The sequence below is a fragment of the Saimiri boliviensis genome, chromosome 7, assembly GCF_048565385.1.
Source record: "Saimiri boliviensis isolate mSaiBol1 chromosome 7, mSaiBol1.pri, whole genome shotgun sequence".
Lineage (NCBI taxonomy): Eukaryota > Metazoa > Chordata > Mammalia > Primates > Cebidae > Saimiri > Saimiri boliviensis.
In genome coordinates, this window is record NC_133455.1 from 27,620,250 (window position 1) to 27,764,428 (window position 144,179).

The following is a 144,179-nucleotide window of genomic DNA, read 5'->3' on the forward strand; positions in this document are numbered from 1 at the left end:
TGTCTCCTTTGGGCTCTGTAGTCTCACAGACCTGGACAAGTTACTTAAACCCCATAAGCCTACTTGCTTCATCTATATCTCATGAGACAATGCGTGAAAGTACTTATAATAGTGCCTCGCACAGAGTAGGCACTTAGTAAATGGCACTGTTGAACAGCATCAGCATCAGTATCATCTAGATCAGGGTGGGCAAGCTGCAGCCTGCAGCCATATCTGTCCTGTCACCTGTTTTTAGAAATCATGTTATCAGAACACCGCCATGCTTGCTGATTTCCGTATTGTCTCTGGCTGCTTTCACACTACAATGCAGAGTTGAGAAGCTGCAACAGAGAGCCCACGGGGCCCACAGCCTAACATACTTGCTACCTGGCCTCTCACAGAAAAAGTTTGCCAACCTTTGATCTATATCACTTATTCAACAAGAAAAAATAACTATTAAGCACCTATTGTGTGCTGCGCCCTGGAGATAAAAAGTTTCTTCCCCTGAAAGACATCAGCATCTAATAAATATTTAATTAATCCATGTGATATCCCCAACACATCCTTGCCTGCATGCACACACCTTTAAGAGGAAGATCATTACAACACCTACTTCAGAGTGCTACCACGTGGGCTTATTGAGTTAATGAATGTTAAATGCTTAGGATGATACCCAGAACATATTTAATGTTTAATAAATATTAGCCATTATTAGCATTATCCGTATAGGTGTTTTCATGCAAATTTTACACCCACAAGGGAGGTTTATTACTGCTCTTTTATAGATGTAGAAATTGTTAGCAGTCAGAATCTTGTTCTTATTGATCTGAAGCTGCCCTATGTAGTCAGACCACAGATACCTCCCCATCATCTTCTCCTCAGTCCTCTCTGACAGTCTGGCTCAGGACAATCCTCAAGTTCAATACAGCAATAATAATAGAAATATCACCAGTAGCAAATGCTTTCTGAGAGGCAGGTACAGGGACATGTGGAATGCATGATCACAATAAATCGCAGGCCATGAGGTTAGTACAGCTGCTGATTTTTGCACACACAGATTTGAAAACGAAGGCTTCTATAGACCTTGTAACACAGCTGATGAGTGACAGAGCCAGGATTTGAACCTAGTGGTATGTGAAGAATGGTCTGACCTTAAGACTCACAACACAACCCCTGTACTCTGCTGCAAACATCACAAAGTGAGTGGGCTGGCAATAAACACCTGAGGTATTCTTGCAAATGGCAGGTACTATTCCAATGCTGAGCAACAAACATCACACCCACAAGAACTGGCAAAAACCTTCCCAGGCCTTTGGTTTGTTGGTAGCAGATAAGGTAATCACACAGTTGTACTGGCATCTGCTGCCAGGAGTACAAACCAGAAATCAAAGGCAAAGGATGGTCAAAGCTATTCAACAGATGGAGTGACCTGAGGTAAGAAGCACAGGCTTTGGGTTTTAATCCTGGTTGATGAAGATACCTTTACCTAAAGCCTTAGTACTGTACCTGGCCCTCACCCTTGTGAATACACAGTGAGATAGCTGTGTACATTTTATATAAGGTTATATGATAGAGAGCTTTGAAATCAGAGACCAGGGTTCAAACCCCAGCTCTAGTCATTACTAGCTGTGGTTCCTTGAAGCAAATTCTTACAAAAGGGGACTCAATTCCTTTTTTGTACAATGCGGCCCATGACAGTGCCAACTTTGTAGAATCATCGTGAAGATAGGTTGACATAAGGAATATCACATGTGTAGCAGGTACAGTACCACCAACTAAGCCAACAAAGAGTATCATTTGTTTTTATTTTTATGACCCCACCCCAGTCCCAGGTCTGGTAAGTCTCCACTAAATGTTACTTCCTTTGCCTTCTGTTTTTCTTGATATAAACCTGACTGCAGACATATGCAACAAGTCCTTCCCATTTTAAATCAGCCCTTCACATCTTTTTGATGAATTGCTTCCTCAAGCTCAATTTTATGGCAAGAGAAAGTAGATCTCTTCTAAGAGTAAATGGATTTAAAATATGTCATTGCATGTAACATAAATGCTTGAATCACCTTTTCTCCGTTGACTTGCACTTTCAGTTAGACATGGTCTACTTTCATTGCTGATTGATCTGTATTCAGCCAGCAAATCTTCATTGAGCTCCTACTGTGTGCCTGATACTGTTGTCAGTGCCAAGATACAGAATCAAATGAGGCAGAAAGCAGGCCACTCCCGTGAAGGTGATGTTCTAATGGGAAGAGACAGACAAAAAGCACGTGAACAAGGAGATCATGTAACTTCTCATTGTGCGCGGAAGCGAATAAAGCAGGATTGTGTGAAAGCACCATAGGTAAGAGGAAAATCAGCTTTAGACCGTGTGGTCATGGAGACTCTGAATGATGGGAGAGATAAGGCAGGCAAAGGTGGGAAAGAATATTCCAGGTAAGCAGGATGGCCAGTGCAAAGAGTGCAGAGTGGAGAAGAACCTGGTCTTTCCAGAAACATACAGACATCCAGGTGGCCAGAGCAAAGGAGGAGATTCAGCTAGACAGGGCTAAAAAGTGAAGGGCAGGGGCCTGGTCAAAGAAGTCCACATGAGCTATGGGAAGGAGCATGAATCTTTTTCCAGGAGTAATGAGAAGCCATTTGAAGGTTTACAGTAGGGAAGGAATGTGATCTGATTTTGCTTTTAGAACCATCACGTTGGTTGTATGTGGAGAATCAGCTGGAAGAGGCTGAATGGAAGCAGAGAAACCAGATAAAAAGCCACTAACTGGTCTCACTGCAGGTGAGAAGAGATGGTGACATGAACAATGGCAACAGACAGAAGCAGACAGATTCTGGATATCTGTACCAAGTCAAGCTGACTTGCCTAGTTGAATGAGATCAAAGAGAGATAGGTAATCTTTCATTGGCAGCAGGCCTTAATGTTTGTAGCAATCTGCCGTTTGATCAAGACTTTGATCTGGTCCATGACAGCATCTATTAACTCTGATCTTGACCTGAGTTAAGGGCTGTAGTAAAACCAGTTTTAAGTGCTCAGTGGTCACTTTAGAAGGAATGGCCTAAAGGGTGAATATTTATATCTGGAGATATTTATAGACACCAGTGTACCTAAATGCCACTCAAGACAGGTGCCAGTCAAATCTCCTTGTTGCTTCTTCATCCTGGGAAGCCCATCCTACCGCAGGCAGCTCTCTCTGCCATTGACGCAACAGAAAGAGCAAAGGTTTGGACCCCAGAGGGGCCTGAGTTTTCTTACCTGAGATCTCCTCACCTGGCAGCTGCGGGATGGTAGTCCAGGTGCTAATTTCACTGAGCCTCAGGTTCTGATATATAAAGCAGGAGCCTCCAGAGGTAATGAACACATGCCACCCAGCATATCATCGGTGCTGTGTAAACTCTAACAACATCTTGTATCTTTGCTCTTAGTAACCAGTGGTTTGATTAGCTTTCCTGCATTTTCTCAAAGCTGCCGCTCCCTGAGTCAGGTTTTGCTCAGTAAGATAAGTGTCCTGGGCCATCACACACACCCCTCCCACTTGCTGTGTTAGTCTGAGTCCTCCAAGAAGCAGCCATTAAGAAAGGATTAAATGTATAAGGCTTTTATTAGGGAAAATGTCTGTGAGGGAAAATGGGAGGGAACCTGGTAAGGCTGGGAACTGTCAGACCACATTGCAGGTCTGGCCTTGAGTGAATGGGAAAGAGAAGAGGGTGAGTAGAAACATTCTAGAATTCCAAGCTATCCAAGAAGACTTTGGCAAAGTCATCAGAGTCCTCAAGGCAAAGTCAACCTTCAGAGGAGTCTCGTGTCTTATGACTACTCTGCATTATTTCTACCAGAACTTCCTCTCTTCATTTCCTTCATAGACCCTGTATTAATCCATTCTCACACTGCTATAAGGTTATACCAGAGACTGGGAATCTTATAAACAAAAGAGGTTTAATTGACTCACAGTTCCACGTGGCTGGGGAGGCCTTAGGAAACTTACAATCATGGCAGAAGGGGAAGCAAACAGGTCCTTCTTCACATGGCAGCAGGGAGAAGAAGAATGAGTACACAGTGGAGGGGGAAGCCCCTTATTAAAACATCAGCTGTCATGAGAACCAACTAATGTCACGAGAACAGGACAGGGGAAACCACCCCCATGATTTAATTATCTCTGCATGTTCCCTCCCACAATACGTGGGGATTATGGGAACTACAATCCAAGATGAGACTTGGGTGGGGACATAGCCAAACCATATCAGACCCCATGGTCCATCACTGGATTCAGGCACTGGCTGGGAGCTGTTTTTGGGAGGTACAACTTTGGCACAAACACTATGTTGGCTTTCAGAGTCCAGCAGCAGAGCCCCAGTCAATGACACTCTATACAACCAGGGATTTGTGAGCAGCATTCTCACTGATGCCATGCTTGCTGAATCCAAAACCAAGGATTTTACTGGTTTAAAAAAGTTGAAGAAATCAAACAATAGATAAACAGTGTTCAGGAGTTGCAAAATGCCAGACTTCGCACCATGTTCCCATCCTCCAGTACCCTTTCCTTGAAGGCGCAACTCCCTCTCTACGGTAACCTGTGGCTTCTCTCCTACACTTTGAGAGTTTATGAGGAGCTTTTGTTCTTCTCTCACACCTTGATCCATAAAGTGGGTACTCTCTGTAACACTGTGGGTCACTCAGAGAGCCATTATCTTCACTACCTTTCTTGTGCCTCCTCAGGGCAGGATTGGTGACCTAATGTCATGGTGATCTGGACAGATCCTTTTATCCACTGAGCTGCATTAACCAAGAGGGGGTCTCCGCATGAAGAGACATTAACCAGGAGGCCACCACTCCCTTGCAATGGATGAGGCTTGGGACAGGGCAGTTTCCTCCAGGTTGCTGCTTGATGGGATAAGTTAAATCTGGCTCTGAAGATTTAACTCACCTCCTCAGGGATGAGTCTAGGCACTAGACTTGGAGGAGCAGAAATAGAAAGTCTAACTTGAGCTTCTGCTGTAAGTCATATTCTCCAATCCAACTCCGGGTAATCAAAAGGGAATCTGAACCCTTATTTATCACTCATTTCTATCTCTCAGAATAAATAGAATCAATTGGAAGAAAGAAGTATTATTAATTGGCACCTCAAATCTCAGTGATGTCAAACCTGAGATACTTGGATTATTGGCCAAGGATAGTTTCTGTTGATACTACTGTTTGTGTGGTGGGATGCATCAACACTTCTTGAGCTTCTTCTCTAATCTCAATTCCAAGTGGCTTTGCAAATGTGCCTTTTTCAGTGGTGGTCATGATGACTGTCTCTCTCTCAGCCCTTTGTACCACTTATAGTCACTTGCCTCCCCTTCCCCTGTAAGCTTAGAGCCCTAGAAATGCTAGGAAGAAGGTTCCAACAGAAATTTCTTCTCAGCTGCATACAGGCTTCTCCCCCCTGTACAGTTGGGCATTCACACACAAGAACTATAGTTGTTAGTTTGTAAAGTTTCCACCCTATCAGGGAGATCATCCTACAGCCCTCTGGTTCATGGAAGATCTGGCACATGGTGCTGACTCCTTCCTCCCCTAAGCGCCGCCACCATCCTAGGTGACTATTACATGCACAAGGATGATCAGATAATCCCCTACATCCTTTGACCTTGGTCTCTACCTCCCTCCATGCACTAGTGTCTCAATCATGCATTGATTGGCTTTTCAGTAAAATTTTGCTCAATGCCCAAAGGATTCCAGTCATTATATAAAGTAATTGAGCAGTTTTGCTTTGTTTTTAAACTCATGATCATTCGCCCTTGAGGAGTTCATGGCTGAGTTGGGGAGAACCACAAAGTCAAACATTTCTTGACTTCAGGAAGCACATCTCTACCTCTGAAGTCTTCAAATCAGACATCTTATTTTCTCCCCAAAGCCTGACATTTCAGAAGGTATTTGTGGGTGGGGCACAGACCCCTTAAATTATAACTTTCTGGGATGTTTGTTAAATATGCCTATCATAGACTCCACCTCAGACTTACTGAGTTAGATTCACCAAAGATGTACTTAGAAATCTGCCTTTTTAACAAGCCCCTAGATGATGCTTATTCATGGTTGAGTTTGAGAACTACCATCTGTCAGTTCAGCCTGATGTTACCCTCGCCACACCTGTCCCTCAAATGCACAGAACCCTCATGTTCTTGACTCCTCTGTTTTCTCTTTACCAGAATCTCCTATCTTCACTTCCTTTCTGTCCAACATAGACACCATGGTCCATCATGTTATCCCTCTTGTCAATTTCAATTTCCTTGCCTAACTGGGCTAGCCTTGTCCAGCAAATCCCAGCCTTGGACAATCCAACTACCTTTCCCATCAGGGCTCATTGACTCATTTATCCTTTCAGTACAATTTTGCTCAATGCCAAAAGTATTCCAGTCATTATATAAAGTAATGGAGTAGTTTTTTGTTGTTGTTGTTTTTTAACTCATGATCATTTACCCTCAAAGAGTTCATGGCTGAGTTGGAGAGAGCCACAAAATCATTTTGATATATTGTGCTAAGTTCAGGAATAGAAGTAAGCCCAGGGCGCTGGGTTGGAGAGGTATAGCAAGATCAGGAAAGCCCGCTTGGAGATGTCTCAGAAGAGTCTTAAAGAAATGATGAAAAGGAGGTAGACAGACAAAGAGGAGGGGGTGCATTCCAATGAGAGGTCAGTGTGAGCAAAGGCAGGATGTGAGAACAGCATAACAGGTGTGGGACATGAAAAGCAAGTCAGTGCTGCTGAAGCGTGAAGTTCATGGCATAGAGGGGTGAGAATATTTTCCAAACAAAAACTCAGGATATATGACCCTAATGAGGTGGAATGTTCCAAATCAGGAATGTCTCAGAAAATACCAGAGATGATGTCACCAATATACCGGGTAGTTAAGGCTCAATCTGCCACCTCCTCTACATACTACTCCTGTCCCTACAAGCCCTCAACTCCTTACTAGAATACACCAGACAATAAAACTCACTGTGCAAGATTCCAGGAGACCCTTTTCATGTCAACCCTAGTGTTACTGTAACAGTGAAAGATAAAAATATCAACAGGGGATTGGTTAAATTTACTGGGGTATGTTTAATTACATCATATGCCATTATATTAGACTTCATTTGCTAACAATAACATGAGAAAATCCTCATTTAAAATTATTTTAACTAAGTCAAGTATATTCATATGTTAAGTGTGACCTCTACTTAAAAAATAAATCTATGTATATCAGGCAATATAATAAAATCATCATAGAACAAATAAATGAAAATAATTGTTAGGTTCCCATTTTTTCCCGTCCCATTCTATTCTCCATGCCACAGTCAGATTGATATTTCTAAAATGCAAACTTAACCTACCAAAAACCCTTCAAAATCCAATCTCCTTTATCATGGAGGCTGAAGCTCAATATCCTCTGGCCCCTTTCCCACCCCTACCCCTGTTTGCCATCTCTCTTACCTCCAGGCCTTCACACACACTGTTCCTTCTTCTGAAATATCCTCCCTCATTCACCTCACCCACTTGTCTGCTTGACCAGCTCTGCTCACCCTTCAAGATGCAAGATGCAACTTAGATGTAACTGATTATAGGAAGCCTCCTCTGACCATCACCACTTTTAAGTTATACCCAGTGCCCCTTCTACATACTTCCATGGTATCCTTTGCTTTCCCATAGCACTTTCCACGTTGTACTGGTGTTGTCAGTTGACTTTTTTCTATGCTTCACTAGAATTTAACTTCTGTGTTGCAGAAGCCATATTCATCTTGTATACACACACACACACACACACACACACACACACACACACACAATCTATATTAGTTATCTATTGCTGCATAACAAATTACCCCAAAAATTAGTGGCTTAAACCAGCAAACATGTATTATCTCACACAGTTTCTGAGAATCAGGAAACCAGGAACATCTTCACAGTGTGATTCTTGTTCAGGGTCTCTCTGGAGGTTTCAGGCAAAATGTTGACCAAAGCGGTAGTCATCTGAAGGCTTGACTGGGGCTGGAGGATCCACTTCCAAGATGGCTCACTCACGTGGCTATTGGCTGGGAGTCTCAGTTTTTCACCACATGCATGTGATCCAGACATGGCAGCTAGCTTCTTCAAAGGGAGAGCAAACTAAGAAAAAAAAGCGAGCACATAACAGAGTTTCAATATCTATTTTAGTCCCATTTCATACATAAGGAAACACAGAGAAGAGAGGAATACAAGTAATGTGCTTCCTCTTTAAGAGGATCACACAGCTAGTTAGCATCAGAGGCAAGGTTTGAACCAGGTAGCCTGTCTCTAGAGCTATTGCTCTTAACCATCATGCTATACTGCCTCTCTAAGCAAATCAGTATATATTTGCTAGATAAAAGAAACTGCTATTTGTTAGGAGCCATGTGTTAATATATGCTTCCCTAAATGAGCTCATTTTTAGTTCATTCATACTATATGCCAAGCACTATGCTACACGCTTGAGATATCATTTCAGTTATACACACATCTATAATCCACATTGCCCCCAAGAAACTTACAGTGGTCAAGGGTATCCATGGCTTAGAAAGAGAATGGCAGCCAGTGGCAACCCTTGACCTTGGAAAGCTGGCCTCAAGATTTAGTTTCTTGGGAAGGGCCAGGTCTCTCTGGGGAGGCCACCTGAGCTAAGCTCCCTCAGGCCAGCAGGTCCAGCATCACTGTGGCTAAGGCAAACAACTTGCCCCAACCACTTCCCCCTGGGAGATTAGGATGGACCCTTGATGTGCAGGGTGAGGCTGACAGCTGTGATTTGGGCCGGATGATTTCAGTGGAGAACCATTCTGCAGCTGCCTTGCCCAGGCTATGAGAACCCTTAGAGGGAGACAGCCCAGCAGTGAAATCACCACTGAGGTACCAGGCACAATGGCACCCTTGAAAGATGTAGCTTGTGATCTCATGGGCCCAAAACACTGGGGCATGATCCATACCCCTGCCCAGCCCCACCCAGACACAGCACGGTATAGCTTGCAATGTTGATGAGCTGAGATTAATCCTCTTCAAACCTAGACTTGGAATCCACAAGAAGAAACCAGCAACATTTGCCATGGACAAATTTTTCAACTATCTTCTCATGTTTAAAATCATAACAGGAGAACTTAAAAGTCCTTCCACTGAATTACCATTTGTTCCAGTTTAAATATAGGTTTTGTTCACATTGCAAAGCACCACACATACTAAAGGACCATACTCCATACTTTTATCAAACATTTTCCTCACCTTATTCAAAAATGATTTAAAATTTAGATACACAAAAAGCAGGAAGATCACATGAATTATGCTGGAGAGGAAAAAGAGAAATCAATACTGGAACATTAAATGGAGTGATATGGTTTGGCTGTGTCACTACCCAAATCTCATCTTGAATTGTAGCTTCCATAATTCCCTTGTGTCGTGGGAGGGACCTGGTAAGAGATAATTGCATCACAGGTGTAGATTTTCCCATGCTCATCTCATGATTGTGTAAGTCTTGTGAGCTCTGATGGTTCTAAAAAGAAATGTTTCCCCATCATTCTCAGCAAACTGACACAAGAACAGAAAACCAAACGCCGCATGTTCTCGCTCATAAGTGGGTGTTGAACAATGAGACCACATGGGCACAGGGAGGAGAACATCACACATGGGCCTATTGCAGGGTAGGGGGACTACAGGAGGGATATCAGGGGGTGGGAGGATTGGGGAGGGATAACCTTAGGAGAAATACCTAATGTAGGTGACGGGGGGATGGATGCAGCAAACCACCATGGCATGTGTATACCTATGTAACAATCCTGCAAGACCTGCACATGTACCCCAGAACTTAAAGTATAATTTTTTAAAATGAAAAAAAAAAAGTGTTTCCCTGTACAAGCTCTCTTCTCATGTCTGCCACCATGTAAGACATGGCTTTCACCTTCCACCATGATTATAAGGCCTCCTCAGCCACATGGAGCTGCAAGTCCATTAAGCCTTTCTTTCGTAAATTGCCCAGTCTTGGGTATGTCTTTATCAGCAGTCTGAAAATGGACTACTGCATGGAGCCAAGAACAAGGCAAATACCGGAAAGCATACCACAGAGTCCTTCACACTTGGCATGGATGGCTCTACTGGTGGCCCTGTGCTTCCAAGCAGACAAAGTGAAGACAGAAATGCAATCAAATTCAAAAATCAGTGTTCAACATGGGATTTTTTTTGCCTGTATATACTGAAGCATATTTTTCTTCAATAATTTCATTTTACAAAAATTATAATGTTCTTGAGATTAAAACTAGCCAGCACTCAAGAAAAACACAGCTACCAGCAGAAAAAAAATAATAATTCCAAGATTTATCATAAGGAGAAGGTAAAGTGAGGTAAATAACATCCTTATAAAAATCTTTTGGTGCAGGCTAAGAGATTGGGTTGGATTATGTCATATGGCAAAGGTGATGAACCTCTCTGCCTTGATTATGCTACTTTGTGTGTGACTCTGTCTTAGCAGACTGAAGAGAGAGACTCTCCTGCTAGCCTTGAAAAATCAAGCTGTTATATGTGAACTCCCAATAGAGAGACCCACGTGGCAGGGAACTGTGGGTAGCCTCTAGGAACTAAAGACCTCAATCCTACAATCTCAAAAAGCTTAATTCTGCCAACAACCATGTGAACTTGGATATGACTTCTTCCCAGCACAAGCCTCCAGATGAGAATGCAGCCCAGCCACCCACTTGATAGCAACCTTGTGAGACTCTAACCAGGGTACCCAGCTAAGTCATGCCTAGTCCCTGGTCAACTGAAACCAATAAATGGTTGTTGTTTCAAGCTGCTGGCCTTTTACAGAAAAAGTTTGCTAACTTCTGCACAAAAGCATAATTCATAAAGAAAATGATTCCATGAGGTATATATGGGCTTTTGAAAGCATACACAAAGAGAAGTAATAAGAATGTTTGGAAGCCCTGCTCTGGGTCAGTACCAAAAGAGCCACTAACGTTGACATAAGAGAGTATATGACATGTCTGAGCAGGGCTCATGAAGGCAGCTGAACCAGTTAGATTTCTTTGGTGGCAAACAACAGAAGTTGACTCTGGCTAGTTTACCTAGGAAAGAAATACATCTAAAACTTATCAGATAATTTGTGAAATCAAAGAAAAGACCGGTGATTTATTCTCCAGAAAGGACAGAGACCAGGACAGTTCTGGGGGTCTAAATAGCAGAAGTGACTCACAGCAGCAGCAGGACTCTGTCACTGGCATTGCTGTACCTTAATTGCTGGGTTGTATTTTTTGCATCACTGAGTTCAGTGATGCAAAATTCAAAGTCTCAAGAAAGAGAGGATCTGACTGGCTCAGGCTAAGGAGAAGAAAGCACTTTTATTTAACCTATCACGACTGCACAGAAGAGGGAAGAGATTCTTTCCCTAAAGAAAATCAGGATATTAGAGCTGAAAAATAAGGGGAAGGTGCTGAGCAGCCATCAGTGGTCCCACTGCAGCCTGGCCTCCATTCCTGCATCCTCACATCCTCACATCCCTGCATCCCCACATTCTCACATCCCTGCATTCCCACATCCCTGCATCCCCACATCCTCTGCATCCCCACTTCCTCACATCCCTGCATCCTCACATCCCTGCATCCTCACATCCCTGCATCCCCACATCCTCACATCCCTGCATCCTCACATCCCTGCATCCCCACATCCCTGCATCCCCACATCCTCACATCCCTGCATCCCCACATCCCTGCATCCCCACATCCCTGTATCCCCGCATCCTCACATCCCTGCATCCCCACACCTTCACATCCCTGCATCCTCACATCTTCACATCCCTGCATCCTCACATCCCCACATCCCTGCATCCCCACATCCCTGCATCCCCACATCCCTGTATCCCCGCATCCTCACATCCCTGCATCCTCACATCCCTGCATCCCCACATCTTCACATCCCTGCATCCCCACATCCTCACATCCCTGCATCCACACATACTCCTGCCCCCTGGCACTCATCCAGTCCAGAAACCTTCTCTCTGCAAGTTTTTGCCATGTCTGCTTTTACACAGTGATGTTCACCTCTCTGAAACATCAGCTTCAAGGGGACAAAAATGATGCTCATATTCTTCACAGACTTAACACCTGCCCAGTAGATAGTAAGTGCTCAAGAAAGCTATGTTATATCAAACAAAAAGGCTTCTCCACAGCAAAGAAAACAACAAAATGAATGAGTGACCTATGGATTGGGGAAAAAAAATATTTGCAAACTACAAATCTGACAAGAGGTTAATATCCCAAGTATATAGAGAGCTCACACAACTTAAGAGGAAAAAAAACATAACTCAATCGAAAAATGAGCAAAGGACTTGAGTAGCCATTTTTACAAAGAAGACACACAAATGACCAACAGGTATATGGAAAAAAAAACCCTCAACATCACTAATCAGGAAAATGCAAATCAAAACCACAAGGAGCTATCACTTCACATCGATTAGGATGGCCATTATCAAAAAGACAAAAGAGAACAAGTGTTGGAAAGGTGTGGAAAAAAGGGAACCCTTGAATACTGTTGATAGGAATGTAAATTGGTACAACCATTATGGAAAACAGTAAGGAGATACCTCAAAAATTAAACCTAGAGCTACTGTATGATCCAGCAATCTAATCCCACTTCTGGGTATATAGCCAAAGAAAATGAAACCAGTATCTTGAACTGCTATCTGCACTTATGTTCATTGTAGTATTATTCACAATAGCCAATGTAAGGAAACAACCTAGGTGTTTTCCCACAGATGAATGGATAAAGAAATTGTGAGAAATATACATATATATATATATATATACATATATACGTGATGGAATATTATTCAGCTTTCAAAAAGAAGAAAATTCTGCCATTTGTGACAACACAGATGAACCCCAAGGACATTATGCTAATTGACATGAGCCAAACACATAAAGAAAATACTGCAGCATCTTACTTATATGTGGAATCAAAACAATCAAACTCGTGGAAGCAGAGAGTAGAATGATAGGGAATACAGAATGAGATGTTGGTCAAAAGGTACAAAGTCACAGCTATGTAAGATGAATAAGTCTAGAGCTCCAATGCACAGCATGAGGACTTTAAGTAACAATATTGTATTAGTTCATTTCGCACTGCTACAAAGAAATATTCAAGATTGGGTAATTTATAAAGGAAAGAGGTTTAATTGGCTCACAGTTACACATGGCTGAGGAGGCGTCTGGAAACCTACAATCATGGCAGAAGGGGAAGCAGCCACGTATTACATGTCAACAGAAGAGAGAAAGTGTGCATAGGAAGAATTGTCAAACACTTATAAAACCATCAGATCTTGTGAGAACTCACTATCACAAGAACAGCATGGGAGAAACTTCCCCCATGATCCAGTCACCACCCACCAGGTCCCTCCTCGACACATGGGGATTATGAGGATTACAATTCAAGATAATATTTGGGTGGGGACACAGACCCAAACCATATCGAATACTAAACTGTATGCTAGAAATGTGCTAAGAGTAGACTTCAGGTGCTCTCACCACAATAAAACGAAATAAAATGTAACTATGTGAAGACAAGGATATGTTAATTCACTTGACTATAATAATTATTTCACTCGACCATAATAATTATTTCACTCAGTATACATATATCAAAACATCATGTTGTATACCTTAAATGTACACAATTTTTATTTTAAAAAATCATTAAAAATAAACTGTGTTAAGTGGATGAATGGAGAAAGGAGTGTTCAAGGCAGACTAAATTCTGAACCATTCCACCAAATCCCATCTGGACAAACCTATAGCATTTTCCCTTCTGCAAAAACAAAGGAGTGCCTTGCATCTCTGTCTTCTTTATGTTCCTCTTGGCTTTCCCACCCTTTCCACCAGCTGTAGAGGAGGCTAGCAGACAGGTTATTTTCATGACCAACACCTGATAAGTGGCATTAGGAAAATAAATATCCATCATAACCAATTCTGCTGTGTTGCTCTCCTCCCGTAAAATGATTTATGAGACGCCATAAACATTATAACAATGGTCCTTGCTGCCTCAAACAAGTGATGGTTTAAAGCTGGGGATGGAAGGGTGGAAGAAGAGGGGAGGAGCTGTTTCAAAGGAGTTCTTTGGGGCACTGGGTGATTCTTGAGTCTCCAGAAAGTCAGAGCCTTGCACAGCCATTAGTGAGTGCAGACAGCCTTGCTCAGTGAGAAACCGAGGTTTATTATAGCTCACATGTTTGCAGGTTGGCTGGGCAGCCCTGCTGCTCTTAGCTGTGTCTGTGGTCACTGTGATTAGAAAAAACAGCTCGGCTATTCAAAGCTGGACTCTCTTGTCGTCTGTTTGGGAATCAGCTAGACGTCGACTGATCCACACTGGCTTCAATTTGGACAAATGAGCTCTTCTCCACAGAGTCTCACGTTCTCTGGCTGACTACACCAAGCCTATTCACCCAACAGAGGCAAGGTTCTAGGAGACAGAAGATACGCACCCAATCTCCTGAGGCCTAGGTTCACAACTGGTACCGTCCCACTTCCTCACCTTCCGCTGGCCAAATCAAGTCACGGTTGAGCCCGGATTCAAGGCAAGCAGGCTCCACTTCTCGATGGAAGGAGCTGCAACGCCTTTTTGTAAACAGCATATTAATTACAACTGTGGAAGCAATCAATCAATCACAACCACCTTGGAGCCCATGGGAGAGCCTCCTATAGGGCCTCGCTCTGGGCAGGTACTCAGCTCCGGCAGAGCATCAGCTCATCATGGCAGAGACCTTACCTGGCTAGTTTACTTCTGGCTTTCTATCATCTTGCAATAGAGGCTCAATAATTAGACATATTCATCAATTAAAGCAAACAGCTATGGGAAAGAAAGCATGTTCTTATCTCCTCCTGTGCGTAATTCCACAAAAACACAACCTGCCGAGTCATTCTCCTCAGATCAAGTCTCCATTGAGTACTACGTGCAGAAAGGGGTTGTTAGCAGATGCTTCCGCCTGATGACGGTTTGAAAAATTCCTCAGACTTAATACCATCAAGGACTCCAGGATTTAAAAGAATATCTCCGCCCTCCAAGAGAAGAAAGAATCTCTAGCCACAGTGCCCCCACCCCCGTTTTGTTGCCAGAGTGGTAACGTTTGGAGAGAGCAGAGCAGATGGAGCACTTCACCTTTCTTTCCATGACATAGAGCGTCTAAGAATGTGCGGTTGCTTCAGCCGGGGGTGACGGCGCGTGAGCATGCAGCTGGGATGTCAGCCCCCAGCACATGCTGCTCCCCCCAGGTCCAGAACAGGCTTGGTGGTGAGGCAGCATCGAGGGCTCCAGTGCACAAAGGGAAGAGGCTGTTTCACTGGACTGGAGGCCCCAGCTTGGCCTTGCCCCAACCAGGCTTCGTTGGCCTTGCCCCAGGCTTTTCTACCCAGCAGAGGATGTGGGTCAGCTAGGATGCCTTGAGATGGCCCGGGGTCTTGCCATGGTCTCTGAATACACATGCACACACATACATACATGCACACACACTGACACGCATGTATACATGTGTGCACGCACATGTGCATATGTGCACACATACACATACACATATGCACACATGCACACTCACACCCATGCATACACACACAGGCACAACCTGAGACCAGCAAGTCTTTAGTGCTACCCAGACCACCCACTTTTGTGTACTCTTCCTAATTCCATCCCATACTCCTTATGGTAGTTCTGACACTTTCAAGACTATTGACATAGTCCACAGAACCTACAGGACTCCGTGTGGGATGCTGAGTTCCTGCCTCTTGGTTTCTGGTTTTGCTCTTCCTTCCATCCCCAGCCCACATCCAGCTGCAGTTCACCCTCTGGGGTTGATGCTTCTCCCAGTTTCCCTCCAGACCCAGGTCTCAATCCCCTGACACTTCATCCAGAACCTGGTCCCCAGGGCTGAGTTGGATTCTGCACCAGCCACTCCATCTTCAACTCACACTGTCCCAATGCCTCCCATCTAGAGAAAACAGACTAGTGTGGCCTTCTTAGGGGGCATTTGCACTGTAAGGGATCCTCTCTCAGGACTGGGTGGGCACTGGCTCTGCTAAAGCCCCACGGCACGTTTGAGAGAGATGGAAATGCTCTGTATCTCACTTTCGGTAGTGGTTACACAACTGTATACACTTCTTGTAATTCATTGCATTGTAGGTCCAAAAAAGATTAATTTTATGGTGTATAAAACATTCCTCAACAAATCTGACTTAAAAATTTTTTAGGAAAAGAAGTTTTCATTTGCTAGTTCTGTGACACTTCTGCCCACTCCAACCAATCCTCAACTTTGGTGGCGAGGAAGAGGTTAGGAAAGCCATGGATCAAAGTGGTCCTTTAGGGGCACCAATCTCTTCCCCAAAGCTCCTCCAGTCTTTATCTTGTGGTTGCTCTTCTCAAAAGTAGATGAGACTCTCTGGCAAAGATACTTACCAACATGAAGGGTAGGGGAGAGGCAGGATGGCAATGGAAATACTACTCCTAGCCTGAGATGCACAAGATAAAGACAGGACCCCAGGAGAAGGTGGAAGGAACAAGGAGGGAGGAAAACCAAAGGAGAAAGGACTCCAGACGTCCAGGAAAGAGATTCGGTATTGCCTGAAAAACCTTCTGAGAAGGAAACGCAGTTTCCTCTGGACTCTGAATGTGTTCAGAGCAGCTAAGATCAATGTACTCTGGAGGTGCCTTTACAGCTGGGGTTAAATGAGATTGCAAGGCTGCTACTGGAAAGGATCCTGACTAGCTAAAGAGTAGAGAAGTCATCATGTAGTTTGTCACTGTCACACCAAAAAGGGAGATATGCTTGAGCAGAGACCTCTTTCTACCACTACCCAAATGCTATGTCAGCCCAGTCTTAGCTCTGAGCCCCCAGTCACAGATAACAAATAGCCCCATGCAAATGGGTTAACAACTTGCTGATCTTATTGATTTGAATGCAGTAGAGGCCTGTGGGGAACTTTTAGTTCCAGGAGGCAAATGATTGCTATGTTTGTAAATTCATCTCCGGAACTTACTCCTCTAGAAGTAAGAAATGACCAAAAGGTGCAAAGCCAAGAAGGAGAAAGAAACGGAGTGGACCGGTAGAACAGGCCTAATTGGGTCCTAGCCTGGAAGACTCTCCAGGACCACAAAAGAGACCTTGCACCTCCAGGTAGCTCTGTCCCTATAAATTCTTTCCATGTATTATGACAGCCAATTTGATTCTATCTATCCTTGAGAATCTTCATGGCCCATAAACACTTTGCGAAAAAAAGACTAAGGTGAAGTCCAGAACTCTGGGGAAGTCCTCATCAGAAATGGAGTGTTTTGAGATGAATAAATGGAGGTTCCCCCATATTACAGGAATTTTTGCAATTTTTTCTAATTTGGTAGCTATGTATTTGACAAGACATATGATGCAACTTTGCAGCAATTGCACACCTGGTTACAAACCCAGAAGAAACCAGTGGATATAATATGCAAAATAATGTTCATAACAACAATATATGTTATAACTCAAAACTGGAAATAACCCAGCTTTCTATAAGTAGTACAAAGATAATCAATTGTGGTATATTCAAGCAATAGACTGCCATATAACAATGAAAAAAAACTAATAAGACTTGCATAAAATGGACAGATTTCACACATAATATTGAGCAAAAAGAAGCTAGACATGAGAGTGTGTATCGACAATTTCATTTATAGAAAGCTCAAGAACAAGCAAAATTAATCTCAGATGGGAAAATCCAAAGAATTTTTGCCTTTGGGGAATGACTAGAATAAGAGAGACTTCTGGGTGTTCATGTCTCTTTCTTGATTTGGGTGTTGGTGACATGGGAGTTTTCATTTCTAAAAAAGTTATACAGCTAAATATTTTGTGAGTGATAGTGTCTGGCTCTGTGTCCCCACCCAAATCTCATCTCAAATTGTAACCCCCATTGTATCTTGGAAGTAACTAACTTGCTTTTGGTTTTGCAAGCTCATAGGCAGAAGGGACTTAACATGTCTCAGATGAGACTTTGGATTTGGACTTTTAAGTTAGTGCTGAAATGAGTTAAGACTTTGGGGAATTGTTGAGAAGGCATGAGTGGTTTTAAGTTGAATAAAGGATATGATATTTTGAACAGGCCAGAGGTGAAATAATATGGTTAGTCTCTGTGTCCCCACCCAAGTCTCATCTTGAATTGTAATCCACAAGCATCAAGGGAGAAACCTATAATCCCCATGTGTTGAAGGAGGAAAGTGATTGGATTCTAAGAGTGGTTCCCCCTGTGCTGTTCTCATTTAGTGAGTGAATTCTCACAAGAGCTGATGGTTTTATAAATGGCAGTTGTTCCTACAGTCTCACACACACTCTCTCACCTGCTGCCACGTAAGATGTGCCTGATTCCCTTCTGCCATAATTGTAAGTTTCCTGAGGCCTCCCCAGCCATGCAGAACTGTTAGCCAATTAAACCTTTTTCCTTTATAAATTATCCAGCTTCAGGTAGCATCTTTACAGCAGTGTGAGAACAAACTAATATAGTGTGCTTTACATATATTATTTTAATAAGATATATATATACAGTACATCCATTTTTCCATGTATGTGTATCTATATATGTGTGTGTGCATGCCTTTACAATTGTGTGAGCCAACTCCCATAAATAAGAAACATAGAGAGAAGCTATATGTGTATAGCAGTAGGAATTTACTACTTTAAAAATGCACAATTCATGCCCTTGTGGAACTTATGATCTAGTGAAGGGAATAACAGTAAGTAAATAGTCACCCAAAAGAATAAAGAATAACAAACCATGGTACGTGCCATAAAAAGACAGTGGGAAAGTTAGTAACATGAGGTTAATTTTGACCTAACATCAGAAAAGGCTTTTTCTGATAAATGACATTTCCTCAGAGTGGGCAGGTGTTAGTTGATGTGATGGTTAATTTTAGGTGTCAGGTTGACTGGTTTAAGGGCTTCCCAGATAGCTGATATAGTAGTATATCTGGGTGTGTCTGTGAGGGTGTCTGGAAGACCTGGGCAGTTGAATCAGTGAACTGAATAAGTAATATGTACCCTCACTAGTGTAGGTGGGCATCATTCAATCTGTTGAGAACCTGGAGAACAAAAAGGCAAGGAAAGGCAAATTGTGTCTCTCCTCTGGATCTGAGACATCCACCTTCTCCTGCTGTTGGACATCAGAACTTCAGGTCTCAGGCAGGACTGAGAACTGGACTTACACCAGCAGTATCCCCAATTCTCTGACCTTTGCCCTTAAATGGAAAGTTAGAGCACCAGCTTCTCTAGTGCCGTAGCCTGCACATGGCAGATTATGTGACTTCTCCGTGTGAGCCCATTTCCAAAACAAATCCCCTCATGTATCCATACATCTCTTGGTTCTCTTTCTGGAGAACCCTGACTCATATAGCCACAGAACCTTGAGACAGAGGGAGGAGAAGAGCAAAGGTGCTGAGAAGAATGAGTTTGGCCTCAGGAAGGACTGACAGACAGAGTGAGGGACAATGATACACAATGAGGCCAGAAAGCAAGCACGACAGGGCAGAGTCAGACCATGTTATGGATTTGGAGTCTTATTCTAAAAACAGTGGGGAACTATTGGACACTGTTCAGCAGAGAGCAACATAATCCAGTCTGTATCTGTTAAAGATATCTGTCATTTGTTTGCAGCTGAAATTGCAAAAAAGCAAAGCAATACATGGGGAGACCAGCTATGAGTCAACTACAATAGCCCAGGTATGGACCACAGGGCTGGTGATGGAAAAGCCTTTACAGAGCTCAGTTATTCAAAATGTAATTTAACACCAACTCTGGTGAGAAAAAAAATACCCGCCCCATTAAATGTAAATAAAAAACAGTAGCAACAAATAAAACCAGTGGCTGACAATAGCACCCATGTATTCATACGCTTAAATACACCTTGCTTAATCAATATCGTGTTTAACTTAATCCCTACAGCCTCTTTAAATTCAGAATCTAAAATTATTTTAATCACTTTTGGCCATGGACAGTGATATAGTTTGGATGCTGTCCCCATCCAAATCTCATGTTGAAATGTAATTCCCAATATTGGCAGTGGAGCCTGGTGGGAGGTGACTGGATCATAGGAGCAGGTTTCTCTTGAATGGTTTAGTACCATCCCATTGGTGCTATCCTCACAATAGTGAGTGAGTTTTCGTGAGATCTGGTCATTTAAGAGTGTGTGGCACCTCTCTCTCTCTCTCTCTCTCTCTCTCTCTCTCTCTCTCTCTCTCTCTTTTTCTCTCTTTTTCTCTCTCTCACTCCTACTCTGGTTATGTGATGTGCCTGCTCTCCCTTTGCCTTCTGCCATGATTATAAATTTCCTGAGGCCTCCCAAGAAGTTGAACAGATGCCAGCACCATGCTTCCCATACAGCCTGCAGAACCAGGAGCCAATTAAACTTTTCTATATAAATTATCCAGTCTCAGAGATTTATTTAGAGCAATATGAGAACAAAATAATATAAACCATCAGACAAAACATTAGGCATCATATCAAAAGTGCTGTGCTGCTTGTCCTGATATCTAACCTTTATTGAGGACTTATCCTTTGCAAAGTATTTCTTAGTGTTTACCTGTATTGACTCATTTAATCTTCATGAAACCTCTATTAGGTAGATGCTATCATTATTCCCATGTACATGTGAAGACATTGAGAATAGAGACGGGAGCCTGATTCCCAAGCTATTGAGCATCAGAACAAAGGTTTAAACCCATGCAGCATGGTGCTAAATCTGCATTCAAACAGTTAGGCTATAGTTCTTCTCAGGACCAAATCATTGATTTTGACCTTTATGGAACCTTATGACTACTAGCATTATTTCCAGGCATATCAAACATGGGAGTTTGAATTTCCAACTTGGTTAAATTCATTGTTCTGTTTTTCCCTTTATTGAATTATACATTCCTAGAAGTTAAATAGCTTCTCTTGAAAGTCAGCCAGGAGCTTTTGATATTTAGACGTTGGGTGCTAGATGTCCTTCATGATGCAGGAATTGGTCATACCAGCTACTGTTGGCTTCAAAAAGTCTATGCTGTATTTCAAAATAAGTTGACAATTTCAACTGCATTAATGGCATTTCCTTTATGATGGAAAACTTATGAATTCAAGTTCTTATTTCAGCGCTAAATTCTAGTGTAACTTTGTAAAAGAAGCATTATGTAGGAGGCAGGATTAAGTTATAATCAGCCTGTAAGGTGCTATCAAATAAAATCAAATAAATCAATTAAAATGGCCATCAGATGCAGAGAGGAAAGTTGCACATGTGCTGGCCATGACAACTTTGTTGCAGTTGACTCTTTTTTTTTTTCTAAAGATGGGGTTTCACCATAATGGCCAGGCTGGTCTTGAACTCCTCACCTCAGGTGATCCACCTACCTCAGCCTCCCAAAGTGCTAGGATTACAGGCGTGAGCCACCGCGCCTGGCTGCAGTTGATTCTTAAAGAAATTTCTCCATTTCAGTGCTAGGCAACTGATGAGTTTCTCTTGACCTCTATTGCAAGATGCAGCCCTTTTTTAAAAACACAAAAGTAAGAAATATTGACTTTTAGACTTAGAATGTGAGATATTTACAAACTATAAATAACATCTCTCTTCTTTGCAGGCAAAAGGTCAATCTCCCGCATGGCAGGAATCTACCCCTTCACTCTGCTAGTCTGACTGTCCTGCATCCCATACTAAATCCCAAAGAGTTTCCCCTGCCCACCTCATCTTAACCCCTCCCTACACTACACACAAGAATCAATTCCAGGTGTATTTTATATCTAAACATAAAACAATGCAACTTTTAGAAGATAGCACTGGAAAACATTCTAATAATCATAAATGGAACCATAAAAGGAAAAAGTGACTAATTGTACCATGATAATATGAAGAATGCCCTTTTCAAAGAATGAAAAGACAAGCCACGGGGTGGAAGAAGATATCTATAATGAATATAATCAATGAAGGAACTAAAATCCAGAATACGTAAAAAAACGAAAAATATCTAAATTGATAAGAAAACAATATAGACATTCCAGTTAAAAAAAAAAAGTCAAATGACTTCAATAAACACTTTGTTAAAAGAAATATCCAAATGCCCAATAAACATTTGGAAGGGTAACCCTCTTCAGGGGAAATACAAATGAAAGTCACAGTGAGACACCACACACTGAGATCTTGATTTCTAAATACTATTCTCCAATGAAAGAAATTAGGGCTTCTTTTGCTTTTGTTGTTGTTTTGTATTTTTGTTTATTTGTTTGTTTGTTTTTGATGGAGTCTTACTCTGTCACCAGGCTGGAATGCAGTGACGCAATCTCAGCTCACTGCAACCTCCGACTCCCGGGTTCAAGTGAGTCTCCTGCCTCAGCCTCCCAAGTAACTGGGATTACAGGTGTCCTCCACCATGCCCAGCTAAACTTTGCATTTTTAGTAGAGACGGGGTTTCACCATGTTGGCCAGGATGATCCTGATCTGTTGATCTCATGATCCACCCACCTGGGCCTCCCAAAGTGCTGGAATTACAGGCGTGAGCCACCACACCCGGCCAAAATCAGGGCTTCTTTACAAAATGGGTGACTCTGAGGCTAGGGCAGGGAAAATATAATATAAACCTGGAATATCTTGTAATGCAAGAACGTAAAAAAGTACTTGAAAAACAAAAGGATTGTGGGGATAGCACATTAAAGGAACATAGGAGCCACCTGAAAGAGCTCCCAATTGCCAAAGACGAAAAAATGTGGGCAACAAATAAATAATGTAGTATTAGATTATCACCCAAAGATTATAATTAACTCATGTTAATTAATTAATATTAATTAACGTGAGTTTCTGCTGATACGAATGAATGAGATTAAACAAATCTTCTTTGCAGAAAAATTCCAAATAATATACATAGATATTCCACCTTCCAAAAGGTAGAACTTAAGTCTCCCTCTCCTCCCAACTTGAGGGTGGGCTAGGCATAGTGATCCACTTCCAAACAGTAAGATTGAGAAAAGGAGAAATAGTGACTTTACAGTGGAGAAATCTGGGGAGAACATTACCTTCACCAAGTGATGGAGGTTAACATCATCAGTGATGCCATGTGGCTGTCATCTACTCTTTAATTTTGGTGCAATGAGAAGAACACTTTACCTCTGTGACATTATTTCCGAAAACCCTTACCTCCATTCTGGCCATAAGAAAAACATCAAACAGACCCAAAATGAGGGACTTGCTACTGGAGGCCTTGCCAGCATCTCTCAAGACTATCAGGGTCATAAAAAACAAAGGGAAGACCAGGAAACTATCGCAGACCAGAAGACACAAGGGAGACATGACAACCAAATGTGGTATCCTGGAGGAAGGGCTCCTAGAATAGAAAGAGGATAATAATGGAAAAACCAATGAAATCTAAATAAAGTCTGGAGTTTTCTTAATAGCAACCTATTAATACCAGTTTCTTCACTTTGACAAATACACTACAGTAATGGAAGATGTTCAGAAATAGGGAAAATTCAGTGAGGGCTATACGGGAACTCTTTGCACTATTTTTGCAACTTTCCTGTAAATCTAAAATTACCCCATAATAAAAGATGTATTAAAGCAAACAAAAATATTAGATATCACTTTACCCCCATAAGAACAGCTAACATTAGAAACAATAACATAGACAGTAGCAAGTGTTGGCAAGAATGTGGAAGCCATCAGAACTTTCATACTCCACAAGTAGAAGCAGAAATGGACACAACTACTTTGAAAAACTCTTTGTCAGTATCTATTAAGCCTGAATACATGTACAATTTAGGTCAATTTTTCTCTTAGATACATACTCAAAAGAAATGCCTGCATGTGTGCATCAAAAGATCTGTAGAAAAATGTCTATAGTAGCACTACGCATAACAGCTAGTCACTAGGAACAACACATATATCCTTCCGGGTAGAATGGATAGATAAATTGCGGGTATTCAACACTTCCAGAGCATAGTTTGAACTCAGATGATGGACAGCTGTCCAGGTGTTGTCTTATTTTCTAAAGGTTACTTGTGTCTCTGTTTGACTATCATTTATTCAGTGCTCACTCTGAACCAACACATAGCTGAAAGAATACAACAATGAGATTGAGCAAATTACTGCAACACTAAACAACATGGATGGCTTTTACAGACGTAATGCCAAGCAAAACAAGTTAAGCCTCAAGCAAAAAACAGAAACATTCTGCTTTATAATTTAATAGGAGAAAGTAATTAATGCTGATAAAAGTCAGAGTCGTGGCTACATTTGATGTGGGGGTGTGTAATGATTGGAATAAGGCATGATGAAAGATTTGGGGGTGCTGGCAAAGTTCTATTTCTTGATCTGATTGCTGGTTATGCTGGGTGTTCGCTTTACAAAAGCACATTCCACCGTGATCTTAGATTTGGGCGCTTTTCTCGATGTATGTTATACTTCAATAAAAACTTTACTTAAAGCTAAAAAATGATACGTATGTACTTCAAACCTGTTTAATTTTAACTTAAAACATATAAATGCACATTCATTCACCACTCTTTTGATGTGGAGCCAAGGCTTTTCTTTGAGAAAGGGTCTGCTGACCACAGCTCCTTGTCATCTTTCTTACACACACCACACCCATAATGCATCATCTACAATTTCCAGCATCAGTTTCTTTGAAGTTGAGAGAGACCTCTAAGACCCTTGCAAAGCAATCTGAGTACAGAATCTTGCTAGAATTTTATGATTTTCTCAATCCTTTCATTGTCTCGTCCGCACCCAATTCCATAGTAATTTTTAGCAGTTCTCAGTACGCCTTTACAAAGCTTTCAACTCAGCATGGATAGAAACAGTTCCCTTTTTTGGCATAATTTATTTTATTTTGGGGTTAATACTGGATTAAGTAATTAATAACTAAGAATGACATAAATTTTTAGGCTTGGAACCAAACACAAATGCTCCTTGATGGACATGCAATTCTGCTGATAGGAGCAGACATATGTAGGTTTGCTGGAGACTAATCCACGTTTGCAGGCACTCCCCATAATGCAGGGATGCATTCATCAGTGAGTTTTGCAGAGGAAATAAGCTTCACTTCATCCCTTGTGTGTGTCAAGTGGATGTCTTCTGTATGTCTCTAAACTCCCAGCTGATGTCACTGGTCATTCTTGGGTCATCTTTCACCTGGGCCACCATGGAGACCCCTTAATGGCTTTCCACATAGGAACTATTTTTCTAAAGTAAAAGCTATGCACCTGTTTCTTGTTTAAAATTCTTTAAATGTAGAATGCCTAGCATAATGTGAGTGCTCAATAAATATACACTGAATGAGGGAGTGACTAAATGAATGGAAGCAGGAGTGTTCAGTTCCTCCAGGACAAAGTTCCAGCTCTTAGGTCTGACCCATGAGGCTCTTCGTGCTCAGGGCTGCTAACCTTTCCAGTCCTCTCGTCTCCTGTTTCCTCAGTGAATCCCGCACTGAGCCCCACTGAGCTCACTGGACCTACCCACCCACAGGCCATCGCACATGCTGCTCCTCGGCTTGAAGTATCCTTTTTCCATCCTTCCCTAAGTAAGACCCAACTATTCTCTCCTCTTTGATTGCTGGTCCTGCCACATTCCAGCGGGGCTTATCCATAGTTCTGATCTCCTGCTTTACAAACCCTGTTATTAAAATTCCTTGTCATATGCCTGTCGCTCCCTCAGGCAGTGCAACAGAGAGATTTGAGGGCTGGGATTCAGCCCCTTTATTTGGCTTCACAATCTCAATGTCTAGCTTGGCTTTGGCATACAGTTGGTGCTCAACATAGGCATGAAGGCAGAAGCCTGCTGGTAGAAGTTCACATACCGACTCTGCCATTTGACAGCTGTGGAGCCTTTGGCAGATTCTTTCTCCAACACTCAGTTTCCTGTAAAACAGGAGCAATGCTGCACACTTCACAGTGCTACTATGAAGTCTAAGTGAGATCCTTGATGTAAAGAGCCTGACACACCAAAAGCATTCAATCGACAGAAGCTAAAAGCATGGGGGAGTATTCACTCTCAGGTTCTAGACAACTGTACACCTGTGTCCACCCAGTTCAGATGGAAGTCTGGATGTGGCGAAAACCCCAGTATCTGTACACAGCAGACACTCAATATGTATTTGCTGAATGAATGGGTGATGTTCTCTGTCCTCCTCCCTGTCCTTTGTCTCACTCTGCTCTCTGCCCTTAGCACCATGTTCTCCATATCCAGCCCCATCTCTGTGGGTAATTTGAAATTAAAATCCCAAAGTTATTTTTCATAAGCGAGAACAATCACTCTTGAGTCTGCTGGCACAGCATCCTGACAGGGGGCTGGCAACGGCCAGTTCACAGTGAGCCCTGCCAGGGGACTGTGCACATGCTTCTAAGAATAACTCAGTGTCCAAGAATTCCGCCTGTTCTATCGCAAGCTGGGGCCGGCCAGCAGCTGGTTTGCATTAGCGTGGAGGGCAATGGTATTCCACTTTACTACAGTGAAGCTGCTGCTCCTCCCTCCCTCCCTCCCTCCTCTGTTCCCACTTGGGGCTGTCATTGAGCAGGCAGAATCTTCATTTCACAGCCTTGAAAGCACCAGGAAGGGGTCTAGTTAGAGGTAAACGGCAGAGTAGATGATGTTTGTCTTTACATCTGGGTCATCACACTTCCATTTGGCCATTGTCCTGAGTCCCCAGTGATCTAAGTAATCCAAGGCCATAGGAATATCCTATCTAAACCTGCCTTTACAAAAGGAGTCTGTGCTTGCAATTAGTCCTGACCATTCATTCATTCATTCATTTCTACACAGAATTACTGACTACTAAACCTAAAGGGGGCCTAGGAAATCACTTAAGGAGGCGACTTGATCTATAGTGATATTACTCTTCTAGGGAAATTTGGAAACATCTGTAAGTATTTACTTTGGGGGTGTCAAAAAGAGAAAGAAGACTTCTGGCATTTAGTGGGCAAAGACTAAGGATACAAAATATACTGTCATGCACAGAATATTCCCACATGATAAAAAAAAAATTTGTCCAGACAAAATATGTCAAAGTATCTTCCTTGAGAAGCACAGCTGGAGTGGAGCTGTCATCCTGCGCCCACCCATTCTTTTCTTACTCCATACCATATTGGGTATGAGCACAGGCTTCCTCATTCCTGGCTCCTACATATCTTATCATCAAATAGTTGAAATAGATTTGTTTTGTGGTGAAGTGAGAGAAAAAGACCACGGCCATGGAGTCAAAAAGACCAGGGCAAATATTCTGTTCCTGCAAATCTAGCTATGGAAACTTGATGGAGTTAATGCTTCTCGGAACCTCAGACTCCACACCTATGCAATAGTGCTCATGATATCTGTGTTACATGATGGTTATGAACATGGGTGCCACATTGCACAACTTCTGGAATTGAGTAACATGGATCAGCAGTGAGAATTAAATAAGAACTTGTATGGCATGCTGGATGCATAGTGGGCATTAAGTACACCGTAGATGTTACAAGCGAAGTGCCTTGTACTCTGCCTGGCATGCAATAGAGGCTCTATATATTTTAATCCCATCCCCTTCTCCATCCTATCTCCTCCCTCCTCCCAAGATGTCATGTAACTCACTGAAGGTCCTCTATAATTCATTGATTAAGGGCTACATGGCTGGCTCGGTGCTGGATGATTGTGAGTGGGCAGAAAGGGTACTTACGGAAAAGCCATGGTCCCTACTGTCATAGAACTTAAAAACTGGAGGTTCTAATAAGACCGATATGTATACATGGGTTTGTACAGATGAGTGTGAGATGGGTACAAAAATATATTAAGCTATAAAGATTTGCAGTCTACCTCCTCTGTACTCTAGTTCCCATCATTACAAAAGGAAGTATCTCTTGATCATTTGGTTCCTTACCAGGTCTTTAGTGTGCTGACAGAGAAGACAGATAAAAGGATGGGAGAAGTCAACTTGCTCTAAATAAGACAGGATAAAACACGAGCAGAAAGGACGGGGGAGGAGACACCATAGAAAGTGAGGAAGAATGAAGGGGAGAAAACGAGTCGTTTTCTGGAGGACTGGGACCTCGGGAGAAACGAACCTGTACACCTGGCTGGGGACTGTCATCAGGGAAGCCCCACTGTGAGTTCCTGAGATATGGTTACGATCAACTAGAACTCCGCAGAGATTCTTCCCAAATATTTCTCCAAAGTATGGGTACGGTCCACTATGTCCAGCTTCTTGCTTTTCTTTACCCATGCTTCAGATTCATACTCTGTCGACCCAGCTATAAAACCCAGCTCATTCTTTGCCTACAACAAAACCTGCCAGCTCAAAGCTCTTGTGAGAGTGTCGGACTTTCCCCGAGGTATGGAGGAAGCAGAGAAAAGGAATGACGTCAACAAAGCTCCAACAACTTCACAGTGAGCAGCAGATACTCCCTCTTTTAAAGGCCCTTCGCCATGGGGGCTCTTCAGCTCTCAGAAGCCCCACCTCAGCTGATCTCACTGGTCTTCCTTCTCCTCCCCACAACTCTTTTCTCTTCCTCCCACCACTCCCCCACCAGAAGCAGAAAAGCAATGATTCTTTTTCTCCCTCAGGCTGAGCAACTGAGCCACCTCCCTTTGTTCCTCTGAGCCCACCAAAACCCATGCCTTTTGAGTTTTCCTGTACCCTCAATGGACACATCGAGGTGTTTTTAGTCAGAGCGGTTCCCTCTTTTAAAATAATGAAGTTAGATAGCGGACTTTTCACCTCATTTTTCCGACTGCAACTTAAATAAGTCCAAGTTGTTGAGAGAAATGAAGCCTGATGGAAATCCAGTGGGCTAGTCAGGGAGGATGTCTTAGACAAGGTTGACTTCAGGCCCTTGAAGGATAGATGGGATTTGGACAGAATTGGAGAGGGAATCAGTGGCAACACAACATAAATAAAAGTGTGGAGGCTGAATTGGCACAGAGAGCACAAGGGAGAGCGAAGGACTGGTTCTAGCTGAAGACAACGACACATTGGCTAACAGTAGAGGATAAAAATATGAGAGTTAAGGTAGGACTGTGCATCGGAGACTCTGAGTATGTCAGGCTAGGTACCTGACCAAAACCTGATCTCACCATCGGAATAAGCCAATCCATTTTTTAGGTTTTCTTTCTTTCTTCTTTTCTCTTCCTTCCTTCCTTCCTTCCTCTTTCTCTCTCTTTCTTCTTCCTCCCTTCCTTCCTTTCTTTGAGAAAATCATATCAATGATTTTTTTTTTTTTTTAGCTATGTGTAAAGGTTAACTTTATGCATCAACCTGACTGGGCCATGAGGTGCACCTATAAACATTATTTAAACATTATCGTTTAACACTAAATTTTAACGTTATTGGCTAAGTGTTATTTCTGGGCATGCCTGTGAGGGTGTTTCTGGAAGAGGTTCATATTTGAATTGGCAGACTGGGTAAAGCAGAGCTCCCCTCCCCAGTGTGGCCAGGCATCATCCAACGTGTAGAAGGCCTGAACAGGACAAAAGGCAGGGGGATGAGCCAATTCTCTCTCTCCTTCAACAGGGACATCTATCTTCTCCTGCTTTCTCACATCAGAACGCTTTGGCTTTCAGAGCCCAGGACTTATATCCACACACCCTCCTACCCTCCAAGTTCTCAGGCCTTCAAACTCAGATTGAATTACCCAATAGTTTTCCCGGTTCTCCAGCTTGTGATTATCAGAGGGTAGAACTTCTCAGTCTTCATAATCATATGAACCAATTCCCATTATTAATAAAATCAATCAATAAGTAAATCTATTGGTTCTGTTTCTCTGGAGAACACTGACTAGTACAATATGCAAAAGTAAAGCAAGAACATCTGGAGAAAGTCAGGAACCTGATAGATTAAATATGTCTAATTTAGATCAACAAGTTCAGTACCTGTTTGGTTATGCTCAGAGCCTCCTAAGCTATGTCTCAGTGAATACTATTGCCTTTGGGGGTAAAAAAAGTTTCTTTTCTGTGAGGATTTTGTCTACCACAGGAGCTAGACATTTTTCTGTTCTTTCAGAGTTGGGTATATTCCCCTTCAAAGGACAGTTTGCAGGAGGATCAGAAATCAAATACACAGGTGCTTGAAAGCAATGGTTAAAGGCCCCTACCTGTCCTCCTCACAGAGGGCGAGACAGGGAAAATAAGCAGGACTGTGTCTGGTGCAGCTCAGCACAGACCTGTTGCTGTTATACCACTGTGCTGTTGTTCAAGATGGAAAACAGGCATTTTGGGAAATGGATCTCTATAGGGACTTATGCATTATGTATGAGTGACCTTGTGACTTATGTATTAGTGACCTCGGTCTGCTGAAGGCTAAAGGGAAAAGTTGTGTGTAGCGACACGAAGTAGGTCTCCCCAGAAGGGAATGAATATTCATATGTTTATGCTGAGAAGAAGCAGTTGCTGAGATGGGAAATTAGAGCCTCAGGCAGGGATGAGTGGGGCATGACTTACTCCTTCATATGTCAGCCCTGCGCTGTCTGGAGCCCGGACCTAGAGATGCAGGCACACTAGAGGATGCTTCTGATGGCAGCAGATGAGACGGACAAGAGTAAGAGAGAGCCTTCAGAGAGCCCCAGGAAAGGAACCTCTGAGTCCAATTCTGTCTGGTAGTTAAGTGTAGGTTTCTCTCATCCTTGTAGTTCTCTCCCAAAACATCCAGTAGAACCCTGTCGAAAGACACAGCCCAATCTTTGCCATTACTATAGGAAACAGGGAAGGTCCTGGATCCATGCTTTTATACAGGAAGGAATGACAGCATCTTCAAAAAGAGCTTTCCTGCATCAGCTGAAAGCCAACCAGTGGCAAGAAGCAGCTCATGGGAAGAAGACGGCGGCAGTCCTAAAGGTAGACAGCAACTAGGGTGGGTGTGTGGAATGGGCCAGGATTCCCACAAGGATGCCCGCACTCACCTGGGGAGGGAAAGCCTCAGGAGCTGGAGTCATCATCACAGGTATTTCAAAGGAAGGATGACCTCAGACATGGGTGCATTCGGACATTTGGGTTCCCCAGAGAAAAAGAGATGGCTGTGATTCATCACCTCAATTGCAATTTTGAGGTTCATCAAAAACAGCTTGATTGTTCCCACAGCCTGGCTTCACAGTGCTTAATGTAATATAGCATCGAGACTGAAAAACACATTCTTCCAAACAAAACAAAACAAAACAAAACAAAAAAACAGCTTGTATTCATTTATTTTAATATTTGAGGCCAGGCACACTGGCTCACGCCTTCACTCCTGTAATCCCAACACTTTGGGAGGCCGAGGCAGGCGGATCATGAGGTCAGGAGTTTGAGACCAGCCTGGCCAATATGGTGAAACCCCGTCTCTACCAAAAATACAAAAAATTAGCCAGGCGTGGTTGTGTGTGCCTGTAGTCCCAGCTGCTCAGGAGGCTGAGGCAGGAGAATCACTTGAACTTGGGAGGCGGAGGTTGCAGTGAGCAGAGATTGTGCCACTACTCTTCAGCCTGGGTGATGGAGTGAGACTTTATCTCAAAAAAAAAAAAAAAAAGTAAAAGTAAAAAGTAAAATAAAAAAAAATACTTGAAGGCTCCTCATAAAAAGTGTGTGGCTGCTGGAACATGGATAGCAATCAATGCATTTTGCTTGAATGGTTTAACAAACAATGAACTGATGAAATGGGACGTAAATGGGTCCAATAAGAGCTAATCCTAGAAGTGTTGCTGGTGTGATCAAGAAAGAATCATTCATTTGTGAAAACATAAACCTAGAGTTGCCAGTGACCACTGCAAGGGTAAACCCCCAACCATCCTAAAAGTGAATTCAGTGCCAAGGAAGGCAGAGGTAGAGAAAGAATCAACTTCCTGATAAAATCATGTGAGCACTTGGATCCAGCCATGACTGAAGTCAGCAACCCTGAACTTTTAACCATTAGGTGTGTATCATTAGGACTCTTAATTGTCTGAACACAGGTGTGCTTGCTGACCTAGGAGAAATGGTGGCTGTGTTGTATTCTTCTCAGAATAAACATTAACACAACAATGATTTTCTGAAAGTCTGAGGGAGCAACTCAAACTTCGTGGAAGAAGTGCAGATTCAACAGATGCCATGTCTCTGTGCCCACGATAGGTCTCACTTCCATCCACTGTGTTTTTTTCAAAGGGTGTACAGCACTTCAGGATTTCTCTCTCATGGCCCAGCATGGCATAGAAAGAAGCAGCAATGAACTCACTGCTGAAGGATCTGAGTCCTAGGTCTACTCTGTCATGGCTGAGGACCATGGAACCTTTCATGTGTAGGGCCAGCATCTACCACACACAGTCCATGTGCCAGGTTCTGCAATGACTGGGTTCTTTTTTTGTTTTTCTTTTGTTCTTTATTTATTTATTGAGATGGAGTCTCCCTCTGTCACCAGGCTGGAGTGCAGTGGCACAATCTCGGCTCACTGCAGCCTCCATCTCCCGGGTTCAAGCAATTCTCCTGCCTCAGCCTCCTGAGTAGCCAGGACTACAGGCATGTACCACCACACCCAGCTAATTTTTGTATTTTTAGTAGAGATGGGTGGGGTTTCACTATGTTGGCCAGGATGGTCTTGATCTCTTGACCTCATGATCCACCTGCTTCAGCCTCCCCAAAGTGCTGGGATTACAGGCATGGGCCACCACACCCAACCTGATTGGGTTCTTATAACTCATCTTCCTGAAAGTGATCAAAATATAGATGAATTAATTTAAGCCAAAGGAAGGACAAGGACATTTCTGGACTCTGTGAATCTTCGGAAGTTTCAGGAAAGTCCAAGTTGCATGTAGACAAATGACTGGGTTTAGTAAGGGAAATGCCTCAGTCATTTCTGAAAAATCTAGAGCCCTTTAAAGAATCAAGGTTCTCTAAGCTATGGCCTTAAACATCAAGAGATCAACAAATCTTCATACAACAGCAGGTCTCATCCACATACACTTTCACCTCCCTCTCCCTCCTGCACCCTGGGCTCCCTCGTCTCTGCAGGCTGGACTGGGAAGGCAGACTGTAGAGGCCTGTTTGAGCAAAACATAGCCCAGGAGATATGGTCCAATCTCCTTTGGGACAGAAGTTTGAAATATAATATTGGAGCCAGATTGTGAAGGAAGTTTGCATTCATCCTGTTTGAAATGAGGAACCGTTAAAGGCAGACAATATTCATTCAACAATATGTATTAAGTGCATAGCATGTACAAGGCCCTCTACGAAAGAAACAATAACAAATATGTACAGCCCCGATCTCAAGAGACTAGGCAGCTGAAAACACATCTAGAAGCATCTAGAGCATCACTACCCAACAGAAATATAATGTGCCACAAATGTAACTTTAAATCTTCTAGTAGCCACATTAAAAAAAAAATAAAAAGATAGGTGAATTTCATTTAATATTTTATTTAACTCATTACAGTACATTGAAAATATTATTTCAAAATGTAATTACTATAAGAAAATTATTTATGAGGTATTTTACATCCCTTTTTTCATAATAACTCTTCAAAACTCAGTGTGTATTTTACATCTCAATTTGATCTACCCCACTTCAGCTGCTCCATACCCAGTATCATTAGTGACTATCTGCTGGGTAACATAAACCTCCAAGATGTTAGTGGGAGAATCACTATGTGGAGAAGTCAAGTATCTGTCTTTCTGAACACCCAGTGTCCATTTCAGCTCTTTTTCCTTAAATGGTTTCCTGATTTTCCTCTCCTGGGTCATCTTAACTCATATGCATTTTGGAGGGAGTCGACACCATTTCAGACCCATAGGTCATTATATAGCTGTAGACATGGTGTAACAGTGGTTGCCTCACCTACAAGGGGAGGGAGGAAGAATGGAGAGTGAGTGCTAATGGGTATAGGGTTTCTTTCTATTTGGGTTAATGGAAATGATCTGGATTTAGATAGAGATGAAGAATGCACACCTCTATGAATATTCTGAAAACCACCGAAATGTATACTTTCAAAGGCTGGACTTTATGGTATGTGATTTACATCTTAATGAAATGGTTTCTTTTTTTTTTTTTTTTTTTGAGACGGAGTTTCGCTCTTGTTACCCAGGCTGGAGTACAATGGCGCGATCTCGGCTCACCGCAACCTCCGCCTCCTGGGTTCAGGCAATTCTCCTGCCTCAGCCTCCTGAGTAGCTGGGATTACAGGCATGCACCACCATGCCCAGCTAATTTTTTGTATTTTTAGTAGAGACGGGGTTTCACCGTGTTGGCCAAGATGGTCTCGATCTCTTGACCTCGTGATCCACCCGCCTCAGCCTCCCAAAGTGCTGGGATTACAGGCTTGAGCCACCGCGCCCGGCTTAATGAAATGGTTTCTTAAAAACAGATTAGGGTTCAAGGGAGAGTTCCTTAAAAAGATACCCTAAAATCGATCTTAGTAGGGAAAACAGTTTATAATAAACCAATGTATACTTGGTTAAAAAAAATTCCATGTAAGTTTATGAAGCACTAAACTATTATAGAAATCAAAAAAATTAGTATATATACACTTGGAAGCTGACACACTAGTTGGGAACACATGGGCAGGAAATAGTATAGGTTACTTAGAATTTGCTAAGTGTCTACCATATCAAGCCTTTTACCTATACATTTTCATATTTTCATTTAAATCTCACCACATCCTCATTTTTGAAAACTAAAAATTTGAAATTGAGAAAGGTTGGTTGAATTTCCAAAGACCATCTTGCTCTAGATAAAACACCTGGAGTTTGAACCAAGGTCTGCCACAACAGGTAGCCAAATCAACGGTATCAGTTATCACGAGTCTTGGGTGATGAATTTTATGATTTCTCTTACTTGGCTTTCATCTGCAATTAGTAACAGCCCTGCTACCCTGAGCCTTTCCCTGGGATATCTGGTAGACCATAGCAGAGCCCGACTGTCCTAGTGGGCTGTGTGGTGACCTTCAGGAAGAACGTCCCAATCCATTCCAGAATGTAACCTATCAAACCCTTTCTTCCTGACACATGAGTATACTTGTTCCCTCTTGTATAAATGGCTTATTTCTTCTTAAATGTAATTTTGTGCTCTTGTATACCTACAACCTTGTATTTCCAACAGAGGAATTATGCCTTCAGATTCCAATCCCATTTCAGATGTGCGTCAAGGGATCCCGGTTGGTGTTCAGTACACTAAACAGTAACCAAAATAAATATCCTGGAAGCCAGAATCCTAAGGTTGTCTCCCCCTCAGGAGGTTGTGAGGTTTCCATTGTCAGTGTATGTTTCCCTTTCAAGACAAGGCAAGCTATGTGTGTGCTAAATAGGAATGTTACATGATCCACCACCCCCACTGGTGCTAAAAGGAAAATACGGGTCGAATGTAAGAGAAAAAAATGGCGCCAGAAAGAAAGAAGAGCCAAACTAAATTTGGCATTTCACCTTTCATTTCCCCCTAAATCCTGCCTATCCACAACCCCAACTCAGTGTCAGATGTTTCAAATGTTTTCATTGTTCCTCCCCCTAGCCCCGCTCCAAATCCCAGAAAGAAAGGGGGAGGGGGAAATCAATGCCATACAGATGTGTTTATCCCCTCTTGCCTGGATAAAAGGCTTCTTTCAAGTATCGTGCACATCTTCCAGGCTGAGGCTCTGCAAGCTTAGGAATACCACATGGCAGTTAGGTCAAGGCTGCTTCTCTGCTGTCCTTTCATGTTAAACCCAAGCTTTTGTTCTCCAATGCTAAGGTTGACAGATGTGTTTTCAGGCAACCACACACTGAAAACACATGGCAGACTGAAGCTTTTGGGTTCCTGGACCAAAGCGTGGCAATGACAGTGGGGAGACAATTCTACAATTTCCCAAGGGACTCCAGAGGCTGCAGGACACCACTGGGGTGGAGACAGGTGAGACAAGGATGATGCAGGCTGAGACCATGCTCAGGAGAGAGGGAAGGGAGTAGGAACTTCAGAAAGACCTCATCTCTTCCTGGATCTGGTCTCTTTGGAGATCCCGGGTCACGATATAAAGTTGTAGCAGAGGCTTGCCACACCTTGCATTACTCAACTGGGTTTCTCACGTCTGCATACAGGTAAACACGCCTCTCCCTCCCTCCCTTTCCTGTCTTCGTTCCATTCCTTCTCCATTCTCTACTTCCTTCTTTTTCCCTTTTTCTTCTTCTCCCCGTTTTCCTTTTCTTCTTTCCTTCCTTTCTTCCCTTCCCCCTTCCTTTCTTCCTTTCTTTTTCTGCCTTTCTACCTGTCTCTCTCTTCTACTTTCTTTCAAATGCTTTTTTCTTTCATCTTTCATTCTTTCCTTTTATACTCACTTTCCCATCTTCATCTCTAATCTCTCTCCTCGTGTGTCTCTCCTCCTCCTCCTCTCTCTCTCTCTCTCTCTCTCTCTCTCTCTCTCTCTCCCCCCCCCTTTCTCTCTGATTTTCTCCCTATGTATAGTAGAGAGCTGTTGTTTTCACCGGCCCAGTATCTACCCCACCTTCTTTTAGTAACAGCACACTGATTTTCCTTGAGAATCCAGTGTCCTCCTTTCTTAATCCATCTGGTTTGGTTGGTCCTGACATTCCCGCATCCTAGTCAGGAGACTCGAAGTCAGCCAATCTGTATCAATGAAATTCTAGTACAAAACTTTTGTTGTAACTATTAGAAAAAAAGAAAAATGAGAAGCACCTGTTCTTCAGGGACCCTGAGAAAACAGGAACAAGTCTGGAGTTGCTGGCAGCCTTTTTGCTGCTGCTTTTCTTTTTGTTAATTTTTTTTTTCTTAGATCAGTTTGAGCTGGTTACTGTCACTTGCAACCGAAAGCAGTCAGATGATACCATACGTCTCTCCGATTTCTTCTCTTTTCTTTTTTTCTCCTCTTCTATCTTTCCTTACTATGTCTCCCCTCTTCCCCCTTCCTTCCACCCCTGCCACTGTCTCTCTCTCCCTGTCTCTCCTCTCTCTTAGCTTTTTTTCTTTCTCTTCTCTTTTTCTCCTTTTCTCTATCTCTCACACACACACACCTCACTCATGTGTTCTTACCAAGTCTCAGAGCCTGAAACATACTGAAGGCTCCACATCCCTCCCCTTTATTAATTCCGGGTTTAGGCCCTCTTCCAATGGTTTTGCCCAGAGTTCTGGGGCACTTTCAGGGTACTAGTACTGCTTTGGCTGCCTGCTAGAGTTTGAGCTACTCACCCATCTTAGCAGCACATCACTTTACATCCCAAGTTAGGTGGAATTTTTATAAGTGTCTGAGTTTTCCCAGAAGCTCTTGTTCTTTTCTCTTGGCACAGCGCAATCTCATTTCTCCTTGTTGCCTCCGTGGTGAACAGTATGGCTTCCCTGCCCTCCAACGGTCAACACAGCCTTCCTTAACATAAGGGCCCAGGCTGACAGAGGCATCGGTGTGGCCTGGTTGCTCTCCCCACTCCATTCCCATGCGCTCTGTGCCTTTGCTCCAGCCAATTCGTCCGGGTCTGGAATTCACCAGCTGCCATCTTTAAGATCAAATCTTTTAATAAATTTTATTAAGAACTTAAGGGAAATTTAATCTAGACTTGTGATGCAGTTGGACTCAGTGGCATGCACCTGTAGTCGCAGCTACTTGGGAGGCTGAGGAGGAGGATTGCTTGAGGCCAGGAGTTCAAGACCAGCCTGGGCAACATAGTGAAATCCTGTCTCAAAAAAAAATAAAAAGTAAAAAATAATGAATAAAAGTAGCAGGGCACAGTGGCACACCTGTAGTCTCAGTACTCAGGAGGTTGAGGTAGGAAGATTGCTTTAGCTCAGGAGTTGAAGGCCAGCTTGGGTGATATCCAGCAGGACTTCATCTCAAAGAAAAAAAAACCATTTTTTTAATTTAAAAAAAAAAAACCCTTGTGAGTGCTATGAAAAAAGCACAGCTTGAAGGGGTGAAGCAGGTGTGTCACCTGTGTGGCAGAGCTTTTTGACGGTCTCCTTAGGTACATTTTCCCTTCGTTCCTCCATAATAGAACCCCCAAATCTATTGAGCATATAGTCACCAGAATAAATACTACATTCCCTGAGTTCCCTCTCTATTACCTACGGATGTATATGACAGAGTTCTAACCAAGGGATGTAAAAGGATATGGCTTGTGTCATCCTCAGGTGTGTAAATCCTTATGCCCTTACAATATGGCTTGTGTGACTTTCACGATGTATTCTTAAATGGAATGCTTGTTCCATTTTCTTTTCTTTTTCTCCTTTCTGTGAGCTGGATTGAAGTTCTGATGGCTGGAGCTAGAGCAGCCACCCTGAACCACAAAGTAGAACCCTTGGATTAAGGAGGACAGGGCAACAAACTGAATAGAGCCTTCGTTAATTGCTGATCATCAATGCATCATTTCATTCCTAAGCTACCAATGTTTATGTGAAAAGATAAACTTCTACCTTATTTAAACCACTGGTTTTGGCAGGGAAGCAGGGATATTCTCTCACTCATTTTCCCCCAACTCCAAATGGAGGAGATCAGAATCTACGACCTCTAAGTCCATTTCTGTTCTGAAACACCCATGGTTCTACTTAAAGTCACAGATTGGTTTACAGAGCACAAACTTCTCAGCTTAACTTCAAATTCAGCAGCATGGGTCAGAATAGCTGGCACAGCCAAAGGAAGCGTAGGGTTCTGATTCCTTCTCTTCCTGTCACTCTGTGTGTTTAGTGGCCATGGTCCTGAGAGTGGGCAGAGTGGAGCCAAAACAAAAGTAAAATTGGTATCATTTATGGAGTCCTTGCCTTGTGTTCAACTTCAATTAATCTTCATAATAGCCCGGGAAAGCAGATGCTATCACTATCTCCGTTCATGGTTGAGGAAACCAAGGCTCATAGAGAAAGTCAGGAATTGCCAGGATCCAACCATGATGTGTCTGACTTCAGAGCTGGTTGTGTCCCAAAATGACATCTCAATACGGGAAATCCAGAGAAGAAAACCCACCTAGGTAAGCCGGTGTGTGCATGCCTGTGTGGAAGGGGGATGGGTGGAAGCCAAGAGGCCAAAGAAGAAAAACTAGCCCATTGCAAACCCTTCTTCCATGACCAAAGCCAGAGACACCGTAGGCCCATACATCTTTGCTTGAGTTTTATCCAGCTGAGGTAGGGGAAAGTGACGGTTCCCTGGAACTGCATGGGAGATCTCAAGACAGGGCAAAACCCTCACCGATGGGAGATACTGGGGCTGGGAAATGCATCCCTGTCCCCTGCCACCTTGAACAAAGGAGAGTCACACCCTGTTTGTCTATAGAGAACCAGACTCGCCTTTTACTCCCTCTTAAAATCAACTCAACTCAAGCCCACGCCTGCCAGAAATACATAAGGCATGGTGCCACCTTCAAGGAGGCCACAATACAATGAATATAGCTGAGATATTCATGAATCCTCAGTAGGGAAGGCTTTATTGTCTTCATCCTACCCACTAGGAAGCTAAAGATCAGAAAGACTGAGTGACTTGCAGAAAACATATGGTGGAGCCAGGATTTGAACCCTGTTCCAAAGACTCCAAAACCTGTACAACTCCTTGCTGAAAATTAGCCTTCTAAATGAGATTAGGGTTCTACTCTTAAAGTCAGTGGCTCCTTCTAAAGAGCAAAGTCCATTAAAAAAAAAGATCATAATTTCTTCCAGCTCTTGTTTGTAGACATCATCCTAGAATACCAACAATACCAATGTTCTTGTCTAGATGGTGCCTTAGAGAATATCTAGGCCAACAATCAACTTACAGTTGAAAAGTCTGAGTCCTGGAGTGGTAACACCCTTGTCAAGGATCCTACATCTGTCTATGGCAAAGCCACCATCAAACAGAAGGTGCTGACTCCTGTACTGCACCAACCTGCTGCTTCTGTTTTGGGACGAGCCCATGGAGACCAGTGGGTCACCCTGTGAGTTCCAGAATCAAGACAGTCTTGGGTTCAAATCTTGGTCTCACCACATTTACACCACATGACATTAGCCTCCCCATATCTCACTTTTCCTTAGGCACACTTGGGCATAATCATAGTACCTGGAATGAGAAGCAAAGAAGGTGATGTACAGAAGTGCCTGACGCACAGTAACTCCCTGGCAAACACCACTGCACAGGCCCCTCCCCTCTCAACCACACATCCCAAACAAGGGCATCAGAGAAGACGGATACAATCAAATCAGCACATAAAACATGAGCATTTTCCCTCCATCTCAGGATGAATCAGGGATGCATTCTGAGAAATGCATTCTTAGGCAATTTTATCACCATGTGAATATCACACAGTGTACTTATGCAAACCTAGATAGTATAGCCTACTACACACCTGGTAGCCTTCCATGTCTTCTTTTGGGAACTGTCTATTCAAGAATCATTATAGATTATATATCATGTCTCAGAGAAAGAATTCTAATCAAGGAGACACCAAGCCAGAACACTGGAGCCTCCCACCTCCGCGGTTCACCTTCTAATCTGCTAAGGTACCATTCAACCTGTGCCTTCACATCTCATCAAGATGTAGCAATCAGGTGCCAGTCTTCTCTCCTAAGTGAGTGTCAGGCTTTCCAGAGGTAAGTGTGAAAGGCATCTAAGCATCTAAATTTCTGGGAATGGAGAGAGAGTGAAGTCCCTCTCTTTGGTTCCCATTTCCTGCCCCTCTCCCACCCTCTGCACTCTCCCCCTGCCATGACCCTTCTCCAGCATTGAGCCCTTGGGAAGGGGTCACTGTATGAGGAGGGAAAGACTGTTAAGCCACAAATTGGACAGCAGCAGGGATGCTGCCTGCATGTCTCTTAGTCAAGCTTGAGAACAAATCCTAAGCACCCCAACCTCTTACAGATTTTGGAATGCTTGCAAAAGATAAGTCAGCTAGCTAGCAACCACTGTTTAAAAGACAGTCAAAACCTGCCCCATTTTTGCCTTTGTTTATAGAATCTGCTGCACTTCCAAAGTGGAGGAACAGAAGCATGAGGTAGTGAGACCAGCACACGTGCTGAAGGCAGAGGGGCTTTGGATTGGCTCCCCCGCCACTAGGAAAGTGGCCTTTAGGTAACCAACAGGAATTTAAATTTTAAAAGACAGCTTTATTAAGATATAATTCACATACTACACAATTCACCCATTAAAAGTGTACAATCCAATGGTTTTAAGATATTCTCAGAGTTGTGCAACCATCAATTTTAGAGCATTTTCATCACCCAAGAAAGACACTCCATAACCATTAGCAGTCACTCCCAATTTCTCTCCCTGCCTCACCTAAACTCTCCCTCCCTCCCCGAGCCCCAGGCAATCACTGATCAACTTTCTGTCTCTATATATTGTCTATTCTCAATCTTCTTTCTTCCTAGCGATAAATGTCTCCCTATAAATATATCCCTTGGCCAATATCTCCCGACCCATATGGATGGGGAAGCTTCCCATACCAGAAGCTTGTATGGTTAGGAAGAGGGTCCCACTCACCACCCAAACCCTTGTCCTTCTATGAGATCAGCATTTTTAGATTCCACATACAGTCATGTCGTAGTTGTCTTTCTATGCCTGGCTTATTACACTTAACATAATATTCTCCAGTTTCATCCATGTTGTCCCAAATGACGGAATTTTGTTCTTTTGTGTGGCTGAATAGTATTCTATTGTGTACATGTAACACATTTTATTTATCCATTCACCCACTGATGGACATACAGGTCGTTTTGACCCTGACATCCCTCCATGGTTCCATGTATTGGCTATTGTGAATATTGCTGTAATAAGCATAGAAGTACAGATATCACTTCTGCATACTAATTTTATTTCTTTTCGATGTATGCCCAAATTCAGTGGGATCGCCGTATCATATGGAAGTCCTATTTTTCATTTTTTGAAGAACATCCATGCTGTTTTCCATAATGGCTGCACTAATTTACATTCCCACCAACAGTGTATAAGGATTCCCTTTCTCCACACCTTCACCAACACATAGCATTTTTTATTATATCTATTCTAACAGTTGTCGGGTGAGACTTCATTGTAGTTTTCATTTGTATTTCCCTGATGATTTGTGATGTTGACCATTTTTTCATATACAGCCATGTATTGCTTAGCAGCAGGGATACATTCTGAGAAATGCATCCTTAGGCAATTTCATCCCTATGTGAGCATCACAGAGTGTACTTATGCAAACCCAGATGGTATAGCTCACTACACACCTAGTAGTCTTGCATGTTTTCTTTTGGGAAATGTCTATTCAAGAATCATTACCTAGGCTATATGATAGAGCCTATTGCTCTGAGGCTACAAACCTGTGCAGCATGTTACTGTACTGAACACTGTGGGCCATTGTAGTAAGTATTTGTACATCTAAACATAGAAAAAATATAGTAAAATGCAGTATAAAGGATTTAAAAATGATACCCCTGTAGAGGGCACTTACCATGGATGGAGCTTGCAGAAGTTGTTCTGGGTGAGTCAGTGAGTGAGTGTTGGGTGAAAGTGAAAGCCTAGGACATTGCTGAACACTACTGTACATTTAAAAGCACTGTACACTTAGGCTACACTAAGTTTATTTAAAAACATTTTCTTCCTTCAGTAATAAATTAACCTCAGTTTACTATAACAGTTTTATTTTATAATCTTTTTAAGTTTTTTAACTTTTTGACTCTTTTGTAATAACACTTAACTTTAAAGCACGCATTGTCCAGCTGTATAAAAATATTTTCTTTATATCTATATGCTTTTATCTTTATGCTATACACTAGGCAATAGGAATTTTTCAGCTCTGCTATAACCTTATGGAACCACGATCATATATGCAGTACTGACACTGACTGGAACACTGTTCTGTAGCGCATAGCTATACCTGTTGGCCATTTGTATATCTCGTTTGGAGAAATGATTATTCAAATATTTTGTCCATTTTTCCATGGTGTAATGTATTTTCTTACTATTGAGTTATTTTAGTTCCTTACACATTGATATTTACTGTTGGTTGGTATAGTATAAAAATATTTTCTCCCATTTATAGCTTGTCTCTCTGGGAAATGTTTATTCAAGTCTTTTGTCCATTCTTTAATAGGGTAATATATTTTCTTGCTATTGAATTGTTTTAGTTCTTATATATTGATATGTTGAATATATAGTTTGAAAATATTTTCTTCCATTCTGTAGTTTGTCTCTTCACTCTGTTGCTTGTTACCTTTGCTGTGCAGAAGCTTTTTTGTGTGACATCTACTTTTGCTTTTGTTGCCTTTGCTTTTAAGATTATATTGAAAGAATCATTGCTCAGATCAATGTCATGGAGATTTTTCCCTATATTTCTTCTAGTAGTTTCATAGTTTTGAGGCTTACATTTAAGTTTTTAATGCACTTTGAGGTGATTTTGGTATATGATGCAAGATAAAAGTAATTTCATTCTTCTGGGGCTGTGCACAGTGGCTCACACCTGTAATGAAGAGGCCACAAGTTTGATACCAGACTAGGCAACATAGAGAAACCTCATCTCTACAAAAAAAAAAAAAAAGAAAAAAAAAAAATGTTTTTCTTTAATTAGCCAAGTGTGCTGGTGTACACCTGTAGTTCCAGCTACTCCAGAAGCTCAGGTGAAAGTTTTGCTTGAGCCCAATATTTCAAGGTTGCAGTGAGCTGTGATCATACCACTACCCTCCAGCCTGAGCAAGAGAGTGAACCCTTGCCTCTAAAAACAAATTACATTAGAAAAGAAAATTTCATTCTTCTGCATGTGGATATCTGGTTTTCTCAACATCATTTACAGAAAAAAAATTCTCCTTTCACCATGTGTTATTGAAATCTCTGTAAAAAATCAGGAAAATTTCATTCTTCTTCATGTGGATATCTGGTTTTCTCAACATCATTTACAGAAAAAAAATTGTCCTTTCACCATGTGTTCTTCAAATCTCTGTCAAAAATCAGGAAAATTTCATTCTGCTGCATGTGGATATCTGGTTTTCTCAACATCATTTACAGAAAAAAAATTGTCCTTTCACCGTGTGTTCTTGAAATCTCTGCCAAAAATCAGTTGACTGTAAGTGTGTAGGTTTATTTCTGAGCTCTCTGTTTTGTTTTATTGGTCTATGTGTCTGTTTTTATACCAGTACCATGCTGTTTTGGTTACTATAATTTTGTAGTATATTTTGAAGTTTGGTAGTATGACACTTCCAGCTTTGTCCATTTTTGTTCAAGATTGCTTTGATAATTGACAGTCTTTTGTGATTTCTACCAATTTTAGTGCTTTTTTAAAAAATTTCTATGAAGAATACTATTAGCATTTTGATACAGATTGCATTGAATCCATAGTTCACTTTGGGTAGTATGGACATTGACCTACCAAACCACAAGCAGGCTTTTTTCTTAAGGGAGATGACTTGTGTAACAGACAGTTTCACTTTTCAAAATGGCTGCTAGAAATTTAGGGCCCAATTTGGGGACCTGGAAATAGGATGTCATCAGCCTGGACTTTTCAGTCTTTTTTCTGGCTCCACATTAATCTACATTCTTGTTTCGTTTCATTTTTCCATAATACCTTTTTATGTATTTTAAATATACTGCTAAGCTTGTAAATCCTTTTTGAATTGAGGTAATATACATAAATAATACAAAACAATGCCTGCAGAATTGTTTTCCAAATTATCAGTAATGTGTGTGAACTTCTTAACATTCTCACTGAGTAGTGCTGAACAAATAGTAGATGCTATTATTCCTGTGGGCTTTCACATGCATTATCTGGTTTGTTCTGTGCATTCACACTGAGGGAGTTGAGGTCAGATTTAACATGAAGAAACAGAAACTAAGATATGTAAAACACAGAAGCTAATCCCCAAGTATATCATCCCAAAGTGACTATTTTCTGATATTTTTTCAATTACATTTATGAACAGAATTGACTGTAGTTAAAAGTATAGCTAGTAACAACGAATTACTTTGTTGTTGAGAGTATTGGTTTTTAAGTGACACAGTGTGAAAGCAAAACCATGAACTACATTGCGAAAGTAGGTAAGATTGAAGTTTATTGCCCTGCTAAGTTTATTACTAATCAATGATGCAAATGTACCAACCCACTACCACCCAACCTCACTCATTACCAAAATCACCACCACCTCCTCCACTAAATTCTTCACCTCTACCACCACCACCACCACCTCACCACCACTGCCACCATCACAACCACCACCAACATCACCAACACCACAGTCATTGTCACCACCACCATCACTGTCATCATCACCACTACCACCATTACCACCATCAGGACCACCATCATCACTACCACCACCTCACCACCATTGCCACCATCACAACCACCACAACCATCACAACCACCACAACCATCACCACACCACCACTGCCATCACCACCACCACAATAATCATCACCACCACCATCACCATCACCAACACCACCACTATAACCAGAATCATGACCACTACTATCAACACCACCACCTCCACCATCACCATTGCCACCACTATCACTACCACCACCTCCATCACTGCCATCATTACCACTCACACAACCACCTCTACCACTGCCACTGCCATCACCACCACCAGTGTCACCACCACCACCATTACCTACACTACCATCATTAACACCATTGTCACCATCACTCTGACCTTACCCACAGACTTATGCTCATGATATTAAAGCCCAGTTATGCTTTTAAATACAAGCAAAACAGAAAGATGACTTTTGGTAAAGCAGAAAAACAGCCAGGAACTCTTTTAGCCTAACATCAGTATAAGTGATAGAAATGCCTTGTTAATGCTCTATGAAAATCTAAAGTCAGGGAAAAGAGGAGAGAAGGTTAAAGAGAAGAGTGTGTCAAAGAAAAAAATATTTTCATCATCTAATTCACCACTGGGGCAGGTGAAAGAAAGAGATCTATACCCATGATCTATACCCAAGTTGGAGGATGAGCTGAAAAGAGAGGCAGAGTCACATCCGAACCCCTCAATACCACGCGGATTCTGTGAGTGCTGAAAGATGGTACTCAATGTTTTACAAAAGGATTCTTTTGTGCATTATTCTGAATTCTCTGAGTGTGCTTGGCTGGCTAACAGTGAGCGAACTTAATAATAAACTCTGCCAGATCTACCCTCCATCAATAGGCTTATAGAAATGGGATTATGTTTTGGGGTCTGTCTAGAGGAAATAGTTCTTTCAATCTTGTAAGTGAAGCATTTTTCAGAAAAGCAGATTTTTTACACTGCCAAGATGGGATTCCTCTTCCTTGATTGTTTGGGATTGAGTTCCATTACCAAAGAATCCCTTTTCATATTGCTGTTTCTGAAGGAGCAGTGGCCAAAAAAACAAAAAACTAAAAAAAGAAAAAGAAAAATGAAGCGCAGTGAAGAGGGAGAAAATCCCCATCCCATCATATTGATAGGCTCTTAACTAGCTCCAGCTTCCAACTTCACAGATGCCATACCAGAGGGGTTCAGAAGAGCACAGGGCATTTTCACTGCATGGCAAGCTGGGTCATGGATGAACTATATGATCTTAATTGAGTAACTCAATCTCGCTCAGGTTCTTGAGCATCTGTAAAAAAGGGGAATTAGTCTAAATCACTGGGAAAGCCCTCTCCAACTTTACTCTTCTTACTAAATGCTTCCAATGACACACTTTCTATTGAACTGTCTAGCTGTCAGGTTTCTTGGGCAAGTCACTTTACCACTCTTGGCTTAGTTTTCTCATTGCAAGTCAGAAGCACAGACTGCATTCCTATCACAGGTCAAGTACTAGAAATACAAAGGTTAATGTGGTAGATTGCATTCTTGCTCCCCGTTTGTCTCCTCCCCATGTAGTCACGCCCTTTGCCATGTGACTCTGCACTTCTTTCCACGTAAGGGGCAGCGTACATTTTTCTGCTCCTCAAACTTGGGTTGGGCCATGCAACTTCCTTTGGCCAGTGGAATACAAGAAAAGTGTTGGAGTGCTAGTTCCAAGCCTGGGCTTTTCGGGCCGTGTGTGCTTTTCTGTTTTCCTTCTAGCAGCTCTGCCATCATTGCAAGAAGAGCATCTCAGCAAAGTTAGGCTGTTGGTCCAAGGAGAAAGGTCAGAGACACATGGAGCAGAACAGGCTCTTCCCACTGAGCCCAGGCTCCATCAGCAGCCCTTGGCCAATACCCAGCTGTTCGAGCTACAAAGTGCTAACTATGGTATGCCTGTGAGTTTGTATGTTTATTTGTTATGCAGCATGATTGTGGCAATAACTAACTGACACAGTGAGTCATGAAGGAATAATTCATGAATGAAAAAATCAAAGGGCATTTAAACTGAGTCTCAAAAGACATGTAAGAATAAGCCAGATTTGGCAAGGAGAGATCCCAGGCATGGAGAGAACAAAGGCATGGAGATTCAAGAGAGCAAGGCAAGGCTGGCGAATAACAAGGAGACCCTACGAAGGTCCGAGAATGCCTGTGGAGAAGACACAGGACTTGAACGGCCTAGCTATTTGAGAGAATTGCAATAGGCCCTTCCAGCTATACAATTCTATTTTCTATGATTCTGCTGCCTTCACTCAGTATGTCAGAATTTGACATGGAGCTTCCTGCACTTTCATCATCAAAAGCCTTTCATTTTGTTGAGTTTATCAGAGCAAGGGGCTGCTACTTCTCTAAGAAGTCCTACTTACAGTCTCTCCAGGTTTTTGCACAGGCATTCCCTTATCTGGCTCATTTGTCTTTTAGATCACATCTTCCCCCACCTTGCAGCTCTCCACTAGTGTGCTTAGCAGCTTATCTTTTCCTCATTGCGGCATTTATCTCCCTGTTTTGTTTACTTATTTTCCCCAATAACTTTCAGCCTCTTAACCGTAGGGACCAGGTCTGTCTCATCCACTCTTGTAATGGAAGCTGCTAGCACACCCAGTGCCTGCACTGGAGCAAGAACTCCATACACATGTGTTGAGACGGCCTGGGTGGGCCTGAAGCTCCCACCGAGAGCAGCCTCTGATGTTGACCTGGGTTTGCGGCATTATCTAATCTGCTCTTTAAATAGACCAAATCTTTATTGTCCTTCTTAAATAATTTCAAAACAATATAACTCAAAGTAAAGTCAAACAATGTAGGCTTCCCATATGAAAGAAAACAGTATCTTTCTAGAGAAATCCACAGATTATTAGTAGCATGAGCCAGGAGCTCATGTAATCTCCACAAGGACCCTCTGAGATGTTGCTTGCCTTTTTGACAGCCAGAAGACAGAGCCTCGGAAGAGTTTGAGTAATTGCCCAAGTCTCATTGCTAGTAAATGGCAAAGGTGGGGTCCAACCCAGGTCCAAATCAGAAGCTTCCCATTTATTACTCTTAATGGCAAAACTGGAGTTACATTTGCACCAACCTATTATATGCCTCTATTATAGTCTTGGGGCTAATGGCCATGCTCACAAGATATCCTTGCCTGGGCAAGGAAAGCCTCAGTGAACAAACTTCCTCCTTGTCTGGCCCTTGAAAACAATTTTGAGACCATCTCCCTCAATAGTTTCATTAAAGAGGGGGAGGAAATCACACAGCAAACTGAAGAGTGGCAGGGTCTCTAAAAGCCAAATTTCTGCCATTCTTGCTTTGGGGTTTGTGAAATCCCTGGTGACTTATAGCAGATCCCATGCATTCCAGCAAGTGTGTAATGAAAACAGCCTGGTCTGTCTATGTGGGTCTACAAGAGTCCAGAGCACTCTCCAAAGTCAAGAGTTATGTTATTTCTCAGCCACTCACAGAAAGTCAAATCAGGCCGCCTCCGGAAAAAGTGAGGGGCCACTATGGAGGGCGCCCTTCCTTTGAGCCAGATTCCCATCCCGTGAAACTCCATGTGAGATGCCCTTGGGAATCACTCATTGTTTGGAATTTAAACATCTCATACTTTTCCTAGATGTGGAGAAAGTATTTTTTAGGTATGCCAAGAATTAGCCAGCAAGGGCATCCATTTAATTGTATTTGAAACGGAAGCTAATGTTGTTAGCGCACCAGCCATATTTGCCGACAGCATGAGGCAAAGAAGGGCGGTTGGGGGAAATTATAAAAATATGTGAGAAGAGAACCTGCTTTAAGCAGATCTACCTGAGGACAAAAGTGCTAAAATGGTCATTAGTATACTGCATTCATCTCTTTGTTAGTAGGCAAGAAACGTCACTTTCTTGTCTACATTCGTTGTATTGTTGGGACATCTTTGATCTCCCAAATCAGCAAGAATCCCAAAGGGAAGCTAGCAGTGGTTTTGATTATTATCTTTAAAGTCTAAAATTCCTTAGGTGAAATTCAGTATGAAACGCATCCGTGCAATGGGGAAGATGAGTGGCTGTGTCAACATCTGGGTCTTATTAAGGAGCAGCTATTTTCACTAGGCAGTGAACTGAAGAAACCAAATTCCTTGATAAAGCTTGAAATTTCCAGGAACTGCTTGTAAAAGGCATTTCTCCTGTCTGGTTATTTTGCATAACACACAGCACTGTGAGTTCCCGCCCAGCCAACCCTTGGGGATAAAAGGCATTATCTATTTGTCGAGTTGTCTCTAAAGCTTTAATGCTCTGGTTCGTTGTTTAGTTTTGACCTTTGTAGAACACTATGCAATTTACAACACCTTTCCACCTACCTCCTGCCTTTTGATCTCCATAGCAGCCCTGAGAAGGGGCTGATGCAGATGCTGTCCTCATTATGCAGTTGGAGAAACTGAGGCTGAGAGAGATCCTGTGATTTGAGCAAAGCTGGTGAGAGAGACAGTGCTTACCTTCAGTGAACAAGTGGATCGTCTGGAGATCTAAGATGAAGATTCTGATCCAGTCAGTCTGGGGTAGAGCTCAGATCCTGTATTTCTAACAGCTCCCAAGTGAGGCTAAGGCTACTGGTCCATGGACCACACCTTAAGTAGCAAAAAGATGAGAGGCAGATTTAGGGCTCAAAATGGAGTCTCGAGTTTCCAAGCTATACTAAATCATGTTGCTTATGTAGAGATTAAAGTGTACGTTCTACGGAGCCTGACTCTCTGGGTTTAACACCTACCACTGGCACCTGTTAGCCTTATGCAGGTGTCCTCATCTCTCCATGCATCTTTTTTTTTTTTTTTTGAGGCAGAGTTTCGCTCTTGTTACCCAGGCTGGTGTGCAATGGCGAGATCTCGGCTCACCGCAACCTCCGCTTCCTGGGTTCAGGCAATTTTCCTGCCTCAGCCTCCTGAGTAGCTGGGATTACAGGCACACGCCACCATGCCCAGCTAATTTTTTGTATTTTTAGTAGAGACGGGGTTTCACCATGTTGACCAGGATGGTCTCGATCTCTTGACCTCATGATCCACCCGCCTCGGCCTCCCAAAGTGCTGGGATTACAGGCTTGAGCCACCGCGCCCGGCATGCATCTTTTTATCATCTGCAAAAAGGGGGTTGGGAGGGGAAATGGTAACCACATTCCAAAGCATTGTAATTGAGAATTAAAGGCAATAATGCATTAAAACAGAACAGCGTTCGGCACATAGTAGGAGCTTAGTAAATGTTACCTTTTTATTATTATTATTACTTATTAACCAGGTTGGAGTCAAGCCCTAATTGAAAGGAGTCTCTCTCAGAGCCTCAGGTTGCTAATCTGCAAAATGAGAACAATAAAAGTTAATCCCTAGGTTCCTTAGAAAACCAAGCAATATCACTTCGGGTATATAATCCAAAAGAAAGGAACTCAGTATAATAAAGAAATATCTACACTCCCATATTTATTTACAGCATTATTCACAATAGCCAAAATATGGAAGCAATCTACCCATCCATTATCAATGAATGGATTAAAAAAAAATGTGGTATGGTCACATAATTGAATGCTATGCAGCCTTTTAAAAGGAGGAAATTCAGACCGGGCACGGTGGCTCACGCCTGTAATCCCAGCACTTTGGGAGGCCGAGGTGGGTGGATCACAAGGTCGAGAGATCGAGACCAACCTCGTCAACATGGTGAAACCCCGACTCTACTAAAAATACAGAAAATTAGCCGGGCATGGCAGCGTGTGCCTGTAATCCCAGCTACTCAGGAGGCTGAGGCAGGAGAATTGCCTGAACCCAGGAGGCGGAGGTTGCGGTGAGCCGAGATCGCGCCATTGCACTCCAGCCTGGGTAACAAGAGCGAAACTCCGTCTCAAAAAAAAAAAAAAAAGGGGGGAAAAAAAAAAGGAAATTCTGTCATTTATGACAACACAGATGAACCTGGGGAACATCATGCTAAGTGAAATACACCAGACACAGAAAGAATGAATACCGCATGATGTCCACCACTTACATGTGGAGTTTTAAATAGTCAAACTCATAGAACTATACAGTAGAATGGTGGTTACCAGGGGATGGGGGAGGAGGATGAATGGAGGAAAGGGGACATGTTGGTCAAAGAACACAACACTTCAGTCAGACAAGAGGAATAGGCTTTCATGATCTTTTGCACAGAATGGTGATTATAATAAATAATAATGCACTGTATATTTCAAAATTACTAAAATAGATTTTAAGTGTTTTCCTTTTTCTTTTTTGTATTTTTATTTTTTATTGCATTTTAGGTTTTGGGGTACATGTGAAGAATATGCAAGATTGTTGCATAGGTACACACATGGCAGTGTGATTTGCTGCCTTCCTCCCCATCACCCATATCCGGCATTTCCCCCCATGCTATCTCTACCCAGCTCCCCACCCCCTACTGTCCCTCCCCTATTTCCCCCCAACAGACCCCAGTGTGTGATGCTCCCCTCCCTGTGTCCATGTGTTCTCACTGTTCAACACCCGCCTGTGAGTGAGAACATGCAGTGTTTGATTTTCTGCTCTTGTATCAGTTTGGTGAGAATGATGGTTTCCAGGTTCATCCATGGCCCTACAAAGAACACGAACTCATTGTTTTTGATGGCAGTGTAACATTCCGTGGTGTATATGTGCCACGTTTTCCCTGTCCAGTCTATCATCCATGGGCATTTGGGTTGGTTCCAGGTCTTTGCTATTGTAAACTGTGCTGCAATGAACATTCGTGTGCATGTGTCCTTACAGTAGAACAATTTATAATCCTTTGGATATATACCCAGTAATGGGTTTGCTGGGTCAAATGGAATTTCTATTTCTAGGTCCTTGAGGATTTTAAGTGTTTTCATCAAAAAAAGATATGTGAGGTCATGAAATTGTTAATTAGCTTGATTTAGTCATTTCATAATATAAACATATAACAAAACATCACATCGCATCCCACAAACATATAATAAACACAATTATTATTTGTGAATTAAAAATAAAATTTATAGGCTGGGAACAATGACTAACACCTGTAATCCCAGCACTTTGGGAGGCCAAGGTGGGAGGATCACTTGAGGTCAGGCATTTGAGACCAGCCTGGCCAACGTGGTGAAACCCAGTCTCTACTAAAAATACAAAAATTACCTGGGCATGGTGGCAGGTGCCTATAATCCCAGCTACTCAGGAGGCTGAGGCAGGAGAATCACGTGAACCTAGGAGGTGGAGGCTGCACTCCAGCCTGGGCATCAGAGCAAGACTACATCTCAAAATTATATAAAAAATAAAATAAAATGTATAAAAGTCAGCTCCTAGGAGGTGTTGTGAAGAACAAAAAATATAATGAATATAGAGTTTTTTATAATGATTCATGCCACATGCATACAAAAATTCTTGCTTTTGTGCCTGCTCAGGCTCTTGTAGCCCAAAGTATCTAAGCTGTCACTCACAGGGCAGGTTTGTCGGGTCACTGAACTTGCTAGTAACTGTACAAAACCTGTTACCCTTTCCCCACCCAAAGAGCTGCAGTTCCTTGAAGAGTTCTATGCCTTTTTGCAACTATGGTGTTTAGCATAAATCCTGGGGCAGAGGAGGTGCTCACTCAAAGTGTTTTGGTGATAGATCCGAAATAGCTGCCCACTTCCCCAAATCTATGCCTGGGCCCAAGAGAGGAAAGGGCTTTCATCTGGTCGAAACTGTTGGGGACAAACATGGTTTTAAATACTTTTAGAGCTAAAGTTCTTTGTATTCTTTATAATATCAAGGCTATGGAAACTCCCAATTTAATCTCACATCCTCCAGACAAAATATGGAAAGGAGACTTTTCCAATGTCCTTTATGGATTCGCTCTCCCTGTTTTCCTTCATCAGCACTTTGATATTAACTCAAGGGAGGGAAAGAATCTGCTGACTTTCTGTTTTGTCCAAATGAAAATCTCAGAAGAAGAAAGAAGGGTAGGAAGAAAGATTGTCAATCAAGTGGAAACACAGTCACCATCAAAATTCTGTAAAAAGTAATGCATCAGCAGCAGACTTTGTAAAATGAAGATGCCCTCTACACCAAGATTTGGATGTTTGAGATCTAGCTTCTAACGCATTGCAAATTCTGACACTCCACATATTCAGGACTTGGCACAAAACAAGAGATTCTGTTATATACAATCCAGTGTTAGTCATTCACCATATCAGAAAGGTGGAGGCCAATTCGTTCATGCATCCATTCATTTAACAATTATTAATTGAGCACTGTGTAGCTGAACAATTCAGATTTGTTGTATGAACTCCCAGAAATTACAGTCTGTGAGAGTTATAAACTTATAATTAGGTAATTACAATACACTGTTTAAGTATAATGATAAGAAAGTGCAGACTGCTACAAAGTTTAACCATTTTAACATAGCAATACTAAACCTTCACATACTTACTAAAATAACCTCAAATTATATAGATCCAAAATTGACAGAACTATGGGGAGAAAATCAGCAAAACCATCATCTTCATGACTGATCAAGCAAATGAAAAAATAAATAATGTAGAAAATCCTAATGATCCATTGACAAGCTTGATTTAAGGACATATTTAGAATCCTGCTTCCAAAAATTAGAAGATGTGTGTCTTAAACACACATAAAATATTTACTTTAAAATTGCCATGGAGTACTTAAAGAATAAGTCTCAATGAATTTTTAAAATGAGTATCCTATAGTAGATATTTTAAAATTCCAATTCAATTAAGTTAGACATCAATAAAAAAAATTCAAACACACTAGAAATTATAAAAATGAACTTCTACATTGTACATGGGAAAAGAGAAACCAAAATGGAAATTTAAAAATACATAGAACTCAATTCTCATAATAATACTATGTATTAACACTTTTAGGGTGCAGTGAAAACAATACTTCAAGAAAAATTTATACCCTTAATTTTTTGTAGAAGAAAGAAAGAATGCTTAAAATTAATAAGCTGAGCAACCAATTGAAAAAGTTATTAAAAGAAGAGACTAATAATACCAACATAATATAAAACAAAAACATAAGAAAAAAGGTCAACAAAGCTGAAAGTTTGTTCTCTGAGAAGACTAAAGACACTGTTAAACCAGTAGTGAGGCTGATCAAAAACAAACAAACAAATACGTAAGTGAGAAATATTAGGAGTGAAAGAGAAATTTAACTATCATACAGACTCAAAATGATACATCATTTAATCTTAATACATTTAAATTTAATGTTAATAAATTCGACAATATAGATTAAAATATATAAATTCCTAGGAAAGCTAGATAACCAAAACTGACTCGAGGAGAAATAGAAACCTTGTATAATCCTATAACTGCAAGGAAATTTAATCAGCCATATAAATCTTTCTGAAAAACACTCAGCCCAAACTATTTCATAGAACATATTTCACAAACTTTCAAGGAACAAATCATTCAAATATTCAAATTCAAATATCTTTTCCAGGGAATTTAAAAGAAAGAATACTCTACAACTTTTTTTTGAGGCCAATATAATACTGACACCAAAAGCAGACAAAGAAGTTTTAAAAAAGAAAAATTATACATCAATCTTACTCATGAACACAGATGTGAAATTTCCAAACCAAAGAGTAGCAAACTGATCCAGCAGTGTAATAAAAAAAAATTTTTTTTAAGTATAACTTTGTGACCAGGCTGACCCAACCAAGGAAATGCATGGGTAATTTAACACCAGAAACTTTATAAATGTAATTTGACACATAAATAGACTAAAAAGAGAAAATATATATATTTCTAAAAAGTTCCCTAGAAACAAAGGATAAAGTGTAAGTACTTTTCTAAGGCATGAGAGCCAAAGAACAGGAGTGAGGAAGAAGAAAGGAGAGCCAGAAAGGAAAGAAAACTAACGCCAAGACAAATTATCAAGCCGCTGCTGCATGAGTAGCGCAAGCCCATGGGACTGCCTGAATTGCCATGCAAAATGCATTTCAGCACTGTCCATACAGAAGAATGACAAATCCTTCTTCTCAATGAATAAATTTTGGTGAGTACCAAATGGTTTCCATACTGTCTCCCACTGTGGCATCAACAGAGATGAGAAGAGGCATGTAGTGAGACCCAAAGGTTAATTGCTGTCAGGGTGCACCTGCATGAAACTGATCAGCACTCACACAAAATCGGTCACCGCATCAGTGGCTGAAATAAGAAAAAATTAAGGGTGCAGAGCTCTGAAGTCGTACACGGGAAATGCCCAAAGCACCATATAATCTTTTCAGTACAAACAGAAAAAGCTTTTGATAAAATTCAACAAATATTCGTAATTAAACAACCACCAAAAAAATCTCTTGGCAAACCAGGATAACAACAGAACAAGTTTCATAACTTCATATGGCATACCCATTAAACCTGCAATAAGCATCACTTTAATATTTAATATTTGTAAAATGTTAGAAATATTGTAATTAAAATCAGGAAAAAGATACCATTCTTATGATCTATTTTTCCACACTAAACTGGAAAACATGGTAGGGAAAATAAACAAAAGACATAAGGATTAAAAAGAAAGAAACAAAACCCTATTAGCTGATGATATGATTGTCTATGTAGAAAACCCAGTTGAATCTGCAGACAAATTAGTATAAATAACAAGAGATTTGCAAGGTTACTACATCTTATATCAATTTTCAAAAACCATTTTCATGTCTACACACTAGCAACAAACAGAAAATGTAAATTTAAAGATACAGTTTACATTTGCAGATGAAATAATGGCGAACTTGGGATTTTCTCTTTTGTTTGTTTCTGTTTGTTTGTTTGTTTGAGATGGAGTCTCCTGTACTGTTACCAGGCTGGAGTGCAGTGGCATGATCTCAGTTCACTGCAGCCTCTGCCTCCAGGGTTCATGCAATTCTCCTGCCTCAGCCTCCTGAATAGCTGGGATTACAGGCGCATGCCACCGTGCCCAGCTAATTTTTGTATTTTTAGTAGAGATGGAGTTTCACCATGTTGGCCAGGATGGTCTTGATCACTTGACCTCATGATCCACCTGCCTCAGCCTCCCAAAGTGCTGGGATTACAGGTGTGAGCCACCACACCTGGCAGGATTTTCCTAATAATTCTCGAAAGGGTAGGAAGAGAACAGCCATCTTCTTACATAGTGCCACCACCACCACCTCCACATGGTCATCATTACCATCTTTCCTACTTCCTCAGAGAAAATCACTGCCACCTCTACCTGCTCTCACCATGATCACTGTCATTACACCATTACTGCCATCCTATCACAGTCATTGCTACTACTACCACCATCACACTGTCACCATCATGTGTACCATCTCTAGTACCATTCTTACTCAAAATATTATTACCACTATTGCCATCCTCACCATCACCACCACCACTGTATTACTACTACCATCTCAACTACAATCTTGTTAATGACGTCTTGATTACCATTGTATGGCTGACATCACCATTATTAGCAGCAGTACCATCTTCACTACCATTCTCACGGTAAACCATTGCCACTATCACCACCATCATGATCACCATGATCACCAATATAACTGTCTCTGCTATCACTATGACAACCTGCTAGAATCATTACTACCACAACCATTGCCACCATCCCACAGTCCCATCATCACCACCATTATCACTACCATCCTTATAAGCAAACCATTACCAGCATGGCCAACACCCTCATCATCACCATCATTATTACTTCCATTGTAATATACTTGGGCTATCACTACCACAACCACCACTAACACTAGTACTACAACCACCATCAATTAGAGCAAGGTGTCCCTCCACTGTGCTCCCAAAGCCCACCGCATGCGCTGCTTATAATGCTTTGTAAAACCTGTGTACATGTTGTCTCTCCCACTGAGTGGTGACCTTCTCAAGAGCAGGGACAAGAGCTTATTTTATTACAGTGTTCCTACACCTCACACAGCACCTGGCACATACAAAGTACCAAATCAATATCAGCTAAGTAAAGAAATGAATGAATAAATGAAAGATGCTATAAATAATAATAACTAACAATCATGTAAGACTCACATAATCCTATGAAGTGGGTAGTACTACCCTTATTTATTTATTTTTTTTTTCAGAGAGGATCTCACTCTGTCACCCAGGCTGGAGTATAATGGCTCAATCATAGTTCATTGCAACCTGAAACTCCCAGGCTCAAGCAGTCCTCTCAACTCAGCCCCCTAAGTAGCTGGGACCACAGGTGCACACCATCACACACCCAGCTGATTTTTTAAATTTTTTGTAGAGATAGGGGCTCATTATGTTGCCCAGGCTGGACGACTCTAACTCCTGTGCTCAAGCAATCCTCCCACCTTAGCGTCCCAAAGTGCTGAGATTACAGACATGAGCCACCTTCCCAGTCTACCCCTATTTTAAGGATGAGGAATTCGAGGGTCAGTGACTTGCCCAAGGTCATATAAGTAGTAAAAGGCTAAGCCAGAACATGAGCCCATGTCATCTGGCTCCAGGGCCATTGTCACTAACTGCTATATTATAGTCTGCCCCAGCTTTTCCCCATATTTCTAGCTGTGAGGTGGACTCATGGAGGGAAAGCACTCATCTCATGGGAACCTCAAAATTCTTGGAATGTGAATCCCAAAAGCCTACAAGCCAGCTTAGCTACCCTGAGTTGGGCTGTGCCTCTGAACATGCCTCCCTTGAAAAATATCCCCGGTTCTCAGGGGACATTTTCAACTCAGGTTTGAAAGTTGGATCATTTGTGCTTGTTTCTAATGAGCTTCCTGTCTTAGAAGGGGAAAACAAAGGCTATCTAATAAACACAACTGATTAGCAAGCCCTGAAATATCCCAAACTCCTAAGAAAGGAAAGCCAATTGTGTGTGAGGGTGTGCAAACTCACACAGGGCAGTATAATTGAAGGAAGCTCTCAAGGAGTCGGCGTATTTCAGAAGAATGCATCATCCTCTGCCTTAGAGCTGGGCTCCCTGACCCTGGCCTTGGTTTAGCTGCTGGAAATGCACTGCAGCCGGACGGCATGTAACCATCAGTGACACATTCAAAACATCCTCTGCACATGCCAGCACTGCTGGGGGTGGGGATTGTCTACAAGAAACACCTGACTTATTAAGAAATCCCTACTCCTTTAAGCCAGAACATGCCACCCAGGCTCCACAATGACTTGGCAATACCACAGCAACCTTGCACACTCACCCAGCTTTGTTTTCTGAGTGGGACTCCTGGAAGAACACGTTCCATGGTACCCTCCATGCTCTGAGACTCTACTTCTCTACTTCAGCTCAGCCACAGTATGTAAGCCACAGCCAGCAGCATCGTTCTTACTTAGTCCCATTTATTGGGTTAATTGGGTATCATGCATGCTACTATTTCTCTGCATTGACTCAGCTGATATGACAACCCAACCAACAAGGTTGCCTTTGGATCCTTATTTTATAGACAAGGTAACCAAGTGTCTTAGTCTGTTTTCACACAGATGATAAAGACCTACCTAAAACTGGGAAGAAAAATAGGCTTAATGGACTTACAGTTCACATGGCTGGGGAGGCCTCACAATCATGGCAGAAGGCAAGGAGGAACAAGTCACATTTTACATGGAGCAGGCAAAGAAAGAGAACCAAGTGAAAGGGGTTTCTCCTCATAAAACCATCAGATTTCATGAGACTTATCCACTACCACGAGAACAGTATGAAGAAACCACCCCCGTGATTCAATTCTCTCCCACTGGGTCCCTCCACTACATGAGGGAATTATGGGAGCTACAATTCAAGATGAAATTTAGGTGGAGACACAGCCAAACCGTATCACCAAGGACAGAGAACTAAAGACTCCACCAGGAGGTTATAGGTCATGAGCACTGCAGCCCAAATTTCAACCCAGGCCTTCAGACTCCAGAGACTCTGGCTGCAACCACTGGGCTGCACTGCCTCCCCAAAGACTTAATTAGAAGGCTCTTCAAGGGAGAGCTCCAAGTACATGTGAAAAGGGAACTCTTGCAGGCCTCCGGTGTTCTGAACATGCACATGTTAAATGAAAGTGCAAACTTTCCAAGTAACTTCTATGCATTTCATTTAAGGTTGGGGTGTGTGTGTGTGTGTGTGTGTGTGGCAGTTCCCCTTGGTGGGTTGTAAATGCCCTCAAGGCAGGAACTGTATGTGATATCTTTTGTGTCCCCATACCTAGCCAAGTGCCTGGCATATAGCAAGTGGTCTGGAAGTGTGTTTTTAAAGAGGTGAGTGAGGATGATGATCCTAATGAAACGACGCTGATCTCTGAGCCCTGTGGTTCTTTTCAGCCTGGCCTCCCACACTCTTCTGCAGGCAGCCTATACTCCAGCCACACTGATCACCTCCCCTAGTCCCATAGACACACCCACGCTTTCACATCTCTGTGACTTTGGCTACCATGTGGCCTCCATCTGGAATACTGTTCTCTGCTCTCTCATGCTTCCTTAAAAGCATCTCAATGCCACTTTCTCAGGAGACCTCTGTGGGTCCCTCCTGCAGCTAGAAATCATCCCTCATTCTGAACTCTCACAGTTCCTGTTAGTTTCTTCTCATTCTTTCCCTATCTTCTCTCATCTCAGAGGGTTATTGTGATGCTGAGATGAGATCATGTTCAAGGAAGCTCTCTGTAAACCAGGAGGCACTATTCAGACATGAGGGCATATGAGGGCCCAGAGCTCATCAACTAAGGAATGATATGGCCAGTGGTGTCCCATTCTATGCTGCTCAGTGCAGTACTTCACACACTCAAGGGGTATTTGTTGAAAGCCTGTCCAAAGACCCCTTGCCCTCTTCCCTAGAGTCAGGTGTACACACTTCCAAATCAAGTTGAGGTGACCTTCACTGGGTCAGAAAAAAATCTCCTTAGGAGTTGGAAACCCATGGGAAAGGAAAAAACAGAAATATCTACTGAGCACCCCTCCCGAGGGCTTTCATATACCAATTATTCTCAACTCTATCATATCCAACATCCTCTTTTTTGACAAATATTTTGCAATTGTCCCTTTACTGCCCTGAAATGAAATTCAGGGAGAATGTATATGGCAAGGATTAGTTAACTGCTCACCAAACCTTGTTCCTCCTCTTCCCAGGATCGCTAAACTGGATTTCCCAGCCTTTTATGCACTGAGATGTTGCAGGTGACTGAGTATTAGCCAATGAATTGGGGAGGACAACTTACAGACCTAGACCTGTGAAAACCTCATTCCAGCAAAACCTACGACTGCCCTGATCACCTTGGAAGCCATATTTTAAATATAGCAGAGTCTGACTGTGTGGACCCCAGCTCCTGAAAGGCCTATATGTAAGGAAGAAATCAACTTCTGTTGCTTAAGGCACTGAAATCTGGCAGCTTATCATCTGTCTATAGGCACTAGCGCTGGCCTAACTAACACAATAAAATGTGTTTCTAGGTATCTATGGCTTCCAATCTTGAATCAACAAGGTGTACTAGTAGCAGCAGGGAAAATTTGAGTAGAAAGAAAGCTGGGCCTAGAATCAAGAGAGTTGGGCTCTAATCCAGCCTCTGCCATTACAGTAGCTGATTGATATGAGTGAAGTTCGTTCACTTCCTCAGGGTTTCAGTTTCTGTGACTGTCAAATAAAGGGTGGAAGAGATTATCTTAAAGGTCTGCCCGGCTCTGCACCACAGGGCTCCACTGTCAGCTTCAAGGGGCCAGGGCCACATCTGCCCCATACCTGAGGTCTCGGTCTCTTTATGGAAGGGGTATGTATGTGGGTGTGTGCAGGTGAGAGACGTAGATGCTATACAGGAGAGGCAGAGGGAAGGGGGAGGTATAAAGTGCCAGCAGGATACCACCAATGGTCTCTGCCATACACAGAAAAAGCGAATTTGATACCCTGTAGACCTGTTGATATTTGGCAATTGTAAGAGAGCAAGTTATAAGATCATGAGTTTCATAGATTGTAGAATTCTCATGCAAGAAGTGACATATTAGTGTTATAAAACACTGGTTTCTTTCTTTTTCCCTTTTTTTTTTTTTTTTTTGAGACAGGGTCTTACTCTTGTTGCCCAGGCTAGAGTGTAGTGACATGATCATAGCTCACTGCATAATTTTTTGTAGAGAAGGGGTTTCACAGTGTTTCCTAGGCTGGTCTCGAACTCCCAGGCTCAAGCAATCTTCCCACTTCAGCCTCCCAAAGTGTCGAGATTACAGGCATTAAGCTACCATGCTCAGCTGGAAAAAACACACACACACACTTCTTGAATGAGAGAATTGCACTACAGAAGAGGAGGAACAGAGTTCGGTGAGCAGGTAGCCAGCACCTCCTTCCCTTCGCCTCTATCTGCATCTCCCAAGTATCCCCCAAAGCCCCCAAGCTTTGTGACTCCCCTAAACTATTTGCCTCTCCAAGTACTAAAATGCTAAGTATTTATTATAAGATGGAAGAAAATTGCAGCCTATAATTAGCACATTTTTTCAAACATATTGCCTAAACCACTGCTGTGTGGTGGAGCCAAGAACAAGCAGTAGTAAAATTAACAAGGTTTATTAAACAGAAGAAGCCATTCAGAGCTGAGCGAATACAACCACATGAAGCTCCTCCTCCCTCCTGGGGCGGCTCTCTCAATCATCCCTTAAAGAGTAATGACACTCTCCTCTGAAAGCCAAAGGCATGCTTCTGGCAAAAGGCACCATTTGAACAAATTGCCTTTTGGAGAAGTCATTTGCCAGGGAGATAAGGTAGGAAAGGGCCTTCCCATAAAAGGAAAAGTCATTGAGGAAACACAGAAATATGAAAGCCCTGTCTCTCCGCATGTCACAAACAGGGGTCAGGGAAGGGAGCTGGATTTATAACTCAGCTCTAAGATCTGTGAGCTGTGTGACCTTAAATTAGTCGAACAACCTCTCTGAGTCTCAGTTTCCCACCTGCAAAATAACAAAAACCTGTCTGATATACCTGATACATAACAGGACTACTGCAATCACATCCATGCGTACAAGATCTAATGCACTAACACATGTTAAAGTGCTTTCTAAGCTTGAAGGCCTGTATTCTTTTAGGTTATGATTTGACACTTTTCTCTTTCCATCTCCTTTCTCTCTCCCCAACAACTCTCACCCACTCCTCTCCCCAAGCCCTTGGTGTAGGACTATGTCAGCTAAGTAGGAGGGGTGCCTTTCTCTAAGTTGAACAAAGATGTCATATGAGTGAGTGGTCCTAATCTGGGATACATGGAAAGCAACAGAAACTCAGGAGAGTGCTAGCAACATCACCTGGGGCAGGTGGGAACGGCTTCCGGCAAAAGGCACCATTTGAACAAATCACCTTTCGGAGAAGTCATTTGCTGGGGAGAGAAGGTAGGAAAGGGCCTTCCCATAAAAGGAAAACTCTCGGAGGAAATACAGAAATATGAAAGCCTACGGCCAGTTGGGAAATGGCTGAAGTCTTAGGAAGATTGAATAATGATGAATGCTGGGAGTTTATTAGATGTTTAGTCAGGCATTGATTAAACATCTCATCTACTGAATGTCAGGTCCTGGGTGCTAGGCCCTGCAAAGTTTTTAAAGGATTGTTAAGAGAGATTATTCAGAAAGAAAGTAAACGTCCTTCTAACTGTGAATTCCAAGAGTCTTCATTCTCAATGCAGCATCCCGTCCTTCCCATTGGGTCTAGGGATATAGGTTGTGGCATGAGGTCAACGATGAGGCTCCTCCAAACAATATGGATTTCAGATTTTTCTCTGAGACTTCAACCGGTGAAATGCACAGACATCGTGGATGGGCTGGGCGGTAACCACACATGGGAATAAGCCAAGAATCTTCTTTAATCCAGATAGATTGGATGTGACCTTAGGAAGGCAGACTGAAACAGTTTAACATGTGGAAATTTATGCTAGTGTGTTGTGCCCAGTCTGAAGAAAGACTACATAAAGAGTAGAGGATGATCAGATCAAAATCTACCCTGCAGGGGCAAAATCTACCCTATCCGAGAAGTTGGCATGGCCATCCAAGTGCCACGCAGTGGAAGAGGAGTTCTACACTTGCCTCTCAGATACAGTAGCATCACCTGGAGCTGGTTAGAAATGTGGCATTTCAGGCCCCTCCTTCAGTCTCACCAAATTAGAATCTACCTTTCAATAAACTTTCTGAAAGATCGGTATGCATATTGCCTTTTAAGAATCACAACTCTAGACTTTCTCCGTAAAGGGTCAGAGATGAATATCCTAGGCTTAGCTGGCCTTAGGCTCTCTGTCCCAGCTACTCAGTGCTACTGCTGCAGTATGAAAACAGCCATAGGCAAGATGTAAATGAATGAGTCTATTCACTTGAATGGCTCTGTTTTAACAAAACTTTATTTATGGGCACTGAGATTTGAATTTCTTATCATTTTCCCATGTCACAAAACAGCATTTTTCTTTTTCTTTTTTTTTTTTTCAGCCACCAAAAAATGTATAAACCATTCTTAGCCCAGGGGCCATACAGAAACAGGAAGTGGGCCATATTTGCCCCACAGGTCAGTTTGCCAACTCCTGCTTAGACTACAAACTTGAGTATCTGTGCCAACTCAGTGCCCCAGGTAATTTCTCTGGTTTCCAAACTCTTCTAGTTTTCTTTGTATAATGCATCCCTTAAATAGGAGTCTCCTGTGCACAGTTAATGTGAGTCAGCCCTGAAAAGCCACTTCTGCTGTACTGATAAATCAGGTCTCTAAAGGACAGATAGAAGAATATGGTAAATACACAAAGGTAAAGTCCTCCCTGTGAATATTGTGAGTGGAGAATTAGCTGCCTTCCCTGTCAGGAGCCCTCCACTGCCAAACACCTTGTATTTAAACCAGCACAAGAATACCTGGGCTGCCTTACAGATCAACTCCCACCAAAGCAGAATTAGGAATGTTCTTTGATATACAACTAAATTACAATAATTTAAGTAACCTTCAAATCCAAAATTTAACCTTAAAACAGTAGTTTTATCATTGGGATCTTTGTATATCTTGTAGTTCCTTATAAATTACTTGGGGAAAAAGGGATTCAGCTATCAACATTAAAACACTTCAGAAACCTCTGTTCTCTAATAATCCATCTCATTTCATTTCAGATCATCTCTCTTAGCACTCTGATGATGCCAGCTCAGGACAGAACCGTATTATTAAATGACTGCGACACTTTGAGGGTTTAAACAAGTTTGCCACGGGCCCTCTTCTTCCCTTTTAACCAAGCATAGCATAGAAAGAACCTTTCAGCCTTTCACAGTGAAAGGGGCACTATTGGGCCTAGACTGCTACTGTTTCATAGATACTGGCAGAAGACACAAGACACTTGGGTCAAAGACAAAGGATGTTATTACTCACAGCACAGCAAGCAGCAGGAGCAATAGCATGTTCATGTCAGTCTCCCTGGCCCCCAAGTCCCATGGTGACAACATGTTAAGGCCCAGATGGATGCTTCACATACAGTGAGTCTGCATTACAGCTGAGGAACTCTGAGCTTGAGGAATCTCCCACTTACATAGCAAACAGTAAGCTGGCCTAATGATTATCCTAGAGGGAGCTCATCTCTCAAGGGTGCTCAGTGCAAACATACCTCTGAGATTTGGCCTAATTAAAGAAAGGTCAGGGCCTTGCATTCTTGGCATACCCAGCAGACATGAGGGGTTTAATGATTTCTAGATTTATTTAGCCCAATGAAACAAACCACGTGGAGCTTAGAAAATGCATTAAAGGCAGCTCTTTAAATTCAAAACACAATTTTTCCTGGCTAAATTTGGATTTGATTTTATTTGGATCTGATTTGATTTGGATCTGCCTTCCAGAAAATGCAACACTACCTCTTCCACAGATTTCAGCCACAGAACTACAATGGTCGATCGAATTATTCCTTGATAGTGCCCCTACCCACTACACAATAGCTCTATGAATACAGGGGTCGTGTCTTAGAATCTACTGTGATTCAGAGCACCTAACACAGTACCTGGGCTATATCAGGTATATAGTAAGTGTTGAATTAGTGATTTAAAGTGTCTTATTTGAGCAGGGATTCCCAAACCTTGACAAACCCTGCTCCCTCTGTTACAAAAATATTTAGCAAACAACCATCCCTGGCATCACTAAGCATTTCTATAAGGACACCAGAGCAAATTTTGGGTAAACCTGAAGCCTTTTTAACCTTCTCTTAAAAGCCGCCCTATTAAACCAAGAGCTAGCCAATAGCCAGAGTATTTGCTCCGCCAATTCTGCTGCTTGTACCAAATTAAAAAGTGTTTGGGAACAGAAAGAGGCATCTTGAGCAGGAATCAAAACCATCTCCTCCTTATCTCCAACACTGGCCATTTCCAACCGACCTGGGAGTTTTAGGAAAGTGTACCTGGCGTAACTTTCTTTATGACTACAGAGAAAGATCATCTGGTTATTTTTCCAGGAAAAAATGGTGGTGGGGGACTGTGGGCTAGAGTAAAGGACCTTATTTCTAGCAGCATTCCCCGCCATATAACTACATAAATTTAGCCTTGAGATTCTATTTTATCAAATTTCCCCAAAGACATATTCCAGAGAAATAGGATTGTTTAAAGTGGGCCCTCCTGGCCTTCCACAATCAGCTATTCTCCCAGGACATTACCCATGGCCCTTTTTCCCTCCCAGCAATATCTGTTCTCCTAATCTCACTAGGAAATCCAGGTCAGCTGGTGATTTCAAGCTCCTTTATCTGCTGCGATAATGAGTATCCCAGCGTGCCCCAGACTCTGCCAGCTCCCAGGCCCCAATGCCAAGTCGAATAATAAATAGTTGCCATGAAGGGCTGTCTCGACACCTACAAAAAGGAAGAGCAAACACAATGGCTCAGCAACAATACTTACACGCTCCAACTTGAGAGTTCTCATTCCCAGGCCAGGCTCCAAGATACGCACAATTCCCACTCATTTCAACGGAGGTGACGTTAGGCGAATGGTCTTTCAGGCCAGGCCCTTAATTGTTTCTTCAACATCACTATTTTATTTTTATAAATCTGATGAATCTAGTCTCAACTCATTGTGATACAAAGGGACCCACTGCCACTAACTACAGAATAGAAGCATAAATTTTGAATCACAAGGATATGGTTTAAAATCTCCTTTTTAAGTAAAAAAAAAAAGGAAATAAAGTCTTTTGCAGCAACTTGGATGAAACTGAAGGCCATTATCCTATGCGAAGTAATTCACAAATAGAAAACCAAATGCTACATGTTTTTACTTACAAGTGGGAGCTAAGCTATGGGTACACAAAGGCACATAGAGTGGTATAATGGACATTAGAGACTCAGAAGGGGGGAAGGGTGGGGGGGTGTGAGATATGAAAAATCACGTATTGGGTACAATGTACACTATTTGGATGATGGATACAGTAAAAGCCTAGACTTTACCCTGTACAATTTATCCATGTAACCAAAAACCACTTGTACTCCTAAACTCTTCAAATAGAAATAATTTTTAAGTCCATTAGTATCAAAGAGAAATAAATGACAAATCCCTTTTTCCATTCTTATGAGGCAAGAGACTTTGGTCAAAGTGCCTTATTTCTGAGCTTCAGTTTTATCACTCTAAAATGGAATGATAATATATACCACTGGCCAGTTGCGGGGATTTAATGGATAACTCATGAAAGGTTCTCAATAAAAATTTCTTTCTTTTTCTAATGTGCTATGACTTGACAGGAGTCAGAAGTAGCAGGGCTTAGACAGTGTTCCAAAACAAAAAAAATCACTAGCAGGGTTGAATTAAGAAAATGAAAAGACAACCCACAGAATTGGAGAAAATATTTGCAAATCATGATAAGGAACTTGTATATGGAATCTTTAAAGCACTCTTACAGCTCAGCAATAAAAAGACAATCTAATTTAAAAATGGGCATAGGATATGAAATGATATTTCTCCAGTGAAGATACACAAATGGTCAATAAGCACATGAAAAGATGCTCAACATCATCGCTCATCAGGAAAATGCAAATCAAAACCACCAACCACCACTTTACAACCACTAAGATAGATAGAATTAGAAAAACAGGTGATAGCCAGTGTTGGTAAGAATATGGAGAAATTGGAACTGTGATAGGCAGTGTTGGTAAGTTTATGGAGCTGACAGGAAGCAAACTCAATTTATAGGATGCACACATGATCTTATTGTGGCTCTGTGTACATATTCATCTATTACGGTCACAGCTAAGTGTGACAGGGAACATTAGAAAATATTTTGTTTCTACTGTCTCTGTAGTAGTGTAATGTGATGATTTAGGAAAGGGTTAACCTAGAATCATACAGTACTTGGTTGAAAAATTATCGAACCATGATCAGAAAGCTTCTGTGTGTCAGGCAATAATTTAGCTCCTTTCTGCTTTCACACGGCAGATAATGTCATCTGCAGAACAAGCTAGTAAGAAAATATTACAATTCCAATGTCCTGGTAAGAGCTCAGACCCTGAAGTCACATTGCCTGGGTTTTAATTCCTGCTACTTAGCAGCGTGTAGCCTTGAACATGCTTTTTAACTTTCTCTGGCTCCTACAATAATAGCATCTACCTCACAGGACTAGAGTGAGGATTGATGCAAAACAATATATATGTATAAAGTTCCTGACATAGCAAGGAGTCCACATTAAGCTGTTAGAAAATATTTTATTACTACACTACACTTAGTGAAAATTGAGCCTGAATAAATCCGAATAAGTTGTTTACCCGATGTACTTTATCTAGTAAGTGAGAGTCAAGATTTGAATCCAGCTCTTCCATCTCCTATGATTCTTTCCCCATCTCATCATAGTTGTCTCACCACAGTTTCTAATAACAAGGATGCATAATGGAACGTAAAAGTTACACAAATTGGGTGACTCTTCTGCTTTTCATGATGTCAGATGGGGCAGCAGTTGCAGGGGAGCTCTGTTGGACCTGCACATCCAAAAAGGTTCACCCAAAGATCTGGCACCTCAGCAGGGATAGTGGAATGCTAGATGTAGCTGGGAGACTAGGATAGATGGGTGACCAACACATGAAACTGGCAAGAAATTGATTTCTAGAAAGTAGTTTAAAATTATAAATCAGTAAGAATGAGGCAAACAACTCAATAGACAAATGAGCAAAGTACATAATACATAATCATTACACAGGGAAAAAATGTGAAAGGCAAATAAACATAGGAAACGTAAGACAAATATTCAGCCATAATAGTAATCAAAGAAATGCAAGATATCACTAAATACCACTAGACTGGCAAGAATTAGTAATCTAACAATACCAAGTTTTGGAAAAGACACAGAGCAAAGGAAACGCCACCTATTATAATCGATGTAATCACTTGGAAAACAAATTGTTTTTATTTTGACTTTTGATGTAATCACTTGGAAAACAAATTGTTTTTATTTTGACTTTTTTCACCCCACATTATTATTTTGAGATTTATCAATGTTAATTATGTGTATTAATAATCCATTCCATTTTATTGCTGAGTAGTATTCCATTGTATGATTATACCACAATTTGTATATACATTCACTTATTATTGTATACACATTCACTTATTAATGGACATGTGTTTTGTTTCCAGTTTGGAACTATTACGAATAAAGCTGCTATGAATATTCATGTGCAAGTCTTTATGTGGATCTATGCTTCCATTTCTCTTGGATAACTATCTAGAAATAGAATAACTTGATCATAGGGTAGGTGCATGCTAAAGTTAAGGTTTATACATTCCAGTGGCCAGCAGTTTGATGTCTGCAGACTAAGAGATATGTATAAAAATGTTCTTGGCAGCAATGTTCATTTTTAAAAAACTGGAAACAATCTAAATATGGATCAGCTATAGAATGGATTAGTACAATGTGGCATTTTTCACTCAAAGGACTATTAGATAACAATAAAAATTAACATGCTAAATCTGTAAGTACCAAAATGGCTGAATCTTGGGAATAATACCGAGTAAATAAATAAATAAATAAATAAGCAAGTCACTAAATAGAACAACTGTATGCAACATTTGTATAAAATTCAAGTTCGAAATCAGGTATCAATAACTACATGTTACCTAGGGAACATTATACACAAAATTCAAGATGGTAGCCAAATCTGGAAGGGCTCCAAAGGTAAATGAAATATTTCATTTCTTAAGCCGGGTAGCAGGTACATTGCTGTTTGGTTAATTTTACCCTTTATACCTTACCCATATATTATTAAAACTCTTCTATCTATTCAATACTTAATAATGTGGCATGTGTGAACTCTGAGTCATTGTTAGTCCATTATGATCGACAGCACACAACATCTTAATGCAAATGTAATTATCTTAAAATTTTGGAACCATGTTTTGCCATAAAACATAGTGCTAAGATACCAACTACTGATTCTTCAGGAAAAGTCCCTGAAGACAGGCACATTTCTACCACTATTCATGATTGTTCTGTGGTAAGCACCTAAGATGTCAACTCCTTGATATCAAGAACTAATCTGCCTTGTTCATTGATTGGCTCCCAGAACTGTGCCTGGGACATGGCATGAGCTAAATAAATATTTGTGGATAAAGGAAAAAGAGGGATAGAGGAAAGGAGAGAGGGAAGAATGAAGTGAGAGAAGGAAGGGGGGATTGAGGAAGGTCCTTTCAGAAGTGTATGTTGGTATTAAAGAAGTCAAAGATATTTCTTTAGACTGTGAAACTGTGCCTCTTGTGGGTCCATCTTCCATGCAAATACAACCCAGAGACTACCTTCCTCTCCTCGTCTGTTATCCCCAGAAACAGTAAAGGACAGTATGATAACTCCCATGTGACTCACAGGAACTGCCCTCTATCATACCACCTCTGCCATTCCTCCAATTCTTCAGTGGAAGCAGACAAGCACCAGAGCCCAGCCATTTACCACAGAGCCTGACTTTACCATTCTTATGGATTCCCTCCCTAGACTCAGACTCAGTTATATCAGAAATTCTGGAAGTAGCACCTGACATCAGAATTTCTTAAATCTCATTAACTAATTCCAAGGTACAGCCAAGAAGCCAAGATTGAGAATGAGAGCCACTGGCCTAGAGGACAAAGAGCTCTTCATTAAACACACACATACACAAACAGTCACACAGAGAAAGACATATACACACAGAGAGACATCCACATGCACAAACACACACAGAGACACATATATACACACAGACACACACAGAGACATATACACACACAGACATGTACATATACACAGACACACACAGAGAGACATCTACATACACACAGACACATACACAGATATAAACACATACACATAGACACACACAGAGAGACATCCACATACACACAAACACACACAGAGACACACATATACACACAGACACACATACACAGACACACACAGAGACATATACACACACAGACATGTACATATACACAGACACACACGGAGAGACATCTACATACACACAGACACATACACAGATATAAACACATACACACAGACACACATAGAGAGACATCCACATACACACAAACACACACAGAGACACATATATACACACAGACACACACAGAGAGACATCTACATACACACAGACACACACAGAGACATACACGGGCACACACAGAGATACATATAAACACATACACACATACATGGAGACGACATACACACAGACACAAACATACAGAGACATATGCTCATATACACACAAAGGCATAACACAAACACACACATATACCAACTGCTCAAAACCTAGTTCTAAGAGCCACTGCATCAGAACTCCTCTTAGCATGTTGTAGCTGTGCACTTTCTTGTCCACTTTTTAATTTTAATCAGATTTGTACTTATCTCTTCTGCCTGATTATAAGTTTCAGGGATATAGGATTTGGTCTTCTTCCCCTATCTCTCAGTGCCTGGCAGCCTCTGGTGTGCATGGGTGCCCCATCATGGCTGACCATGTGAGTAGCCTTGAAGGCAGCAAACATCAAGGAAAGCACTCCCAGTGGAGGAAATCCTTCAAGGATGTGGCCTGTACAGGCTCTGCTTTTCTTTTCTGACTCACTTCTTTTCCTCTGCACTGGTTCACACATTCCTACCCATTTCCTGGCTCTCTAGCAAAAGTAGGGAGATCCTGGCCAAAAACCCAATTTTTCAGCATTGAGCTGTGCTTTAAATAAATGCATCTGGGCATTTCAGATTCACAGCACAGACCCACTTCCATCCTTCCTACACCTTTGGATCGTTTGAACTGGCACAAGAGGGAACACAAAGGCCCAGACTCCCCCTGAGAAACAGCTAATAAGCTAAAGAAGGGAGAGGAGAATGTCCAACTGAATTGGAGGACCATGGGGCTTCTGACCAAAATTCCCCATTGAAGACACGAAAATCAATTTTGAATGGATTTGGACAGATAGTCCCGCCAGTACATTCCAGCAGTGTCTAAATACCAGTGGCAGACAAGAATATTTGCTGTCCTGCAGGATGACCCTGAGAGCCCAGGCTGCCAGGGAACTGGATGCCTCCAGCTCAGCCAGCTGTCCCCAGCCCCTGGTATCTTCCTTCTCCACAAGACCCTCTAGCCCCTGAGTCACCCTCACACATTGCTGAGTCCTCCCCGGGAAGCATGTCTACTGCTACCTTAAGAGTAGTGTGCTCCTTGTACTTCTTATTTCTTACTAAGCAGAGCAAATAAATGGAGATGCCACATTCAAGCCCAGAGCAGGTGAACCAGGTGAAGCTTTTGGCCTTAAAGCTAAATCTACATGGAAGCTAAGAAAACACCCTCTCCAGCTTCCATGTCTTCTTAGCTGCAGGTTGCTGAAAAGATGTCCCTACCACCAGCCTCCTGCATGGATGACAGAAACATCACTGAGGAGAATATGGCAGATGTTTTTTCTCTCCAATGTAGACTCCAACAGATTGATCATGCCTGCTGGGGTGCAGGCCCCTCCCCGCCACACACACACAAGGTTCAGCGGAAAATCACAATTGATGAGTGATGTCTGCCACAGGCCTGGGAATGAAGCTTAGATGCTCACCTTGTTTCTGTCAGCCTGCAGGGGAAGACCAAAGTTCCCTATTGAACCAGAAAAGGGATTTTCACACAGATCAAGTACACAATGGTTAATATCTCCTTCTTATTGCAAAGAAGGAGATAGAAAGAAATGGGCATCTTATCTGTGTGACAAGAAAATTCCCTTCATGCAACAGAAATGCACTGAGTTCTTTCTATATTCAAGGCATTGTGCTTTTCTAAGAGGGGAGAAACGTCTATTAGACAAAGCTGGAAGAGGAGTGCAACTTTTGGTGGGCAGAGATAGTTTTCTTCCAAGGGTGGGCTCTTCCTCTCTTTGCTTCCTAGTAACTGAGGAAACAAGATAATCCTCTTAGTCAGGGACATCCTGTATCTTAGAAGACAAAGACGAGAAGGAGGAAGAGGACAGGGCATGAGTGGCTCTTGGAAAATGAGCAAAAGGAATCTTCCAGACTCACATCCCAGCTGTTCGGTCAGAAGGAAGGTAAAGAACGAGGCTGAAGCTCTGAATGCCCACACCTTTGTACTGCCATGCTCACCTCTTGCACAGACCAAGCTAGAATCCTACACAGGATGGGGGTGGGGGTGCTGGGGTGAGGATCCAGGGGATTGCGGTCCTTGTTATGTCTCCTTTGTCACAATGCTGTCAGTGGGGAAGGGTCTGATTGCAAAGGAGGAGCTGGAAAGAAATGGGCATCTTATCTGTGTTGTTGGAGGTGAGGAATGGGACAGTATTTTCTTGCTTATGTAGATCATTTAAAAAAAAAAGAAAAGAAAGAAAGAAAACTTCGGAGCCACAGTGAACCAAAAGCTGGACCTGAATTTGCAAACGAGCTTCTGTTTTGTTTGTTGGTTGGCTTGTTCTTTGCTTTTTGTAAAACAAAAACAATAACAGAAAGGCTGAAGGACGCTAACCTTGATACTATCTAATAGCTTTGGTCCTGCTTCTACCACCTCCCTGCTCGTCTGTGTCCGAGTGAAAATAAAATACAAATATGTTATCTGGAGTAGGGAGAAACACACACATTCCCATTGTCACATTAGCAGATTAGCTGCGCTCCAAGAGCAGGGCTCAAGGGAGCCGAGACAGGATGTTCAATTTTCAGCAGGGAAAGAAGAGGGTCAGAAAGGTGCTGAGTGGGAGGGGAGAGAGTCAGGTACCTTGGTGTGGGGTCTTCTGAAAACCGGGAGAGAGCAAAGGGACAATGAATGGTAGTCTAGGTAAGGAAAGGTAAAACCGCTAAAAGCCCTCAAAGGAGAAGAGCAGACCTGCCGTGAAGTGGCACCTATGTCTCCAACTGATCGAGAACCAGTGCCAACAGCCCTATTTTCAGCTTGTGTCTGCCACATCCTCATGGGAACCATTGCTAGTGAAACCAGCCACTCTTGAGGGAGCCTGTTAAGATTTTCATTTGCTGTTTCTTCATCAGAGATAAAGGAGTTTTCCTTATTTAAACACACATACACACACACACACACACCAGAAGAATTTGGCACAGTGAAATCCCACAGAAAGACCTCTTTGGATAGCTAGAGTTTCGACCTGGGGGATTTGGGTTTAGACAGGCTCCTGGGAGTTCTGATGGGACCTTTCCTGAGAATTTTCTTAGGGTTTTGGCACAATTTTGTTTTCCTTCTATAAGGTGTTTCCTACCTTATGAAAGGAAAAATTCTTAGCTTCTGTATTCAGAAACTTAACACTCCCAAAAAACAGGGCCTTTTATGTCAAAGACAGTAAAACTCAGAAAACTGTCCGGCATCTCAGCTTTGTTCGGCCAGTCAGCAGGATTGGCTGACCACAACTTTCTCTCTATACCATACTGAGCAAGACACCTACAGAGCAGTTTAAGGCCTGCCCCCAAGGGCGACAAGCAAATTCCCTTCATGTAACAGAAATGCATTGAGTTCTTTCTATATTCAAGGCATTGTGCTTTTCTGGGGGGGAAAGAAGTCTGTTAGACAAAGCTCTATTTTCAGAAACATACGCAAATAAATATAGGAAATCAAAGAATGTGGTAGGAGTTATAAGAGAGGTTCAGAGAAAGTGCTCAAGACTATGAGGAAAGGGAGAAATAAACTTCTAGCTGAGAGAGCAAAAAAAAAAAGAGAGAGAGAGAAATGCCATGGAAGACAGAGCAGATGAGTTGGGCAGGAAAGAAGCGGTGTAAGCTGCTCTCAGAAATGAGTCAGGTGGGTGACAGGGGAACAACATGAGCTCAAGAGCCAGCAAGCCTGGCTTCCAGTGCAGGCTCTACCACCGGTCAACTGTGTGGGACTCTTTCCAGGTTGACTTACGTTCTGAGCCTCAGTGTTTCTCATCTGTGAATGGGGGCCAATAATAGCTACCTCTTAGGGACTGTGGCAAGGATTACATGAAGTAATTAATCATAGGCTCTCAGCATAATGTCTGGCACATAGAAAGTACTCAAAAAATGTGACTTCATACTTAGCTTTGAAAAAGAGGAGGGTCTGTGGGAACTGTGGAGGGCAGCTGAACAGAAGTCGTGATTGGCCAGTAGGGAAATGCCAGGGCAGAGATTCGAGATGAGAGGGTTTGATCTGCTGCCAAAAGTACCATGCTGAATGAGATAATTCAGAAGGACCAACTCACAGAATCCAAGCAAAAGGGAATGAAGACAGGACCAACAAGAGGATCCCTTGGCACAAACCTCACTATCGCAAAATGCCCCTATAGATGTTCACCATTACCTCCATCTGTGTTTATACATGAAATAAAGACAGCCACTGCCAAGCAATGTGAATTTATCTGAGCATTTAATTCCACCAACATTTGGGCATTTCTTCCTTTTAAATAAACTAGAGGCTTTGAAATATGGAAATGGCTCAGGCTCCGCTTGACCTCTGAGAGCCTCTTGGAAGCGTGTGGGCAGACCTAGGTCTGAAATCAAGCTCAGCCTGACAGGGGGCCTTTCTACTTGGAAACAGCACCCATGCGGTATCTGACCTAAAGCAGCCATGCTCATAATCTGCATTATGGGATCTGGGCTTATGGAAATGGGACCCATCAGCTTACCTCGTAGAGGAAACAGCATGAGGAAAAGTTCAGAAGGAAGAAAGAAAAATGTGGGCATAGGAATAACACATCCTGAAGACTGGTGAAGTGTGGAGTCCAGGAGAGAAGGGGTGGGACCAGGGGCTGGAAACCCATGTGGGAACCATCTCGTGGGGAATACATAACCAAAGTGTCATGAACCCTTTGTATAATGCTGGCAATTTACACAACTAACAGCAGTGTACAAGACATTTCTCAGCATCACAGCATTTATCCCTTGTTCTGAGACAGCATTCTTTGCTTCCAAAACCTCGCAAAGCTCTGGTGTTCCTTAAAGTGGTCCTTTATTTTCCCAGCAACTTCCCAGGAATAGCATCACCTGTTTCTTTTCATGCCCCAGGTGTGTTATTGACTCAGCTGTTAAAGAATGAAATGCCCAAGAAGCAAAATGTGTCCATGGCCACCAAGCCATCCGTTGCCAAGGTGGTGTCTGGTTTAACTCCTTGATTCTTTTTAAATGTATCAAATACCTTCTTGTCTATGTCATCTGTCTGATGAAGGTCAAGTACTAGAGTACTAGAGGCTGTTTGTTCTGTGATGAAGACCAAAATATAGAGACATGCACAGGAAAAGGATTTTTATCAGCAGAGCCAGTCTAAGAGATATTACTTAGAAATAGAGAACATGGGATATTTATATGGCTTGTGAAGATTATGAGGCAGAATGTTGAAATGGGATTCTCCTAGAAAATCTGCAAGAAAGGGATGGAAGAGGCTGCCAGTTGCCTTCCAAATGTCCATTGTCCCCTTGGAGCAGGAAGCAAGAGACTCCCAATTGTGAGTTTACCCATCCTCCTATCTGACTAAGTACTGGCCAATGTTAGCCAGTGTGCTGAATTCCCAGAAAGGATCCATTAAAGAAGCTGATTCACATAGAGCATAAATCTGACTGCTCTTCCGCTTTTCCTGCTTTTTCCAGGTAGAAATGCACATGTGACCATCAGAGTCCCAGAGCTCTCCTGGCCCATGAAGTGACCTTGACCATGAAAGTTACACAATATGGATGGTAGAGTAGAAAGAAAGTTGCTGGATTTTTGATGACCATGAAACCACCATGCTGGTCCTGGGCTATATACCTCTGCATTTCTTTTACAAGAAAAATTTAATTTTTTAAAAATCCTTGTTTTAACCACTGTCTTTTCTTTCATATGCAGCTGTCTCTAATCCTAATACAGAAGGCTGTTTATGCCCAACCACAGGAGAACAGACACATCCAAAGCCCATCTCTACATCTGTCAAGTATCTTTGCCAATCTATCTCTGTAATAAATACCTAGCGCCAGCCAGACCCTGAAAGGAGGGATAAGAAAACATGCAGACTGATCCAGATGGTGCCTGTCTTCTTGGCAAAGTTCATCTTTTAAACACTACTCCTTCAGAAAATCTTTTGTTAACCCCTAATTCAAATAAAGTCTCTATGTGATTCTCTTTAAGCACCTACTATGCTACAATCACTTGTCTCAGTGCCAAGGTACAGTCAGAAAAATGAGGGAGTCATGATCTTGAAGCTTCTCACAATCCAGTGGTGGGGAAAAGGCATATTAACAAACGATTTCAATATGACATGTGGGTGACAAGCTAGAGAGTCTGTTTGAGACGATGTGAGAGCTCAGAGAAGGTGTATTTAGTACCACCCTGGCTGGGCTCTCCTGGGGAGATACCACCAGAACTGAACCTTGAAGAAATGGGGGGCCAGACTTCCTAAGAGGAAAGCCTGAGATGGGGATTCCTGTACAATTTGTCAATGGAGTGATCTTAGAAGAGCCCTGCAGGTGACTGAAGAAAAGTTGAAAGGACAAATGAAAAACGAAGATGTGGAAGTGGATGGGCGCAGTAGCTCACAACTACAGTCCCAGCACTTTGAGAGGCCAAGCTGGGCTGATCAAGCTTGAGTACGTGAGTTCAAGACCAGTCTGGGCAACATAGTGAAACCCGCCTCTACAAAATTTTTTTTAAAAATTAGCCAGGCATGGTGGTACATGCATATAGCCCCAGCTACTCTGGAGGTTGAGGTGGGAGGATTGCTTAAGCCCAGGAGGTCGAGGCTGCAGTGAGCTGAGATGATACCACTGCACTCCAGCCTGCTCAACAGAGTGAGACCCTGTCTCAAAACAAACAAATACATGTGGAACCAGTGAATTCTAGTGTCAGCCTGATCTTACATGGAGTTCTAGTGTGAGTAGTCCCACAGTTAAATGTCTGTCCTTGAAGAAGGCTAAGACCTGGTAATCCAAATGCATTCAGTCCAGGGCTCTTGCCTGCCCCTGCAGAGATGCCTGGAGGGCATAACCTTCCAGGCATTGCCCCTCTGGGACCACAACCAAGGCTGATTCTCGGAAAAGGGTACAGCAATGAGCCACTAGCAACCAATATTCAAAGCAGCTAGCAGATGGGTGCGCCAGGTCAGTAGTGAGGAAGCTCAGTTGCGTCTACTCAGGTGAGAAGGATGACGTAAGCAGAAGGAACAGCCTGAGCAAAGGCCACCCAATTTCTGCTGGCTGGGTATGGGTTGGAAGGTGGTATAGGCATTCCTCTCTAGCTCACATAGCATCGGGCCTTGAGCGGGGAGAAACGAGGCAAAGCAATGGGCAGAAGCTAAACGGATTCCTCTGTTATACTATGAAGTCCAGATTTGATCCCATATTCATAATAACAATACCAACATGAATAATAATAGTGCCATATTTATTTCATGGTTAGTATGTGCTAATGTCTGAGGGCTTTCATTTGTTTTCTTTTTCACCCATGCAATGTCACTATGAGGCAAGTGGTATGATTCATTGCACTTTATAGATGAGGAAACTGAGGGTGAAAAAATTATGTAATTTGTCCAAGAGCATATGACTAACAGCTGGGACTGGAAGCTGCTATCTATCTGAGCATATGCTCATTCCACCATAATGCAAGTGGTTTTAAGCAAAGGAGTGATGCTGTCAGATGATTTCCATTTTAAATATTGCACTGGGACTGTCCATCCTCACCTTGCTAATTTCTCACTGATACACATTTCCGGGGTCTTCTTCCCTTGCACTTTTCAGCTGGAAAACAAAAACAAAAACAAAAACCTTGAATGCCCCTGATTCTGGCCATCTAAATCCCATTCCCAGCTGCTGAAGCCCCTCCCACTGAAACCCCAACAACCTTCCCTTTTGGTTCCCCTTACCGCAACCAGGCTTCCTAAGCAAGTCCTCCTCCACATCCCAAAAGAGCCAAGCTAGAGCCCCCACCCTTCCACTAACCAGCTGCCTGCCCTGACCCAGACAGATCTGACGCTGTGATTTTTTTTTAGCACTGTCTGTCATACAGCTTGTTCCCTGGCCTCCTCTACCCAAGGGCAAAGCAAAGCAAACGGCTTCCAGAGACCCGAATGAAGAGAAGGGATGATCAGACAATACATCATGGTCAAGGCTCTGATTGTCTGATGTCAGAAATTTGGCAAATGGAACTGCCTATGAGTACACACTCTAGGGTTACAATCAAAGCAGTTACTCCCGAGGAAGGCAGGCATAGAGAAGGCATGTGAGAGGTCTACAGAGGTAGATGAAAACTGCTATGTTCTATTTTTCATGCTTGTGGTCTTATTTAAAATAAGTAAGCTAATACCTTAATAAAGAAATTTTAAAAGTTCTTACCCATGGGCCAACAATGAAAGCATTTCATGGACCAAGTATTTGTATGAACCTAGTCTGTGCTCCTAGGTCAGATATGCACATATCTCTACAAGGCAAAACTGAGTACTTAGTGAAGGAGTCCCCACAAGGAAAATGGCTCTTAAGTTATGACTAGAAGGGGACAAAAGCAGTGGGGGATGGTTCCCTGCAGTGCTGATAGCATCCTTTTTCTACATCTGGGTGCTAGTTCCTTGGATGTGCTCATTTTGTGAAAATTCAGGGAGGTATGATATGCTCTTTTTTCTTTATGCTTCCAAAAAAATAGCAAAGAACATTAAACATTTTTAATTGTTCCACTTGATCTGGATCCATATCTAAGAGCAGCAACCACTCCAGGACACAACTGGGAGTACCTCACAATACTGTCTTTTGGTGAATTCCTTCAAGGAATGGCTTAATAGCCTGTGCCATCCTGAGTCATACTGGAGCTAAAGCACAAAAAAAAAAAAAAAAAGTAAAACTGATTCTAGCTTTGGCTTAATGTGTGATATTTTGTTCAACATTGACTGTCTACATTAACTTTGACTATTTTTGAAGGACATTGTTATTTATATTGTTATTTATCTTATTACTAAGCTTTTTGGTACTCCCTTAAATTTTGCATCACCCTATTCCTGAACCTCCTGGTACTCACCAAGCTCATCACTGAGCTTGACTATGAGAAACTCAAATTCCCTCTTCCTCACAGAAATATCTGTACTGCCATGAGCCCAAAAGATGAAACTCCCAGTGAGACTCTTGAGCTCCTTAATGACAACACTGGCCTTCCCAGTGACTTTGAGTTTATAAAGAGCGTCCATATAATCTCATTTATCCTCAGTCAGCTTGTGGGAAGGCATAAGCAGTATCCCAATTTTCAGATTAAAATATGAGGCTTTGCAGGCCAGGTGCAGTGGCTTACGCCTATAATCCCAGCGCTTTGGGAGGCCAAGGTGGAAGGATCACCAAAGGTCAGGAGTTCAAGACCAGCCTGACCAACATGGAGAAACCCTTACTCTACTAAAAAAAAAAAAAAAAAAAAAAATTAGCCAGGCGTGGTGGCACGTGCCTGTAATCCCAGCTATTCGGGAGGCTGAGGCAGGAGAATCGCTTGAACCTGGGAGGTGGAGGTTGCATGAACCAAGATTGCGCCATTGCACTCCAGCCTGGGCAACAAGAGCAAAACTCCATCTCAAAACAAACAAACAAAAACATGAGGCTTTGCTTTGATAGGAAAGTGATAGTTCTAAGACGACTTTGAGCAGGGACACTATAATTAATCTCTCTGTGACATACAGTGTTTAGCACAACTTCTTGCAGCTCGAGTCAGCCTGTATATCTTCAAATCCTGGATCCACCATTTCCTGACTTGCTGTGTGACCCTCAGCAAATTATTGAATTTCTCTCAGCCTCTGTTTTCTCATCTGCAAAATGGAGATCAGAATAATTAATTTTTATCGAGGATTAAACAAGGTTATCCATGAAAAGCGCTTAGCAGTATGTTTGGCATGGACTAGGTATTTGATAATATCAACTATGATTACTGCCAATAGGAAAGGCTTGAAAATATTCACGGAAAGGAATCTGATGCCAGCTCAGGCTGTCAGAATCAACTTTTGCTATGAGGCACCTTTTAGCTGCCATCAGATCACATAGGAAGGGAGATTTCAAAGCAATCTGTTATCAGAAAAATTATCTGAATTCTGGAAATAGGTGAAGAAGATTACCAAGCATTTCTTCACTGTAGTGCTAAACTTGACTTTCTATTTCCTGGGCTATTTTACAACTCTGTAGAGGCAGAGGCTGACTCATAGACTTTTGTCTATTCCAGATGCAAATAATTTCAGTCTAGGGGAGAAGATACCCCATAGATTGCAATAAATATTAAATTGTGTGTGTGTGTGCATGCATGTGTGCGTGTGCGTGTGCGTGTGTGTGTGTGTGTGTGTGTGTGTGTATCCCAAGCAATCATGCTCTTTGGACAGATTTTAACATATTACTGCTTCTCTAATTAATAAATGAGTTGAATAAAAAATCTTTGACATGCATCCCTTTTGTAATTGCATGTCTTCTTTGGTTTTGTTTTTAGAGTCACTTTTTTTAACCTTTTGAAAATCATACTTTAACACCATGAACAGAGATAAGGCTTTCTCTGGGGACCCAGATGAGGGCTTTAGGAAAGCCACGTGATTCCTCGCTGAGCAAAAACATCCCAACAACACCTTTCAGGTTGGATTGGCCACTGAGCAGCCCTGACCCTGGCCCCCTTCCTCAGACATTCCAGCTGTAGCAATTCACTCCCAAGAGAGGGCTGGGGAGCCCTGACAGCTTTCTTTCCCTGCCTCCAAATGAGAATCCAGATCAGTGCAGAGGCTGGGCCGGCTCCCTGAGGTTTACCAATTACTTGGCAAAGTGTAGAGATAACATTCTGTGCAAATTTCCTCATATTGTTCTGCCTGGCTCTAGGTGTTCCCAGATAGAATAATCTAGAGATAAGTGAGGGGAAAAGAAGCTAGTACCTGGGCCTCTTCACAAACACGCCCAGTCATTCCCACCACTACATCCCCCACTCAGGATGCTTGCGACCTCATCTCACCTTCTCATTCTGCTACTTTCTGGCAAAACCTCCTAGAATTAAAAAGTCTTTTGCCTCCTTCAGAATCCCAGCAGAAATCCCCTCCTCCTGAAGTCAGAATAAAATTTTGATGTGGCCCAATGGAGCTTGTGGTAATGGACACTACCTTTGAGCATGACTTTTATGGTGCCTGGTGGTGCCCATCAGAGCGTAAGTCACATTCTAGTATCCTCTTCCCCTCAGCCCAGCCCTCAATCTGCTTCCAGGATGGACCTTCTCGTTTCCTCCTCTTGCTTTCACTCTATTTCCAGACCCTTTACTGATTAAAAGAGAAAATGTCTGATAAAACCGATCTTAGCCTTAAACATCTCATTCATTCAAATAATATTTAGTGAACTCTTCATATTTGTTAGATACTGCGGTGGGTGCTGGGGTCACAATAAACCCCAGTTTTTTTCGGCATTTACATTCTATAGGTAAGGAGGAAGACAGTAAATTGGTCCATAAATGAGTGAACAGATTACAGTGGATGCTATAAACTAAATAACATGGTAGTAGAAAATCTCCCTTAGATATAGTTTTTAGAAAAATGTTATTCAAGAAGGAGACATTTGAGCTGAGATGTAGAAGATGAAGAAGAGACCAGGTTTGTGAAAAGGTGGAGGGAAAGGAATCAGAAACATAGAGACTAGCAACTGCAGTGGTCCTGGATGTAAACGGTCTGGTGTTTTTGAGAAATCCTTAAGAGTAGCCAGCCCCCAAGATGGACCCCAGTGATTCTCACCTCCTGAGACTGACGCCCTTAAGTAGTCCCCACCCACTGTGGACACAGCTTATGTGTGTAACCAAGAAGACATTTCAAACATGAAGGAATGTGCCTTCTAAGCCTAGGTCATAAAGGACATTGCAAATTCAGTCTTGCTCTCTTGAATTATTCAATTTATGGGACATGAGCTGCCATGTTGTAAGGATACTCAAGCAGCTCAACGGAGCAATACACATGGCAAAGAACTGAGGCCTTCTGCCAACAGCCATGTGAATGAGACCATCCTGAAAACAGATCTTCCAGCCCCAGTCAAGTCTACACATGATTGCAGCACATGCTGATCACAACCTTATGAGATCCCTTGAGACAGAACCACCCAGCTAACTTATAATTCCTGATCCTCGACTGCAGTCTTATGAGATCCCTTGGGCAAGAACCACCCAGCTACCTTTTAATTCCTAACCCAAAGAAACCACGAGACATTAAATGCTTATTACTCTTGTACACAGCCATAGATAACAAATATAACCACTTAAATATGGTGAACAAGACAGGGAGTGATAAAAGATGAAGCCAGAGAGCCCAGCAGTAGCCAGGTTACATGGCCACTGGAGGCTACAGTAGGAGTCTGGATTGTATTCCAGGTTAGATGAAAACTTACTGAAGAGTTTAGGCAGCAGGGTGGTGTGATCTCATTTTATAAAGATCATCAGTGTGGAGAAGGAATTTTAGAGGGACAAGAGTAGAAATAAGGAGACCAACTGGAAAACTGTTGCATTAATCCAGGATGTCAAAAAGGTGATTTGGACTAGATAGGGAACAGCACAGATAGAAAGGAGAATGATTCAGCATATATTTTGAAGGCAGTTATCATGACTTATAGATAAATTGGCTATCAGGGATGGTGGAAAGAGAGGAATCAAGATGATAGTTAGGTTTTTAGCTTAAGTAACAGAGTGCAAAATAGCACCATTTATTGAAATGAAGGAGATCAGAAGGAGTAGATTTGGAGGTAAGAGAATCAGAAGAGAAAAAGTAGCTCATCTCTCAGTTCCTATTATGTTTGGAAGCCTTTGGTACAATATGGTCAAAATTATATGGATTACAATACAAATTATGTTATTTGTATATATAATTACACAAAATTAGTTATATCTAATTTATACAATAATTAATTATATATTGGACATTAATTCATCTTAACCAAGTTCTATTTAGCAGTCCTCCATCAGCTACTAAAATCTTGGAATTTGCCTTTCACGCACTGCGGCTATGTGTAGCAGCTAAGAGTCTCCTTAGCTGGTGGTGGTTTCTTGTCACCGCCCACTCAACAGGTGTTAAGTAGACAATTTTGTGATGTAGATGATACTGAGGATGGTCTTGAGGTTGTGCAGTGCATCTTGTCTTCATACTTATCTGTCTTCTACACAAGGTTAGCTCTGGGGCTGGGACTGCCTCTGTTTTACACTTATACCCCCAGGATCCAGCACACTGCCTAATATATGGTAACCATGCAAAGAAAAAGGTGTGTTGAATGAATGTTCATTGTATATAATCCTGTAAAGCAAAAAATAAAAATAAAAAATGAAGAAAATCATGTGCCATCCTACTACACAGAGATAACCATCGCCAATGTTTTGAAACAATTCCTTTAGTCTTTTCCTATTCATAAGTATTTGTGTCATCCATATGTACATTTCCACCCATATTTGTGACTTTTCCTCTACTTCTTTTCAATGAAACAGCCAGCAGCATTTACTGAAAGATTCGTGCTATGAAAGATCCATTGTAATAAGCTATACTTCTTGTTGGGAACTTAAAGCTCCTAAAGTCTAGAAATAGAGGTGGAGTCACGGCTAACAAGGTACATCTGTCATGAGGCTCCATATTTTGGATTTTATCCTGGCATTTTAAATATGAAGCGAGGAGAACAGTTGGTCTGTAGCTCCGCCAGTAGCAATGTGAAAGACCCTAGGGAAACCTAGCCGAGGAGGGGTCCGTTACTGAGGCTCCAACAACCAGTACAGTTCTCCACTTTATAAGAGCAATTCTTTCCTGAAAATCCCTTATAATAGGGCAAATCATCCAAAGTTGAAAACAACACTGTATTATTTTCAGTGAGAAAAAATTTTGCCTCTTAAGCCTTGAAATTTACCCCCATTCTACTAAAGAAAACCAAAATATTCGAGGACAAACAAGAAATAACCACCAAACCTCATTAAAATGGCCAAAATTACTTCAATTGTTAAGTTATATTAACCTAACCAGGTATTGCTCCTTCATTAATTACTCCATATAATACTGCGATTTACTTGCTCTCATTAATCCATTACACAGAGCACAATCGAGACCTGCTCTTGAATTTTAAAAATGATGCTAAATTTTTAAACAATATGATCTTCAGAACACACAAGGAAAGAAGCCCAAACAAGCAGTAGATACATAAGAAATCAATTAAAGCAAAGAATTATTTCACGCTCTCTGAAGAGGTGGGTATCATTGGGAGCATAAGATTCTTAATTATAAACAAGCATATCACTAGGATTCTCAAACACCTATTAAGTGGACAGTTACACAAAACCATCTCAAGGAGACTCTTAGCTGCTGCACCTAGGTGCAGTGTGTGAAAGGCAAATGGATCTTACAAAATGCAAAGACTTTAGTACCTGAAGGAGGACTGCTAAATAAAACTGAGTTGATAAGATGAACTAATGTCCAATACATATAATTAATTATTGTATCAATCATATATAATTAATTTTATATAATTATATTTAGGGCAATTATATTTAGAGCAATTATTTCCTGATAACATTTTTCCTGCAGATGAAAGTATGGTGTTTCCAAAAAAAGGATTTTTCTTTTTTTTTTTTTTTTTTTTCGTTTACAGAAACTTTTCAACTGGGATAGCAGTAACCTTGAGCAATTACAATATCATATGATAAGTGCATTAAAGAGGGGACAAAAGGTATCGCTGTGAGCATATCTGATAAGGGAAGGCTTCCCATAGGAAGTGATATTTAAACCAAACCTGAGAGGCAAGAATCACTTTTGTAACTAAGTAAAACAAAGGGTTTAAAAATTAATATTGGCTGTTATTAGACAATCAACTATTGACTATCCTAGGTGAATAAATGAACAAATGAATGTATATATAAAAATTCATAAGATTTTTTTAAAGGCAGAAAAATCAAATGATTAGTCTGCTCTACCACCAATTCAAGGGAGAATCACAAGTGGAAAAACAATCATCCAACTCTCAGCCCTGAGCTCAAAGTATCAAAGTATGTGGTCCAGGGCCCAGAGCACCAGCATCATCTAGGACTTGCTAGAAAAGCTGAGTCTCAGGCCCAGCAAAGACCCACCAAATCAGAAGCAGGTATTTTAACACAGGTGATTTGTGTGCACATTGAAACTTGAGAAGTGCGAGACTGCGATTCACAATTTCAGCTGCACGTTAGAATCACCTGGAAGCTTATGCAAACCTGATCGTCCAGTGTAGATTGGTGGTTAAAAGCACAGATCCTGGATCTAATTCCCAGGACCCCTAGCTTATTAACTGTGGGATCTTTGGCGAAATCCATAACCTTTCAATGCTTCAGTGCTTCCGTTTCTTCATCTATGTGGTAGCCAGCTACTGACATGATTCCCAAAGGCTCTGTCTCCTGGCATTCATATCCTTTTGTAATCTCCTCCACTCATGTGTGGACTGGACCTAGTAACCTCATTCTAATTAATAGAGTACAGCAAGAGCAACAGAATGTTGTCTTAATCAGTTTGTGCTGCTGTATCAAAATGCCACAGACTGAGTTATTCACAAATAACAGAAATGTATTTCTTGCAGTTCTGAAGGCAGGGAAGTCCAAGATCAAGACCCTGGTGTCTGTGAAGGCTGCCTTCTCTGCTTTCAAGATAGCATTCTGTTGCAGTGGCTTCCCAAGGGAAGAACACTGTTTTCTCACGTGAAGGAAGGATGGAAGGGCAACAGAGGGCTCCCTTAAACCTCAAGTCCTTTTATAAGGGTGCTAATCCCATTCATGACTTAGTCACTTCCCAACAGCCACACCTCTTACTTAATACTTTTGCACTGGGGATTCAGTTTTAACACAAATTTCGGAGGAGCCACTATCATTCAAACCATAGTATAATAGATGTCATTTCCAAGATTAAGTTATAAAAGACTGACTTAACTCAACTCTTGCCCACCACCTCTCACTGACTCTTCTCACTTGCTCAGTTGATGAAGCCATCTGCCATGTTGTGAGCTGCCCTATGCAGACAACCACATGGCAAGGAGCTAAGATCCTGAGTCCAACAGCCACAGGGAACTGAATCCCACCAACAAGCAAAAGACTTAGCTTGAAAGTGACCCCTTCCAGGCTAGCCCTGAGACGCAAGTAGCCCTGACTGACACCTTGATTACAGACTTCGGAAGACTCAAACCCTAAGAACCAGCTAAATCACATCTGGATGCTTGATCCACAATAATGGTAAGAAAATAAATATTGGTCATTTTAGGCCACTAAATTTTGGCTATACAGTAATAGATAACTACTACAATCTATAAAATGGTGATTATAGTAGCATTCACTGTACATAGTTAATACAAGATTAAATAATTCACATAAAATGCTTAGAACAGGGCCTGCCATATAAAAAGCATTATATACATTGTGCTGTTAGCTATTTTAGAAGGCATTAATGCCTTTGATATCTGTATTAGTCTGTTTTCACACTGCTTATAAAGATAAGCCTGAGACTGGGTAATTCATAAAGAAAAAGAGGTTTAATGGACTCACAGTCCATGTGGCTGGGAAGGCCTTCCAACCATGGTGGAAGGTGAAAGGCACGTCTTACATGGCGACAGATAAGAGAGAATGAGAATCAAGTAAAAGGAATTTCCTCTCATAAAACCACCAGATCTCGTGAGACTTATTCACTACCAAGAGAGCTCCATAGGGCAGCTCACAACATGGCAGCCTTACCACCAAGAGAATGCCCCCATGATTCCACTATCTCCCACCAGGTCTCTCCCACTGGCTCCCTCCCACAACATACAGGAATTCTGGGAACTACAATTCAAGATGATATTTGGGTGGGGACACAGCCAAACCATATCAGTATCTGCCAAAGAATACAAATTATTTTGCTACCACTAAGTGGCCCCAGCCTCCTCTGCTTCCTGAAGGCTTCCTTCTCTACCTTCCTTATAAATTAATTGTCACTCCTAGTTGGCATCATTATGTCAACTCCTGGCTATTCTTCCTCATCCAGAAAAAAAAAAATAAACTGTTTCTACTTAGCTATAGACTGGGAAACTTGGTAAACCAATATGTTATAATTGTGACTAAACTAAAATTAAGTAGGCTCTGATTTAGGGTCTGAGGAGTTCTCCTATGAGTACAATTAAAGATTTTTGTTTTAAAACAAGGGTTTTTTTTTTTTTAACCATCCTTTTGGATGCTGGAAGGGCCTGCTGCTTTCCATTTCTCAGCAATGTTCCAGTCAGTTGAGGTCACCACATTTAGGAGGCATCTCTGAATGTCTACCATGAGATCAGTACATTCTACATCAACTGCGTAATTCAGCACTTCTCTGATTTTACTCATCCCTAAGTGCAATTCCCCTTGGCCCTATCCAGAGTTTGTTTATATCAGCCAAAATATACCCTTGTTTTTAATGCCTCAGTTTAATCAAGTTTAACGTCTGTCTTTTGCTATCAAGAGTTCTCACTATAAAGGAATTAAAGGAGAATTCCTTGAGGAAGAGATTAAAGTAATACCTAAAGGAGAAGTTGAACATAAATGTGTGCAGGAGAAAAGACAGGATTGGAAGATGGTTTAAGGCAGAAGGAACAACTTATGTGATTTCCCCAAGGTGCAAGGGAGCAGAAACAAAGTCAGTGTGGCTTGGCTGGACCCCCTGTGTGAGGGATAAAGTGCCTTGAATGGGGCAGAGGCCAAAGCATGCTGGTCTTACACATTGGTTGGGAGTTTTAGTTTGAATCTGAAGACACAGGCATGACACTAAAGGGTTTTAAGTAAGGGTCTGGCAAACTACAGCCCTTTAGCCAAATCTAGCGCTTGGCCTATATTGGTAAATAAATTTTTATTAGAACATAGCCAAATCCACTCATTCACATTCTATGCTCCTTTCATGCTACAAGGGCAGAGTTAAGTAGCTGTAACAGAGACCACACAGCCTGCAAAACCTATATTTACTTTCTGACACCTTACAAAAGTAAGTTGCTGCCGGGCGCAGTGGCTCACTCCTGTAATCCCAGCAGTTTGGGAGTCTGAGGCGGGCGGATCACCTGAGGTCAGGAGTTCAAGACCAGCCTGGTCAACATGGTGAAACCCTGTCTGTATTAAAATTACAAAAAAATAGCTAGGTGTGCTGGTGCATGCCTATAATCCAAGCTACTCGGGAGGCTAAGGCAGGAGAATCGCTTGAACCCGGGAGGTGGAGGTTGCAGTGAACCCAGGTAGCACCATTGCGCTCCAGCCTGGGCAACAAGAGTGACACTCCGTCTCAAATAAATAAATAAATAAATTTAAAAAAAGGAAAGTTGCCTACCTCTGTTTTAGGCTCACAAGTTCCATGATCAGGCCTACCTTCTACATAGATTCTGGCTGCTGCTCGAGCATGTGCTGATACAGGGGCAGAACTGCTGCTACTGTTTCCTTCCTTTGCACACTCGCTGGAGCTGGAGCACAGTGAACTACTCTTGGGTTAGGAGAGTAAGGAGACGGAGGTGAGGCCAGTGGTTTGGAGCATCCAACAGGTAAATCAGATCCCACAGAGACTGGTTGCATTTTTAATACACAAAGGGCATATTGGAGAATAAGAGATGATATACAGACACGTGTTTTTTTCTTTTCAATGATGCATCAGAAAATGTGGTGACAGGTTAATACAAAAAACAAAGCAAGAACCTCGCATGGGTTAGTAGTTACAAAAACAAAACAAACAACGCCAAGCCATTCCTCCCAGCCTGTCATCTGTGTGAGGTGACTGTCTCCCCAGGAAGAACCAGAGAATGGTACAAATCTGAGATTGCCGTTCTCATGGGATCAAAGGGAGAGAAGTCACAAAGATGCAAAAAGACAACACTGGTCCCCAAATGCACAGTGGTGTAGGTCCTTCCTGGGTTTACTTAGCAGAATATTTGCTTCTAAAAAAAAGTTATTATTCACTAAATTTGGTTGGGGCCAGCGAGATAGAAAACGGGAAGCCAAGGGGAGTCGTTTCTTCAGGACGCTGGCAGAGACCCAGAGTACAAAGTTGTCTACAAACTCTCGAATCACTGTGAGACTTGAAAGAGAACTTCGTGTTGCCAACGCAGGCTTGCCAGAGCGGAATTGAAACCATACCTCCACCTCATGCAGGCATCCTCCGCCAGGAGGCTGTTCTTATAAATCCCAGCCTTGGAGACCCTCTCATCTGCAACCCTCTCCCTGTTCCCCATCTCTTTCACTCCCCAAACCAGAGGAACATAATAAAGACAGAAGGCATGTATCTCTGCAGAGTACCTCTGGGCTGAAAGAAATGGGGAATCAAAAATCCACAAAGGATGAACATGAGCCCTCTGGTCCCTTGTGATCAGGTTCCCGGGGACTCCGCCACTGTGGCCCATTTGACCAGGCCCCACTGTGTGTTACAAAGTGCATGGCTGCTGGCAGTAGACCCCACAGTGCCTGTAGTAGCAGAAGCCCCCAGATCTGGCTGTTTGGGTTTTTTTTTTTTTTCACCTGAGCTACTCCTCCCAATATCAGCCAAGGCATTCCAGGTTGATTTATGAAAATCCAACCTCAATCCAGAGAAACTCCCAAATGAGCCCAGTGGGAACACAAATAACTACAGCCTGGATTGCCGCACTTGCAATGAAAACCAAGGATGAATCACAGCCACAGAAGTAAAGAAAAGAGCTTTTCGTTCTGGGACAGATTCCACTGTTTCCACTGGGAGGTCCTGAACTTGGTATTCAAGGACTCCCAGAATCTGACTCCTTTCTCTCAACTTTCACTTCCTGCACAGACACTGTCAGATAGATTTTGTTCCCTGTTCACCCATGGGGTACCCCAGCCCCATCATTACTCCAACTAGAAGACTTCAACCCCATCTGTTTCCTCTATATCCAGGAAAACACCTCAGTAAGAAAGCAGGAGGCACCTTATACATGTAGAGAGGAAGAATCCCTACCTAAAGGTAGAACCAGTATTCAACTGGTTCAGGCAACCAGGAATTTCATTTGGTTTTATAGTGCAATTAGTTTTTGCCAAAGCATTTTTACCCAATGTGCTATCTCAAAAGGAACATGGTGCTATGTCTTTTTCTGAGCCCACGATATATATATTTATCTTCTCTCTGGTAATATCATTGTGCCACAAAAGTACCCAAAAAAGGGTGTTATTTCTATAGTATAGCTGTAAAGCCAAGATGCAGGACTACATTTTAGTTCACCCCAGGGTGGAAGGATAAATTGACTTCCTACATAAAAATTAAATGTTAGTTGTGAAGACTTGGGTGATAAGCTACTTGGATTCTCTTCACCAAAAAGGAAAATACGGTTGGGCATGGTAGCTCACACCTGCAATCCCAGCACTTTGGGAGGCTGAGGCTGGAGGATTGCTTCAGCCCAGGAGTGTGAGACTTGCCTGGACAACAGGGCAAGATGCTATGTCTACAAAAAATTTAAAAATTAGTTGGCTATGGTGGCACACATCTGTAGCCCCAGCTCCTTGGGAGGCTGAGGCAGGAGGATCACTAGAGTTCAGGAGGCTGAGGCTGCAGTGAGCCATGTGTAGCCACTGTACTCCAGCCTGGGTGTCAGAGTGAGATGCTATCTCAAAAAAAAGGAAAATAAAACTCCAGATAATTTACTTGCCAATTATAAATGTTCTGCTGAACTTCCTGCAAAGTTAACATTCTGCTTGGTATTCTGGTTACATTTTAATTGAGAAAAACAAAAGTAATTATATATTATTAGTCCTAGATTAGCAACAGTAAAGGCCAATGATCAATGTTACTATAAGCAAGTACCTAGCACTTTGGTGATCATTGTAAGCACTGCTCCCTTCTTCCATCATGAAATCCACTCTTCTCTTGAGTTTCACTTTCTGGAGTTCTTTCGACCATTCGGGGCTCTTTTCTAACTCCACTTTGTAGACTTGTCCACCATCACCCAACCATTAAATGATGCAGTTCTCCAAGACTCTGCTCTGTCCCTTCTATTCTTCTTCACTACATTGTCTCTTGAGGAAATTGCATGCATGCTCCAGGATTTGGGTGACATCTCTTCATTAATAGCACCTATACTGGATTGAAGAGTGGTCCCAAAAAGATGTGTTCAAGTATGAACCATTGCCTGTTAATGTGATCTTATTTGAAAACAGGTTTTTTGGAGATGAAATTAAGCAAAAGATCTTGAGATGAGATTATCTTAGATTTAGGTTGGACCCTAAATCCAATGATGAGTGTTCCTATAAGAGAAAAGAAAGGAGGAGATATAGACACGCACAGAGCAGAAGGCCAAGTGGAGATGAAGGCAGCAGACTGGAATCAAGTAGCCCCAGGCCAAGAGGTGCCAAGGGTTGCCAGGAGCCAACAGAAGCTGAGAGAGAGACGTGGCATGCATTCTCCCTTGCAGCCTCCAGAGAGAACCAGCTCTGCCAGCACAATGATTTTGGACTGCTGGCCTCTGGAACTGTGTAAGAATAAGCTTCTGGTGTTTTAAGCTGCCAAGTTTGTGGTAATTCGTTACAGCAGCCCTAAGACCCTAATACAGCACTCAAATGTCCATCTAAGTTCTGTGGCCTCTCTTTACGTTCCAGGCAAACACCTACAGCTGCCAAGGTTATAGCTCAGAGGAACCTAAACTCATTGTGTCTCTGATTTAATGCAACATCTAGTCTGCCCAATCCTATACCCCAACATGGCTTCGGTCTGTCTCCCCAACTCAGTGGATAGTATCATTATCCAACAGTTCCATCAGCCAGTTTCCTGGGTGTCACCTATGATGCTCCCTTTACCTTCTTCCCATAACCAATCACCAAGTCCAGGCAATTTTACCCCCTAAATGTCTCTTAAGTCTATCCATTTACGTTGATTTTTACTGCCATGCCTTAGTCCAATGAGCAGCAGCTCTTGCCTGAACTATTGCTGCAGTCTTTTCACCAGCCTCCCTACTTCAAGTCTTGCTCTCTACAGCCAGTTCTCAGCCCAGCAGCTAGAGGGATCTCATAAACAAAAATCAAGCCACATCAGAGTCCTTCGATGGCCTCACATGGCCCTAGACCTTCAAGGCCCTCCATTGCCTGACCCCCAACTACTTTTCCCGTCTTAGCTCACACACTGTTTCCCCTAGCTCCCTGAGCTCCAGCCAGAAACTCCTGTAATATAGCAGGAGTTTTTTTTTTTTCCTCCCCAGAAATCCCTGTAGTATAGCAGGGCCTCTGGCATTAAATACCCTGCAATTCAAATCCTGACTCAGCCTCTTCTAGCTGTGTAACTTTGAGCAACTTACTTAATTTTTGTGTATAGGTTAGGGGAAGCGGGTGGGATAGCTAGGAAGTCTATTTCCCCATCTGGAAAATGGTGATAACAATAATTTTTACTTTATACAATTACTGTAAGTACTAAATGACCCAATTCACATTCGTCATTTAGCAAAGCATCCATTACATTCTTAAATATCAACATTATCATCTTCTAACAATTTTGCCCTCTCCCACCACAAGGAATTTCCTACACCCACCATATCTCCACATCCTTCACCTAATTCATTCCTTTTTCTCTTTGTCTTTCAAACACTGTGTCCAATGCCATCAGGGAATTCTCCAACCATCAGCCTACCTTGGGGTCCTTTATAGAATTGCAGGGTCCCATGTAGCCTTTATTCCCAGCACTTATCACAGCAAGACCTGAGTCTTATCATGTACAACTCAAGTTACCAGAACAATTGCTTGTCCAACAATCAGCACATTGAAACTCTGAAATTCCTTCTAATGGAATTTTTTTGACCATGTATTTTTTAATGGTATGATAACACACTGAGAACAATTTTCAAGGTGAGTGATAATGGAGTGATTCACTAGGCAGCCAATGACTAGTTGAAGATACTGTATCCGCTCACTCTTCACACTGTAAACAGGCAGCATGGGTCACAATGGATAGATCAAAGATGGCTCTGTTGGCTCACTATGACAATCTTAAGAGACTATAGATTGCTTCCAAATGAACAAGAGATAATGAGGTACTAGTTGAAAGATAACTTTGGAGATACAGGGCAAATGCAAATAGATAAGACGAATAGATTGCATCCAACACATTTAAACATCTACTCTTTCCTGTTCTGTAGAACCTTACCTGAAGATTTTCCACTGAAATCTACTCTTACTTGCTTGTCCAATGACCAGGGACCCTGATAAAAATGGCAATAATATTATGCTCTCCCTAATGCAAGGACTGGCTGCACCATATGCCATATCCTAAGTCAAGCCATGGTGACCCCCATGACCCGCATGTACACCTCTGGATGTCCTCCCAGAATTAGGAAGTCTGAAGTAACTGGAAAACCACAAAAGGAGAAGACATGATCAACCCCTGTGGCATGTAATTAACTTGAGACATTTTTCTGTTGTTCCTTATTTCTACCTCAACTGACGAGACAATTGGACTTTGTAACCAACCTTGGTCAGCCTTGTGACTCCAGACCCTACGACCCCATCCCAGCTTGCAAAAACTGCCTTAAACTGTTAACCTCTGTAACTTTCTACTGCCTACCTCAAACCTATAAAACCAACTCCTAACCCACTACCCTCCGCTGACTCTCTTTTTGGACTCAGCCCACCCACACCCAGGTGAATAAACAGCCACGTTGCTCACACAAAGGCTGTTTGGGGAGTCTGTTCATTCAGCGCACATTTGAACATTTGATGCCAAAACCTGGGATCAGGGGTACTCCTTTAGGCAGACTCACCCCCTATCCCCACTTCCCCTCTGGGAAGAGACCCACCTGAGACCTCAACACATCAGACCAGACCAGCAGCTCACGCTTAGCATGCCAAACAGCTCTGCCATCTTCAGACTGGGTAACAAGTCAGTCTCTCTCTCTCTCTCTCTCTCTCTCTCTCTCTCAATCTCTCTCTCCCCCCTCCCTCCCCCCTCCCTCTCCCTCTCTCCCTTTTCCTTTAGAGAAAAGGAGACAAGTCTCTCCCTCTTTCTCTCTCTTCCTTTAGAGAAAAGGAGGCAAATCTCTCCATCTTTCTCTCTCTCTTCCTTTAGAGAAAAGGAGACAAGTCTCTCCCTCTTTCTGTTTTCCTTTAAATTCTTCTCCTTCTAGTACAGACAAAGGAGATACTCTTTATCTGTGTAGAGACAGAGGAGACAAGTCTCTCCCTCTCACTCAAAAACTTCAACATTGGTCAGACTCGGGAAGACAGTCTTCCCTCGGTGTCTGGTCAATCGTGGGGACGCCTGCCTTGATCACTCACCCACCTTACAGCCCAGGACTCAGTCAGGGACGCCTGCTGAAAACCCTGGTCGCTGTTTGTTCCTTCTCTCGGTCTCTACTCCTCCCCTTAAAATTTACCTCCTTCGCCAGGGGCAATATTCACCCTCTATTCCTCAGTCTTTGCCTCTAGCCTGCATCCTAAAAAACCTAAAACCTTTTCAACTGTCACCTCATCTGAAACCTAAAGGTCTCGTTTTTTTTCCTGTAACACTGACTGGCCTCAATACAAATTAGACAATGGTTTCAAAGGCTAGAAAACGGCACTTTCAATTTTTCTATTCTGCGAGACCTAAACAACTTTTGTCAATGAATGGGCGAATGGTCTGAGGTGCCCGACGTCCAGGCATTTTATTTACACTCCAATCCCTCCCTAATCTCTGCTGTCAGTGCAACCTGTCCCAAATTTTCCTTCTCTCCCTTCCGTCTGCCCCTCCTGCCTCTGCTGGCAACCCAGAATCCTCCTTGTCCACCAACCCTTCCAACCTTTCTCCTCCCCACCCGTCCAAACCAGGCCCTAATCCAGGCCCTAAACGCCACCTCCCCCCGCCCCCAGGGCTTCCCTCCTCTTCCTCTGCCCACAACCCACCTCCTTATGCCCCTCCTGTCTCCTCCCATCTCATATCCTGTGACTAACTCCTCTATCCCGCCCAAAAAGGCCCCCTTCAAGAGGTGGCTGGAGCTGAAGGCACAGTTAGGGTGTACGTTCCTTTCTCTTTATCTGACCTTTCCCAAATCGGCCAGTGGTTAGGCTCCTTTTCATCAGATCCTACTAAATATATACAAGAGTTCTGATATTTAACCCAGTCCTATAATCTCACCTGGAGTGACCTAATGTCATCCTTACTTCTACTCTCACCTCTGAAGGCTGTTTATCACCCAATCAACCCCTGACATTAAACAACTACAGAAATTAGAATCTGGTCCTCAAACCTCACAACAGGAATTAAGCCACCTAGACTTCAAGTGTTCAACAATAGGGAAGAAGCTGCTCAGGGGCAGCGCATCTCAGAACTACAGATGCTTCCCTCTGCCGTAAGACAAACCCCAGTCACACCACCGGCTCACAAAGACTTCAAAGCACCCAGACTGCAGCATCCAGCCGCACCTCCCAGACTTTGCTTCAAGGGTCAAAAACCTGGCCACTGGGCCAAAGAATGCCCACAGCCTGGGATTCCTCCTAAGCCCTGCCCGGTCTGTGCAGGGGCCCGACTGGAAGTTGGACTGTCCAACTCATGTCGCTGCGGTTTAGCAACTAAAGACTAACACTGCCTGAACACCTCGGAAGCTCCCTGGACCATTACCGACTCCTAACAGCAGTGATATAGTTTTTACTTCTGCATCCCTAACCTAAAGTTAGGATCAGTCTCACAGGAACTTCTCAGTAAGTGCTAATTGATCAAATAAATGGATGGGTTTTTTGTTTGTTTGTTTTATGCCAGTTAACAACACAGTTGTCCCCTAGAGAGATCCCTCAAGAAGTACGGCCATTTGGCAAGAGTTTTAACCTCAGGGCTTCAGTAAACATTTGATACTACAATTCCAATGCAGTATGAACCAAAAAGTATCTGAGACAAGTTTCAATCAATTTAGAAAGTCCACTTTACCAAGGTTAAGGACAAGTCCATGACACAGCCTCCAGAGGTCCTGAGAACATGTGCCCAAGGTGGCTGGGGCACAGCTTGCTTTTATACATTTCTAGGAAGACATAATATGTATTCATCAATCAATACATGTAAGATTTACATCAGTTTGATCTAGAAGGGCAGGACAACTCCAAAGGTGGGGGCTTCCAGGTCAGAGGTAGATTTAAATTTTTTCTGCTTGGCTGTGGAGACTGAGGTTTTATCATGCAGATAAAGCCTCTAGGTTGCAGGCTTCAGAGAGAATAGTTTGTAAATATTTCTTATCAGACTTAAGATCCATGTTCATGTCATGCTGGAGGGGTATAATGAGGCATGTCTGACTCCTCTTCCATCATGGCCTGAACCAAAGTTTCAGGTCAACTCTGGAATGCCCTTGGCCAAGAGGAGGGGTCCATTCAGATGGCTGGGGTGGTCTTGGAATTTGATTTTTGGTTTACATGGTATTTTGGGCTTCCCATAGCCAAGTTCCCTGGATTTTCCTCTGAGTAGTCTCCCCTCCTCCATTCTCATTCTTTATGCTTTGGGTGGAACTGTTCAACCATGAGCTATAATCCTGGACATACAACCCAAACCTAGCCAATCAGAACATCACATCCTCCTAGACACAGCAATTGGTTCTGAGATGGGCACGTATGCCAAGTCATGGCAATCAGTCCAACTGGAGCCAATCCTGAGTGTTTTGTTTGAAAAACCAGAAAGAGTTGGTGAGAACCAGACTCTTTTTCATTGGTCTTGGGGAAGCGACCCTGCCAGCCAGGAATAACCTAAGGCCATCAGCAAAGGAGAGCCATCAGCAATGAAGTCAACCCAAAGGAAGGAGAACACAGAGAAGAAGAAATATCAGGTCTTGAAGACATGTTTGGAGCCCCTGGATCTAGTCAGACCTGAACTCACCTAGCCCCTGGACCGTTGCCATGTGACCCAACAAAGTCTTCTTTTTACTTAGATTAGTTTGACTTTGCCATTACTTGCAGCAAAGAAGACCCTGACTAATACTCTATGTTCTGAAAACATCTGAATTTTTTGATGCTTTTAACCTAAGAATTTCAACTTTAATACACTCTATGAGTGATTAATGATGCAGGTCTCAGGACGATGAAGCAGGCGTTACAAGGTCACAATGGCCCTAAGGGTAACATGTGACGATCTAGACATCTCTATAGTATAACTGTAGTGGCATCTGTGAAACTTCCAAGGACTCAAGTGGTTAAAGTTAACTGTATCTGAAATTCAAACACTAACTGGAATTAGTCACATTTAACTGGAATTAGAATGCATTAAGTCACCTATTTCCATTGTAATACCAAATTAGTTTCCATTAAGTAGCCCCTATTTATTTTCAATCACTTGCTTCTGTCAGATATTTGTATTGGCATTTCAGTCAGGAAGACGTTAGCTAGGCCTAATTGCTCAGACTGTATTTCACAGACAGCCTGTGCTATCAGATAGCTCTGGAAAGAAAACAATAGACGGCTTAACATGCAACTCTAGGAATGTCAGGTATGTGGTTATAAAATCTAATAATTTCAGAGCAGGGAGAGCCTTAGATTAGCTGCTAACCTTCCCTATGGCCTAAAACATTAAGTGGCCCCAGGGCTAAACTCATTGCTGACTGTTTTTTAAAAGACATTTTCCCAAAAAGTAAAATTCATGACTGCTATACAAATAGAAAATGAACACATATCAAAGGTTTTATCTTATTCACCAATTAATAAGGAAACCCTAAGGTGATAAACTGGTTCAAAGGAGAATTCAAAGAGCAGACACAGACGTAGGCAATCAGGAATGTCCAGCAATGAGGAAATGCGTTTGTTAGTAGACGCAGGACTACTTTTCTCCACCAAATATCCATTTGCATTGACTGTGGATGAGAATCATTTACATTACTATGGTTCTTTTTTCATTTACAGAGTTATTAAATAGCTCAAAGACAGGGAAAGGTACAGGCTACTATGAACTTAAAGAACCCAAATTAAAGTACAGGATAGCACCCAGCCATCTGATACACAGTGCAGGAAATGAGAATAAATAAAAGGTTCCTGTTCAAAGCTTTCCTCTTAGTTCATTATGAATAAATAATGGTTTCTTCAAAGGTTAATTCATTTTAAAGCTTTTGCTAATAAAGTAGCTGTTAGTCATAATAAAGAAATAAGTGCATCCTGTGTTCTTAGTTCTTACACTTTAATCTAGGTATTTGCCCTGACATGCCTGGACAAGCCCAGGCAAGTCTTAGGTCAAAGCTTATTCTCCTTCCTTATTTGGAAATGTTATCACTTCTCTAAGCATTCCTCAAGTTACTTCCTCTTTTCCTTTGTTCTCCTCTGCCTTTACTTCTTTAGAAAATTTCCAAAATTTTAGCCAGTCCGGTCAAGCACAGAATGTGAGGTCCCGTTCCAGCCAATGGAAACTGGACACAGCAGTAGGGCAATCGTGTCAGGTCATGAAAGTTATAAATGTCCTGTCTCCCTTGTTCAGGTGTGCTCTCGTGGCAAGACTGCAATCGAGTTGGACCCTTCCTGCAGGAAGTAAACTAGCCTTGCTGAGTAATCCATTGTCTCGGTGTGGACTTTTCCCACCTGTTATAAACCCATTTCCTGTTTCCAACACCAGTAATCCTTTTCTCTCCTTGCCATTCAAAGATTTTCAGTTTTTTCTTCTTAGTATATGATGTTTGCATTAACCAAAATATATTACACATGTTAGAGCATTTTTGTGGTTTTTGAAAAACTCACTGAGCCTCAGTTTCCTCATTTTGAAAAAAAGAAATTGTAATATTCATCTTGCAGGGTGCGGTAAAGATTAAACACAATAATGTCTGGGAAATGCCCTAGAACAGCACACCAAGCACCTAGTTTGGGAAAAACATATGCTTCAATGGAAAACTAGGCACTGTCTAGGGTATACCCTTCCAGATCATCGCTCTGTAACTTTATCACTGCCTAATTAAGTTGCAGTCATTTATCTGAGTATTGTAGTAATCACAGTACTTATATACAGTAATTTTGTCTATAGACATGCAAATAAATTCTGTCTGTTAGAGCAAGAACCTGCCTCCTCCCATCCCCCCTCCACCCCTACAATAAAGCTGGTTTTGCGGTCACTTGCAAATTTATTTCATTATTTCTGATGTATAAAAGTCTCTGTGGTTTGACTTCTCCTTTAAGCCAATTGTAACATCTGTCAAAGGCTGGCTCCACTAATATCACAGACACAACCTCTTGATAAGACAAAGCTGAGTTCATTGCTTACTGCAGTAAAGGAAAACCCTGTTGGGAACAGCGAATCCATACGGGTCTGCAACAACCTCAATTCTTTCTTGCCTCCTCAGAAGAAAAGAATTTGACATAAGGCAAAGGAGAGGGCATAAGACAGAGTGAGAGACTGAGTCAAGTTTTAGAGCAGGAATGACAGTAAAGTACACTTGTAAGAGAGAGGCCCAAGGGCACGACTTGAGAGATTCAAGTCTGCAGTTTGACCTTTAATATAAGTTTTACATACACTGGCATTCTGCATGCTTAGGGTCCCGCCAGTACTTGTAGGCGCCGCATGCTCAGTGTGTTTACTTTAGTTGTGCACATGCTCATATGCCGCGTTCTTCCCTTACCAGTCAAGCGTTCCTAGAAGAAGGTCATTTACCAGTTAAACGCCACCATTTTGCCTTTTCATGCGCATGCTTGAACCCACTCACCCGGTCCTGAGATTTTATCGGGAAGCTGCGAATCACCAGCTTCAGGTGTTTTCTATCTATTGGGAGACTGCCTTTCCCTGGCGCTGGCTGGGACCAATTATTATTTTAGAGACAGTTTAACAACCACCTAACCATCATCTGATGGTCACCTGACATTCTTGGGCTGGGATTTCATGGGGCTTTCCTGCCCTGCTCACCGTTGCCTAATTACCTACTCTAACCATACCACCTAGCAAAGCTGTGGCCATGTCTTGTAGGAAGAAAAAGTCAGAATTTAAGAATCAAAGGTTTGATTTAAGGTGGGGTTTCAAAGCAGAGATTTGATTAGGATTGGGTAAGGTTCATGGTACAACAGTTCAGAATTGGCAGAAACGGCAAGGCGACAATTTGAAAGCAAGAGACGTGAAGAATCTTCAGGAAGTTTCAATAATGAACATCCTGGGTAGCCACCTCTAATGAAGACAGAAGAATAGCACAAAGTCATGTTAATGCAAAGTAAGGTGTGTTTAGTTCTCAGCATCCAGCCTGAATATGAGGTTAGGAGATTTCTGTTCTCAGCCCCTCTTAAGGTCATTCTTCAGAGTCAGTTGAAGGATAAACTATTGATTTCTACAGATGTAATCAATTCATATATTTACCACTGTTAGAGGTGTCATAATTGCGTATCAAGATTCCATTAATAATTGTATCTAAGTTTCTAAATGTGGTCATTTCAACCCCTAAAAGTGTTGGATTTTCCAGTTCTTTCTGCCTGCCTTTTGCTAGAATATTTGATGGGACAGCTGCCGAGCAACAGCATTTATGACTCCAGAGATCACACGTGTGAACCCTGTGCACAGACAAATATTAAACCAGAATTATGGTCAGTTTGTTCTTCACTTCTCAGTCAGGAGCCAAGGGCATCCAGGTTACGCTAAAAGAGCAGATTCCATCCCCTAATCTGAAAGAGTTCACAGAACCAGACATGGAGTTGTTAACCAAATGACCTAATTTTCTGATTTCTTTGTTTACTTCCCCAGATCATTTTATTAATATTAAAAATCTAAGAGAGGTCTGCAGGGATTTACGTATAACATTCTTCTCCTAAAACAGCACATGTTCTTCCTCCAGAGTCCAATATGATACTAAAGCAGCTCTTTCCTGAACCACCACTTGTCTAATTTCATCCTCTTGGATGAGGAGTTCCATGGCTCAGAGGAGAAAAAAATAAACTGTTTCTCTACTCTCAGGTACAGTAAGCGGGACTTGTGAATTAATCTGACAAAAGATTAAATGAGGGAAAAGGCATACAAATTGTATTTGATATTAATATGTTAATATTTTAATTTTTATGTAGACAGGCACTCTTAGAAGTGAAGACCCCAAAGAAGCAGTTAGCCCTGGGGTCTTATATACCGTTTTAACAACGGACAATAAATTCCGTGTGAGAGACAAGGAAATAAATCCTGTGTGAGAGACAAGACAAAGGAAAGTGGGGGTTTGAGCTCCTAGGGGCAGCAAATTGTGGGAAGGTGACTAGAACATGTATGGTAAATAAGGGTTGTTTAGTAAGGTTTGTTATGAAGAGAGTCTTCCTTCTCTTCCTAATACAGGGGAAGGGAACACCTTTACAAATAGAAATTTATGTCAGTTTTACAAAGGGAAATGTAAGTCTTGCTTTTAAGCAAAAAAAGGGAGAGCAGAGAATTCTTCCTGTGCCTGCTATTTCTCAGTTGTCTTCAGCTCAAAATAATTGTTGTGCTAAAGTGTCATATTTTGGGGTGGCAATTCTGGTACCCTGCAGTGGCTTTCATGGCATTGCCTAAATTGATCGCTGTTCTCCTAACCATAGCAGGTAGGATTCCTCCAACTTTTCAGACCTCTTATAAGCATGAATAAAGAGGCCCAAGGAAAGGGCAAAAATTAAAAATCCAGAATTCCCTTGAACTGAAGATCTACAGGTCTCCTTTTTCTAGAGGACAAATCAATGAGACAATAAATAAATAAAAAGCCTTTATATTACAGGTAAAGGCAATAAGCAGTAAAGGAAAGGAAACAAGGCCATCAAAATTTTACAAATTTCACTAAGATTCTAACACACTTTGTAGCTTCAGATGCATTTACACATCTTTTATATACAACATTCTTCTACAATCTTCTTTTTCTCTTAACAAAAACATATCTTATTACCTTGTGTAAAAACATGTACCTCTCTGCCAAGACTATTCTATTAGAGTCTCGTTCAGGTATATTCAATTATAACTTTTAACCAAAGTAACTTCTATTTCCCAGAGAAAACTGGGGTAAGCAGGAGGAGTGTGGATAATCGTCCACTGTCACACATTGGCACTTTGCAGACTAGCAGAGCTCATAAATATAATACAATTTTCTACAGCTATACACAACCCTAATACAACTTCTCAAAGTGGCAAAAATGATTATATTCATTAACAGGCACAAAAATAGCATAGAAAAATAAGAAGCAAAAGTATATAAACTTTATGCTTAGTAATTAATGTTTCAATATGCTATCTTACTCAGAAATTATATAGTCATCTAATGAATATCCATTCATTAACTAAATTTAACAGTTCTAAATATCTTGGAAGTTAATGATCTAACAGGCTATAAAACATAATTACTGTTGAGGTAAAATTTTCAGAATAAATCAACACAAATGTATATTTTTCATAACCATAAGCATTAAATAGAAGTAAGGCTAGTTTATTTGATCAGTTAACCTGTATAAGTTTAAAAACATACCCAATTAGAATAAAATCATAAGCTTCCATGATACTTTACCTGATAAATCAGAGAAAATATATCTTTTTCATTAAGCCAAAAATAAAGTCTCATTTGTAAAATTTCACTGAAAGTATGTAAACTCAGACTTTTAGACCATTTAAGTTTCTATAGGATTATCATCCTTAACATAGTAAAAGTATTTATTGAATTTCTTTAATTTCTGGGAATTTTAAAAATTATTCAATTGATAGAAGCACTTATTTCAAATAAATCAATTAGAAGGGCTCCTTTAATCTTTAAAGTTCCCTCTGAGCAACTCATTGATTAATCACTGCATTTTTTACATACAGTTAGCCCTCCACATCCATGGGCTTTGTGTCCATGGATTTAACCAACCTCAAATTGAAAATATTCTTTAAAAAATTTACATCTGTACTGAACATATAGTCTCTTTTTCTCTTCATTATGCTGTAAACAATACAGTTTAACAGATATTTATAGAGAATTTACATTGCCTTGGGTAATGATATGGTTTGGCTCTGCATCCCCAAATCTCATCTTGAACTGTAATCCCCACAGGTAAAGAGAGGCACCTAGGAGGACATGATTGGATCATGGTGGCAGTTTCCCCCATGCTGTTCTCGTGAGATCTGATGGTTTTTTTTTTTTTTTTTTTGGAGATGGAGTTTCGCTCTTGTTACCCAGGCTGGAGTGCAATGGCACGATCTTGGCTCACCGCAACCTCCGCCTCCTGGGTTCAGGCAATTCTCCTGCCTCAGCCTCCTGAGTAGCTGGGATTACAGGCATGTGCCACCATGCCCAGCTAATTTTTTGTATTTTTAGTAGAGACGGGGTTTCACCATGTTGACCGGGATGGTCTCGATCTCTTGACCTCGTGATCCACCCGCCTCGGCCTCCCAAAGTGCTGGGATTACAGGCTTGAGCCACCGCGCCCGGCCAGATCTGATGGTTTTAAAGTGTTGACAGTTCTCCTTCACTGGCTTTCTTCTCTCTCCTGCCACTTTGTGAAGAAGGTGCTTGCTTCTCCTTTGCCTTCTGCCATGATTGTTAAGTTTCCCGAGGCCTCTCCAGCCATGTGGAACTGTGAGTTAATTAAACCTCTTTCCTTTACCCAGTCTCAGGAAAGTTCTTAATGTGAAAATGAACTAATAAAGTAAATTGGTATCAGGAGTGAGGTACTGCTATAAAGATACTTGAAAAGGCAGAAGCAACTTTGGGACTGGGCATTGGGCAGAGGTTGGAACAGTTTAGAAGACAGGGCTCAGAAGAAGACAGGGAGATGCAGGAAAGTTTGGAACTTCCTAGAGACTTGTTGAATGGTTTTCATCAAAATGTTGATAGTGAGATGGACAATGAAATCCAGGCTGAGGTGTCCTCAGATGGAGATGAAGAATTTACTGGGAACTGGAGTAAAGGTCACTCTTGCTATGCTTTAGCTAAGAGACTGGTGTCATTTTGCCTCTGCCCTAGAGATCTGTGGAACTTTGAACTTGAAAGAGGTGATTCAGGGTATCTGGTGGAAGAAATTTCTAAGTGGCAAAGCATTCAACAAAAAGAAGAGCATAAAAGTTTGGAAAATTTGCAATCTGACTATGAGGTAGAAAAGAAAACCCTATTTTCTAGGGAAAAATTCAAGCCAGCTGCAGAAATTTGCATGAATAATGAGAAGCCAAATGTTGATTACCAAGAAAATGGAGAAACTGTCTCCAGGACATGTCAGAAATCTTCACGGCAGTACCTCTCATCACAGGCCTGGAGGCCTAAGAGAGGAAAGTGGTTTTGTGGACTAAGCCCAGGGCCCCTGCTGCTCTGTGCAGCCTTAGGACATGGCACCCTGCATCCCAGCCACTTCTACTCCAGCCATAGTTATAAACAGCTCAGGCCATTGCTTCAGAAGGTGGAAGCCCAAACTGTTGGCAGCTTTCATGTGGCGTTGGGCCTGTGGGTGCACAGAATTCAAGAATTGAGGTTTGGATACTGCATGTTCTCACTCATAAGTGGGAGCTGAACAATGAGAGCACACACAGACAAGGGAACGTTAGACACCAGAACTGCCAGAACTGCCAGGTTGTAAGGGGAAAGAGGAGGGAGAGCAGTAGGACAAATATTAATGTATGTGGGGCTTAAAACCTAGATGATGGATTGAGAGGACAGCAAACCACCATGGCACATGTGTACCTATGTAACAAACCTGCATGTTCTGCACATGTATCTGGTAACTTTAAGCAAAATAAAATACACAAAAAAGAAGAGGAAGAAACACCAGAATCTCTCCTCTATATTGTTTTGTTTCTAGAGTTAAAAAAGAAAAAAAGAATTGAGGTTTGGGAACCTCTGTCTAAATTTCAGAGGCTGTATGGAAATCCCTGGCTGTCCAGGCAGAAGTCTGCTGCAGGGCTAGAGCCCTCATGGAGAATCTCTGCTAGGGCAATACAGAAGGGAAATGTGGGATTGGAGCCCCCACACAGAGTCTTCACTGGGGCACTGCCTAGTGGAGCTGTGAGAAGAGGGCCACCATCCTCCAGACCTCAGAATGATAGATCCACCAACAGCTTGCACCATGCATCTGGAAAAGATGCAGTCAGTCAACAACAGCCCGTGAATGAGCTACCCAAGGCCATGCAAGCCCACCCCTTGTATCTGCATGCCCCGGATATGGGGCATGGAGTCAAAAAAGATTATTTGGAGCTTTAAGAGTTAATCACAGCCCCGTTGGCTCTCAGACTTGCATGGAACCTGTAGCCCCTTTGTTGTGGCCAATTTCTTCCATTTGGAATGGGAACATTTATCCAATGCCTGTAACACCATTGTGTCTAAGAAGCAACTAACTGGATTTTGATTTTATAGGTTCATAGGTGGAAGGGACTTGCCTTGTCTCAGATAATACTTTGGATTTGAACTTCTGGGTTAATTCTGGAATGAGTTAAGACTTTGGAGGACTGTTCGGAAGACATGACTGTTTTGAAATGTGAGAAATACAAGTTTGGGAGAGGCCAGGGGTGAAATAGTATGTTTTGGCCTTTTGTCCCCACCCAAATCTCATCTCAAATTGTAATTCCCATGGGTCAAGGGAGGGACCTAGTGGGAGGTGATTGGATCACAATGGCGGTTCCCCCATGCTGTTCTCATGATAGTGAGTGAGATCTGATGGTTTTACTAGTGTTGACTCTTCCTCCTTTGCTGGCTTTCTTCTCTCTCCTGCCACCTAGTGAAGAAGGTTCTTGCATCCCCTTTGCCTTCTGCCATGATTGTAAGTTTCCTGAGGCCTCTCTAGCCATGTGGATCTGTGAATCAATAAAACCTCTTTCCTTTACAAACTACCCAGTCTCAGAGAATCTATAGTAGCGTGAATGTGGACTAGTACAGATATTGTTAGTAATCTAGAGATTATTTAAAGTATATAGGAGGTTATGTGTGGGTTATGTGCAATTACTACACCATTTTATATTCAGTACTTGAGCATCTGCAAATTTTTGTATTCTGAAACCAATTCCTCATAGATAGCAAAGGAAGACTATCTTTTCTCTGTTTTTATTCAGTCAATACAGAGCAATTCTTTTAGTAATGTATTTTTTTAAATATCTACCACTATCTTTATTAAGAGACTCCCTCCTTTGGAGTTGAATGACTAGTGTGGGAGCATCTAGATGTTTTATTTGTAAGGCCATAAATTTATTCTGATTTCTACTTTGTTTTTGTCCTAAGTTCTTTTCAAAGCACTCAGCAAAGAACTGGGAGTTCTGGCAGCAGTGTTGTTTCCCATTCTGGTATATTCTTATGTGTTAAATACCCAACTTCTGGCTTGGCATATTTATTTGTAAAAAAAAGTTAAAGGAGAATCAGGGTTGCATTTGGTTCAAGATCTTCTTCTAAATGGTGTTTAAAGGTGTAAAGACCCTATCTGTGATATCTCCAAAGAACTCATCCTTTCCTTGCTTCCGACTGGATTAGAATCTAATCTACCTACATAGAGAAGACTCTGGGTTAGACTCCAAAAGACCTTATCCAACATTTACAGCTTTTCTAAAGCCCTCTGATTTTCTGTAAAAGCCAGAGTCATTTAAGTCATTCCTGAGAGCTTCCAACCCTGTTGTTTCTACCCAGTCTTTAGCATGTGAGATTACCACTAGCACGTGAACTTATTGATAAGATTAGTAAGTCCTACATTATACATTCATAAGATAATTTTAAGTTCCTCTGTAAATTTCTCCCACTCCTGTCCGGGCTTTGAAAAGTCTTTTGACAATGGCTCTCAGCTAAGACTGAGACCAGGGCTTGAAATCAGCAGAAAAGGATTTTGTCTGTTCTGAGGGAAATTTAACTCTAAGTGACAATAGAGCTTAAGGTGATGCAGGAGAGTCTAGAGGGAGAAAGAGCAAATCAGAAGGGTAAATGGGGCAGAAGGAATGGAAGAGTATGGGATTTGGGAAGAGCAGTAGCATAAAGGCTATTACTAGGTTAAAATTGCCATTCAGGAGGATCTAAAGAGAGAAACTGTTTTAAGGTTATTTAAAATTTTGCTTTGGCCAAGTAATATGTTAGAAAAAAGACTTGGGAATCTGAATATTTCAGATGCTTTTTAATCAGCATTAAGAAATGAGGACCACTGGAAGTTCAAAGTGCTCCTTTTTTAACTGAACTTCTCAGTCCTCATGCCCTGCTTGAGGAAAGGGCTTATTTCAGTGTCTTTGCTTGTCCACTTCCCCATGAATTTTCTCTCCCTGATAGACAACAAATATGACAAGAACAGAGAGGCAAACAGCAGTGCTAGTACAAAAAGGCTTCCATCAACTACATACATTTTTTTTTACAATTTGGGCATCTAAGAAGAGTTTCTTAAACCTAGAAAACAAAATTATAAACTCAGAATCTGGGAGCTCAATGAAAAAGATCAACGTTCCAACCACTGCAAGCTTTATTCACCCCATTGATTAGGTCCTTATGACCTAATCACTCTTAAAGTCCCCATCTCTGAATATTGTGACAATGGCAATACATTTCAAGATGAGTTTTGGAACGGACATTAAAGCCAAAGCAGTTGTCAGAGTGAGTTCAGCCCTCTCTTGCTTTTTCTCTCTGTGTGTCTCTCTCTCCTTCCCTCTCTGTCTCCTCTCTCTCTCATGCTTTCTTGCCCTTCTGCCTTCTACCATGGGATGATGCAGCATGACCACCCTTGCCAGATGTGAGTCCCTCAACCTTACACTTCCCACCCTCCAGAACTGTAAGCAATAAATCTCTCTTCTTTATAAACTACCTAGTCTTAGGTATTCTGCTATAGCAAGAGAAAATGAATTAGGACAGAAAATTGGTACAGAGAAGTGGAGCTGTTACTATAACAAATACCTGAAAATGTAGAAGTAGCTTTGGAGCTGGGCAATGGGTAGAAGCTGAGAGAATTTGGAGGAGCAGGCTAGAAAGAGCCTAGATTGCCACAAATGAAGCATTAAGGGCAGTTTCGGTGAGTTCAGAAGAAGATAAAAATACCAAAAAAAAAAAAAAAAAAAAAAACCCAGAATGTCTTAGAGATTACTTAAGTGGTCATGACCAAACTGTGAGTAGAAACATAAATGGTAAAGACCGTTCTGATGAGGTATCAGACAGAACCAAGGAACAACGTATTGGAAACTAAAGTAAAGGCCATCTTTGCCATGCAGTTCCAAATAACTTGGCAAAATTGTGTCCATGTCCTAGGTCTTTACAAAATGCAGAACTTAAGAGAGATCAACTAGATATCTAGTGGAAGATACATCTATGCAGCAAAGCATTCAGGCTGCCAGGCTGCCATGTGTCTGCTTTTAACCATACACAGTGAGATGTGAGAGGAAGGAAATAACTTAAAGATGAACTTTACAATTAAAATAGAGGCAGAAGAAAAAGATTCAAAAGACTCAAAGCCTGGCCATGTAAAGTCTAAAAAAATATTTCAGGGAAAAAAAAAAATAAGGGTGTGGCCAAGAGACTGTTTGCTCAAGAGATTAAAATGGCTAGAAAGGAGCCAGGTACTATTCATCAAGACAATGGAAGAAAAACCCCAAAGACATTTCAAACATCTTTGAGGCTGCACCTCCCATCATAGGCAAAGCTCTAAGAAGGAAGAATGATTTCAGGGGACAAGCCCAGGGCATCCACCATGGGCTCACTGTCCAGGGCTGCCTCGAAACTCTGCTCCCACATTCCCTTGGCATCCCTCAGCCACCTTAGCCACCCCAGCCATGGTTCAAGTGGGCCTTAGTATATCTCATGCCATAGCCCTAGAAGGCTCAAGGATTAAATCCTGGTGGCATCCTTATGGTGCTAGTTCTGTAGGTGTGCAGAGTGGATGAGCTACAAAGCCACGGTGGCCTCCATCTAAATCTAAAATGATTTTATAAACAAGCTTGGGTACTAGGTAGAGGCTTGTCACTCGAGGCACAGCTACTGCAGAGAGCTCCTACCAGAGCAATGCCAAGCAGAAATATGTTGTCCAAGTGACCACAGAGAGTCCTCACTACGGCATTGTTCAGTGGAGCTATGGGAGCAAAACCACCTCAGAGACCCCAGATCTGTAGCAATACCAGCATGCAATGCTTGCCTAGGAAAGCTGCAGGCACAAGACCCCAATCAAAGAGGGCTCAAACATGAGCTGAGCCTAGCAGAGCCATGGCGGCAGGGCTGCCTGAGACCTTGTGGGCTAAAACCCCACCCCAGTATGCCCAGGATATAGAATACAAAGTCAGAGTGTATTATTACCCAACATTCTCCAGGGAAAAAGTTTTCTGTTAGGTTTTGGACTTACTTGGATTCAGTTACCCATTTTCTTGCCTATTTCTCCATTTTGGAATGGAATGGGAATGTCTTTCCTATGCCTGTCCCACCATTGTATTTTGAAAGTAGACAACATGTTTTTAGTTCACAGGCTCATAAATGGAGGAAATTTGACTCAGAATGAATCATGTCTTGAGTCTCACCTATATCTGATTTAGATGGACTCTGGACTTTGAACTTTTAAAGTTGTTGCTGAAATGAGTTAAGACTTTTGGGACCTTTGGGATAAAATGCATGTATTTTGTATGTGAGAAGGGTATGATTTTGGGAGGTCAGGAGTGGAAATGCCATGGATTGAATGTCCCCTTCAAAACCCATTTTGAAATTTAATTTCCATTATAATAGTATTGAGAGGTGGGACCTTTAAGAGGTGAGTACCTCTTGAATAAATTAATGCAGTTATCAGGAAAGTGGGTTAGTTCACATGGGAGTGGGTCCCTGGTAAAAGGATGAAGTTTGGCCCCCATTTGTCTCTCACACGTACTTGTCTTCTTGCCATGTAATGTCTTCCACCATGTTTGGATGCAGCAAGAAGGTCCTCACAAGACACAACCCCTCAATCTTGGACTTCCCAAGCTCCAGAATGATAAGCCGAATAAATCTCCTTTCTTTATAAATTACCCAATCTGGGGTATTTTGTTATTGCACCAGAAAAAGGACTATGACAATAACAAACCCACTCTCACAATGCAACACATAACACTGTTTCAGTCAACAACGTACCACAAACACAACAGTGGTCTCACAAGATTCTAAGGGGACTGAAAAGTGTCTATTGCTTAGTGATGTCTTGATGATTCTGACCCTGTGCAGGCCTGGTCTAATGTGTGTATCTGTGTCTTAGTTTTTAATTTAAAAAGTTTCAAGGCTGCTGGGTGAGTCGTCGTCTGACATCTGGCCGTGAGATGTTTCGGGAGCTGGGGTCTCTCCGCCGCAGACATGATGAAGGGTCTTGTTTTAGGAATCTATTCCAAAGAAAAGGAAGGTGATGTGCCACAGTTCACAAGTGCAGGAGAGAATTCTGATAAACTGATAGCTGGAAAGCTGAGAGAGACACTGAAAAAATCTGGACCACCTCCGAAGGCAGGCAAGACTCGAACCTTTTATGGTCTGCATCAGGACTTCCCAAGTGTGGTACTAGTTGGCCTCAGCAAAAAAGCAGCTGGAATCGACAAACAGGAAAACTGGCATGAAGGCAAAGAAAACACCAGAGCTGCCGTTGCAGCGGGGTACAGGCAGATTCAAGACCTGGGGCTCTCTTCCATGGAGGTGGACCCCTGTGGAGATGCTCAGGCTGCTGCAGAGGTTGCTGTGCTTGGTCTCTATAAATACAAGGACCTAAAGCAAAAAAAGAAGATGGCCATGTCAGCAGTGAAGCTCTATGGAAGCGGGGATCAGGAGGCCTGGCAGAAAGAAGTCCTGTTTGCTTCTGTGCAGAACTTGGCATGCCAGTTGATGGAGACACCAGCCAACGAGATGATGCCAACCAGATTTGCTGAAATTATTGAGAAGAATCTCAAGAGCGTTAGTAGTAAAAGTGAGGTCCACATTAGATCCAAGCCTTGGATTGAGGAACAGGCAATGGGATCATTCCTCAGTGTGGCCAAAGGATCTGACGAGCCCCCAGTCTTCTTGGAAATTCACTACAAAGGCAGCCCCAATGCAAACGAACCACCCCTGGCGTTTGTTGGGAAAGGAATTGCCTTTGACAGTGGTGGTATCTCCATCAACGCTTCTGCAAATACGGACCTCATGAGGGCTGACATGGGAGGAGCGGCAACTATATGCTCAGCCATTGTGTCTGCTGCAAAGTTCAATTTGCCCATTAATATTATAGGTCTGGCATCTCTTTGTGAAAATATGCCTAGCGGCAAGGCCAACAAGCCAGGGGATTGTTAGAGCCAGGAACGGGAAGGCCATAGAGGTTGATAACACTGATGCCGAGGGGAGGCTCATACTGGCTGATGTGCTCTGCTACGTGCACACATTTAACCCAAAGGTCATCCTCAATGCCGCCACCTCAACAGGTGCCATGGATGTAGCTTTGGAGTCAGGTGCCACTGGGGTCTTTACCAATTCATCCTGGCTCTGGAACAAACTCTTTGAGGCCAGCATTGAAACAGGGGACCGTGTCTGGAGGATGCCACTCTTCGAACATTATACAAGACAGGTTGTAGATTGCCAGCTTGCTGATGTTAACAACATTGGAAAATATAGGTCTCCGGGAGCATGTACAGTTGCGGCATTCCTGAAAGAATTCATGACTCATCCCAAGTGGGCACATTTAGACATAGCAGGCGTGATGATCAACAAAGATGAGGGTCCCTATCTACGGAAAGGCATGATCGGGAGGCCGTAAGGACTCCCACAGAGTTCTTACTTCGTTTCAGTCAAGACAATGCTTAGTTCAGATACTCAAAAGTGTCTTCACTTTCTGTCTTAAATTGGACAGTTGAACTTAAAATGAAAATCTTTCAGAGGAAATAAGGGATGGTATTTTAAAATGCAGGACACAATGAAATTTGTATGCCTTGATTTTTTTTCATTTTACACAAAGATTTATAAAGTTAATCTTACTTGGCAAGGATTTTTAAGATATTCTATAAATGATTAAAATATTTAAAACTTCTGAAAAAAAGTTTTAAAAGTTAAAACAATTAGAAATATTAAAAAGTTTATTGAATAAGGATATAAAGAAAATAGTCTTGTGCAGCTGTACAATGTTTTTGCATTTTAAGCTGTGTTATTATGAGTCAAAAAGCTTTTAAAAATTTAAATGTTTATAAATTTAAAAGCTACAGTAAAGGTTAATTTATTATTGAAGAAATAAAATATTTTTATAAAAATTTAGTGTATAGCCTAAGTGTACAGTGTTTATGAAGTCTACAGTAGTATACAATAATGTCCTAGGCCTTCACATTTACTCACCACTCACTCACTGACTCACCCAGAGCATCCTCCAGTCCAGCAAGCTCTATCCATGGTGAGGGCCCTAACCAGGTGTATCATTTTTATCTTTTATACCGTATTTTTACTTTACCTTTTCTATGTTCACATACACAAATACTACTGTGTTGCAATTGCCTATGGTGTTCAGTACAGTAGCATGCTGTACAGATTTGCAGCCTAGGAGCAATAGGCCTTATCATATAGCCTAGGTGTATAATAGACTAGGCTATACCACCTATGTTCATGTAAATACACTCTATTATGTTTGCACAACAAGTCAAATCACCTAACCACACATTTCTCAGAATGTATCTCCTTTGTTAAGGGGTGCATGGCTTAGTTGACTTGAAATTCAAACTCACAAAGTCAATTTTCAATAAAAAGTGTGTCCTATGGTCAGAGTAGCTTTGATATCATGAGGGGAAACTCCAAGAAGGCTACTCTGGCAGCCCCATTGTCCTATATCCCCAACCCCGTCACCCATGTCAAAGTTAGAATCTTACAAAGCTGCCTGACACCCCAACAACTGGGTCTCCTTGTAATATCTACCTGGTATTTTCCAGCTATGTCTTCCCACAAGCAATTTACAAGCTTTGTAGACTACATCACCATAATTTCAAAAACAGCAGCCTGTTTTTCTTAGCAAAGAAAATAGTGTGAGAGAGAGAAAAAAAGAGGGAGATTTTCCAAAGACTTTTTAAAAGCCAAGAATCAATTGTGTGATATCATGGAAACTTCGGGTGGTCTTCCCCCCATCTCCACCCCCATTCCTGACTTTCTGGCCCTAAGTACTCCTCACTTAAGATATCGTGAAGATCACCAGAAACAGTCTTGCAGATCATGCATGAAGCCTTATCTTTTCCTGATTATGCTCTTATTTCAGAGGTCACCCATCTACAGCGCTCCAGGAGGCTCACGGCATTAATGAATCCCTTGCTGAATTCACAGTAGCAGCTCTCAGCCCACACATTAGTGCCACTTAGACAGAGATCAGATTTCCTTCGTAAGCCAAAACTTCAATAACTCACAGATCAGCCAGCTGACCTCTCTTTCTGACTTCCAATTCAAATAGTGCAGGGGAAGAGGGAGTGTCTCATGGAGCAGAAAATAAAAAATTCCAACGCAATCATTTTCCTATTTTTAAATAGTCTCTAATCTAGTTTGTAAAGAAAGTGTTATTTGCTCCAAGGAGAATAGGGAGTTCTTTGCTCTGGGTTTAAACAGAGAATGCTTCTTAGGAGAGTTGTAAAAATGTTTGATGAATTTTTTCCAGTTAATAGCTGAGAGACATCAAGGGTCCATTTCTCTGAACATCAGAATTGCCTTTCTTGTTGTTTGAAACTTAGATGAACTATTGTGTTGGTAAACCTAAAGCCACATAAGTAACCATTTTAATAAGCTTAGGGGAATTATGTCAGGTTAAGAATGATTAAATAAGCTTAAACACCTAAGTGTCTAATAAGACTAGTACTGTGATTCTTTGCAATCAGATATGCATAAAGATGATAAAAGTGAATGGAGCCAGTTATGTAGCTGGAGAAATGAACCCAATCAGCTTCCTTTTCCAGAAAGAGAGGAAGAAAATGGCCCCTAAGAATATAAGTGGGCTCCTGTAATTCCAAGCCTTCCCCTAGATCTTTGTGAAGCTTGAGATAGCATGTATTTGTTATTTCCAGTGGGCTAGAAGGCGCACAATTTTTGTTTCTCTTTTTTGAGACAGAGTTTTGCTCTGTTACCCAGGCTGGAATGCAGTGGCATGATCTCGGCTCACTGCAACATCCACCTCTCCGGTTCAAGTGGTTCTCTTGCCTCACCCTTCCAAGTAGCTGGGATTACAAGCATGAGCTACCATGCCCAGTTAATTTTTGTATTTTTAGTAGAGACCGAGTTTCACCATGTTGGCCAGGCTGGTCTCAAACTCCTAACCCCAAGTGATTCACCCCTGCCTTGGCTTCCCAAAGTGCTGGGATTACAGGCATGAGCCAATGCACCTGGCAGATGGGGGCATAATTTGAAGATCACCAGAAACAGTCTTGTAGATCATACATGAAGCCTTATCTTTTCCTGATTATGGTTTGAAAGCATATGATTTGAAAGCCAGTCAAGGAAAATGGGCAGAAACTTCATCATGGGAAAGATGCTTTGCTACCTTCTGAGATTTGACTATACTATAATTGAGAATTTGCATTGGTCCTTGGGAAGGGTGTGTGTGTGTGTGTGTGTGTGTGTGTGTGTGTGCACGTGCACGCACATTGGGTGTGTATGTGGTGTTTGAGGTGAGGGGGTTCCAAAAATTACTAGCTGGAAAATCAGAAGAATGAAAGAGTCCAAGCTACAACTCACGCTGGTGTGGGGACCTCCAACAATACCTCATGTGGGTGCCGAGGACCACCATGGACTTCACCATGGAGCTTAGAGTATCAAGACTCAGCCAGCCCTACCACACCCCACTCTTCCCCAGACAGTGCTAAAAACACAATGCCTGAGGGCAACTGTGGACTTACCACTACAGCAACTCTCCAGGGCAATTGCTCTCAATAACTCAGACTTAGGAAATGGCCCTAATTGCTCCTGTGAGCAGAAATCTTCTGAGAGTTGGACACAGAGAACACAACAGAAGAAGAATGTACTCAGAGAGACCTTGACCTGGGACAAAGCGTTGGTGTTAGGAAATGGGGATTCCCACAGAGCCCAACAGCACCCCAAGAGTTTTAACTCCCTGGGGGCTTTTTCCTAGGGTGGGAATATTATTAAGAACAGCACAAAGTGCCTCCCTGTTAGTTATCCTGAATCCTGCACTGAAATCTGATGCTCAGATACAGCTTGGAATAGCCAGGCTTTGTGGCGTAAAGGAGAGAGCAGGGACAGGACACATGGCCTGCCTGTCTCCACCTCTCTGCTATCATTAGTGAGAACTGAGCAGTATCCTGGCAAGGGCTCTGTATCCTGTTGCTCCAGGCAGGGATCATGGCAACTGGGATTGGTAGAGGAACACAGAGTGCTAGTCATTCCTCCTGGGCTCTACCCTCCTCTCCAGCCCCTCCCATCTCTAACCCATTTTCTTTCCCAAAATCCTTGAAGGAGAGAGAGAACTGGAACTTTGTCTTTAAATTACTTATCATACCTTTAGAAACTTTTGAAACCATGTATCACTTTAACACCTTTTGATGGCTAACAAATGGTTCACTTCAATGCAATATGCAGACATAAGCAATGGTCTGGGATGCTTCTGATCCATTTGGAGATCCTGTTGGATTTTGCTTTAAAACATCACTGATGGCTGTCAACCTCTTCTCCATTGCTACCTCTCCCAGTCTCCCCATTTAGGCTTCATTATCTCATACCTAAACTACTGAAATATTCTCCTAATGAACTTTCTTTAGTCTCTCACTGTTGTAGAATCATCCTATATCTTACTGCCAAAATTTCTCAAAGTATCACTATACACACACACACACACACACACACACACACACACACACACAACCATTTTATCTCAATCTGCCTAGGACTTTCCTGGATCTAGCATGCAAGTCCCATGTCTCAGGAAACTCCTCAGTTCCAGGAAAACTGAGACAGTTCACTCTAACAGGTCAACCTAATACATGCGGAAGCACACATGTACTCTCTCTCGTTCTCTCAATCTCTCTCTCTCTCTTTCAGTGACTCACCATTGCTTGCAGTGCTTCATATGTAGAGAGTATTCAATTATTGTGGATGGATGGATGAATGGATGCATGGATGGATGAAAGGAAGGGGCTAATTCAGGGCAAAATTCATACTCATTCTACAACGTTTTAAAATGTAATGGAGGGGTGCTGTTTAGTTTGTTTTAACATTGCTTGGCTTATAAAGCAATTTTGCCATATTAGTATTCAGAATACTCTGCATATGTATCATATATTCCCCTCATGTCACAGATGAGGAACCCGATCCTTGGGGAGGCTAACTTGTCCAAGGACATACAGCTAATGGAAGAAGGGTGGTAATTCAACTCAGGTTCATGGCTCTAGACACTTTGAACGTCATTCCCTTCTACTTTGCTCACTCCTCTGCTCTATTTAAGTTGATCTCTTTCCATTCTCTAAATAGGCAACAAATAACCCTATTCTTGCTTCTACATACTTTCTCAAGCCATCCCTTTAGCAAGGAATGTCATCACATTTCTCTACTGAATCATAATCCCAATGGTTGTCATTTACTGAGCACTTACTACATGTTGAGGCAGGAGAAAGAATTTAGATGATGGTACACTGGTTCTTAAATATTTTGGCCTATGAGTGACACACATTGGTGTCATTCACATTTCAGTGGTTAGAACTCATCAGTGGCACACCTGAGTGCAAAGTGGCTGGGAAACCAAGTTATCCCACGTGCCCAGGAAGGAGAGTAGAACCAGATGAGAGAGAGCACGAGAAGACCCTGTAAAGAAGCCAAAGCCAATGTTTGTCTTACAGACTGGAACTCATGGTAGAAAAACTGGGGAGAAGGAAAAAGGAACATTGAGCTTCACAGACCGTAGCTGATACTCCAGCTCAGGACAGGACTCTGGTTCTCAGACAGGGGATCAGAAATCAGTACTGGGGCACTGCTTCTTTGCATCACTCTACCAGTGAATGTGTCTTTAAAATGCCTAGGCTCCTCATGAAAGCTTATCTATACAGTCACACAAGATAACAGGACTGTGTGACAGCAACTCAAGTAGACACTAAACCTGAGTCCTGGGACAGGTGTATCTCTCCATCACTAATGCACACGTGTGCACACACACTCTCTCTCTCACACACACACACACCCAGACAACAGTAGACAGGATTTATATATTCTCCCCATAGCCTTCTTGCTGTAGAACTCAACTGAGGCACCCATTGCAAGAAACCTCACCTCCTAGATGTAAAATGCTTAAACAGTTCATCAGTCTGCGTGATTTAATAACTAAACTCTCTGAAATGTGTTTGCCAAAAGCAGTCTTTGTTTAGCTTGGGAACTGGATTGTGCCTATATGTTGGCCAGGTGGTACTGGGCAAAGAAGGTTAACATCCATAACAGACATCCAATAATATTTGTTAAAAATGCTGTTAGTGGTGGTGGCCTTGACCACAAGATCACTGATCTTGAATTTAACTTTGAGATACACACACAGGATAAAAGTGTCTCGCTGCCAAAGGTCCGCTAGTGTCATCAAGCAGACAGAATATGAGTCTGGCCAACCCTGAAGAACCTCCATGTGCCAATTCTTAAGACTACACAGATAAACTATTTTGAGATTTTGCTTGAATATCTGAAAACTGAATATTTTCAAAATAACTGATTTTAAACTGAATTAAACTAAATGGTTCTAAACTATTCTGTGTGTACAGATACAATATGTTGTGCCCACCCAAAGCACAATAATTTGGCAATTTCTAGCTTGAGCCGAGAGATTCATTCACAATTAATTAATAAATACTAGGATAATTTGTAGTATTGATAAGGCCAATGGTCACAAAATGGTGGTATGGGATTGCCATTTTTACAGCAAATGGACACGTCGCTGGGATTTCCAACAGCAAAACTCAACTACTGATTTTGGTGAGCCTGAAGTAAATTATTAACTTACTGTTATCATTGCCCTCGGATGTGCCTGAAGAAGTCTCTCTTTTTATCCAAGTGGAGCTTTGTTTCAGCTTACATTCTGTAGTTCTCACAAATGGATTCAATTTCATTCCATTTTTATGGAAACCCTACTTATGCTAAGGATGGTATTTATAACATCCTTAGTATGATATAAAGATAATAATAATAATTGCCATTTTATAATATTCATTTTACAGATGAGAAAACTGAAACAGAAAGGTCACCTCAGCTGGTGCAAAGTAATAAATGGCAAAACTGGAACTAGAGAAGGGCTGTGTGGCCCCAAGTTTCACTTGTAACCGTTGCTGCACAGCCCTGGACTTGAGTTCCTGTTTTTGGATCTGCGGAATGCATCACCTACAAGATCTGCATGCACCTTGAGACATCCGCATCACCCACAAATTTAGGTCAGTCCCAGCCCGACCTTGCCCCAGCCCACTCCTCTGTCTTACATTTCAGTCCTCTGAGAGCTGGAGAGCTGGCCCAAGCCTCAATCTGAGACACTCTGCTTGATTCAAGCCAACTTCCCACCAAGAACTCAGCCTGCTGCTCCCCCAAGTCCTTCTTACCCAATATTAAGGCAGTACAGGGCAGTTAAGAAAAGCTTACAGTTAGATTCACTGCTCTGAGGCTCAGTTTCCTTACCTACAAAATCAAGGTAATATTCTTTCCCTTTAAGGTTGAATGAAATAAACTATGTAAAGAACTCACTACAGGGCTTCTCTCCTGGGAGCTCCCATCTGCCATGAATCTCTCAAGGATTGTAGTGGGCCAAAAATATGAGACCACCCTCCCTGCATAGCATTAAAGATGCTTCACTCAACTTGTATACTCCTTGGATGCTTTGCACTGCCATGTCCAGTGTCTACCTCTGAAACCAAGCCAGTTTCCCCAGTCCACATCATACTGGCTGAGGGGTCAAAGCCCTTGTTTCTCTCTGGCAGCCTTGGATGAGGGCCCAGCATACCTGCTCCCGTTTCCCCACTTCAAAATAGTGCTATTCAGTAGAATTTTCTGGGATGATGGAATTGTGCAGTCCAAAGCAGAAGCCATGAGCCACAAGCAGCTACTGGACACTTGAAATGTGGTTAGTACAATTAAGGACTAAAAATTTTAATTATTTTTTATTTAAATCACCACATGTAGCTGTGGCTAGTGACTGTCATGTTGGACAGGACACATATGCAGTATGGCCAACCAGGTGTGTTCCCTGTCTCTCCACTCTGAGTCCTTACATCATCCCATATGGGGTTGCTAAGCCACTCACAGTAAAGTCCAGCCCCACTGGTAACTCACCACACACCATTGGCTCTTGTAGATGAGCCTGTGATAGCATCTAGTACATTTGCCTCGTATTGAGAAATACACCTCACAGGTAACAACCCCTGAAGGGGTCACTGGAAGGTAAGGAGGAAACAGACAAGCAATCCAGCAGTGGGACTACAGCAGCCAGAGCTGAGAAGGGGTGTTTATAATTACATATCCCAGAGCCGGAGAGGATTAGAAGTGCTACAGAAATGAATGTCAGGCAACATGATATTCCACAGGTGTGAAAGTAGCATTTCTACACAGTTGGCCAACACTCTCTAAATCAAAAATATCTGCTGCCGAATGGGGGAAAAAAGAAAGTGAAGTAAATAATAAACTAAGTCAAATGGTGTAGGAGAGACAGTACAGAGTAGTTAGCCCAGCAGATCATACACCTGACTGCCCACACCTTGCTCCAAAGGTTGTGTCCTTTATCAAAGGGACACGTGATTTAAATTGAAATTATATATTTAGAAAAACTGATTTTACAGATGAGGAAGCTGAGGCTTAGGAAGGTGACGTTATTTACTCAAATTCATGCAGTTTTTAAGACTTATAACCAAAGTATGACACCCAGGCAGTGTGATTCCAGATTTCCATCCTTAGTGACCCTCAGAATTCACAAGGGAAGTGAAGAGGTCATTTTAATGATCTGGGAATCAAGTGAAAATGAAAATGGACATGGAATCAAGGCCATTTTAGTACCTACTGGGATGCGTGGGACCCAAGAGCAGAAGGGAAGGATTCAGGAATAAGGATCTTATTTAAGGATGCAGATGATGAGCCGGGTTTCTGATGTGGACTCCACTGATCTGTAGGTTGCACTGATCAAAAGTCGGTTGGAGACATGGAACTAAAACTACGACGAGAAGTTGGAACTGGAGATAGAAGTATCAGTTGAGGAATTGTTGCAAAGGTGGACAAAATCTCAAAAGAACAAAGACAAAGCAGCAATAGCCAAAGTATTGCCAGAGAGGAGACACTGGCAAAAAACTGACATTAATTCCCCAGCATGCATCACTTTTGCTAGGTAGTTGTACCAATCTTTACATCACTTCATTATCCACAAGACAAATATGTTAGTTAGAGAGATATGAGAGCAAACATTTGCCTTTTTCCTTTCAACATCTACTCTCTTTTTCTAGCAACTTCTGACAGACTAGGCTTGGGGATACTCTCTTCTAACCTGTGGTGGAAATGCATCCAATAGAGGCCACGTCCCGGGGCAAGAACAAGTAATGTGACCTAGGCTGAGCCAATCAACACCTCCTATTTCCCTCATCAGAGTGATTGGTTCAGGGATCGGCACAAGACCCAATCAGCTTCAGTGAGACCCAGTGAGGCTTCCACTAGGAATGCAGGGACAGAGGCTGGCTGGCTTTCCTTTAGGATTCTAGCCTGAAATGTGTAGGGAATAGAGAAAATGTGTCTTTCTACCATTTGAAGCCTGAGATTGGAGTCAAAACTAAGGAATTGAAGTTTAGAAATTGGGTCCTCAGGTGACTATTGAGTAATGAATCAAAATATGCCTAAAATGAGAACCCACAGCCTTTCCACTCATATGAGCCAGGAAATTCTGCTTGGGATTAGTTTTCTAGTATTTGCAGCAGAAAGATCTCTACTTGATGCAGAAACGACCAACATTTTCCAGCTGAGGCAAACAGAGGCTTCAAGAGATTAACTAACTCACCGAAGTTCACACAAATAAGCAAGCCAAGATTTGAAGCTACTTTGTTTCACCTTGAAAAGCTGGTAAGGACGACAAACTGGATTTTTAACTGATTGCAATATGACAAACATACATGAAAAAATAAAGACACAACAGGAAGATGGAGTGAAAGGAGGGCAGAGAGTGAAGGACAGTGTAACTGAGGTACAAGTTTCAATGGTATCCGAAGACTCTGAAAATCTGAGGTTATCCTGGTTGCCCCGTCTCTCCCAGTGACCCAGTAAGATAGGAAATCAAGGCTAACTCTGATTACCTAGCTGACTATTTTAAACTCCAGCAATTTATAGAGCATTAATTAGAAATCATTTCAAGCAAAACATCTGTTCATTGCTTTGCTGAAACATCAATATATTGGCTTTCTAGGAGAATAATTTGCATTTCATTGCTAAGGAAAAAACATTAGTATGTGGAAACCACAGACGGCAAATCTAGACCCACAAAGACCCTCAGTTTGCAGAAGGCAACCACCATGAATTATTCTAATTACTTGACCTTTTCACACCAGAATAATCCAAAGTGAGCACCCACAAAGGGAGTGGGGTGAAGTATCTAGTTCATAGCAGCCCTCAACAGGTATTCTATTTTTGATATTTCATGTTTTCAAATTTATGCCAATTTTGCATTTTTCTTCATAATGCATTTGTTTGTTTCCATATAAGAGAATTTTAGCCAGCACTTTGGGAGGCTGAGGAGGGTGGATCACAAGGTCAAGAGATGGAGACCAGAGAGATAATCCAAGATGGCCGAATAGGAACAGCTCCGGAGTGCAGTTCCCAGCAAGAATGCAGAGGATTAGTGATCACTGCATTTCCAAATGAGTTTTCACTGCCCACAGACCAGGAGATTCCTGGGCAGAAAAGTGCCATGAGTCTCCAACATGGCTGTTTCAGCTGGCGCAGTGGGTAGCCACACAAAAACTCACACAAATCTGAGCAGCTGTTTCAACTGGTGCCTGGAATGCCTGGGAGACAGAGTCACCCATTCAACTGAAAAAAAGGGGCCTGAAACAGGAAGCCACGTGATCTGGCTAGGCGGGTCACACCCCGACAAAGACCAGCAATCTGAAACGTTCTAGATTGAGAGTTTCACAGCAAGCACAGCTGGACCCAGAACAGTCCATTACTGAGGCAGTCCACCATTACCGAGGTAGTCTGCCATTACCGAGGCAATCCACCATTACTGAGGCAGTTCTAACTATACCTCTATAAACAAAACTGCAAGGAAGTTCACACAGCATCAGGGCAGAGCCCATGGCAGCTCAGCAATGCCTCTGCTGGCAGACTGTGGCTAGGCTACCTCCTCGCTGGGCAGGGCATCTCTGAAAAAAGGCAGCAGCACATCAGGAACTTATAAATAAAGCCCTATCTTCCGAGGACAGAGCACCGGGGGAAAAAAGGCAGTTATGACTTCTGTTGCAGCAGATTTAAATATACCTGCCCAACAGCTCTGAATGAAACAACAGAGCTCACAGCTCACAACTTGAGCTCCTATAAGGGTTATACTGTCTCCTCAAGCAGCTCCTCGACCCCTGTATTATCCAAAGAGACACCTCATAAAGGAGAGCTCAGGCTGATATCTGGCGGGTATCCTTCTGGGACAAAGATAACAGAAGAAGAAACTGGCAGCAACCCTTACTGTTCTGCAGCCACCGCAGGTGATCCCCAGGCAAGCAGGGTATGGAGTGGACCTCCAGCAGTCCTACAGCAGAGGGGCCTGACCGTTAGAAGGAAAACTAAGAAACAGAAAGAAATAACTTCATCAGCAACAAAAAGGATGCCCACTCAGAGACCCCATCCCAAAGTCACCAACCACAAAGACCACAGGTAGAAAAATTCAGAGTGATGGGAAGAAACCAGTGCAAAAAGGATGAAAACACCCAAAACTAGAATGCCGCTCCTCCTCCAAGGGATTACAACTCCTCACCAGCAAGGGAACAAGGCTGGATGGAGAATACATCTGATGAATTGACAGAAACAAGCTTCAGAAAGTAGGTAATAACAAACTTCTCTGAGCTAAAAGAACACATTCTAACCCAACGCAAAGAAACTAAGAACCTTGAAAAAAAGGTTTGACAAAAATGCTAATGAAAATAAACAGCTTAGAGAAGGATATAAATGAATTGATGAAGCTGAAAAACGGAACATGAAAACTTCGTGAAGTATACAAAAGTTTCAATAGCTAAATTGACCAAGCAGAAGAAAGGATATCAGAAATTGAAGATCAATTAAATGAAATAAAATGAGAAGGCAAGATTAGAGAAAAAAGAACGAAAAGAAATGAACAAAGTCTCCAAGAAATATGAGATTATGTGAAAAGACCTAATCTATGTTTGATAGATGTACCTGAATGTGATGGAGAGAATGAATCCAAGATGGAAAACACTCTTCAGGATATTATCCAGGAGAACTTCCCCAAACTAGCAAGATGGGCCAATATTCAAGTCCAGGAAATATAGACAACACCAAAAAGATATTCCTCAAGAAGAGCAACCCCAAGGCACATAAACATCAGATTCACCAGGGTTGAAATGAAGGAAAAAAGGCTAAGGTCAACCAGAGACAAAGGTCGGGTTACCCACAAAGGGAAGCTCATCAGACTCATAGCAGCTCTCTCAGCAGAAACCCTAGAAGCCAGAAGAGAGTGGGGGCCAATATTCAACATCCTTAAAGAAAAGAACTTTCAACCTAGAATTTCATATCCAGCCAAACTAAGCTTCATAAGTGAAGGAGAAATAAAATCCTTTATAAACAAACAATTGCTGAGAGATTTTGTCACCACCAGGCCTGCTTTATAAGAAGAGCTCCTGAAAGAAGCACTAAACATAGAAAGAAACAAACAGTACCAGCCACTCCAAAAATATACCAAATGGTAAAGAGTATTGACACAATAAAGAAACTGTGTCAACTAATGTGCAAAACAACCAGCTAGTATCAAAATGGCAGGATCAAATTCACACATAACAATATTAACCTTAAATATAAATGGGCTAAATGCCCCAATCAAAAGACACAGACTGGAAAATTGGATAAAAAGTCAAAACCCGTTAGTGTTCTGTATCCAGGAAACCCATCTCACATGCCAGGATACACATAGGCTCAAAATAAAGGGATGGAGGAAGATTTACCAAGCAAATAGAGAGCAAAAAAAAGCAGGAGTTGCAATCCTAGTCTCTGATAAAATACACCTTAAACCAACCAAGACCAAAAGAGACAAAGAAGGGCATTACATAATGGTAAAAGGATCAATGCAACAAGAAGAGCTAGCAATTCTAAATATATATGCACACAATACAGGAGCACCCAGATACATAAAGCAAGTTCTTAATGACCTACAAAGAGACTTAGACTCTGAGACAATAATAGTGGGAGACTTTAACACTTTACTGTAAATATTAGACAGATCAACGAGACAGAAAATTAACAAAGATATCCAGGACTTGAACACAGATCTAGACCAAGCAAACCTAATAGACATATACAGAACTCTTCACCCTAAATCCACAGAATATACATTCTTCTCAGTACCACATCACACCTACTCTAAAACTGACCACATAATTGGAAGTAAATCACTCCTCAGCAAATGCAAAAGAACAGAAATCATAACAGTCTCTCAGACCACAGTGCAATCAAATTAGAACTCAGGATTAAGAAACTAACTCAGAACCGCACAACTTCATGGAAACTGAACAACTGGCTCTTGAATGTTGACTGGATAAACAATAAAATGAAGGCAGAAATAAAGATGTTCTTCAAAACCAATGAGAACAAACACACAACATACTAGAATCTCTGGGACACATTTAAAGCAGTGTCTAGCAGAAAATTTATAGCAATAATGCCCACTTGAGAAGCAAGGAAAGATAGAAAATTGACAACTTATCATCAAAATTGAAAGAGTTAGAGGAGCAAGATCAAAAAAGAAACTCAAAAGCTAGCAGAAGACAAGAAATAACTAAGATCAGAGAAGAACTGAAGGAGATAGAGACACACACACAAAAAAAAACACTTCAAAAAATTAATAAATCCAGGAGCTAGTTTTTTGAAAAGTTCAACAAAATAAGACAGACCGCTAGCCAGATTAATAAAAAAGAAAAGAGAGAAGAATCAAATAGATGCAATAAAAAAATGATAAGGGGGATATCACCACCAATTCCACAGAAATACAAAATACCATCAGAGATTACTACAAACAGCTCTATTCACATAAACCAGTAAACCTGGAAGAAATGGATAAATTCCTGGACACTTGCACCCTCCCAAGCCTAAACCAGGAAGAAGTTGAAACCCTGAATAAACCAATAACAAGGGCTGAAGTTGAGGCAGCAATTAATAATCTACCATCCAAAAAAAGTCCAGGTCCACATGGGTTCACAGCTGAATTCTACCAGACATACAAAGAGGAGCTGGTACCACTCCTGAAATTATTCCAAACAATATGAAAAGAAGGAATCTTTCCCAAATCATTTTATGAGGCCAACATCATCCTGATACCAAAACCTAGCAGAGACTCAACCAGAAAACAAAACTTCAGGCCAATATCCATGACAAGCATAGTTGCAAAAATCTTCACTAAAATACTGGCAAACTGATGGCAACAGCATATCAAAAAGCTTATCCATCACAATCAAGTAGGCTTTATCCTGGAGATGCAAGGCTGGTTCAACATATGCAAGTCTACAAACGTAATTCACCACATAAACAGAACCAAAGACAAAAACCATATGATTATCTCAATAGATGCAGAGAAAGCCTTTGACAAAATTCAACAGCCCTTTATGCTAAAAACTCTCAATGAACTAGGTATCGACGAAGCGTATCTCAAAATAATAAAAGCTATTTATGACAAACCCACAGCCAACATCATACTGATTGGGCAAAAACCGGAAACATTCCCTTTAAAATCTGACACTAGACAAGGATGCCCTCTCTCACCACTCCTATTCAATATAGTATTGGAAGTTCTAGCCAGAGCAATCAAGCAAGAAAAAGAAATAAAGTGTATTCAATTAGGAAAGGAGGAAGTCAAATTGTCTCTATTTGCAGATGACATGATTGTATATTTAGAAGACCCCATCACTTCAGCCCAAAATCTCCTGAATCTGATAAGCAACTTCAGCAAAGTCTCAGGATACCAAATCAATGTGCAGAAATCACAAGCATTCCTATACACCAATAAAGAGAGCCAAATCAAGAATGAACTGCCATTCACAATTGCTACAAAGAAAATAAAATACCTAGGAATACAACTAACAAAGGGTGTAAAAGACCTCTTCAAGGAGAGCTACAAACCACTGCTCAAGGAAATAAGAGAGGACACAAACAAATGGAGAAACATTCCATGGTCATGGTTAGAAAGAATCAATATTGTGAAAATAGCCATACTGCCCAAAGTAATTTGTAGATTCAATGCTATCCCCATCAAGCTACCTAGGTCTCTCTTCACAGAACTGGAAATAACCACTTTAAACTTCATATGGAACCAAAAGAGAGCCTACATAGCCAAGTCAATTCTAAGCAAGAAGAACAAAGCTGGAGGCATCAAGCTACCTGACTTCAAAATATACTACAGTCTACAGTAATCAAAACAGCATGGTACTGGTACCGAAACAGAGACATAGACCAATGGAACAAAACAGAGGCCTTGGAGGCAACACCACACATCTACAACCATCTGATCTTTGATAAACCTGACAAAAGCAAGCAATGGGAAAAGGATTCCCTGTTTAATAAATGGTGTTGGGAAAAATGGCTAGCCATATGCAGAAAGCAGAAACTGGACCCCTTCCTGACACCTTACACTAAAATTAACTCCAGATGGATTAAAGACTTAAATATAAGACCTAACGCCATAAAAACCCTAGAAGAAAACCTAGGCAAAACCACTCAGGACATAGGCATAGGCAAGGACTTCATGACTAAAACACCAAAAGCACTGGCAGCAAAAGCCAAAATAGACAAATGGGATCTAATTAAACTCAGAGCTTCTGCACAGCAAAAGAAACAATCATTAGAGTGAACTGGCAACCAACAGAATGGGAAAAAATTTTTGCAATCTACCCATCTGACAATGGACTAATATCCAGAATCTGCAAAAAACTAAAACAGATTTACAAGAAAAAAACAAACAAACCCATTCAAAAGTGGGCAAAGGACATGAACAGACACTTTTCAAAAGAAGACATCTATGAGGCCAACAAACATATGAAAAAATGCTCATCATCACTGGCCATTAGAGAAATGCAAATCAAAACCACATTGAGATACCATCTCACACCAGTTAGAATGGCAATCATTAAAAAATCTGGAGACAACAGATGCTGTAGAGGATGTGGAGAAATAGGAACACTTTTACACTGCTGGTGGGAGTGTAAATTAGTTCAACCATTGTGGAAGACAGTGTGGAGATTCCTCAATGACCTAGAAATAGAAATTCCATTTGACCCAACAATCCCATTGCTGGGTATATATCCAAAGGATTATAAATCATTCTATTATAAAGACACAGGCACATGTATGTTCATTGTGGAACTGTTTACAATAGCAAAGACCTGGAACCAACCCAAATGCCCATCGATGATAAACTGGACAAAGAAAATGTGGCATGTATACACCATGGAATAATATGTAGCCATAAAAAAACGATGAGTTTATGTCCTTTGTAGGGACATGGATGAATCTGGAAACCATCATTCTCAGGGAACTGACACAAGAACAGAAAATCAAACACCGCATGTTCTCACTCATAGGCAGGTGTTGAACAATGAGAACACATGGACACAGAGAGGGGAGCATCACACACTGGGGTCTGTTGAGGAAGACTAGGGGAGGGACAGCAGGGGGTAGGGAGTTGGGGAGGGATAACATGGGGAGAAATGCCAGATATAGGTGATGGGGATGGAGGCAGCAAACCACATTGCCATGCATGTATCTACGCAACAATCCTGCATGTTCTGTATGTGTACCCTAGAATCTAAAGTGCAATAAATTTAAAAAAGAGAGAGAGAGACCATCCTGGCCAACATGGTGATACCCTGTCTCTACTAAAAATACAAAAATTAGCTGGATGTGCTTGTATGCACCTGTAGTCCCAGCTATTCAGGAGGCTGAGGCAAGAGAATCACTTGAACCTGGGAGGCGGAGGTTGCAGTGAGTCGAGATTGCACCACTGCACCCTAGCCTGGCAACAGAGTGAGACTCTGTCTCAAAAAAAAAAAAAGAAAAAGAAAAAGAAAAGAAAAGAAAAAAAGGACTTTAGGTGTTTATCAACTACTTATTTCAACAAGTCTACCAGTGAAATGTATCCTCTGACTTCATGCACCCCATGCGTCTTGCAACTTCTTTTCACACATTAAGAACACCAACACCCCTGGGTGTTACAGATCAGAGAAGCTGGGATAACAGTAACACAAAACAATGGATTCCTGCTTGCTACTTGTCAGCACCTGTTCTGGGTGTTTTTCATATACTAACTCATTGAGAAAACTGAGTCACAAAAGACTAAGTGGCTTGCCCAAAATCACACAAATTGTGAGGATTACGGTCAGGATTTGAATGCAATATCTGGCTCCTGACCTCTAGGATATACGTCTCTCACGTTCCTCAGTTCTTGACATTAAACCCTACCTGTCATCTGAGGACTATAGTAAAGAGTGTGTTCGAAAGAGACAGGAATGTAAGTAGGCATAGACTTTAGGGGTGCCTCAGTAGTATCTTTTAGAATTCTACATGCTCACCTCTGAAACCTAGCAACCCCATTTTTAGGAATCCATCCTAGTGAAAGACTTGCAGAAATGGACGAGGCACACACAGGCACCCTTGCCACACTGCTTTTTAGAGGGGAAAATTGAAAAAGTCTAAATAACCTTTGACACTGGAATTCTTTAATTCCAGACATTCATACAGTGGATTGTCATTAAGCCATCGTAAAGAACAAGGTCAATGTTTATGTGTGGCATGGAAAATTCTCCAAGGTACAGGATTAAGTGAAAAGGGCAAGTTGCAGAAAGATATGTACAGAATGAGGCAGGGATTTAGACATTTAAGTTGAAAACAACATGAACTGTATTTTCGTCCATGAAGCAGGCTCCATGACAAATAGCAGTAGGAATTCCAGTGTCTGAAGGTGCTTAATGGTGGTCCCAAGAGACCCCTAAGAGACTAGATAGTAGACATTGCAGTTACCAGGAGCAAGAAGAGTGACAAGCACACTGGAGGTGTAAGAAAATGCCCCCCTTTGTCCAGGATGCTTAAGAAACTAGAAGAATGTCCTGCAGGATAGCATGGGGGCAAATACAAAAGGACTTTTGGGGGATGTGGCATGGAATACAGACTGATGGTAATCCCTGGCCTGGCCCTTTGCTCTGACTGTTCAAAAGGTTGTCTGCATCCCACAGAGAGATGACTCGCATGGCTTAAAGTCACCCGGCTAGTTCGGGACTGAGCTGGCATTACATACCAGATGTCCTGTAAGTCCAAAGCACTCCACTTTCACTCACTCAGCTCTAGACTGTTCATCTTTAAGTTGCATTCCAAGTGTTTTCAAAGAGTGTCTTGATCTGGGACACAAATTGTATAAACAAACTAGGGCCCAGGTCTCCAGACTCCAGGGGCTCCTAAGACTTGTCCAAAGAGAGCAGGTGTGTCATTTTCTATGAGAAGTTTTGGGTTGCATGTTCACCTTAAATTGTGCATAGGATTTTAATTTGAAATTCTTGGTATTTTTCTCCATTCTGTTTCATTGCAGCCACTCACCAATAAATATTATTTTTTTAAAATGTACTTGTTCTACATGCTATCTGCATCTCTTCTGGCACATTCTGTCACCTGGTCACTTTGCTGTGCTTTGTACTCCTTGGTATTTTTCTGCTCTCAGCTTGAAAGGCCCAGATACAGCATTAGCCCAGAGGCAAATCAGATTGCTGCGGTGATACTGCCCTCTGCAGGCCACTGCCATGCATTGCCCTTTAAGAGAGAAGCCCAGCTCCAGGATACAGGCCATTAGTAATAGCTATTACGTTCTGAATTCTTTATGGATTATCCCATTTAGTTTTCACAATACCTCTCCTGAGGTTAAGAACTATTATTATCTCCAGTTTTTGCAAAAGAAACCTGAATCCCAGAGGGGTTAGGTAACTTGTTCTACATCAGACAGCTAAGAAGTAGCAGAAACAGGATTTGAACCTAAGCTATCTCTTTTCAGAATCTGTCCTGCTAACCACTACAGCAGACTTCTCTGAGGGAAGGTTACTGCCAATTTTTGAGCAGCTGTATCATGACAGGCATCTTACATACATTACCTCATTTAATCCGTCAGCCAAAGGTAAGCAAATTAACTCAAAAAAAACTAATTGACTTACCTGTGGTCCTGTGGCTGGTAAGTCAGGTCTGTCTGAGTCCAAAACATTGGCTTCGTCCACGCAGTGCTCACGTAGGCGTGCTGCCCAGCTTTGCTTTCCAGAGAGCATTGCAACTGACCAAGGGTGCAATTGACTGACATCCACCACCTGTGCACCTTCAGAATCGATGTGGCATTTGCACCAAGGCCACTGGCTCCCTGAATTCTCCCAGCCATGACTGAGCATGAGGGAGGACTAGAGCCAGGTGACATCTGCCCAGGATAGGCCTCCTTGATAGATCCCATGCCTGGAGTCTGCCCCTGGGCCTGGGGAGGCCCTCTCAGAGCCACACTGCAGTCCTAGCTCTCCTCCCTAAGTCTCCCTGCCTGCCTGCCCCCACTTTGCTGGTGGCAGGTGGTGTGGTCTGAGGATCTCGCACCCAGTCCTGCTCCCTCCTCCTTTATCCTTCATAGGTAATTTGGCAACTTCGGCACTGATCTTACCCTCATGTTTCTTTGAGAAATGAAGATGAGTCATGAACATCAGTGACTGTACGGCAGATGAACAGCCATGTCAAGGGAGAAGCCTGGGGTCTGAACTCAGAAGACTCGGACACAGTCCTGCATCCGCCATCTTGTACAAGTTATTTCTCAGTCACCCAGCCTCTGTTTCCACCTCTATAAATGTAGCCCAGTAGAGCACCACAGGCCACATGCTTTGATAGTTAACAAAGCTTTGAAGTCAGGCAGACTTAAGTTCAATTCCTGGCTGGATAAACTAGAGTGAGAGATTTCACTTCTCTGCACTTCAGTTTCTTCATCTGTGTAACGGGAACACTAACACACTTCTTGTGGTTCTGCTGTGACAATTAAGAGTGGTATATATGTGGCCGGGTGTGATGGCTCACACGTGTAATCCCAGCACTTCGGGAGGCTGAGGCAGGCGGGTCACCTGTGGTCAGGAGACCAACCTGGCCAACATGGTGAAAACCCCATCTCTACTAAAAATACAAAATTTATCCCGGTGTAGTGGTGCATGTCTGTAATCCCAGCTACTCAGAAGGCTGAGGCAGGGAGAGTCGCTTGAACCTGGGTAGCAGAAGTTGCAGTGAGCCAAGATTGCACCATTGCACTCTAGCCTTGGGGACAGAGTGAGACTCCGTCTCAAAAAAAAAGAAAAAGAAAAGAAAAGAGTGATATATAGGTACAGAATCTGTTCATAGAAAATATGAAATGCAGGACAGCTATTCACCCAATTCTTTTGGTAGGAATAAGAAAAGGTCATATATGGGGAAGTGCTTTGTAAGGAATGCTAGCCAGACAGAGGTTAGTTATTGCTATAATTATAAATGCTGCAAGAAGAAATGGAATTAAGCAGTCTGGAATTCCAAGGAGACGGAGATTTCACAACACTAGTGAAAGAGGCGTCGGGCCTTGGAAAGGCAGAGGTTGTGTCCAGGTGTGAGGACCAGCAAAGGCAAGAAAGCGCAGGGCCTGCCGCAAACCTGTCTGGGGCTGCATTCCCTCAGAGTCCCACTGGAAAAGCACAAACGCATCGAAGAAGGCACTCAGGGCAGTGTGTCAACGGAAGGAATGTGTGGAGGAGGTAGAAGCACCTCAGTTATCTCAGGCCTCAGGCAGTTTAACAGGGAGTTTATCATCCCAGGGAGAAACGAGATGCAGAAGAGCATCCAAGACCCTGCGGGATTGCTATGGGAGCCCCAAGGGCACCTGCCTGGGGACATGGTGAGGGATGAAGAGCAGATTCCCTTACACAGGAGGGAGAAAGGAACATGACCCAGGCAGAGGACCAGCATGGGCAAGGAGGCAGCAGCTCTTCATATTTGGATCCCACTTTCCACAAGTGTTCACAGACATCTGCCTGGCTACCAGGACACTAGGTGGGACTAGAAAGACGGCCGCCCTTCAGCAAGCTCACCCCATGCCCCCTCCCACTCCAACTGGGTGGGGCTAATATTGCCCATGCAGCTGGGATGGAGTTTAAGATTCATGACAGTGGCGTTCCTATGTGGAGGCTTTGAGGCAGGGCAGGGCCATGCTGAGCCCACATACAGCATTTTTTACACCTCCCTACCCTGGTCTCCACATTCCTGACTACACACGCATACGTGTGCTGCCTCGCCGCCTCTTTAGTGAGCACAGCTGACTCTTTCCTTAGGCTGCATGCTCACTGTTGGGAGGCATTCATGTGTGGAATAAATTGAATAAATGACAAGTATCACTATTTCCAGCGGCTCAGTTAAGTTCCATCACCTTAAGAGTGAACGCAAGGCTACCAAGTGCCTGATTCTTAAGAAGGACCCAGTATAAAGTAAAAAGTTGAAAGTGTCCTCAATTTATTAGCTTTGTGGCCAGGGTCACGATGCTTAGGGCAGTAAAACTAATGATGTCTACCTCAAAGGCTGATGTAAGAATTAAATGTAGGTAATGTAGGTAAACTTCAACCACCTTTGCTACCACCAAGTCTTGAGGAAATGCTGCTGAAATTCACAAAATGTTTGGGGTGGGTGGATTTCTTGGGAATGGCTGCCAGACACTGGGCTGTGTTTAACATCCTAGAGGCAACAAGCAGTATAACAGAAACAGTAAAAGGATATATTTTATAGATGTGATTAGCATCTGCTATAACAGACACACACCGAGGGCCATTGAGTCAAAGGAGGCAAGAGACTGGCAGTGACGTGCGAGAAATGCAGAGAACCTGGTAGCACGGAAGGTCACCTATTTGCTGCCCCTCTACCTTTACCCACCCCGTCTAGATAGGCTGTGGTACTAGAGATGCCACAGGAACAGTATCTAGCCAGGGAGACACTGAATGCAGCTTGATCTGGCAGGGGAGCTTTAATGGAAGAAGCTCTTCCCAGAACTTTGGAAGGACTGTGCTCTGATAGCCAGTTTACTAAGTAAGGATATGAGACCCAGAGCAAGGCCAGGGTGTATTCTGGCTTATGTGACAAGTGGACAAGTTCCTGGCCATGGATTGGACACTTCTCATGTCTAGCTTCCTATGCGTCCAAGGGGTAAAGATTAACTTTTATGTGTCAACTTGCCCAGGCTATGGTGCCCACTTGTTTGATCAAGCACTAAACTGGATGTTGCTTTGAAGGTATGTTATAGATGTGATTAGCATCTGCAATTGGCTGACTCTAAGTGAAGGGGATGACCTTCCATACGTGGGTGGGCCTCGTCCAATCATTTGAAGACCTTAAGAGCATAGAAAGAGATTTCTTGAAGAAGAAATTCTACCTCAAGACTGTAACATGGAAACCCTGCCTGAGTGTCCAGCATGCCAGTCTGCCCTGCAAATTTCAGGCTCAAGGCTGAGACATCAACTATTGCCTGAGTGTCCAGCCTACCACTGCCCTAAAATTTTAGATTTGCCATCCCCCACAATCACATGAACAAATTCCTTACAGTAAATCTTAGTGCATGGAGATGTAGACTCTCTTGGTTCCGTTTCTCTGGAGAATTCTGACTGATACACAGCATAGTTATTTTTTGCCTTTTTTGTTTAACTTTCAAGTTCAGGGGTTCATGTTATATGGGTAAACTTGTGTCATTCCAGTTCTCCCAGCACCATTTACTGACTAGGGAATCCTTTCCCCATTGCTTATTTTTGTCAGGTTTGTCGAAGATCAAATAGTTGTAGGTGTGTGGCCTTATTTCTGGGTTCTCTATTTTGTTCCATTGGGCTAATACACAGAGTAGCTATTGCTATTTCAGGCATGAGGTGAACAGAACAATCAGTCTTAGATACCGTGCTCACACACAAGTGCCTTGGGAGGTAGGTTGTGGCTAGAATAGCCCATTTTACGGATGAGGAAACCATCACTTATAAGCAGTTGTTCTCAAACCTCACATCTTATGGATGGTAGAGCAGAGCCAAAACCCCAGTTCTCCTCCAAAATGCCTCACTCGGGTTCACTCTCCTTCCAGAGCATCTTTCAGGCCTCACCTCTCAGAGCAGAGCACCTGGTCACAGACAGCTCTTCATCTGTGGAATTCTGGGGCCAGCTGTTAATATAATACTTTACCACCCTTACTATGTTAATGGCATGTTAATTCTCCAGTGCCCAATCTCAAAAATACCAAGCCACATGTTATGTTCATCTTTTTCTCCTTCCCCACATCTAATCACTTAAGTTTTGGTGCACAAGCCTTGAAAATATCTCACCTATCTGTCCTCTTTTTGTTTCTTCCCACAGAGGCCACATGTGCCCAGGCCCTCAGTCCTTCTTATCTGTGGATTGGGCATAGAAAACAGATTTTGAGAACAACTGAGCATCTATGGGATATAAGAAACTAATGGGAAAAAAAGCCAGGTGCTGGTTTTTATGATCAAGACCTTGGAGACCTCGGACATTTTTTAATGTACATGACCTTTGCTCCAACAAGTCCTATTGTTACTGTCAGGCAATCGGAAATCATTCATCCACCACCTGGGTGAGCTTCCTTAGAGCATTTCTAAATGGGGGCTGCATCTCACTTCTAGGGGAGATAGGAATTTGTAGGGGCATTTTCTGTTCACAATGTTGACAGGTAGCGTGCTACTAGAAATAAATAAGTGAGGTATTGGACAGTTCTAAAAGGACACAATGAAAAAGTATCCACATCCTAGCAACTCTCAGATGTCCTACTGGAAACTGCTATAGATGAAATATTTGTTCATAATTTTCTAATTGTAATTTTGTTTCATATATAAATACAAGGTACCTTTTAGTGCATCTTTAATATCTACTTGAGTTTCTAGGAAGACGAATGCAGATGCGCTGTGATTCATTTAGAGCTCTACGAAGAGTTGTTCATTATTTTGGAAAATTACTTCTGGCAACACACTCCAGGGACAGCATCGCCGCATGGCACCTACACGTGGGTCTGTTTTCGTGGCATACGAGGGGCAGATGTGCAGCGGCTGCACTGTGTACTCATGCAGCCCAGCTCCAGCCTTGCCATTCTGAAATACCACATACTACTTAGCTACCAATTGCTTTTCTATTTTTCTCATTTATAAAACAGTTATGCAGATGGGACCATAAAATGGTACAGCTACTGTGGAAAACCATAAGGCAGTTTTGCAAAAAATTAAAAATAGAGTCCCATATGATCCACCAATTATACTTCTGGGTATATACCCAAAAGAATCGAAAGCAAGGACTCAAACAGATATTTGTATACCCATGTTTATAGCAACACTATTTAAAATAGCCAAAAGGTGGAAGAGACCCAAGTGTCCATTGACAGATGAATGGATAAACACAATGTGGTGTACCCGGACATGAAGATGAAAGCAATAGACACCAGGGACTCCAAAAAGGGGGAGGAAAGGAAGGGGACATGAGTTGAAATCTTCCTATTGGTTACTATGTTCACTATTTGGGTGATGGGTTCAATAGAAGCCCAAACCCCAGCACTATACAATATAGCCATGTAACAAACCTGCACATATACCTCCCAGTGCAAAAAAAAAAAAAAAAAGTCCTATATATATGCAATGGAATACTGTTCAGCTATATAAAGGAAAGCGGTTCTGACCCATGCTACAATATAAACTTTGAAGAATTTACGCTAAGTGAAATAAACCGCACCGGGTGTGGTGGCTCATACCTGTAATCACAGCACTTTGGGAGGCTGAGGCAGGAGTATTACTTGACGGCCAGAGTTTGAGACCAGCCTGGCCAACATGGCGAAAGCCTAACTCTACTAAAAATACAAAAATTAGCTGGATGTGGTGGTGCATGCCTGTAGTCCTAGCTACTCAGGAGGTTCAGGCATGAGAATTGCTTGAACCTGGGAGGCGGAAGTTGCAGTGAGCCAAGATCTTGCCACTGCACTCCAGCCTGGGTTGACAGAGTGAGACTCTGTCAAAAACAGGGGAGGGGAGAGGAGGGGAGGGGGGGGAGGGGAGGGAGGGGAGGGAGGGGAGGGGAGGGAGGAAAGGAGGGTGAAAGAGGAAAGAAAGGCAGGGTGAAAGAGAGAAAGAGAAAAAGCAGCCAGTTACAAAAGGGCACAGCGCTGTGTGATTCCACTCATATGAGGTACCTAGAATGGTTAAATTCATAGAGACACAAAGTAAAATGCTAGTGGCAGGGCTGGGAGGAGAGGGGAATGAGGAAAACTAGTGTTTAAGGAATGTAAATTTTCAGTTTGGGAGAATCATAAAAGTTTTGGAAATGGATGGTAGCGATCATGGCAGAACAATATGAATGTATTGAAAAACACAAAACTGTACACTTTGAAAGTGGTTAAAATGGTAAATTTTTTATTATGTATATCTTCCCAGCATTTTTAAGAAAAGAGTTTGTGCATTTTATTGTTTTTTATGTGTGTATCAGCAGGATAGTAAAGAGGGCATTTCAAAATATTTGTTTTTAAAAGGAAACATGACATGGGGAACAAGGTGTCTAGAGTTTTATGCACTTTGTGTTTTATGGCATATTTTATTTTGTCTGGAGACTTTCTGGCACCCCTTGAAATATGTGGAGACACCTAGGCATTACTAATGAAGGGTTAGGGATTGTTGGGGCACAGAATGGAGGATCCCAGGGGACTAAGAAAATATATATTTGAGCTTATGAGAATCAGGGGCGAGGGAAGAACTACCCAAGAGTCAATTTAACTTGAATTTGAGCTAGCAAGCCTGGGACTACACACATTTTATATTTATGGAGCTTCTCACACTTTATGAGGCAAAAGCACTCTAAATGTATAGTCCATTAACAGGAGGTAGCCACGGCAGAGTGGAAGGGGAATACACTGGGGCCAGAGCTGACTTGGCCACTTAAGAACTGTCTGTGTGATTTAGAGCAAATGTCTTAACTTCTTTGAGTCCATTTGCTTCCATCTGTAACACATGAATATTTACCCATCTTTACTATGAATGCCTCCTTTTTCTTTGGATAAGTATCCAAAGAATACCTACCTATGAGCCAGGTGCTTGGAAGATATTTAGCCATTTCATTATTAATCATTTCATCTCTGTCACTGTCCTGTGACATAGACATCATCTCCAGGATACAAATTAGAAAAACAAAATGGACGGCGTCGGTCCCCCAGACATTTCCTCCCGGCCCACGCCGGAGGACTTCCACCCCATGGCATTCTCTGGCTGCTTGAGTCTCTTCCGGCCACAGCAGGCAGTGTGAAATGGCCAGGGAGTGAAACTCCCAAGAATCACCCTCAGTTAGTGAGGGCTGGGAGCTGGTGGATAAACACCTCAGCACCCTCACCCTGCAGGCAAACAACCCTAGGATGTACCCTGTACAGTCTTCAGGGCACTTGTGGCACTGAGACCAAGTTACCCACTTGTGAATACACCCAAAATTGGCTTTTCTCCCTCCCCTGAGTCCCTGCCCGCTCCCTCCCAGGGCGTCCTGGGATCAGCTCCCAAATGAACTACTTGTCTCAGGATGTGTTTTTTGAGGAACCCAAAGTAGGACAATAGCTGAGGTTTCGAGAGCTTCAGTTGCCCATGATCTCACAGTTAAAAAGCGTGGCCGAGCCACAGTTGATAACCCTCTTCTTCTGATTCCAAAGTGCCTGTTCTTGTCTCCTGGCCTCTCTCCCTTATGCTCTACCCAGCTGTTGCGGAATTAAGTGAGATAATGCAAATGAAGAGGGTTGCATGGCAAGCGAATGATTTTAATGCTCTCACTGGCTGCCCCAAGGCCCTGTGAGGTAGACACGAAGTTAGTTTGATGCCCCCTTTAGAGAAAACTGAGACTCAAGGCCTTGTACAAAGCAACCGGCGAATGGGTGACAAATGACAAGATGATTCTCAGCTCCTCTGGGTCCATTTTTTATCTTTCTCTGCATTTCTCTGTACCTGGGAGGCTAATGCCACTGGACATCTCCACCCAGGTCCCCTTGCCCAGTGGACCTCTAGTTTCACCCAATAGAAGGCACGGACAGGAAGAGAGAAGAGGGGGTTATTTCCATCCCTAGTCCCTCTTGGGTGGGCCGCATTTCTCTACCTAAGCATAGCTCCAGTCCAACCACTTTAGATTTTGTTGTTGCTGTTTTTTAACTAACTTAGATTTGTATAGGGTTTTTTCAGAAATCTGAGATCCTGGGGAAGAGAAGAGGAAACGATGTCAGTTCACTAAGACCCCAGGACACTTTCCAAGTGCCAGTTGGCTCCATCCCTGTGTCAGGGCTCCAGCTCTCACCAGACACTGAGTAGGAGCTCACCCTGGTCTTGCCCCTCGGCAGGCACTAGGGATTCTGCTGTTTCTGGTCTCGGGGTGTTTCTCACCCAAGCCCACATCTCTACAAATAATCTTCATTATGCACTCTTCACTTAAATCCTTTGAAGTGTCGTCTACATTCTTTTTTTTTTTTTTTTTTGAGACAAAGTCTTGCTCTGTCACTAGCTGGAGTGCAATGGCACAATCTCAGCTCACTGCATCCTCCACCTCCTGGGTTTAAGCGAGTCTCCTGCCTCAGCCTCCTGAGTAGCTGGGACTACAGGTATGTGCCACTGTGCACAGCTAAATTTTGTATTTTTTTAGTAGTCGGGATTTCACCATGTTGGTCAGGATGGTCTCGATCTTTTCACCTCATGATCCACCCACCTCTGCCTCCCAAAGTGCTGGGATTACAGGCGTGAGCACTGGGATTACAGTGCTGGGATTACACAGGTCATTTTGATTGTTGTTGAGACTTTGGCTGATCTGGAAGCCTTAGCAGTCAGTGAAAGGGGGTGGGTGGAATACAATACTTATGGAGCAAATGTCATTCTCCAGGCTCTGTGTTGAGTCTTTTCCATTCATGAGCCTCTGAATACTGCTGTGAGGTAGGTACTAAGATGATTCTCATTTCACAGATAAATGACTTGAGGCTAAGAAATGGTACATGGACCAAAATCCAGGTCAGTCAGAATTCACAGCCTGTGCTCTCTCCCCCACACCACAAAGACCACGCTGTTCTCTAACCTGACTTGCCTTCACTGTAAATAACTATTGGGACCAGGGCCCTCCAACCTTGCCCTGGGCATATCAGGAAACCCGAGAACACCCTGCCTATGGCAAGGGTGTAGCATCTTTGTGGCAAATGAGCTTTCCATGAATGGAAACAGCCTTTCCCTTCGGTGAGGAGAGGCAGGATTTCATGTGAATGTGTGATGACTGGCAGGAAGCCAAGAATAAGAGCAGGAAATGGGAGCCCAAGTGAGATAACTGCCATGGACATTGAGGGGAGGGGGCAGGATAAACAGAGGGGTTTAAATTTTGCAAAGCACTGGAGAGCTTGTTGGATTAAGGACGGCCCTTGGGGAGAGCCAGGGATATTAGAGAAAGGGGGAGCCAGCCTTGGCAGGCGGCGGGGACTGCGTGCTGGTGGAGCAATTAAAGGGTGGAGCAAGTGGGCAGGAAACCACAGAATAATGCAAAACCCAAAAGCAGTCATCTAAAATGTGAAAAAAAAAAAAAATTAGAAGGCAAAACATAGCAGACCAGAGTGTGTGCTTAGTAGCTAAAAATATTTGAGACAACATGTTAGAATGAGAAACATATGGAGTAGGAGGCAGCTGCCATTCAATTTAGCAGCTCAAGAAATGTGACTTGTCCCTATGGGCATTCGGAGGAGGAAACGCTTGGAAAGAAAGAGTTCAGCATTCTAAATAAAGACTTGAGGCTTAATGGGCACAGAGGAGTTTTCCCCAATATTTGACAATTGTGAATAAAATCAGAAATATTAGATACATCACAAGAGCCATCAGAATAGTGCAAATGTTATTCTCCTCACTCTATAGAAATCTACAAATTATTCATAACTTCCAGCTATTTAGCACCCACATTCCAGGCACTTTGTGTATATTATTTCGAATTCTCCCAACAACCCTGCAATAGTATTATTGTCCTCATTACGTGGATTTGGAAGCTGAAGCACAGAGTTTGAGTGGCTTGCCCAACATCACACAAACATCTGGTGAGAGGTCTAGCAAGGAATTAAACACAGATCACTGTCTCCGGGCACATTCCATTACCCCGTGGCCAATCCCAAAATCTAGGCTTTCAAAATGGTCAGATATTCTCATTTTCAGAAGAGAAAACAGAGGCATAAAAGGGGAAAGATGTATCCTACAGAAGTGGAGACCCTAGAATTTCACCGAAGCTCTAGGGAGTTTGGGAAGGGAAATCTCAAGATTACTGAGCCCAATTCCTCTATTTTAATATCAACTTGATTCCTCCACGATCCCAAAGCCAGGGAAGCAGGGTAGCACATTTTTCAAGCACAGTAGCACAGATTCCTACCATTCAGGTATTCATTTATTCAGTCAACAAACACTTACCAAGTTCCTACTTGGTGCCAAGAAATATGTGCTATGAAAATATTTTTCCAGTAGGCAGCTAGAAGGTGCTTGGTTTGCGTTTCCTTTTGGGTTTCTTTTTCTTTTTCTTTTTAGCACATTTCCACTTAATTCACTGCATCAGGTCCTCAAATCCTCCTCCAAAAACTCAGTTCAGCTAATAATCAGCATACTGCCCTCTTTAGAACATTTATGATCAAATAACAGTTCTTTGTTTTTTCCAGTGGTAATTGTGTTTTCTGTTCAGTAACAATGGCAGCTCTGAAAGCGTGTATTTTCTTTAGCAAATATGAACAGTAAAGGCCTCTTATATTCCCTCTTCTGAGCTGAAGAAGGTAATTGAAAGAGTGCTTTGTATTGCCTGAGTGAAGGGAGAGCTCCCTTATAAAGGGCCTAAATTGACTTCAGGCTCAGCCATCGGGGGCTGGTATTGCTCATGTCCCAGATAAGAAAGCCCCTCTTTACATCAGCCATATTAGGGGAATGGCTCTCAGCTCCCCAAATGCCTACTGGATCCTACAGCCATACAGGAAAACAGACGGACACAGCCCTTTACTCAGAGAGCCCTGGGGTCCTGTCCTGCAGGGTGCTACATAGGAACATGCGGAGATGTCCTGGATGGGAACAGGGTCCTGGAGGAGCCCTGCCTGCATTCTGCTGCACCCCCACCCACGACTCTCGAGTGCAAGATCCCCTCACTCCCAACCCTGACTTGTTTCCCAGGCCCCACACCGAGGCAGGTGCCGGATTCGCCGTGGTGCAGCCTCCAGGTACAAATGTGAGGCATGGCGACCCCAGGCCCTGCTGTATCCAGAGCACAGCTCAGACCAGTGAGGGGTCATTCAAAGGTGGGGATGGGCAGAGAGGGCTGGCCACTCTGCCTCAAGACTTGACCTCAAGTCTTCTGTCTCCCTGCACGGTGTGTCCAGAAAACCAGCCTCTTTCTTGCCAGAAGCAGGTGCTAAGATGGACTGCACAGGATCCTGGTGCTCCCTAGGGACCCATTCAGGATCTCAGCCGGGTAGGGGTGCCCCCCAACAGGAAGATGTGATCTGAGCAATAGTGTGGCCTTGTTTCTCTGCTACTGGTTGTGGCTGTGTTTGCAGGGCTACCTGACCATTTTGACTTCCGACAGATGTCACTGATTTTTTTCCCCCCATTTAAAAAAGGTCATTTAGTCAGACTCAGCGCTAGGTTTAAAAGGTATGTTGATGTGTTGATCATATCGCAACCAGTAAGAACTGCTTTGTAGGTTATCTACATCTTTTGCTGTTTCCGTATACAATTCTGGTCACCATATTTTCCAAAGCTAAAATCTGAGGTGTAGGCTGATGGTTTTTGAATTCAGGATTAACCCAGGGAGAACCAGGTCCTATGACTAATTTTCCTGATTCTGAGGCTCTGAAGGCTTGTCTGAGACACATTCCAGAGACCTTTGTACCAGAACGTGGATGCACAGTCCAGCTTACTACTGACATGCCTGAGCACCCTTTAGGGTGAGGCGCCACCTCCCGCCTGCTGTTCTTTCCCTCGGCATCAGAAGAGTTGAATTCGGCAGGAGATGGGAGCCCGGTCCACGAGGGAAGAGGAGCCGCGTTTGGTTTCTACTCACTCCCATGAAGATTTCGGACTTGCAGTGCAGCTGCCTGGCCCGGCCCTGCCTCTCTCTTTCTCATACAGCTTTAAAAACTTTACTACTTTTATTTAAAAAGGAACTGGATGGGAGAGAAGTAGCGTCCCCAACCCTACAAGTCACACATTCCGGGCAGGGGTGGGCGGGTGGTGTGGCAAGGGAACTACTTTCTTCAGGCCTCAGGGTCCTTGCTCCCTGGCCTCTTCCTAGTGGGCCCCTGGACAGGCCACATTGCGTGCTCATTTGGAAAGCAGGTGTGTGAGCTGAATGACCGAGGCTACACACTCGGTGCAGGAGCCACTGTACCTGGCTACCTTGAGAGGAGTGAGGGGCCACCTCCCATGTGGCTCTAGACACCACGTGGGCTCATCAGCTCCAGCATCTGTGCCAGGTCCAGGTGCCTGCTTCTGGGTGTGTGAGTGGGAGACTGCTCCCTGGCCTCTCCCTGGAGGGGCCCCTGGTGCGGAGTGCTGGGGCCTCAGGCTGGTCAGCCTCAGCAGGAGGGAGGCTCTCCTGAGCAACTATGCATTGTCATTGTCGGGTCTGGGGCTTGTGGTGGTTCCTTCGTGACTAGGAATTGCTTGTGTGCCTGTGTTGGGTGCATGCTTCTGGGTCTCAGCTGCCCCAGGCCCGCACAGGCAACCCCTTCCCATCCAAAGCCATTGGTGGAGCTTCTCTGGAATCGTTTGCCAAAAGCCCAAGGCAGAATCCAAGGGTCCAAGACCATTTCCATGGAGCTCATGTTTTTCGTTTCCGTAGGAACTTTTTTTTAACCAGCACCCACTATAATCCCGAAGGCCACGTTTCATCTTTTCTGGATCACTACAGTGAAGTATTACAGTTGTACAGTTCCCAGTCTGGCCTTGGCTTGCTCGGATTAAACTTTGTATGTATTTTGTATGGCATAGATTCTATATTGTAATGATGTCCTATGCAAAAAGAAAAATTAACGAAATTGTAAATTTTATTGTTTTAACGTGTATGCATGTTTAGTGACGTTTACATTTTGAAATAAAATTTATGATTCATTAAAAAAAAAAAAAAAAAAAAAAAAAAAAAAAGAAAGAGTGCTTTGTAAAAGGCTCTGAAAAAACAAACATGGATTTGGCTAAAGTTTTATTGGAAATCTAGAAACCTAGAGAGGGGGAAGAAAATAAGTTTTCCAAATACCAAAACATTCTGAACAAACATGCTGGCCTACTCATCAACGAGTTTTTGCTATGTAACAAATGACTCCCAAAACTTAGTGGCTGAAGACAGCAAACACTTATTATTTCCCATGAACCGCTGGGTCTGCTGTGTGGTTTATCTGGGCCCCTTTGGCCGGGAGTGGGTGGTCTAGGACAGCATCCTCAACCTTTTTGGCACCAGGGACCAGTTTCATGGAGAACTTTTCCACAGACAGGGGTGGAGTGGGTAGAGAAGATGGCTTCGGGTTGAAACTGTTCCATCTAGGGTCATCAGGCATTAGTTAGAGTCTCATAATGAGCATGCTACCTAGTTCCCTTGCATGTACAGTTCACAATAGGGTCCATGCTCCTATGAGAATCTAATGCTGCCACTTACCCAGAAGGTGACAGGAGGCGGAGCTCAGGCGGTAACGCTCACTCACCTGCCAATCACCTCCTACCATGTGACCCAGTTCCTAGCAAGCCATGGATCAGTACCAGTCTGTGGCCTGGGGTTTGGGAACCCTTGGTATAGGACTTATGTCTGAGGCCTTGCCTGGGATGCACGGGGCCTCTCTCTTCCTTCAGGGGCCTAGCCTGGGCTTCTTCACACACCATGGAA

At 42.3% G+C, this 144,179-nt stretch overlaps 1 long non-coding RNA gene and 1 pseudogene across 1 annotated transcript; one reads left to right on the top strand and one right to left on the bottom strand.

Annotated features, from left to right (window-relative positions):
- Window positions 1-7,424: 7,424 nt before the first annotated feature.
- LOC141585076 (uncharacterized) lies at window positions 7,425-83,184 on the bottom strand. Its single transcript, XR_012518348.1, has 5 exons — window positions 81,497-83,184; window positions 80,052-80,179; window positions 78,087-78,143; window positions 49,570-49,701; window positions 7,425-8,099 (listed from the first exon to the last, which is right to left on the bottom strand). It is a non-coding gene; the product is annotated as an uncharacterized LOC141585076 (long non-coding RNA).
- Window positions 83,185-110,372: 27,188 nt separating this feature from the next.
- On the top strand, window positions 110,373-112,128 carry LOC101044522 (cytosol aminopeptidase pseudogene; annotated as a pseudogene).
- Window positions 112,129-144,179: the final 32,051 nt, after the last annotated feature.